Source organism: Oryctolagus cuniculus, chromosome 17 (assembly GCF_051225735.1).
Source record: "Oryctolagus cuniculus isolate XC-2025 breed Fujian yellow rabbit chromosome 17, ASM5122573v1, whole genome shotgun sequence".
Taxonomy (NCBI): Eukaryota; Metazoa; Chordata; class Mammalia; order Lagomorpha; family Leporidae; genus Oryctolagus; species Oryctolagus cuniculus.
This window is the reverse complement of record NC_142883.1, coordinates 5,097,501-5,214,170: the sequence shown is the minus strand read 5'-3', so window position 1 is coordinate 5,214,170 and position 116,670 is coordinate 5,097,501. Positions and strand designations below refer to the sequence as shown.

General features: G+C 49.6%; 1 protein-coding gene across 1 annotated transcript; it reads right to left on the bottom strand.

Moving 5' to 3' along the window:
- Window positions 1-2,405: 2,405 nt before the first annotated feature.
- Window positions 2,406-87,518, bottom strand: GRB2 (growth factor receptor bound protein 2). Its single transcript, XM_002722939.6, has 6 exons — window positions 87,264-87,518; window positions 79,354-79,567; window positions 13,460-13,557; window positions 7,431-7,553; window positions 3,441-3,609; window positions 2,406-2,940 (listed from the first exon to the last, which is right to left on the bottom strand). The coding sequence occupies exons 2-6, from the start codon at window positions 79,429-79,431 to the stop codon at window positions 2,755-2,757; spliced, it is 654 nt and encodes a 217-aa protein (XP_002722985.1). The 5' UTR covers window positions 79,432-79,567; window positions 87,264-87,518; the 3' UTR covers window positions 2,406-2,754.
- Between the last annotated feature and the right edge of the window lie 29,152 nt (window positions 87,519-116,670).

Sequence of the window (116,670 nt, the reverse complement as noted above, 5' to 3'; positions counted from 1 at the left end):
CCGCTCAGCCGCCACTCCAGCTTCCTGATGCACAACCCGGAAAGCAGACGATGGCTCCAGGGCAAGTTCCTGTTCCTCCCACGGGAGACCCGCCAGGGAGTTTCCGCTTGCTGCCCTTGGCCTGGCCAGCCCTGGCTGTTGGGGCATTCGGGGAGTGGACCAGCAGATGGAAGCTCTTTGCCTCTCAAATAGCTTAAAAACAAAACAACAACAACAAAAAAACAAGAACGAACAAAAAACCCAAACTAGATGAGAACACTTGCAGAAATTCCTTGGATTTCTTTTTCATGTCTGTCTGTCTACTGTAGGCAGAGCTTCGTGTGGTCCAACAGGCCTCACCCTGAGCAGCCTGCGGGGAGGCACGTCTCAGGCCGAGCTGCTGGGAGCCCCTTCCTCCCAGGTGTCCGTCCTCTCCTTCAACAGAGAGGAAGTGCAGAACCAACAGCCGAGCTCTCTGTCGCTCTACGCCGGCTTCTTGAGGGTGGCCTGCGGCTTGTCCACACCAGCAGCACCAAGGACTCCTCCCTGCACCTCAACCAAACTGTCCTGAGTCTGCACTGTTAACTAGCTTTCCCAAAATCTTTTTTTTTAAAGATTTATTTACTTGAAAAGGCAGAGTTACAGAGGACAGCGAGAGGTCTTCCATCTGCGCGTTCACTCCCCAAATGGCTGCAACGGCAGGAGATGGGCCAATCCGAAGCCAGGAGCCAGGAGCTTTTTCTGGGTCTGCTACACGGGTGCAGGGGCCCAAGCACTTGGGCCATCTTCCACTGCTTCCTGGGCCATCAGCAGGGAGCTGGATAGAACTGGAGCAGCCCAGTTGGGATGCCGGTGTGGCAGGTGGAGGCTCAACCCACCACGCCACAGTGACAGGGCCGGCATCACTCCCGAGAGGCCCCGACTGCCTGACCTTACACCTTACGCAGTTTCCAAATTTTTACATAAAATGAAGCAAGGGGGAGCAAAAAGAAGCAGAATGAAGAATTCATTGTACGTTTATTATTCACAGTTAATCACTACCTACCAAGTGCCACCCGCAGAGTTACAGGATTACGTACATAGGTCTTTTTAGTTAAACACGGATTTGTTTTTAAATATATACACACAAAACTTAGTTCAGCAAGGCTTCATGATATACACCAACTCCAAAATAAAACAATCAGACGGTCCAGGTGTGGACGCCAGGCGTTCCTTTGATCAGCAACGCGGGAGGGAGGGCGGGAGCAGTCGGATGGGAGCCAGGAGAGGCGTGAACATGCTCTGTCCACAGGAGCAGCGGCCTCCAGGCCTCCGGGACCCGCAGGCTGAGTCTGTTTCCACACCACAGTCTGGGGAGATCCCACTGAAGGGTCACAGAGGCCCAAGGCCACCAGCACTCCCAGGGAGGGAAAGCAGCAGCCTCGTCCGTGTCCTGGGGAGGAAAAGCCCACGAGCCCAAATGACAAGGGACGGAGAGCTGACACGGAGAGCTTAGAGGGGCTCCAGCCTCTGTCTTCCCAGCGCCCCCACCCCCCCGGGTGGGGACGGTGCTGGGGGCCGGCCTGCTGCGAACGGGACAAGGAACAGTGTGTCCCAGCTTTTGCACACTGCCCTGCTGCTCACCTGGACAGGTGAGGGGACACAAAAGGTGAGAGCCATGACCTAATGTCAGGAGCAAGAAAAACACAAATACTCTCCTTCTGCAACCTACTGCAGGCCCACGGTCCCACCTGCCGCAGCTCAAGAACAGCAGCCTAACAGCACTTCCTCCACTGGCTCTCCTGTGTCTGAGACTTGCTGGCTCCAGGGGTCTGAGCGGGGGTCTCTGGGGTCGGCAGGGTAGACAATACCCGGACCACAAGGCAAGGACTCAGATCCAGCCAGACGCCGTAGAGCTGCAGCCGGCCCTTCCCCGGCACACCAGGGCCGGCGGCTCCCTCAGACCCTGGCCTTCTGGCTTGGCACGGGTAGAACGCCCCCCTCCCCGCCTTCCGCTGTCTCCTCCCTCTACCCTGCTTTCCCCTCCCCTGAGGGAAAAGGATTTACAGAGAGTGGGAGACGAACCGGCTGGAAGGCCAATTTGGACTGTCTTTAATTTATCTGAAAACAAAACAAGTAAGACACATCCCTCCTAAGCAACCCGGGACATGGGGAAAGGCACCATGGGAAACAGCAATGCTCAGGGACGCCGCTCCCACGTGGAGCCAGCGACGGAGGCTTTCAGTCCGACTTTCTCAGGAAGCCGAGGGGCAGGTGACACGCCTCCCTCCCACCCCCGACAGAACAGCCCCAGGCTGGGCCCGCGGACGCCACCCTGACCCGGCAGAAGCTGCCCGCCTGCTCCTTTCTGTGTGCACGCACGGAGAACACAGCAGTAGTTGTTCCAACTAAACAGACATTTTGCATAGAGAAGATACCAGCGCACGTGGTTTCTTTTCTTTTATTATTGGCATCAGCTAGGACTATACGTGGCCTTACACGTCATGCACTGAAGAACGGGAGAAAAAGGACGAGAAAAAGGACAAAGGCGGGGCAAAGGAGCAGCGGTGAAAATCTGTAATAAAAACTCTTTTCTTAATAGGTAAGTTTTGGCATTTTTATATCCAATGCCCCCTCCCACCCCCCGAAGTTCCAACCCAGGTCAGAGAGTCACGGGCGTGAGGTGACCCAGCCAGGTGTCCGGGCTCCTGCAAGGCTGCTGGGAGAGGCAGCCCGGGGCTGTCATTCTTTCGTGTTTTCAACTTTTCACGGCTTTAAATAACCTCCCCTTGATTCTTAGACATTCCGGTTCACGGGGGTGACGTAATTGCGGGGGAACATGCCGGTCTGCCCGTGGCAAGCCCCCTTCCACCAGTTGGGGTCAGAGTTATCCATGACATGGATGAAATCTCCCCGGCGGAACCCCAGCTCTCCGTCCTCCTGGGGGTCAAAGTCAAAGAGGGCCTGGACGTACGTCGGCTGCTGCAAAAGAGGAGCAGGGAAAACACGCGTGTGACACCCCGAGCCTGGAGTCCTTCCTGCGCTGGGCACCCACGCTCGGGGGCTGCACTCCCCAGGGCGTGTCAGCAGCATAGTCAGCACCCCTGGGAGTCTGAGCTCCTGCACAGCCCAGGATCCAACACCTCTGAGCTCCTGTCGCTGCCAACACCCTCGAGGGTTTGCAGTCAAAACATCTGGATGAGCTCGAAAACATAAGGTGGTGGACTCAGCTGGGCCGCCAGGGACAGGCGCACAGGTGCGAGCACAGGCCCCAACCCTCCCTACAGGACACCCCTCACAGTTTTCTTCCCGGGACACAATAGCTGACAGACAGGTGGTGAGCGAGCCACACACCTGACTGCAAACCGCAGGCCTCTGTGTGAGCTAAGGGTGATGTCCTGAGCACGGGGGCCGGAAGTGACCCTCTGAAAGGCACCTGCTCCTAACCGCTGGAGGTGAGCCCGACTCTGCCCCAGCCTTACCTGCGGCACCTGCTCTATGTCCCGCAGGAATATCTGCTGGTTTCTGGAGACAGACGTCGACCTGTGGTAATCCACCAGCTCATTCAAGGAGTTGAACTTCACCACCCAGAGGAAATACTTCCCCGCTCCGTCTCGGAGCACCTTGAAGTGCTGCACGTCATTTCCAAACCTGGGGGTGGGGCAGAGAACACAGCACGTGGGTCAAAGGGCTCTGGCCTGGCCCATGAGGCCCTCTGCCAAACAGGAGGGGTCCAGAGAAAGCCACTGTGGCAACGCTCCTCACAGCCTGCGGGCCGGTTGGCTACACGCCACTGAGCCTGGCTGGAGAGGGTGGGACGGCCGCTGAGCGTGCCGAGACCCTCACCGTGACTGACGGTCACCCGCAACAACACAAAGAGCCCTCACGGGACAGGCCAGGCCCCACTCTGTCTAATTCCAGGGCATTTATGGGATGGAGAATGAGGCCGGCGCTGCAGCACACTGCGCAGAGGCGCTGCCCGTGGCACCAGCATCCCATGCGGGTGTCAGTTCAAGCCCCAGATGCTCCATTTCTGACCCAGCTCCCTGCTAATGCAACTGGGAAAGCAGAAGATGGTCCAATATCTGGGGCCCCTGCCGCCGTGTGGGAGACCTGGAAGAGGATCCTGGCTTCAGACCCGCCTAGTCCTCGTCATTGCGGCCATCTGGGGAGGTAACCAGAGCATGGAAGACCTCCCCACCGCCCCTACCGCTCTCTGTCTTTATCTCCTCTGTCTCTGCAACTCTGCCCTTCACGTAAATCATCTTTAAATAAAAAAGGAATGTCCCAACCCATCTGTGCCCTGCACTGTACCAACTACATCAGCCTCACTTAAGACAAGGAATATACCTTAATTAACTACGCTTCAAGCAAAAATAATTAAAATCTCAAAGGTGGGATAGAAAATAAGGTGAGGAAGCAGATACGCTCAACAAAGCTCCAGGTACCAGAAATACTCCAGTCATTTCCCACTTGGGGATTTGAGTTCTACTCACGGGATAAAGGCCTTGGGGGGAAAAAGGAAGTACTGGGACAGCAAAAGAGGCCCAGGCACCAAAGTCCCCACACCCTCCATCGCCAGAAAATCCACTCCCCTTAATGCTGGTCAGCAACACAGAGCTGCCAGTGACACCTGCTGTCCCGTTCCCTGCTGAATCCTCCAAGGACTCAGTGAGCACGTGTTCCTCAAAGCCCTCCTTTGGGTCGGTATTGCGCCATAACAGGTAAAGCCCTCGCCTGCAATGCTGGCATTCCATACGAGCGACGGTCAAGTCTGGCTGCTAATGGCGTAGGAAAAGCAGCAGACGAAGGCCCCAGTGCTTGGGTCCCTGCCACCCACGTGGCAGACTGGGAGGAAGCTCCCGGTTTCAGCCTGGCTTAGTGCTGGCCATTGCAGCCGATTTCTCTTTTTCTCTGCAACTCTTTCAAATAAGTAAATAGATAATTTTAACGTCAAAGGCCCTCCTTCAGTATTAAAGCCTAAAGAAGCCAACACTTTCCAAAAACAGCCAGCAGGTGGCAGGACTGGGCTTCAAGGAAGCCGGAGTGCAGGATACCAAGTGGGGTTGGGGGAAGACAATCCAGTGGCCCCGGCATTCCCTCCCCCACTATCCATAGTGTGGTTTGTGTGTGTGTGTGTGTGTGCTGCGGGGGGTTCTAAGACCCCCAGTGGATGCGTGAGACGGTGGATAGTACCAAACTGCATATATACTGCTTTCTCTTGCAAACACCACACACACACACACACACACACACACACACTTCTATGATAAAGTTAAATTAGTAAGTTAGGTATAGTAAACTAACAATACACAAGACAATTGTAACAACCAACAACCACAAAAAAATAAAAGTCATTTAAAATCTGAACTGTTTGTTCCTGGAATGTCCCGATCAGTATTTTTAGACCACAGTCACTTGTGGACCGTGAAGCCGCGGATGGGGGTGGCTGCTGTACTGCTTTCTCACACACCCCCACACACACACCCACACACAACACACAACACACACACACACGGGGGAGAGAGGAGGGGGAGGGGTGTGTGTGTGGGGGTGCAGTGCTAGTGAGAGGGCTTCTGGAAGAAGGGCCTGTCCTGCACCTCTGGCCCTGGGGACTCGCTGGCGGTGGACGCGGTCAGTTTCTTAGGTGCGTAAGGTCCCGGGTGAGCACTCTGCCAACTACAAGGGCTCGAATCACTGACTCAAAACATCTTAAAAACCAGAGAAACACTGCTGAGGCTGTTGATTCTTGAGCCTCCTTGGTGACACATTTTCTGTTGTCACAGGCAGTCTCACACTTTATTTCTCAGACAATGAATAGAGAATTTGATAAAAGGGAGTGCTGCGGGTTTTGGTGTCTGTGGCAGGAGTGTCCCACACTGAGTGCCCGGAGGTGCTGGCCACCAGCCAATGACCAACTGCTTGTATTCCTAGTCGCACGTTTACTTTATACTCAGTCAGCATAAAACATAAGGGACCGAGACGCACACAGATGATGACCCCACCGCCCTCCCCTCCCCGGGCCACGCTCTGCAGCAGAATTTCACTTGCGATGTTCAATCAAGCCCTTCAAGGAGTCCTTACTGGACAGGCCTTTGGTTAAGAAGCCTGCACAAACATCAGTGTCTGAGCCCCAGCTCTGCTCCGACTCCAGCCTCCTGCTCACGCAGATCCTGGGAGGCAGCGGAGGCGGCTCACTCACAGGAGCCCCTGTCACCCACGTGAGACCTGGATGGAGTCTGGGATCCTGGCTTCAGCTTGGCCCAGCCCCAGCTGTTGCAGGCATTTGGGGAGTGAACCAGAAGGGGGGATCTCTTTTGGTCTCTGTCTTTCAAATAAAATGGAAAACAATCAAACAAACAAATACCCACAATCATGGGTCCTAATTCACATTTTAAAAAAGACACATCTCTATATTTAAATCTGCTGTTAAAAAAAAAATCTATACTTTAACCACACATTAATCTTAAACCAAAATACTAAGTTCTCTTTTAAAGTCTCGTGCTTTATATCATTTGTAAATTATTCTCTTACCCTCATGTTAAAAATAATTTTAAGGGCCAGCGCTGTGGCGAAGCGGGTGAAGTTGCCACCTGCAGTGCCACCATCTCATATGGGCGCCGGGTTGAGGCCCGGCTGCTCCACTTCTGATCCAGCTCTCTGCTGTGGCCTGGGAAAGCAGTACAACATGGCCCAACTCCTTGGGCCTCTGCCCCCATGTGGGAAGACCCAGAGGAAGCTCTTGGCTCCTGGCTTTGGATCAGTGCAGCTCTGGCCATTGCGGCCAATTGATGAGTGAACCAGCGATGGAAGACCCCTCTCTCTCTCCTTCTCTCTGTGTAACTCTTTCAAATAAATAAAATAAATCTTTAAAAATTATAAAAATAACTTTAATGTAATCTATAATAACACGGCAATCTGAGCTTTAACCTAATTTAACCTAATTACCCATATACATGTGTTTATGTGTATAAACACTAAAGTGATTTGTAAAATTTCCGAGGGAGGGTTTCCTATGATAATTTATTAATCAGAACAGGACTGAAAGCAAAAAAAACAAAAGCAAAGAAAAAAACCCACATGGAAATGAGAACTCAAAATCTTCTCCACTCCTGCTTGCTAGCTCCTTACCACAAATCTACCACCTGGGACGGCTCCCCCCAAATCCTCCCCAGCACCTTGTTAGTTACAGGGAGGTCCAGGACGGGACTGGTCATCTGAGCACTGAGTCCACTGGAGGAACCCCCGGCGGATGCCCACGGAGGGACGCTGCCTGCCTCAGTCCTGGAGACGGCTCCCCCGGGGCTCCATCCAGGGCAGCAAGCCCGGACCATCAGGGTTTCAAAATAAAATGAAAATGCTGTCCAGGCTGGTTGGACCCCCGGCAGTCTGCGTGGCCAGACACCGACGCTGGCTGCACGATTCCCGTCAGCGGCAGCCGGCTTCCCGGCAGCGGGGCAGGAAACACTCACTTGACGGAGAGGGAGAAATCGCCGGGCGCGCTCTCGCTCTCGCGGATGAGAAAGGCCCCGTCATGCCGCTGTTTGCTGAGCATTTCTTCTGCCTTGGCTCTGGGTATTTTGCCAAAAAACCACCTAGAGAAAGAAGGCAAGGGAGTCAACAGTTACTTCCCCTGAAAGGAACGGGGACACCCACCCCTGGAGATGGGGGTAACAGAGCACTCCTTGCCACAGGGGCTCCCCGACAGACCACCCTTCTCCTCACTCCAGCTCCCAAGAGACTCAGCAGGCACTCTGCAGGCCACTCTCTGTGGATACAGATGCTTAGACTGGCTTCCCAGGCCAGAGGATGTGAAACCAGGAGGAACCACACAGGGAGAGACAGTCCCTGACTGGTGGCAGCCATTTGATAGGGGGGACTAATAATGAAGGGAGGAAATCTGGGAGGCAGGGCTACTTCTGCTAAGAGCCCAAGGGGGGAAGGCACAGCCTCCACAGTGACCACAGTCGGCGACCTCTCGGGGCCCCCGTGACACCCAGGACACCACAATTCACCGTGTGTGCAGCAGCTACAAAATCACGATTTTCACTTGCAGTCAGCTACAGACTCCTCTGCTTCCCTGATAAACCACCCGGCCCGAGGAAACGTGGCTGAATTCACAGAAAAACTGGAGAGTGAGTGCCTTGTGGCTCACCAGGAGGAGAAGGCAAGAGCTTAGTCACAGCCACCCAGCTACTGCAGGTGAAAACCACTGCTAATTAGGACAAGACACTAAAAACAGTGTGCTCTCTGAAAATCCTCCTTAATGTTTCTGTCTTCCTTAAGCAGCACTCACTCAATACGTGAACTATATTAAAGGCACCAAACAGTCCACTAAAGTTACAAATGTAACTGCATCTCTATCTCACTCCTAAGCAACCTTATTACGAGATGTCTCTAAAATAGTGTACCAGACAAAAACCCACAGCGAAACACCTGAACTGCCCAGAAGTCACCTGGCCCCCTCGGAGACCTCGGACCATGCTCCTAAATGGAATTACTTGTGACACCAGGCTGCTGAGGAGCTGGGACGTTAAGTCCTCCGTGTCTACTAAGACTCAAGGGTAAGTCCTCCGTGCCTGGAAACCAGGCCACAAGGGCAGTCATACAGGAGGAGGACAGATGACCTCTAAGTGCGGAAGGACAGCTGCCAGTGACAAGAGCACCTCCCAGTTTCCAGTGTCAGCTTTCGAGCTTACACTGCCCCTGATGGGGTGCAGGTCAGCGGGAATCCACCCAATAGCCTCTCCCTCAACCCCACAGTCACAATCTCCTCCTGGGCCTCCAGATCTCCCCATAGGGGTGCTCCTTTCTCTTCCTTCCCCCAGGAATAAAGAAATGACTATAGAGTAAAACAGCCTAGCTGTATGTGAAGCAAAAACTAAAAGCAAGGAGCTGGCATCTGGCGTAGTGGTGAAGGCACATCCCCCACATCCCATATCACAGTGTCTGGATCTGAGTCCTGGCTCCACTCCCCTCCGGCTTCCTGCTGATGTACACCCTGGAGACAGCGGGTGATGGTTTAAGCAGTTGGGTCCCTGTCAGCCATGTGGGAATCTGGATTGAGTTGCTGGCTCCTGGCTCAGGCCCTAACCAGCTCCAGCCCACTGCAAATGGGAGCTTTCCCTGTAATTAAGAAACGAATAAAATAAAATAAAAAAGCAAGAATCTTCTTTCAAACTTCCTGGAGGCAGCTGCTGTTGGTAGTTACATGCATTTATTTTCAGTCCCTTCCTTGTGGGGCACGGATACAGTTGCAATGTTTTCTTGTCCTTGGCTTAAAACCAACTTAATTCTGTTTTCAATTTTAAAAAATCACAGTGAAGTGTTAAGTAAAAATACAGAACAGTACTCTAATTGGAATTTTTATAAAATACAACATGCCAGACTCAGATCAAGACAAAATTCGCACAAGGGATCATTTTATTAAACAAAAATTTATTTTCTATCTCCTGTTTCTACCCAACTACCTGTCTCCTCTCTCTCTCTTTTTGACGTCCCACCCAACAGAAGGGACATTACACTCTGTGATGTATGGCTAATCTGTTTTAGTTAAAAACATTAACAGCACCATTCTACATTTCCATAGCATTTTTTATTCCTTGTTAGTTGGATTCAATTCCTTTAATGGTTTTTTTTTTTTTAAAGATTTATTTATTTATTTATTTATTTTTTACAGGCAGAGTGGACAGTGAGAGAGAGAGAGAGAAAGGTCTTCCTTTTGCCGTTGGTTCACCCTCCAATGGCCGCCGCGGCTGGCACGCTGCGCCTGGCGCACCGCGCTGATCCGAAGCCGGGAGCCAGGTGCTTCTCCTGGTCTCCCATGGGGTGCAGGGCCCAAGCACTTGGGCCATCCTCCACTGCACTCCCTGGCCACAGCAGAGAGCTGGCCTGGAAGAGGGGCAACCGGGACAGAATCCGGCACCCCGACCGGGACTAGAACCCGGTGTGCCGGCACTGCAAGGCGGAGGATTAGCCTCGTGAGCCGCGGCGCCGGCTCCTTTAATGGTTTTATTTATGAGGAACTGCATGTGCCTACGGACAAAACGCTGGAGCAGCTGCTGCGGCGCAGTGGGGTAACCACCGCGGGCACCCACAGCTGAGGGTGGATTTGAGCCCAGCTACTACTTCCAAACCAGCTTCCTGCTAATGTGCCCAGGAAGGCACTGCAAGATGGCCCATGTACTCATGGGAGGGACCAGGATGGAATCCTGGCTTCTGCCTTCAGCCTGGGCCCCCAGCCCTGGCTGCTGTAGCCATCTGGGGGAGTGAATAGTAGATAGAAGATTTCTCCTTCTCTGTTGCTCTGCCTTTCAACTAACAGATAAATCTTATCACCAAAAAAGAGAGCGAGAGAGAGAGACACTGGCATGTGGTGACTGGGTTAGGCACTGCCTGCAATGCTGAGATCCTCTCTGATGAGCACTGACCGAGTCCCTGGTAGCTCCCTGCTACCGCGCCTGGGGAGAGAGCAGGTGATGGCTGAAGCACCCACGTGAGAAACCTGGATGGAGCTCCAGACTCTCTCTTTCTCCCTCTCTTTGTAACTCTGCCTTTCAAATAAATATATAATCTTTAAAGAGGAAAGACACATTTATACTACAACAGAGATAGCAAGGGGGAAAGCGGAAAACCTTATTTCCCAATTTAATTTTTTACTATCCTTTACTAATCCCATATGCTGTCATCTACATGCATTTGGTATGGAAAGCACATACGTGGCTCCACCCTCAGTATAGACAACACACTGCAACCCTAACACCAACACCCACTGTACAGTCTGTTGCACCTGTTAATTCAAATGCTGTATTTGGTGGGGCTGTACTGCTGTATTTTAAACTTTCCTCGTCCTCAGAAACCGAAAGAGGGAGCCTATTACCCTGCACTGTACCTCAGCTAGGACATCACCACGAACCCTACACCTACACTGCAAACATCTACAGCAGTCCTGCGTGTGGCTAATGCCTGTAGGTCACACCACCACAGGCACAGGCATGGTGGGCTTTAGCACAGGGCAGACTTGTGAGGTGGTCTTTCCTATCCTGTTCAAAGTGCCTGTAATGCCTGATACAATCTGAAAGGGAAAAAAAAAAAAAGGATTTAGAACCATAGGCAAAAGCTGATTTAATATAAAAAGTGCAGTATGATCCGCTGTATTCCCTTTCAGTCTGAAAATATGCACAGGAACTTAAGTTGATTTTTGTCATTGTTGGATCTAGTGCAGAACCAGCAAACCATGGCCCTCAGTTGAGCCATGGCCTGTTTTGTGCGGCCAGCAGCCTAAGGCTAACGGGCAGACTGCATGTGGCCCACAAAGCCTGAAGTATTCACTGCCTGACTTTCTTCAGGAAAAGCCTTCTGAGCCCTCGACCTAGGGCTGATCGGAGGACAGACTGAAGGTGCAAGGTGCAGGTGTCATTTGCCTACACAGGACGGGGGCTGCTGTGTGACCCAGCCGGCCTCTCACTCTCAGTAACCCCTGCCCAACACTTCTGTGCAGCCCAGCGTGCAGTCCAGAATGAGTCCAGGAGGCCCTCCATGTAAGGGACGCTATAACGCCCGCCCCAAAGCAACACTGCCCTTCACTGGCTTTCTGAGTGAAAAGCTGCAGTTACTGCACGGCACAGGAAACTCTTAAGAACCTGCAGCTTTGCGTTCACCACATCTTAGCAAAAAACTACCATTCACTCACACACACACACACACACACACACACACACACTCTATTCTACATTATATATATGTATACACACACACACACAGGTACCAGCTACAAGTTAACCAAATCTTACATTCCAAGGAACTCAAACAAGGGAGTTACCAACCCAAGGACAGGAGTCAGGGTGTTTTGTGCACATGTCTCTGAAGATTTATGCTTTTGGTTTTTATTACCAAAAATTTGAGCCTGAGGTTTGATTAGAAAATACTGAGTTATCATGTACAAAAGCAAGGCACAAGTTACAGAATATAGATGCAGAAAACAATTTCTTCAAGAATTCTTTTGGGGGGAAATTAAACTTGTATACTTAATGAACATACAAGATAGCATGAGTTAAAAAAAAAAAAAACTAGAAAAATAAACTGTACAAATTAGACTGGGTTCCCCCTTGTAACTCATTTGATGAAACAGGGATTGAGCCATGATGAGCCAGCTCCTTGAGAACGTCCCGGCTTCTGCACCTTGCCGCGAGCCCACCTCCCATCTCCAGGCGGGGGCTTCCGGCACACGCTCTCACAGGAGCCACACGTGGCTACACAGCATGGTCCCCCACCTCACAAAGCACCTGCCACAAGTCAGCACTCTCGGGAAGACGTCACTGATGGACGGGGCGTGAGCTCCGCACGCAGCTCCACGGGAGCTCTGGTTGTCTCCTTCCTTTCACAATAGGCAAACTGTCTTCTGAGAGCAGGTTTGGGGCTTGGCTTGCACGGAGGTGTCTTGCCTGCATTTGGCTGTGAGTGGGGTTTGGCTTGCACGGAGGTGTCTTGCCTGCATTTGGCTGTGAGTGGCCAATATCTCTGCAAGGGCCTGTGCGCAGGGTCAAACTCTTACACTGCTCTACGCCTCTGCATCACGGTCTTTTGTAATAAATTCTGGATACTAGCACTAAAATAAAAACACTAGAAACGCTCCTGATGTGCAGGATAAAGGCGGACTCAACGACGCTGAGGTCCGCTCTAACACTGACGCGCTGCATGTGTACTGTGTACCAGGGCGTTTTGGGGGATTTAAAGCAGCACATGCAGCATTAAGAGCTCTGCTCCCGGGCCTGGGGGAGAACAGAGCAAACACTGGGGTGGTGCTGGCAGGGCAGAGACCACGGAGCTACCACTCAGCGGGTGCGCAGAGAGCTCTGGCTGCCCTGCTCCCTCCTGGGGTAGCAGCAGGGCCAGGGCAAGAGGAGTTGGCATGGTGGGAGGGCTGTAGTCTGCAGGGGTCCCCAGGGCCCCGTGAGTCCCGCATCAATATAAATCAGAGAACAGGATTTAAGATTAAAATTTAATTTAAAATGTTCACTGCTCTCTGCAGCTTGGAAGAGAACGTATTTCATGCTCTGGGAAGTGGGGGCAATAAGAGGAAGAGCAACTGGCCGCTGAGAACTGTCACATGCCGAGTGCCGTGCTCTGGGACACACACCCAGAGCTCATTAAGACGCCGTCCCACAGGGTCGTCAACACCACGTGGGGTAGGCAGCCTTTCTGAAGCTCAGAAAATCCAGAATTATGAAACACATCTAGCTCCAAAGAATTACCAGAAGATTTATGGACTTGCAAAACTTTTACTTTTGAAGATCACTAACCGATCTAAAACATGCTATTACTGATAATTACACTAGCATTACACACACACACACACACACACACGTACAGTCAATATGCTTTAATTCCCGAGGCAGACAGAATAAAAGTATGATCTCCATCCTAGTGGTCTCAATTTTCAAATCAGTGTTTGAAACAAGCAAGCGGGTACAACGTCAGAAACCCATGGAGCCCAACTTACGGATGCGGTTTCATTTCTATGTAGTTCTTGGGAATGAAGCCGTCTTTCCCATTGAGCTCTGCCTTGTACCAGTTCTGATCACATTCTTCATTCAAAACCTGAAGAGAAATAAGGCAAGAAAAAAATCCATCACTTCCTTCCCTTTTTGAAAAGGGCAGCCACAAGACGACTTCAGGTCTGCTTGTGGAAGGTCTTGTTTAGAGTATTATCAGCCACACGGATGTGAGGCTCATTTAACTCCAGCCAACAGGCATTATGTTAAATTCTGTTAAAATTAAAAAGAAATGTCTCTGAAAATGAAGTTCAAACACATATACTTAAAACTCTAGTAGGAAAGCAGACAGAGTGACAGGGAAAATACTGATTAGGGCTTTCTGATTTTAGAAAACATGGGAGAAGAGGCACAGGGCCTGGTGGAGGTGAGAGGAAGACGGCCTGGGAGAGAGCAGCAAGACAGACACACACTTGGCCCTCTCTGGAGGTCTCGGTCAACCTCTAGAAACTACAGGGATCCAACCCTGGGAGTCCTTGGTAGCCCCCACAGGTTGTTACGAGTACAAGTCATCCACCAAATGGTTCCACGGTGAGGTGACCTGTGAGCACAGCCACAAACCTTTATAAGGGAAAACTGTTCCAGTGAAAAAGCCCAGAGTCCTACTCATCCAATCGCCTCACACACCTCTGCCTGTGTGCAGCAGCCAGCACACTTCTGCAGGAAGACGTGGGGACCCCATAACTGAGCAACGGCACTCTGTAAATATCCTGTAAATGTGGAGCCCAGAAGAATGAAATGGTGACCCGAGGTCAAGAGCTGGTGACCTCACACAGCTGAGACTCACGCGTGGATTTCCAAGTTCCAACTTGGCGTCCTCTCGCACACTGCCTCCTGTGACTCACATGGACAGCCTGTCCGCGACACAGAAGGCAGCACAGCACCGGTAAGCAGCACAACAAGACCAGGTGTGGCACAGATGCCACCTGTGGATTCTAGACTTCTAACAGAAGGCAGAGGTGAGCACAACTCCAAAATGGTGAGCAAAGGAACACTGACGAGCACAGCAGTGGCTCACTATCCTAGACAACAGGCAGGTTGGAAAATCTTCTTTTTTTTTTTCCTTAAGATTTGTTTGGGAGCCGGCACCGTGGAGTAGCAGGCGAAGCCTCTGCTTGTGGTGACAACCTCCTTCATGGGCACTGGGTTGTGTCTTGGCTGCTCCTCTTCTGACCCAGGTCTCTGCTCATGGCCTAGGAAAGCAGTGGAAGATTTGGGCCCCTGCATCCACGTGGGAGACCCGGCCCAGCTCCCATAGTTGTGGCTATTTAGGGAGTGAACCAGTGGATGGAAGTGTCTCTCTCTGTGTCTGTCTGTCTGTCTGTCTCTCTCTCTTTACCTCTCTCAGTAACTCTAATAAATAAAATAAATCTTAAAAAAAAAAAAGAATTATAGTTTTCTGCAGAACAAAATACTTGGTATGTTCTACTCCAGGAGGCAGGGAAATACAGAATTCAAGCTTTTTAAAGACGTGACATTCAAATACATTAAATGGTTATTTGCGAAACACCCAGAGAATCAGTTTACCACACAGCCAAGGTGCTGCTGGGCCTGTGTCTAAACCTCTTCACTCTAGACTTTAAGGAAAGATTGGTTTGCTGGACACAAAACACCCAAGGAAGAGTGTATCCGCGAATGCTGGACAGCGAGGGAGGCAGGTGGACCAGGTTTTTCCAGCTGACAGTGTGGTCCCCTCCCTCCAACCGACCGCTGCCCTAGCCCTTCCTTTCCAAGGAAGCTCTGAAACTGTGGGTGGGGGTATAATTTAAAAAATGTTGAGAGATCAAATTTTATTCAAATGTTTAAATGTACAAGACAGTAAAGGCCGCAAATGGGCGCATGTGAGCCTGAAGTGGGACAAAGCAGACACCAGAGCACAGGGAGACAGGTTCGCATCCACAAAGAGCACGTGTGAGTTGCTGCAGCTTTAGAGGAAAGCTCCCGCTCATCACAAACGATCTTTAAGGCCTGGTCCGAGTTCTGAGAATGAGGAAGCTGCTCCTATCACCACTTCCCCAGCACGAGCATGCTGGCTGCTGCTTGCTCATTACCGTCACAGACACGCTGACGAGCTCACCAACCAGTGTCATTCGCCTCTCAAAATTCCAAGGAAAGTGTCTAGCTCTTACCCCACAGCTGGGTTTCTATTCCAACCCATATTCCCCTGAGTTATGACCCTGTAGCCACACACACACACTGTGGTTTAACGGAAGCAGACTGATCAAGAGGAGAGATTACAAAAGGAGGAAGAGACTAGTTTCAGTGAAGGTTTTAATCTATTTGCTTATTTTTTGGTGCAAGTGGACTCTGAAAATGTGAGTGTCCAAATCAGGAGGCAATTCAGGAGCGGGGAAATGGCCTGAGCTGTGATCAGAGTAAGAACCGCTCCAGCTGCACGAGCGGACACAACAAGGTGGTGCTGCTGTGGGTGTGCTCCATGTTCCGTTTGTGAAAGTTGACTTATTTGCTGACTCTTCTGTGTGCATGTTAAACTTCAGTCAAAAGTTAGAACTGAGACAGGCACTGGCTGCTACAATCAGGTCACTGCTCGGGCGCCTGATCGCGTGTCAGAGTGCCTGGCTGAATCCCAGCTCCTCTGCTCTGACCCAGCTTCCTGCCAATGTGCGCCCTGGGAGGCAGCAATGACAGCGCGAGGACCTGGGTCCCTGGCCCCCATGTAGGGGACCTGGAATGAGTTTTAGGCTCCTTGTTTCAATAAATAAAAATGTATATTTTTTTAAGGGGGGGGTAGGGAAGAGGGAGGAAAGGAGGGAGAGAGGGAGAAAGAGTTTTATCTGCTGATTCACCCCCCAACGACTTTAACAGCCAGGGCTGGGTCAAGCTGAAGCCAGCACCCAGGATCCATCTGGTCTCATGTGAGTAGCAGGGAGAGATCTAAGTACTTGGACCACCACCTGCTGCCTGCCAGGAAGTGCCTCAGCAGGAAGCTGGAGCGGGAACACAGCCAGGACTGAGCCCAGCACACTGATCTGGGAGGCAGGGTGTCCCAGCAGCATCTCAAGCCCCACCACAAATGCTTGTCCCTATGTGACTTGGATACCACTTCTCACCTCCAATCTGAGACCGTTCAAAGCAATGCAAGTTTCCCACGTACGCCAACACCAGTTTGAAGCTGTATGAACAGTTAAGGGGGCAATGAGCAATAAAAGGGCACTGGACTCATTCAAGAAGCTGCGCACATGGGCTGAACCTCAGTTTCACCAGCAGTGAACCACGCATGGTCTCTCCTCACAGGTACAGTGATGCTACACGTCCCCCAGGCTTACTAGGGAATCAGATGAACAAAGGTGACAGGCAGGGCAGCAGAGTGAGCACCTCAACCTGCCTGTCTCCACAGTGGGCTTCACACATCAGCAGTACCAGAGCTAACAGACGGTGCCCAGTCTGGGGGCTGGGCTTTCCTTTCCCTAAATTAGGGATGCAATGTTGTCCACAGGCGTCCACAGAACACACATCAACAGAGGAGGGACTCTTGTTTCATTCTGAAAAGAAATATACGTGTACAAGACTTCTGTGTTTACCTCAGAAAAGACTTTGAGGGGCCAGCATTGTGGTGCAGCATGGCTTAAGCTGCCATGTGTGATGCCAGCATCCCTTACAGGAGCCCCGGGTCCAGTGGTGGCCAATCTGCTTCCAATCCAACTTCCTGCTAACGTCCCTGGGGAGGCACCAAAGAAGGCCCCCAATGTGGGAGACACAGAGTTCTGGGCTCCTGGCTTTGACTTGGCCCTGATCTGGCGTTGAAACAGCAGATGGAAACTCTTTTTCCTTCTCTTTCTCATTCTCTGTCATTACTTTAAATTAAAAAATAAATAAATAAATATTTTTAAAAAAGACTTTAAGTGCAGAGCTCAAGGATGGCAACTGCTAATTCTGGTCTATGACACAGCAGAACTGCACCTAATTTTCTTGCCTAAATATACTCATTCACTTGTAAATGAACAACAACAACAACAAGGAATAGTTTTTTTTTTTTTTTTTTTTTTTAAAGAAGAACTATGGGGGCCTGGTGCTGTGGTGCAGTGGGTTAAGGAGCTGCCTGCAATGCCAGCATCCCACAAGACTGCTGGTTGAAGTCCCAGCTGCTCCACTTCCGATCCAGCTCCCTGCTAACGCACTTGGGAAAGTAGGGGAGGATGGTCCATGCGCTTGGGCCTCTGTACCCATGTGGGCGACAGAAGATGAAGTTCCACGCTCCCAGCTTTGGCCTGGCCCAGCCCTAGCTGTTGCAGCCACGTGGGGAGCGAACAAGTGGAGGGAAGCTCTCTCTCTCCAACTCTGCCTTTCAAAATGAATAAATACGTCTTGAAGAAATATGCTGTACAGTTGTGGTTCTATCAAACCTTTTTTTTTTTTTTTTTTACAGGCAGAGTGGACAGTGAGATAGAGAGATAGAGAGAAAGGTTTTCCTTTGCCGTTGGTTCACCCTCCAATGGCCGCCGCGGCCGGCACGCTGCGGCTGGCGCACCGCGCTGATCCGATGGCAGGAGCCAGTTGCTTCTCCTGGTCTCCCATGGGGTGCAGGGCCCAAGCACTTGGGCCATCCTCCACTGCACTCCCTGGCCATAGCAGAGAGCTGGTCTGGAAGAGGGGTAACCGGGACAGAATCCGGCACCCCGACCGGGACTAGGTCCCGGCGCCGCAAGGCGGAGGATTAGCCTAGTGAGCCGCGGCGCCGGCCGGTTCTATCAAACCTTTCAACAGGGGCGGGCATTTGTCATGGCAGCTAAGGCACAACCTTGAGATGCTGCGTCCGTTCTGGAGTGTTCGGGTTCAAGTCCTGGCTTGCTTCCTGATAACATACGCCCTGGGAGGTGACAGCAGCAGCTCAGCAAGTTGGGTCTGTGGCACCTTTGTGGGAAACCCAGATTGAATGCTGGCTCTTGACTTTGGCCTGACTCAACTGTTGCAAGCATTTGGGAACCAACCAGCAGATGTGAGATCTTTTTCTACCTTCCAAATTAAAAACAAAACCAAACCTCACAGCTTGAAGACGGTTCATCATTTCTTCAAGGAAAAGCATCCCAAGCTGTATCAGTCAGTGAACACTTGTGTAAGAGCACTTGTACATGACAGGAACAATCACATTTTGAAGCTCTAAACACATAAAAAATAGAAACGGCATTTATAGCTGACCCCTGAATTAGGTAAATTTCATATAAACCTGCTAGTTTACTCTAGTTCTTCTAAGATCCAGGAAACACTACTTCAGCTTCCTTCCCCTCCCCGAGTATCAACTGATCAACCCCAAAGAAGTAATACTGAAATACTGCCATGACTTGACAAATTTTATGAATATTTTAAAAAGATTTATTTAGTGAAAGGCAGAGAGAGAAAGAGAGAGATCAATTTTCCATCTACTGGTTCACTCCCCAAAAGGCTGGGGAGCAGCAGGGATGAGACCAGGCTGAAGCCAGGAGCCAGGAACTCTGTCTCCGTCCATCCGCCACTTCCCAGGCATGCTAGCAAGGAGCTGGACAGGAGGACCCAGGACTCAAACTGGTGCTCCAACATGGGACACTGGGGTCTCAAGCTGTGGCTTAACCTGCCATAATGCATGCTCACAATTTTAAGAATTTCATTTTACTTTTTAAAGATTTATTTTATTTATTTGAAAGAGAGAGAGAGGGAGGAAGAGACAGAAGTATCTTCTCTGTGCTGGTTCACTCCCCAAATGGCAGCAACGACCCCTGGATCAGAAGTTGAATAGCTGGGACACAAACCAGTGCACTAATGGGATCAGAGTTGAAGATGGCGGCTCAACCTGCCGTGCCACAATGCTGGAACCAATTTTAAGAATTTCAGGGGCCGGCACTGTGGCATAGTGGGTAAAGCCGCTACCTGCAGTGCCAGCATCCCATATGGGCACTGGTTTGAGTCCTGGCTGCTCCACTTCTGATCTAGCTCTCTGCTATGGCTTGGAAAAACAGGAGAAGATGGCCCAAGTCTTTGGGTCCTTGCACCCACTTGAGAGACCCAGAAGAAGCTCCTGGCTTCAGATCGGCACAGCTCCAGCCATTGTAGCCATTTGGAGAGTGAACCATCGGATGGAAGACCTCTCTCTCTGCCTCTCTGTAACTGTGTCTTTCACATAAATAAATCTAAAAAAAAAAAAAAAGAATTTCAGTAACACTTCCTGCATAAGTTCAAGCTCCTAGGAAATAAAGATGACAGATGCACAATTTTTAAGACTTTTTCCTCTTAAGAACAAATTCTACAGGGCCTTGGCTAAGGTAACAGTCCTGTAAGAGCCAACTAAAATCAGTTCTCTTCAGCTGCCTGTTAAGTATTTTATTAAAAACCAGCAGAATGGGTCTAGCAGGGTGGCACAGCCAATTAAACTGCCACCTGTGATGCTGGCATCCCATATGGGCACTGATTCAAGTTCACGCTGCTCCAGTTCTGATCCAGCTTCCTGCTAATGCACCTGGAAATCAAAATCAGAGCAAGATGGTCCACGTGCTTGGGTCCCTGACGCCAATGCAGCAGACCCAGATGGACTTACAGGCTCCTGGCTTTGGCCTGACCCAGCCCTGGCTGTTGTGGCCATTTGGGGAGTGAAACAGTAAAAGGAAGCGCTCTCTAACTCACCTTTCAAATAAATAAATAAATCTTAAACAAAACAAAACAAAACAAAAAACATGGCCTGGGAAAGCAGTACAAGATGGCCCTAGTCCTTGGGCCCCTGCACCCACCTGGGAGACCCGGAGGAAGCTCGTGGCTCCTGGCTTTGGATTGGCACAGCTCTGGCTGTTGTGGCCAATTGGGGAGTGAACCAGTGGATGGAAGACCCTCCGCCACTCTCTAACTCTGACTTTCAAATAAATCAATAAATCTTTTTAAAACAACAACAGCAAAAAAACCACTACTAGGATGCTCCACAGCTTCCCTCGGTGGGGGTACTGACTCAGCCGTAAGCTACACTGATTCATTACTAACACTGTAAATAGTGTACAATTACCGTCTCCATCTGTTACAGCCTTTGTTCATCAGGAAAAAAACATCTTGGCTATACTGTGTGCCAAATCATGCAAACGGCCCCCAAGATGGATGAGCCACCATGAACTCCCATGATGAGCTAACCAACCCAGACAGTTCAGTGGTTAAGGTTCCTGCTCCCACCGACATGCTCAACTGCGTTCCGAGCACAGGCGGCGGCAGCCAGGCTCCATTCTGCAAGGCTGCAATCCTGATCGCACAGGGTCAGGTTCCAGGAGAACAGGACAGCAACTTCACCCAGTCAAGCCAGGTGAGATGCACCTGCCCCTGAAGATCAGCAAGCTAGACAAAGCACATTTATCACGTCTTAAAACTCTCTGGATTTTGGCATATTTATAAAGCTGTATATGTAAATATAAAACCGTGCTGTTTTATTAAGTGGTTAAAATAAAATCTACTCATTAAAAATCATACTTTTAAAAAAATTACGGGGTCCAGAATTGTGGTGCTGTGGGTTACGCTGCCTCCTGCGACAGCAGCACCCCTAGGAGCTCCAGCCCAGGCCCCGGCTGCTCTGCTTCTAACAGCTCTCCACGACGGGAAGACGGACCAAGGCAGCAGAAGATGGACTGAGAGCCTGGGTCCCTGCTACCCACACGGGAGATCCGGATTGGTGATCCAGACTCCTGACTTTGGCCTGGCCCAGCCCTGGCCATTGTGGTCATTTAGGGAGTGACAGAAGATCTGTCTCTTGCTCTCTGTAATTCTGCCTTTCATATAAACATAATGAATCTTTTTTTTTTTTTTTTTAAAAAGCATGTATGTAATGATACCAAATCACAAGGATATTTTGCCTTATGTCATCATCTCTTTCAGGAAAAGTAAAATATCTTTGCCAGGAAATGCTATCTAAATTGCCTCTGAAATAGATATTTTCAGCAACCCCATTTTTTGAGGAAATTTAAGAGTCCTGAATCCTTGATTTTTTAAATAACATTTTCTTAAAAAAAAAAAAAAAAAAAAAAAGGAGTCAAGTTAGAAACTAGGCATCAGCAAGGGCATCTGTTGGTTAAAACCACCTTCTTGACCATTACTGAGGTTTGGACTGTGCACCTTTCAAACACAGTTAAGACACCAAGATAGGAAAGGGAAGGCTGGTTGCCTGGTATGGTCGTTTACGCTGTGTGTGTGTTTAAGGTTTGTTTGTTTGTTTGAAAGAAGAGTTGGCCGTTGCCGTGGCTCACTAGGCTAATCCTCCGCCTGTGGCGCCGGCACACAGGATTCTGTCCCGGTTGCCCCTCTTCCAGTCCAGCTCTCTGCTGTGGCCCGGGAAGGCAGTGGAGGATGGCCCAAGTGCTTGGGCCCTGCACCCACATGGGAGACCAGGAGAAGCACCTGGCTCCTGCCATCAGATCAGCACGGTGCACCGGCCGCAGCGGCCATTGGGAGGTGAACCAATGGAAAAAGGAAGACCTCTCTGTCTCTCTCTCTCTCTCTCACTGTCCACTCTGCCTGTCAAAAAAAGAAAAGAAAAAAGAGAAGAAAAGGAAGAAAAGGAAGGAAGGAAGGAAGGAAGGAAGGGTGACGGAGAGAGACAGAAGACAGAAAGGGAAGAAGACAGGTAATCCATCTGCTGGTTCACTCCCCCAGAGGACATTGGAAGGAACTCCATCTGGGCCTTCCACATGGGCGGCAGGGACCCGAGTACTTGGTGACGTTCTGCGGCCTTTCCAGGCATGTGAGCAGGCAGCAGGGCTGGAGCCGGCGCTCAGGCACGGGATGCCGGCATCACAGCGGCAGCTTCACCTGCTGTGCTGTGGCGCCTGCGCTGAAATGTTGACTGTACCCTTCAAACATGTACAAGCGCTACATGTTCCTCCAAAACTTAGAAATAAATGTTAAAACACTAAGAGAGGAAGGGAAGGGATGGAGGAAGAAAGGGGGAAAAGAAAGGCCCCTTGCCCAGCTCCCAGTTTTCCCTCGTAAGAACCATTCACCACCTTTCCACTATCCTGCGTGTGCACGGCCCTCCTTCCTGGCTCCTTTCTGAGCAGCCACTCAGTGGGGATCATTCTGAGGGGAAACATTAGGGTTCAGGAGACCCCAAGGCCTGCCAAACGTCCAGGGATCCCAGTTTAAGGCTGAACTGGTCTGACCTTACTCTGCTGGGTGCCCTAAACTGGTTCCAACACCACTGTTTTGTTACGCTTTCATACATCCAATCATGCTTAGTTAGGCATTTCAGTTTTCATAATTTGGCTATCACAACTCATCTGCCCTTGTCCTCACTGAATTCTGCACGTGACTGGCCCAGCCACTCAGCACTGACCTGACCTCCACACACAGCGCGCCTCTCCTGTTCCTGCCACGGCCTGCCCTCATCTTCATCTGTTCAGAACTTCCGTGATTCTCGCCAGAGCTTACAACCACCTTGCCGCACTGTTCTCTGCTTCACTTCTGAGTATTTCAAGGAGAGTTATGGTCGTTAGTAGTATAATCCCTTAGCACATCTTGCCTACTCTTTGCACTGTGCGCTGGCTCCATACCTAATCCTCGGCTGTGTTCCCTTACAGCTTTTTTCTGAAAGATTTATTTGAAAGGCAGAGTCAGAGGGAGAGGGAAGGAGGGACAGAGAGATCTTCCATCCGCTGGTCCACTCCCCAGAGGGCTGCAATGGCCAGGGCTGGGCCAGGCTGAAGTCAGGAGTCAGGAGCTTTTATCAGGTCTTATGTGGACAGGGACTCAAGGACCTAGGCCATTCTCCACTGCTCTCCCAGGTGGATTAGCAGGGAGCTGGACTGGAAGTGGAACAGCTGGGACTTGAACGGGTGCTCATATGGGATGTTGGCGTTGCATGCAGCGTCTTAACCTGCTGTGCCCCTCATGTCCCCTAAGCTCTTGGAGCAGCATCTAAGCACACCCTGAGGAACCAACTCTTACTTATTTATTTAAAGTGTGGTTTTCTACTCCAGCTCATCTCTCTCTCTCTTCTTTTTTAAAGATTTATTTATTTGAAAGGCAGAGTTACAGAGAAGCAGAGGCAGAGAGAGAGAGAGAGAGAGAGAGAGAGAGAGAGAGAGAGAGAGAGAGAGAGAGAGAGGTCTTCCAACCAGTGGTTCACTCCCCAGATGGCCGCAAAAGTCGGAGCTGTGTCGATCTGAATCCAGGGGTCTGTTCTTGGTCTCCCACGCGGGTGCAGGGGCCCAAGGACTTGGGCCATCTTCTACTGCCTTCCCAGGCCATAGCAGAGAGCTGGATTGGAAGTGGAGCAGCCCATATGGGATGCCAGCACTACAGGAGACAGGTTTACTGGCCACAGCACTGGCCCCTGGAATTGACTTTATTTAGAGTGATGTACACACAGCATCACAGAGCAAGCTAGACCAGGGATAGTCAGTCAAAAGATACCCATATGTTACAAATTCCCTAGTGAGAGAGAACCTCTGAAGTAGATTCTAGAAAAAAGATTGATTACTATGAGTTTGCTCTTTCAAGGAAGGAGAGGCAAAATAAAGGAAGTCACAGTTCAGGCACTGCTGCCAAATGACCTCCACGGGGGCGCTTCATAGAGGGCTGTCTCCAAACCTCTCCCACAGGCTAGCTGTACCCACTCTCTCTCCCCCCAGATAAAGAAGTGTAAGGGCAACTGGCTGGGGAGGGAGGCAGGTGACACCCTGGCTGAACCAGGAGGGAAGGGTGGCTCCGTCTACACATATGCTACAGTGCCAGCACAGGGACAGCTCCTGCAGTGTGAGCACGCCTGGTTCCGTCTGTATGTGTGCCCTGTGACTGACTGACACAGCATTGACTTTACAACTGCAATTCTCAAAGCAACATTTTTATGAAAGATAGCTGGGAAGACCTTGCATGTTTTAATTCTTCCACTGAATGCAGCTAGGTTGATGATAAAAGTGATCACATTACGTTAACAGACAAGGATCACTCTCATGCATTTTTTAAAATGTAAAACTTTATGATGTTTACAATACATATTGGAAAATAACAATGAACATCAATAACCAAATATTTCTCTTTCCCTGAAAACTACCTTAGTTCTCAAAAAATAAATTGGATAAAGGCCGGCGCCGCGGCTCACTAGGCTAATCCTCCGCCTGCGGTGCCGGCACACTGGGTTCTAGTCCCGGTCGGGGCGCCGGATTCTGTCCCGGTTGCCCCTCTTCCAGGCCAGCTCTCTGCTGTGGCCAGGGAGTGCAGTGGAGGATGGCCCAGGTGCTTGGGCCCTGCACCCCATGGGAGACCTGGAGAATCACCTGGCTCCTGCCTTCAGATCAGCGCGGTGTGCCGGCCGCAGTGCACTGGCTGCAGCAGCCATTGGAGGGTGAACCAACGGCAAAGGAAGACCTTTTTCTCTGTCTCTCTCTCTCACTGTCCACTCTGCCTGTCAAAAATAAATAAATAAATAAATAAATAAATAAATTGGATAGTCTCTTCAAGCTCTCCAGGTTCAGCTATCATTCAGAAAAGCTGCTTGTGGTATTTTAACAAAACAGGAAGACAGTTCACACTTATGTGCTATTAACTCCACCCAGATAAATCTGGAGGCAGTGAAACCAGAACACAGGCAATACCTCTGAATACCAAAAGGCACGAAGAGTTTCCATTCAAAATAATGTCTTCTGTGCTTTGTGACTTGTGGAAGCCCTGCTCTGGTAGAATTGCAATGATTCCAAAATGTCAAAATTTCAGCTGCAGGCAGGAGTGTGTGTGTGTGTGTGTGTGTGTGTGTGTGTTGGGGGGGGGTGGGTATCAGGGATTTCAAGAGAGAAAATCCTGTACATTTCAAAAATTCAACTATCATGATGGCCTGTACCAGATGTGTACTGCAAGCAGAGGTCCACGCCCTGACCTAGGTCAACGGAGGACACAATGGACGCCCACCCAGGGAGCACAGTCAACTGCAGCTGCAATCCAGTGTGGTGGTCCCTGGAGCAGGGGGAGCTACGGGTACTACGTCAAGATGAATTCCACAGGAAAGGCCTGGCACGGACGCCTGTGGCCCACTCTGCTTCACAGGACATCAAGAACACTTCCTGGAGGAGAGGTGAGCGAGGTTACAACCCTGTGTGCTCAGCCTGCACAGCAGTGAGATGAGGGCACACGGCAGTCTCCCCAGCTGGCTGTCCAGCAAATGGAGGGCAGGACTGTTTTCTTGGTTAAACTTGCCATCATTAACTAAGACAGGTAAAGCTTCCTTTAAGCTGAAAAGTAAAACCTTTCTTAATGGCATTTGACCTTCCAAACTGGAAATAGGCAGTACCCCAAACTGCAGCGTTCTTTTTTTTTTTTTTTTTTTTTTTAAGAAACCTCTCAGGGCCGGCGATGTGGCGCAGTGGGTTAACCCCTTGCCTGAAGTGCCAGCATTCCATATAGGCGCCGGTTTGAGACCTGGTGCTGCACTTCCAATCCAGCTCTCTGCTATGGCCTGGGAAAGCAGTAGAAGATGGCCCAAGCCCTTGGGCCCTTGCACCACGTGGGAGACCCAGAGGAAGCTCCTAGTTTTGCGTGGGCGCAGCTCCGGTCATTGTGGTCAACTGAAGAGTGAACCATCGGATGGAAGACCTCTCTCTCTCTGCCTCTCCTCTCTCTGTGTAACTTTGACTTTCAAATAAGTAAATCTTTTTTTTTTTTTTTTAAAGAAACCTCTCATTTATCTTCTTAATTTATAAGAGGAGAGAGATGGAGAGAGGAAAAGTGGGGAGGGGAAGGGACAGATTGCGGCTGGTGCTGCGGTACAGTGAGTAAGCCGCTGTCTATGGTGAAGGCATCTCATATGGGCAATAGTTTATGTTCTGGCTGCTCCACTTCTTATCCAGCTCCCTGCTAAGGTGCGTGAGAAAGCACTGGAAGATGGCCTAAGTGCTAGGGTTCATGAACCCATGTGGGAGACCCAGAAAAAGCTCCTGGCTTCGGATCAGCCCAGCTGTGGCCATTGCAGCCACTTGGGGAGTAAACTAGTGGATGGAAGATTTTTTCTAACTCTGCATTGTAAACAAATAATAATACTTTTAAAATCTTTTTAAAAATCAAACAAATCTATTTAAAGGTAACAGCCTTTAAAAGAGAGAGAGAGAGAGAGAGAGAGAGAGAGAGTGAGAGAGTGTCAGCGCTGTGGGAAGGCAGGCCAAGCCTCCACCTGCAGTGCCGCCATCCCATTTGGGTGCCAGTTCGTGTCCCGGCTGCTCCTCTTCCAATCCAGCTCTCTTTTGATGGCCTGGGAAAGCAGTGGAGATGGCCCAGGTGCTTGGGCCCCTACACCCATGTGGGAGACCCAGGAGAAGCTTCTGACTCCTGGCTTCAGATTGACCCAGCTCCAGTTGTTGCGGCCATTTGGGGAGTGAACCAGAGGATGGAAGACCTTTCTCTCTGTCTTTCCCTCTCTCTGTAACTCTGTCTCTCAAATAAAAAAAAATCTGTATTAAAAAAAAAAAAAGAGAGAGAGAGAGAGACAGACAGACAGCAAGAAGCACTCCCCCATCCACTGGTTCACTCCCCAGGTGCCTGCAACATCTGGGCTGGGCTGGGCTAGGCCAAAGCCAAGAGCCAGGAATTCAATCCAGTTTTCCCATGTCGGTGGTAGAACTCCAACCACCTGATCTATCACCAATCACCTAAGGAGCCCACTGGCAGAGCCAGAACGCAAACTCAGGCACTGTGACGTGGGATGCGGCCACCCCAAGCAGCATGCTAACTGGTGTATCAAATGCCCATCCCTAACTCTTCACTTTAATAATGCGTATTTCTTATTAAATACACACTATTTATGTCCTCTCCTTGAAAAAAACAAAGCCTCCCCCAGGCAAGCAGTCTCCTGATGCTGACAGGCAAACCTGCTCTCCCCCTAAGGTCTATCCCTTCCCACTGCTTCCCCACAGAACAGAAAATAAGCACACACACACCCCCACCCCCCACCCCCCGTAATGCTACAGAAAGTTCATTCAATTCTGTTTAAGACCTGACTGACTGACAGGTGAGCTAAAGGATCAGCTGACTGACAGCTGGGCTGCAACCAAAGCACCACCTCAGGGGATGCTACAGGGAGAAGAAAATTCAAGTCCTCACAGACCTAACTGCCAATCTGCATAAAGATCCAGGACTTCTGCAAACCGGGCTGGTGGTCCATACACCCAGAATTCCCTGTTTGTCAACTAAAAATTCTAGTTCCAAAGGCATCTTTCACTTCCCAAGCAGACAGTCCAGATCCAAATTAGGACGGGTTTACTGCAGTCCCACGACAGACAAAGGGTGACTGGGAAGAGGGCCGAGTCCCCCTCACCTTCATCCTCAGGGTGGAGGAGAATGTAAACACCAAAATGCAAATGTGGGTGAGTATCAGTCAAGCACAGGTTCAGAAGCAAAAACAGAAGGATGGGGTCAACAACACCCTCCCTTGTGAGTGAGTGAGGTTTGAGGAGATCAGAGCTTTCCTGTGGGTGGTCCGGCAGAAGACAACAGCACATACAATACTTGTGTGCTGCAGATGATTACAGGAGTCGCTCAAGAGTGACCTGTGGGTTTGCATTTTTCCAGGGCTGCTCCAGCTGCGCGGTGAGCAGGTGGGCACTGCTGTCACGGTCCAGTGAAGAGGACAGTGTCTGGCGGGGGTGGGGGCAGTGTGGTAGACTGTTGGAGGTAGATGCAAAGAGCCATGCCGCTCATGGTCCCCCCCTTGGGATGGACGTTTTTCTGAAAAATGCTTGAGAAAAACTGCTACAGAGTCCATGGACAAATTTCTCTTTGAGTAAATTCACTATGAGTAAAAAGCATAATTTTAAAACATTTATTTATTTTGAAAGGTAGAGTAATAGAGAGGGAGAGACAGAAAGATCTTCTATCTGCTGGTTCACTCCCCAAATGTCCCCAGTGGCCCAGGCTGAAGTCAAGAGCCCGGAACCCCAAGCGGGCCTCCCAAGTGGATGTCAGGGGCCAAAGCACTTGTACCATCTTTCACTGCCTTCCCAGGGAGCTGGACCAGCAGAATTTGCCAGGACTTGAAATGGTACTCCAGTATGGGAATGCCAGCATAGCAGGTGGCAGTTTAACCAGATGTGTTCTAACACCGTCCCCAGAAAGCATAATTAAAACAAGCAGATGGCCATCCTGTGCTGGTTTCTTCTACCTGCCTCTTGATCTGGCTGGTCAACATCATGTTCTTTTTGTATCTGGACATGTATGAACCACATGAACAGGCTCCCTTGTTCTCTGGCTGAGTATTTTCAAGTAACAGCGATACAGGAGAGAGCCTGGCGCTGGGTATCCATTCTCCTTGTTCCTTCTCTGGGGTGTCTGTGGACAGTCTTGGAACCTCAAGTGCAAGTCGTAGTCCTTCCGTCCTCCAGGTCTGGCCAGCTGCTCACTTCTCTGCCCCTTCGGCTCCCAGCGTGTGAGGCTCTGCTCTTTACTGTGGTACCCCAGGATCTAGAACAGTCCTTGGCTTAGTCCATGACTTGATTGATTACTACATGCTTGATTACTAGCTTTCTAGAGAACCCTGCTCACACCTTGCACATGGCCTTGTCATTAAAATCATTCAAACGGCCTGATCTAAGTGTGCCATGTGCTTCCCACCAGGACCCCAATGGAAATCACCCTCATTATCAGCTGTCTGTGACTGGCACACATTAAGGAGCTATTCCATTATTAACATGACATTTGCTATGGGGCAAACAGAATGCAGCCAAGTACTCGGGAGAAGAAAACTACCAAAGAGCATTGCTTTATGAAGCCAACCACTCCTGACCAGCCAAGTACCTCTGCTCTGTCTACCATCAGCTTATGGGGAGATGTGGGAGGGGGTGGAGGTAGGAGAAGCTGTGATAGACAATTTGGTCACTGACTGTCACCATGATTTACATCAGCTGTCCCCTTGGACACCAAAAACACTGTGTAAGGAAGTTGCAATGGAAAACAAAACAAAACAAAACAAAACAAAACAAGAAAGAGCATGGCCCCTGCCCTCAGAGTGTTGTTGTTGTTGTTGTTGTTTTGACAGGCAGAGTGGACAGTGAGAGAGAGAGACAGAGAGAAAGGTCTTCCTTTGCCATTGGTTCACCCTCCAATGGCTGCCGCGGCCGGTGCGCTGTGGCCAGCACACCGCACTGATCGGATGGCAGGAGCCAGGTGCTTCTCCTGGTCTCCCATGGGGTGCAGGGCCCAAGCACCTGGACCATCCTCCACTGCACTCCCTGGCCACAGCAGAGAGCTGGCCTGGAAGAGGGGCAACCGGGACAGAATCCGGCGCCCCGACCGGGACTAGAACCCGGTGTGCCGGCGCCGCAGGCGGAGGATTAGCCTAAGTGAGCCGTGGCACCAGCCCAAAAGTGTTTCTGAACTAAGGATTTGTAGGTAAATAATGAGGGGATAATGTAAAAAGTGATGTAAGAGAAATGCCTTATTGTGAACTGAACATGGATTCAGAGCAACATGTTTCAAAAATCAGCATGGCTGATGCAGAACACTCAGCTCATGTCTGGAGAACGAGAGAAAGGACAACTTCAAATAGGAACAGAGCAAGAACCCAAGGTAGAGCAACTCAGGGAGCAGGACGTCCAGCTTCCCGGTCAGGGCCTTTGCTGATCAAACGAAAAACGAGTGAGTTAAAAATAGGTGATGTTCGCCGGCACCACAGTTCACTAGGCTAATCCTCTGCCTTGTGGCGCCGGCACACCGGGTTCTAGTCCCGGTCGGGGCGCCGGATTCTGTCCCGGTTGCCCCTCTTCCAGGCCAGCTCTCCGCTGTGGCCCGGGAAGGCAGTGGAGGATGGCCCAGGTGCTTGGGCCCTGCACTCCATGGGAGACCAGGAGAAGTACCTGGCTCCTGCCTTCGGATCAGCACGGTGCGCCAGCCGCGGCGGCCATTGGAGGGTGAACCAACGGCAAAGGAAGACCTTTCTCTCTGTCTCTTTCTCTCACTGTCCACAAAAAAAAAAAAAAAAAAAAAAAAAAAAAAAAAAAAAGGTGATGTTGAGAAAGGCAAGGAGATTCCTGTTCAGAAACGTGCCTGGTGCCACACTGTGGAAAAGGAGGCAAGCACAGGACTGGACCAAATCTCCATGGCCTGTCTGGGTGGGAGACAGGTCAGGCCGCTGGATTCTCTCACAGATGGCAACAAGAACAAAGGCGTCCGCGGGGGAGAGGAACTCTGATGGAGTATTTGGAGAATCACAAGAAATACATCCCCGGAACCAAAAGGATCTTTGCTGGCATTAGGAAGAATGAAAGCGCAGACTTGACAGCTTATCTCAGAAAAGCTACGAGTGAGTCATAGTTGGCCACTGCCTTATTTATTACAAGACAGCAATGTCTCATGACTTTTCTAATGTGCACTCTAATTTAATTCTCTTATACCAGAATTCAGATCATATATGGCTTACAGAATATTTGTGTTCGACAGTCTCAGACTGCCTTGTGTGGTTACACAGGGCTGGGTTTATTGAAATTTTAGTAGTAATTCCAGTTCAGTAAATGCCCTCACTGTTTTCCCCTTCTAAGGATATGATTGGACTTAACTAATAATGTCCAACTTTTTGCAAAAATTGTCAATGCCACCCCCAAACCTGTTGGGAGACTGGATTCATACTGAAATGCTGGGGAAATACTCCATTGTCTCGGAGCCGAGCCAGACTCATTCGCCTTCTCTATCTGCTAAAGGCAAGAGCTGAAGACAGGCAGAAATGTCCACTTACTGTCTGGTCTTAGCTATGTCAATCTAATTAAAATTTCCTATATCTAAGCTGCTGCCTTTTACTTACTGAAAGGCATTTTACTGTGGTTTATGTATATCAAATAAAGAACATTTAGGGGCTGGTGCTACAACACAGAGAGTGAACGCCCTGGTGCGCCGGCATCCCATATGGGCGCCGGTTCTAGTCCCTAGTCCCGGCTGCTCCACTTCCCATCCAGTTCTCTGCTGTGGCCTGGGAAAGCAGCAGAAGATGGCCCAAGTCCTTGGGCCCCTGCACCCACGTGGGAGACCTGGAAGAAGCTCCTGGCTCCTGGCTTCCAGCCGCTGTGGCCAATTGGGGAGTGAACCATCACATGGAAGACATCTCTCTCTCTCTCTCTCTCTCCTCTCCTCTCCTCTCCTTTCCTCTCCTCTCCTCTCCTTTCCTCTCCTCTGTGTAATTCTGACTTTCAAATAAATAAATAAATCTTAAAAAAAAAGAACATTTAACACTTCTCACATTTTATAGATGATTTTTTTTCCCAAAGATTATTTATTTGAATGGCAGAGTTAAAGAGCGGGAGAGGCAGAGAGAGAGAAAGAGAGAGAGAGGTCTTCCATCCACTGGTTCACTCCCCAGAAGGCTACCACGGCCGGAGCTGCGCTGATCTGTGGGCACGAGCCAGGTGGCTCTTCCGGGTCTCATGTGGACCAGCGCCCATAGAGGATGCTGTCGCTGCAGGCGGCGGCTTTACCTGCTACACCATAGCACTGGTCCCTAGAGATGATCTTTGAGGTCGGGTGTTTTGATAGTCAGCATGAGCAGGTGGAGTAACAAATTAAACTTCACTTTTGAATTCTTTACGGTCTCAGACTAAGTTACAATCCAGGACTGTCTATAAGCAGCCAATGGAAACAACGTAAAATTGAGGGATTACTACATATTTGTGTTTAGTAATGGTGCTTCTGCTGACTCATTAAAAGGACTAAGATAGGAGATACGCCATCAGCACAAATTTTCTAAATTATGTGATCACAGACTTAAGAAAATTAAAAACAAAATTACAGGTGGTGCAGCGGGTTGACACCACAGCCCGAAGTGCCTGCAACCCATATGGGCACCAGTTCTAGCCCCGGCTGCTCCACTTCCGATCCAGCTCTCTGCTATAGCCTGGGAAAGCAGTAAAGGATGGCACAAATGCTTGGACCCCTGTATCCAGGTAGGAGACCCGGAAGAAGCTCCTAGCTCCTAACTTTGGACTGGCTCAGCTCCGGCCGATGCGATCATTTGGGGAGTAAACCAGTGGATGGAAGACTTCTTTCTCTACCTCTCTCTGTAACTCTTTCAAATAAATAAATCTTAAAAAAAAAAACAAAAACAAACAAACAAAAAAAAAACTACAGATCAAAAAAAAAAAAAAGAGCAACTCAGAGTGTTAGCTATACCACAAGCAAAGTAACCTCCCTTTTTATTTTTTAATTGGACTTAAATAAGAGGGGGCCAACTGCTGTTTAATCCTACTTTGCCTGCTAGGCTACACTTTGCCCTCCTGCGACAGAACTGTTCCACGATGAAATGACAAATGTCTATGACGTGCATTTTGGACAGCTGGATGTGGCTCACCCAGCAGACGTCTCTTACACTGGAAATGTTACTCACAGCAGAAAAACCACCACCTAATAGAGAAGACAGCTGTCCCCTGCTGCCTCTCTGCCCTGCTCAAGTCCCACCAGGAAGGCTGAAGAGTCCATACCCAAAGGTCTTCAAGGATGTGACCTCATGTAGGCTTGCCGGGGTGACTAGGTCAAGGGGTTCATTCCAGGGGCTGGTGCCGTGGCACAGCAGGTACCTGTGGCATCGGCATCTCATATAGGCACGGGTTTGAGTCCCAGATGCTCCACTTCCAATCCAAGTCCCTGTTAATGGCCTGCAAAAGCAGCAGAGAATGGCCCAACTGCTTGGGCCCCTGCACTCCCACAGGAGACCCAGAAGAAGCTCCCTGGCTCCTGGCTCTGGATCTGCATAGCTCTGGCTGTTGCAGCCATCTGGGGAGTGAATCAGCAGAAGGAAGATCTCGCTCTCTGCCTTAGCTGTAACTCTGATCTTCAAATCAATCAATCAGTCTTTAAAAGGTGTGTGTGGGGGGAAGGCTCATTCCAGTCAGTCCTCTTTTCCTATGACTCACACACTTGATGGACACCTGCTTCTCTTTCTAGATGCCCATACTGGCAAAGGTGCAAACATTCGCACGTGGTGGATGACAGCCTTTTCTATCACTGGTCTATATTAGCCTCAGGTGTGCAGTGAGTGACTGCACTGTGCTGGATCCCGGGCAAACCACAGTAAACACAATACCTTAATTTCAAGGAGCAGACTGACAGCAGGAAAGGCAAAGCTATTACGTTATAAGTTAGTAAGTTGTGTAATAAAACACTTCAGGATGTTTCATACTTAGAGTGCATGCTGGGGTTTGGGAGCCAAGGAAATCTAATGTGAGGAATTAATATTTAAGTGGAAACCCTAAGTGTGAGTAGGATTTAGCTATGGTTGGGGTGAGGATGAAGAATATGACAGCAAGGAGTAACTAAAAACAGATGGAAGAGCCCAAGAAGAGGTTCTTAGTTGGAACGGGGTTTAGCTTAGTCTAGGAACCAAAATGCATTTAAAACCCAAGTGAGCTATGTGACAGTGGAGCTGCTGAGACCTGAGAAAGACCTGACCAGGCTGTGTAGGCTTTGATTCTGGGAATCTGCTCTTTAAGATGATTCTGACTTGCGTGTGGCAGACAGATGTGAGGGGCACAGGAGCGGTGGCAGGAAGATCGTCTGTTTAAGAGGTTACTGTAGCAAGTCAGGCAAGAGAAATTTTAGTCCAAGGTAAGGGAATCTGGACAGCTCTGAAGTCTCTACAATTAATACTAAAAAATCTGTATGCATCAGTATTTTTTATCTATTTTTGGGAGAGGGATATCCATCAGGTAGTTCATTCTTCAAATGCAGGCAACAGCCAAGATAGGCCTGAGTTGCAGCTGGGCTCTTAGAAGCAGGAGACTGCAACTCACTCCAGATCTCCATGTGGCTGGCAGAAACTCAACTATGTGAGCCATCACTACTGTCTCTCAGGTTCAAATGTGGGGCACAGGTGTCCTAACCAGATGTCTTAACTGCTAGACATCATCTAAATTTATCAGCCCCTCTTCTAAAATCCCCCCCGCCCCCGCCCATACTTCTGTAGAAACAGGGAACCAAATACAGTAGAGGGTAAGATAGCTAATTTCATGCCATACCATGGGCTTTTCAAGGTGACATAATTAAAAAGTTGGGAGAAAGTTTAATTACTCTCCACCATAAGAAAAGAAAAAGAGAAATCAGTTAATACGCTGCTCCCATATTGGAGTGCTTGGTTCAAGGTCTGGCTCCTCTGCTTCTGATTTAGTGTCTTGCTAACTTAGGTACTTGCCACCACATGGGAGTCCGAGATAAGAGTTTTAGGCTCCTGACTGCAGTCTGGCCTGTCTGTGGCTGTTGTGGGCATTTGGGGAACAAACCATTGGATAGAAGCTCTCTCTGTCACTGTCTTTCAAATAAAAGTGAAAATAAATAAATTTTAAAAAGAAAATATGGGGCCAGTGCTATGGCACAGCAGGTTAATACTCTGTGTGCAGCGCCAGCATCCCATATGTGTGTGGGTTCTAGTCCTGGCTGCTCCTCTTCTGATGCAGCTCTCTGCTACGGCCTGCGAAAGCAGTGGAAGATAGCCCATGTGGGAGACCCAGAAGCAGCTCCTGGCTCCTGGCTTTGGCTCAGCTCCAGTTGTTTGGGGAATGAACCAGTGGATGTAAGACCTTTCTCTCTGTCTCTTCCTCTCACTGTCTGTAACTCTACCTCTCAAATAAATAAATCATATATATATATAAAAGATAATCTGTCAATTATGTAGAACGCTCCCACTCTTTGAACAGAACATGGGCATGCTTAACTGTCGTACAAAACTGACATTTTTCACAACCAAGTCAAGTAGACATAATTTGCAGAAAACCTTTATATGAGAACACCTGGTTAAAAAAAGAATTATTTAGGCCGGCGCCGCGGCTCACTAGGCTAATCCTCCGCCTAGCGGCGCCGGCACACCGGGTTCTAGTCCCGGTCAGGGCGCTGGATTCTGTCCCAGTTGCCCCTCTTCCAGGCCAGCCCTCTGTTGTGGCCAGGGAGTGCAGTGGAGGATGGCCCAGGTGCTTGGGCCCTGCACCCCATGGGAGACCAGGAAAAGCACCTGGCTCCTGGCTCCTGCCATCGGATCAGCGCGGTGCGCCGGCCGCAGCGCGCTGGCCGCGGCGGCCATTGGAGGGTGAACCAACGGCAAAAGGAAGACCTTTCTCTCTGTCTCTCTCTCTCACTGTCCACTCTGTCTGTCAAAAAAAAAAAAAAAGAATTATTTACTTGAAAGAGTGATACACAGATCTTCCATACATTGGTTCACTCCCCCAAATGCCTGTAACAGCCTGGGCTGAGCCAGGAACTCCATTTGGGTCTCCATGGGTGGCAGGAATTCAAGTATTTGGGCCATCACCTGTTGCCTCCCAGGCATATTCAAGAAGCTGGACAGGAAGCAGACTAGGCAGGACTTGAACCAGCCACTCCAATACAGAATATACCACTTTAAAGTGCACACCCTGACTCATGCTTATTTCGTATTACATGTGTTCTTTACTTTCAAAAGTAACATTAGGCATCCTGTAAGACCCCAGATACAGACTCTCATTTAAAAAGTGGCGTAGCGGGTTAAAGCCCTGGCCTGAAGTGCTGGCATCCCATGTGGGCGCTGGTTCCAGACCTGGCTATTCCACTTCTGACCCAGTTCTCTGCTATGGCCTAGAAAAGCAGTAGAAGAAGGCCCAAGTCCTTGGGCCCCTGCACCCATGTGGGAGACCCAGAGGAAGCTCCTGGCTCCTGGCTTCCGATCGCCCCATCTCTGGTGGTTGCAGCCATTTGGGGAGTGAACCAGCGGATGGAAGATCTTTCTGTCTCTCCCTCTCTCTGTAACTCTGCCTTTCAAATAAATAAAATAAATTTAAAAAAAAAAGGAAAAGAAAATGGGAATTAAGATTTCAGATTTCAGGATACAACAAATTTTTTTTTAAAGATTTATTTATTTACTTGAAAATCAGAGTACACAGAGAGAGGAGAGGCAGAGAGCGAGCGAGATGGCTTCCATCCGCTGGTTCACTCCCCAATGGGCTGCAATGGCTGGAGCTGTGCCAATCCGAAGCCAGCTTCTTTCGGGTCTCCCACGCAAGTGCAGGGGCTCAAGGACTTGGGCCATCTTCTACTGCTTGTCCAGGCCATAGCAGAGAGCTGGATCGGAATGGATGGGATGCTGGTACTGCAGGCGGCGGCTTTACCCGCTCCACCACAGCATCAGCCCCTACAACAAATTTTCTAAGCAACTAACAGAACTGGAGACAAATATAACCACTGTTAACAGGCTAAATTAACGAACCCTCATTTTGCTATTGGAGTAAAGGTCTAATAATTACCATGCCTTTGTGACCTCTTTCAGGCAGCTTGCCTACGAGGGCTGGGGGCAGGGCAGCCAGAGAACAACCCGCTGCTCTCTGCAAACCCCATCAAAGAAGACAAGCCTGGCCTTGCTCCGCCTATAGTTTTATCTCTAAGCACCTACACACTGCTCCATGTGGAAAATCAGCACTTTCATCCCACAGAAACGTCACAACCTGCAGAGAAGAGAGAGACCAAGAAGGCTAATAATAGGATATATTAAGGCAAACAATGGGTCTGTCAGTCCCTTAGCTCCAGACTCCAAGAACAACTTCCTGATTTCCCATATTATTTAAAGGAGAAACTTGTGTACTGTTCCACGACTCCGGGAGGGCCACAGTACAACATCCAGGCTGCTGGGAAATGGAGAGGTGGCCAAACACAAAGGGCTCACCCTCTTGCCTACAGTAACAAGTGGTTTCCCAATCACAAAAATCATCAACATATTAAGATCAACTAAGACATGACTGCTGCTTGCAGCCACAGAATGCTATCATCAGACCTTTACAGCACCTCTCCATGCAGGAGAAAAGCCAAAGTCTATATATAATAGATTTATAATGATTAAGGCTCTCAAATCTAAACGGACCAGAACCAAAACTCCCCATTTTCTCCAGCTGAAAATTCATCATCAAGTTCACAGTTCTGGGAGAAACAATTAAGCTTGTTTAAAAAAAATTATTATTATTTTGGATTACTTATTGGACAGCTTTCTATGTTTTCAAAGGATTCCTGGTTTGATCATATTAAGTTACCACAAGTTTTCAAGGGTAGTATAAAAATATCTAGAATATACTTTTCCCTCTTGGATATATGTCTTTCATTCTGGGATTTTCCTCCAAAACTCTTCTCAGAGGGGTAGAACAATTACTATATGTCTCATTCTCGGTTTTTATAACTTTTGCATTTTAATACTTTTTCAAGAAAAGATGGTTGGGAAACAAACATTTTCAGTCCTTGCATGTGTGAAAATGTTGATTCTTTCTTAAGATTTTTTTTTTTTATTTGACAGGTAGAGTTACAGACAGAGAGACAGAGACAGAGAGAAAGGTCTTCCTTCCGTTGGTTCACTCCCCAAATGGCCACCAAGGCCAGAGCTACGCCGATACGAAGCCAGGAGCTTCTTTCCTGGTCTCCCATGCGGGTGCAGGTGCCCAAGCATTTGGGCCACCCTCCACTGCCTTCTCGGGCCACAGCAGAGAGCTGGACTGGAAGAGGAGCAACCGGGACAGAATCTGGCGCGCATATGGGATGCTGGCACCGCAGGTGGAGGATTAACCTAGTACGCCACCGTGCTGGCCCCGAAAATGTTGATTCTATGCTTTTCTGGTTGAGAGAGAGCTCACATTTGCTGGTTCACTAACAAATGCCTGTAACAGCCGGGAATGAGCCAGGTACTGGGAACTTAACCCATGCCTCCCATCTGGGTGGCAGCACTCAATTACTTGAGCCATCATCGCTGCCTCCCAGGGTCCACATGAGCAGGAAGAAGTCAGAGCCAGGTATGGAATTTAGGCGCTCTGAGTGGGACACAGAGACAGAAAGGTTTTCCATCTCTTGGCTCAATCCCCCAGATGGCTACAAAAGCTGGAGCTGGGCCGTTCCAAAGCCAGGAGCCAGGAGCTTCCTCTGGGTCTTCCACATGGGTGCAGGGGCCCAAGTGCTTCAGCCATCTTCTACTGCTTTTCTAGGCCACAGCAGAGAGCTGGATCGAAGAGGAGCAGCCGGGACTCGAACTGGCACCAATATAGGATGCCAGAGCTGTAGGCAGAGGGTTAGACTACTGTACCACAGCCCCAACCCCTTTGTTTATTCTTGAATACTGGTTCAACCAGGTAAAGAATTCAACAGAACTCTAGGCTGAACAGTATTTTCCCTCAGAACCTGGAAGCCATTGCTTTCTGGCATTTGGAGTTATGTAAGCAACGTTTATAACTGGTCTATCATTCATTACAGGGACTTGCTTCTCTTCCAGATGCTGCTAGAACCTTTTCTTACTATTGTGAAATTGCACCACAAGCTATCTCTGTGTGAACTTACTATTACTAACTGTGTTGTGTGTCTGGTAGATACTGCCCACCTAAGAATTCACATCCATCAACTATGAGAACTTAACTTTTAACATCTTTTCATTGGATAATGTCTTTCCTTCTGTTTGTACTATTCTAGAACTGTGAGAAGACCTTCCAGAAAACCTCAGGGGCTCCTACAAAAGCTCCCTTGTCCACTCACTCTGACACTTTCCTTTGACCATCTCACGCCTTCTCCTAGCTCCTCACGCCTCAGCAACACTGTCCACCCGTCCCAGAAAGTGACCTTATTTCTTACTTCATTGAAAGATAAAAGCAACCATAAAAGATTCTAAAAAGTTGCCATCACATCTACACAACTACTTACCCTGTTTCCTGACTTTTGTCCATACTCCTAAGAAAAATTAGAACTCTACAGCAGTGCCAGGTCCCATCTCTTCTTGCCTGCTCAGGAGCCATCGGCCTGGGACACGCTCTCCTTCTGATGCACCATCCGCGCTTTTTGACTCTACTGGATCTTTCTCAGTGGCAAACAAAAATGCTGTTATTTCTCTCATTTTTGGGAGTGCAGTGAGTGCGGATTTCTTTTGTCTCTACCGCCTCGTCTTCCTTTTCCATGAGAACTCCTTGGAATATCTGTCTGCACTCTCCCTCTCAAATGTCTTCCCTCGCATTATTTCTTGCTCCCCTATCTTACAAGTTTTAGGGGTCACTGCTGTGGTATAGTGGGTAAAGCCACTGTTTGTGGTGCTAGCATCCCCTGTGGGCACTGGTTCGAGTCCTGGCTTTTCCACTTAAGATCCAGCTCCCTGCTAATGCACCTCGGAGAGCAGCAGCAGATGCTCCAAGTGCTTGGGCCTCTGCACCCATGCGGGAGAACCAAAAGAACCTGTCGGCTTCAGATCAGCCCAGCTCCAGACACTGTGGACATTTGGGGAGTGAACCAGCAGATGGAAGAATCTTCCTTCTCTTTCTCTGTAACCCTTTTACTTACATAAGTAAACAACCACAAAAAAAGTTTTAAAACACAAAGTTAAAAGAATTTTATGGGGCTGGCGCTGTGGCACAGTGGGTAAAGCTGTCGCCTGCATGCGGGCATCCCATATGGGTACCGGTTCAAGCCCCAGATGCTCCTCTTCTGATCCAGTTATCTGCTATGGCCTGGGAAAGCAAAAGATGGTCCAAGTCCTTGAGCCCCTGCACTCGCGTGGGAGACCCGGAAGAAGGCCTTAACTCTAGGCTTCAGAGGGCACAGCTCCGGCCATTGCGGCCAACTGGGGAGTGAACCAGCAGGTGGAAGACCTCTCTCTCTGCCTCTCCTTCTCTCTGTAACTCTTTCAAGTAAATAAATAAATCTTTAAAAAAAAAAAAAGAATTTTACAATGGACACATTAACTCGCCAATTATATTATACCATTAACACATATCTGTCCACCTGCCCATCCGTTAATACGCTGCATTTGAAAATCGCAGGCAGCAGGGCAGGTGTTGTGGTACAGCGGGTTAAGTAAACTGCTGCTTGAGACACTTGCACCTCATACTGGAGTGCACAGATCAAATCCCAGCACCTCCACTTCTGCTCCAGCTTCCTGCTAATGAGCCTGGGAAGGCAGCTGATTCCTGTACTCATGTGGGAGACCTAGATGGAGTTCTGGGCTCCTGGCTTTGGCCTGACCCAACCCTAGCTGCTGCAGGTATTTGGGGAGTGAATGTATGAAAGATCTCTCTCTGTCATTCTGTCTTTCAGATAAATCTTTCTCTTAATAGTCTCAGACACATCAGTGTACCTTCCCTTAAATACTTGAGCACATGTTCTCAACTATACTTAAATATTCCAGGACACAATACTTCCGAGTTTTTCTTCCTAACTGGCCACTCACCTCGTTTGTTACATTTTCATTATCTCACTTTATTTATTTATTTATTTGAAAGTCAGAGTTACACAGAGAGAGGACAGGCAGAGAGAGAGAGGGAGAGAGGGAGGGAGGGGTCTTCCATCCGATGGTTCACTCCCCAGATGGCTGCAACAGCTGGAACTGCACCGACCTGAAGCCAGGAGTCAGGAGCTTCTTCCAGGTCTCCCACACAGGCACAGGGGCTCAAGGACTTGGGCCATCTTCCACTGCTTTCCCAGGCCACAGCAGAGAGCTGGATTGGAAGAGGAGCAGCCGGGACTAGAACCGGCGCCCATATGGGATGCCGGCGCTCCAGGTCAGGGCGTTAACCCACTGTGCCGCAGTGCCGGCCCCCTATTATCTCACTTTTTAAAAAATATTTATTTATTTGAAAGGCAGAGCAACAGAGAGACTGTCTAACTTCTGGTTCACTGCCAAAATACCTGCCAACAGCCAGGGCTAGGCAAGGCCAAGGCCAGGAGAGAAGAACCCCACCTGGGTCTCCCACATGGGCGGCAGCAGTCCAAGGACTTGGACCAACAATCTGCTACCTCCCAGGTGTGTAGGAGGAAAGTGAACGAGAAGCAGAGGTGCTAGGGCTGCAAGCGGGGGTGTAGGTCACTAATTTTACGCCTACTTTCTTCTTTGCACTCATTCCCATAATGTCCTCATCCTCTCTCATAGCTTTTATTCATCCCCAAACTGAATACTTCTCCCATTCCTACTGTCTCACCCTGCTCCAAGCCACCGTTATCTCTTGCCTGGATTACTGCAACTGCTTCCCAATGGGCCTCACAGCTTCCACTTCACCTGTTTCAGAACATTCTGAATCCTGCAGCCAGAATTAGCATCATGAAAACACATGCCAGAGGCGTCACAGCCAAGGAGACTGAGGAGTCATGACGACCGAACGTAACGTGGCATCCCTCACGGGGTCCCAGAAGAGAAAACAGAAACAGGGAAAGACTACAGAAATCTGAATGAGCTTTATTTTATTTTTTGTTTTTAAGATTTATTCTTTTATTTGGAAGGCAGAGTTGCAGAGAGAAAGAGAGAGAAGGACAGAAAGATCTTCCATCCGCTGATTCGCTCTCCACAAACGGCCATAACAGCTGGGGCTGGGTCAGGCTGAAGCCAAGAGTCAGGAGGCTTCATCCAGTCCTCTCATGTGGGTGCAGGGGCCCAAGCACTTGGGCCATCTTCTGTTGCTTTCCCAGGCCACAGCAGAGAGCTGGATTGGAAGTGAAGCAACCAGGGCTCAAACCGGTGCCCATTTGGGATGCTGGCACCATAGCGCCAGCCCCTGAATGAGCTTTATTAATAATACGTAATATTGACTTATTAATTGTGTCAAACTTAACTCACTAATGAGTTAACAGGGGAAACTGGGTGTGTGGTATATGGGAACTCTTTGTACAACCTATCTACAAATCTAAAATACTCTAAAACATAAAATTTCTTGAACAAAAAAAGCCAGACTGTTATGCCATTCTGCTTAACATCTTCAATAGTTTCTCATTCCTCAAATGTCTGGAGCCCCCTGTTAATACATCCAGGTTTAAAATCAAGGCAGTATGAAAGCAGACCAGGAGCTGTGACAATGTTCGTAAGGAGAGTAAATGGGGAAGACTCTGCCTGAGGGTGAGTGAACGGGGCCTGCTGCAGGCTGCCTCCAGGAGAGCAGCTGGATACCATCAGCTTTTCTGAGTCAATCTAGTTATCCACCATCCTCAGTGACAGTCTGACAGCTCCTGTGGCCAACTGTTCTCTCAAGGTACTGTGACTTCCTTCTGAACCTACAGACTGTTCTTTCTATTTCTCCCCTTTAGGATAAGGCCCTGAGGGGCTAGCACTATGACACAGCTGGTAAAGCTGCCTGTAGTGCCGGCATCCCATATGGGCTCCAGTTCAAGTCTCGGCTGCCCCACTTCCAATCCAGCTCTCTGTATGGCCTGAGAAAGCAGCAGAAGACGGCCCAAGTCCTTGGGCTCCTGCACCCACGCGGGAGACCTGAAAGAAGCTCCTGGCTTCGGATCGGTGCAGCTCTGACAGTTGTAGCCATCTGGAGAGTGAACCAGTGGATGGAAGACCTCTCTCTGTCTCTCTCTCTCTGCCTTTCAAATAAGTAAATAAATCTTAAAAAAAAAAAAAAAAAAAAAAAAAAAAAAAAAGATAAGGCCCTGAATGGAATAAACACTCAACAAGTACTGGTAGGGAATAGGGAAAGAATGTGCCACAGACAGAGGAAAGAGGCTATAATCCAATGTGAAGTGAAATTCAGAAAAAACCCACAAATAAAAAGCCCCAGCCATAATGTAAGGGATACTCGGCAACTTTAAAACACCAATCATAATGTTCACTACAAGGATTCTTTTCCCTAACATTTAAGGTAGGATGGAATTTTGAATAAATTCATTTCATTTTTTTATTTAAGAGAAACAAAGAGTGTTCCCATCTCCTGGCTCACTCCCCAAAACCATGAAGGGGAAGGAGACTTTGAAAGGGAGGGGCGAGCAGAACCAGGAATTCAATCCAGGTCTCCCATATGGGTGACAAGAACCCAACTACTAATGCTGTCACTGTTGGAATCAGGAATTAAAGTCAGGAATAAAACCCAGGCACTTGACACAAGCATTCCAACTGGTGGCTTAACCACTAGGCAAAATGCCTACCCTAGAATCAATTCATTTTAGCAGGTCCTGTAACTCTAAAGGCTAGAGAACGAAGAAGATCAATTCGAGAGAGCTCACTTTCGGCCAACACAGCCACCACTACCACCACCACGCGGTGCACATCAATGGTGTCCCCAGTCCATGAAAATGGACAGAGCACTGAACGTGAAACTCCCCAGGATTCTCCCTCATTTCACCCCCAGTCTCACCTTCCTATTGTTTCCTGCCTTGAACTTGAACTCTAAGTTCCAACAATACTCAAGCTACCTGCAGTTTCCTAACTGCTGAGACACATTATAAGCGTCAGACTTGCCTGTGCTGCCCACTGTGCCTGCATCGGAAAACTCAAGACCCATTTTAAAGACCACTTCCTCTTTTGTTACCAGTGAACCTTGAATTATTTTCACATTTCTATCACCATGCTTGTCTCAACACATTCTAATTGTTTGTCTTTCTTTTCTAGATTGAGCTTGAGGGCTAGAGTCCCATCTATTTTTTTTTTTTTTTTAAGATTGTTATTTACTTATTTGAGAGGCAGAGTTACAGACAGAGAGGGAGAGACAGTGAGAAAGGTCTTCCATTCGCTGATTCACTCCCCAAATGGCCGCAACAGCTGGAGCTGGGAGACAGGAGCTGTAGAATTCTGGGTCTCCCACTCAGGCGCAGGAGCCCAAGGACCTGGGCCATCCTCTACCACTTCCCCGGCCACAGCAGAGAGCTTGATTGGAAAGGGAGCAGCTGGGACTAGAACCACAGCCCATATGCTGGCAGCAGGCAGAGGCTTAGCCTACTACACCACAGCGCCAGCCCTGAGTCCCATCTATTAATCTTGACATTCTCAAGGTCATTCAACAAGTGTTTGACAGTTTGACTTGTCTTGCAAAGAAAAACTTTTACTGGAGAAAGTATGCTAGAAACATAAGCTAGCTCTTTTTCTCGTAAAAGAAACGACAAACTCTTTCCCAACTGCAAATAAGGAAATGTGATTATTATATAAAGAATCTCTGTGCCTAATTTTATTCATAATAAGTACATGCTTCACTAGCTTAAATCTCAAAAATATGGTATCAGATTCCAACCACTTATTTCCCTCTCCTCCTCTTCTCTTTCTCTATCTACTGTCAGATAATTCTAGACAACAGGGACCATTTTTATGTGTTTGGAACAATTCTTGGTGATTTCAAGCCATTCACATTTGAAAAAATATCAAAGGACAGATGGGATTTCGGCGATTTTCCAATCCATTTCCTCTCTTAAAGCCTAAAAACTAAGTCACAAATACAGGCAAGGTAATTTTCAAATTCTAGAGGCCTCCTTAAGGTTCCTAAGAATTCATCTGGGCAGGCATTTGGCGTAGCATTCCATGAGAGAATCTGGGTTCAAGTCCTGGCCCCACTTTCTTATTCCCTCCTCCTGCTGATGTACACCCTGGGAGGCAGCAGGCAGTGGTTCAAGTGGTTGGGTCCCTGCCACTAGAAGGGAAACCCAGTTCCTGGCTTTGGCCTGGCCCAGGAACAGCTACTGCAGGCATTGGGGAGTGAAACAGCAGGTGGGAGCTTTCTATCTACGCCTCTCTTTCAAAAAACAAACAAACAGAACTCCCTACCCATGCAAGTTAGGTCAGATGCAACAAGACTTCACACAGGATGGCAAAACACCCCCATTCCCTGTGTGTCAGTAAAAGGCGATCTGGCATGAAAGCAAGGTGTGACGGAGTGTGAAGAACACAGGACACAGCAGCAGACTCTGCACTCCTACTCGCGCGGCTCTGGCCACCGGGCTTCCCTGGGCCTCAGAAAACCCCTCGTAGAGTAAGGACACTAATGCTATGCTAGAACTTTTAAAAAGCATAATGTGTGTGTGCCCACTACTTGACCTTTCCATGTATATTAGTGACAACCTTCTCAGAGACGGCACTTCATTTCACTGATGAGCAAATGAGGCTCAAAGATTTCATCCCACACATGGCCAGACAGCCTGAGTGGGCGAGGCTGAAGCCAGGACCCAAAAACTTCATATGCGCCTCTCACAGGGGTGAGAAGAACCCCAGTACTTGGGCCATCCTCCATGGCAGCCCAGGTGCATTAGCAGGAAGCCGGTTCAGAGCACAGCAATTAACATGGGATGCGCCCCGAGCGGCAGCTTAACCTGCCGGGCCTCAACGTCTGCCCCACATACAGTTTCTGAAGCATGTCATATGGGCCTGTTACATGTCAAAATCACATACTGTGTCACAGTGACACAAAAGCAGCCACAGCATTCTTTCAGCATTTCGGATAGCAACACCATTTATCACTGTAGGCAGCCTCAGAGAGGAGAAGGAGGAGGCAGGCGCACAAGCATCCTCAGACTGCCCTGGTTCCAGCTGCCACAGTCTTTATTTCTTGCCATAACCCCTCAGCAGCCTTGTTAACTTTTTTCCTTAATTACCAGGTCTTACAAACTGTTGCTATCACAGACATACTACAGATCTATTCATATCCTGCACTGTGTATCTGTGCTTCATGCATAACAAGAGTAAGACTGGTTTGCCCTCTAAGAACCACACTCTGTCCCTTGGGGAAGAAAGCACTCCTGTTAAGAGTAAGATTCAGCTCACGCACCCCAGCAGCTTACTCAGAACACACCTGAGTCTGGAAACAGTAACATGGAGCCAGGAGATATTTTTTAATTTGTTGATTTTACCAACAAGCAATAGATACAAGTATTAAAAATCATTACTTTATCTCTATTCTTAGTGTGTTAAATTCTGGTATTAAAAGACAAGAAAAAGAGAAACAGAAGTACTTTCTGTTGTCAAGTTTATTCCACTGGCCCATCAGGTGTCTGGGCTTTGTCTTTCCTTTAAAAATCTGAACCTAAACAAGATCCCACCTACAGCACCACACTTCTGCATTCAAAACCATGCTAGCTTGTCTCTGTTCCTGTGTGGGTACATAAGCACGATGGTGTGTGGGCCTACCTTCTAAAGGGCAGAACAGCCCTCCACCCCCAGCCAAGCTCACCCCTGCTACTAATGAGACATATACTGACAACCAAATTAAGTGCTATGCAAAATGCTTAAGGCTTTCCCATTTGGGGTATATAGGAAGGAAGCACAGTCAGTCTAGGGGATGGACACGTCAAAAAATAAGAGCTAAAGAACTGCTGTAGGAGCCCAGCAACAAGCATAAAACCCCTGACAAGCCCAGTCAGGGAGTCTGAGCTCCCACTTCACAATCTATTCCTGCTGCAAAGTGTGTGTGTGTGTCTGGTGGCAGAGGGGAGATCATCTGCTATCATACAGACCTCCTGTCTCCAGCTTTACGGGTGAAGAGACCCTTTCCCAGTTTTTAGCACACTGCCTCACCTAAATTATCTTTGATCACTGTATACCACCCATAAAGAAGCAATTGCCAGGTCACCCTTAAAATCAGTCACAGGGGCTGGAGCCGTGGCATAGGGGGTAAAGCCGCCGCTTGCAGTGCCAGCATCCCACGTGGGCACCAGTTCAAGTCCCGGCTGCTCCACTTCTGATCCAGCTCTCTGCTATGGCCTGGGAAAGTCTAATTGCAGCCATCTGGGGGAGTGAACCAGTGGATAGAAGACACCCCCCAGCTCCCCGCCTCTGCCTCTCTGTAACGCTTTCAAATAAGTAAGAAAAAGAGGAAGAAAAGTAAGAAAAGTTACTGCTATTTTCACTCATGGTAGCATCTACTGATTTTGCATTTTCTCTGTGGAGTATCTTTTCCACTTTGGAAAACTATGTGGACTGTGTAGAGGACAATGATAAACACATGGGCCATAATTTCAGGAGTCCTAAACTACAATGCAAAAAATGTTATACCAGATTTGCAAAATGCTTTACTCAGTCTCTTATGAAATTGCATCTCTGAATTTTTGCTGAGTTTGTCCTAAGAGCAAATCAGCTAAAGAATACAGAGATACAGCCAACGTGGTGTGTGCACCAAGAAGTCAACCCAAGATATTCCTGGTAAAGTTTTACCATGGCCTCCCCCAGCTTCAGGGGTGGCAGAAACGCTTCCATGACACTACTCCATGCTGGCCCCGCCTTAAATGTCTGGCATACCTTGAGATTCTCTTTTTGGTACTGTCCTAAGTCTACACTTTCATTCTAAAACAAAACAAAACAACCACCACCTCTACACAACTTCAATCACTCCGTTCCCCAACCCCCAAATTAGACTATTTCCCACATTACCTTCCTAGTCAACAGTACCACCAACAGTGGGCCAGCACTGTGTCACTGTGAGTTCAGCATCCGCCCGCAGTGCCGGCATCCTATATGCTCCACTTGCAACCCAGCTCCCTGATGATGGCCTGTGAAAGACGGCCCAAGTGCTCGGACTTCTGCATGCGCGTGAAAAACCAGAAGTTCCTGGCTTCTGGGCTTTGGCTCAGCTCGGGCCACTGTGGCCATCTGGGGAGTGATCAACAGATGGAAGACCTGTCTCTCCCTCTAACTCTGCCTCTTAAGTAAATAAATAAATCTTAAAATAAAAGTACCATCAAGAAGCCACCAAGCTGGCTTAGTCAGACTTCCTTATTCCACCCAGCCTAGTTCCTTCTGTTTTCCACGTAGATGCCCTCTTAATAGCGTCTCTACATGGAGCAGCACAAGGTCCTAACACATCTCTCTTCCTTTCCCACTGTGCCACAATTTATTTCTTAAAACGCAACTCTAATTTCTAGCTTAAAGTCCTGCAACCATGTCCTAACTTTGAAGAATCAAGTCTGGGGCCGGTGCTGTGGAGCAGCGGGTTAAAGCCCCAGCCTGAAGCACTGACATCCCAAATGGGCACTGGTTCAAGTCCTGGCTGCTCCACTTCCAATCCAGCTCTCTGCTATGGCCTGGGAAAGCAGAAGATGACCCAACTCCTTGGGCCCCTGCACCCACGTGGGGGACTTGGAAGAAGCTCCTGGCTCTCAACTTTGGATAGGCTCAGCTCTGCTGCGGCCATCTGGGGAGTGAGCCAGTGGATGGAAGACCCCCTCCCCCTCTCTCTGTGTCTCTACCTGCAACTCTGCACTCCCTAATGAAGTTTCTGCTTCTCTCTCTGACTACCCCTGCCCATTTTCCCGCAAAGACCCCACACTATAACTACAGCAGAGCCATCTGCAGTACCCCTCACATTCTTTCATGCCTCTGTTCCATCTGGAATGTCAGGCCCTCATATTTATTCTCCTATCTTACCCTGCCCTTCAAGACTCAGTGGAATGGGCCATCATCTGTGAAATCTACTGGCACCACTCTCCTTTCTACTACTGAACTCTAACTGCTCTCCCATAGGGTATAAATCTACAGTCTGTGTCCTTCAGGGTAGTCATATCTTTGGTTTTATCGCACACATGTTTGAGGAATGAGTTAATTTCCCTTTAACAAGTCACAGTTTACATTTATTAAACTTTTACTATACACCAGAACTCCACAGGCTTTGAGGGCATTCCACCATCACAGCTCTCTAGGGTAGGTAACGTCTCATTTTACAGATAAGGAATGCAGGGTGCACAGTGAGAAGCCAGGAAACTTGCCTGAGGGGACAGAGCTTGCAAACAGAAGAGACAGGACTGGAATCCAGGTCTGACCAATCCCAGGGTCCATGTCTGTGCCGTGTAGGCGTCCCTCGCAAGTGCTGCTTCACACTCTCCTCAGTGGACCCCTTACACACACGTGTCTGGTATCCAACCCAACCTTGCCATCCAACCCAAACCTAAAATCCAGCGAAGCAGTGAAGGCAGCTTTTTGAGGTTTGCTTACAAAAGAAGAAAAGCAAAAAACAAACAAAAAACCACTCCCAACTGCTTATTTACTCGGGAACAACTTCTTTTACTTTCTGGAAGGCAGGGCAGTCTGCTTTCTTTCGCGGCAGTGATGGGCCTAACGGCCAACGTTCACGTGGTAGAACGTGAGAACAGCTAAGAAGAGACGACCTCGTCGAGTTCCTCCTGCTCCTGCCATCTCCAACGGCAGGGCCTTTCCCAGCAGTCCCAGAATCCAAGGACTGCTCCAGGAGACGTGTATTGCCGCAGGCTGGCACGTGTCCCCTCTCAGTCCTGTGCAGCTCCACCTGCAGCCCGCCCAAGTGCCTACGTTCAAATCCGGACAAGTCTTTCAAGAGGGCAGAAACAACTCAGCTTAAACCAGATCTCTAACTTCAACTGTCTCAAAACGAAACAAGAAAATCCCAAAATCACTGAATGGTACAGAAAAATCAAGCTGACCCTTTACTCAGAATAAATGTTTTACACTCTCGTGGCCACTCTCGTTTACACTCTGTGGCATATTGGGTAAAGCCGCCACCTGCCGTGCCAGCATCCAATGTGGGCAGTGGTTCGAGTCTCAGCTGCTCCACTTCCGATCCAGCTCTCTGGTAGAGCTGCCTGGGAGAACAGTACAAGATGTCCCAAGTCCTTGGGCCCCTGCGCCCGTGTGGGAAGACCCAGAGGAAGCTCCTGGCTTCAGAATGGCGCAGCTCCAGCTGTTGCGGCCAACAGGGGAGTGAACCAGTGGATGGAAAACTTTTCTCTCTCTCTGCCTCTCCTCTCTCTGTGTAACCCTGACTTTCAAATAAATAAATAAATAAATCTTAAAAAAAGATGGGGCCAGTGCCGTGGCACCACCTGGGGTACCAGCATCCCATATGGGTACCAGTTCTAGTCCTGGCTGCTCCACTTCCAGTCCAGTTCTCTGCTGTGGCCTGGGAAAGCAGTACAAGATGGCCCAAGTCTTTGGGCCCCTCCACCCACATGGGAGACCAGGAAGAAGCACCTGGCTCCTGGCTTTGGATTGGCACAGCTCCAGCCACTGCAGCTATTTGGGGAATGAACCAATGGATGGAAGACCTTTTTCTTTGTCTCTCCCTCTCACTGTCTGTAACTCTACCTTTCAAATAATAAATAAAATCATTAAAAAAAAAAAAAAGAAGAAATCTGTTTTACATTCTTAATAGAAGCCAAACACACAGGGCTAGATGGAGAGGCTAGGGACTACTCTGGTAAAGTGTTGCCATAAAAGCTTCACCTTGAATGCCTTAGCGGTAACAGATTACTCGATTTAATCTGAAGAGGAATATCTGCTACAATCCATCTCAGAGTAAAAAAGTTCACATCAAAGCACGACGGGCCCTGAGAGATATAAAGAATGATGAGTAAAAGAAAAACAAGCACTCTCAGTGCAATTAGTCTAAAGGCCACCGAGGAGCAACAAAGAGAGGAAGAGAGGAGCTGGAGGAAGACCCGCACTTCACACGCCCACACCCAAACCAGCACCTGCCCACGCCGCCTCCTACTGAACTCACCCACGTCTGCCTTGGAAATACCACTTTTCACGATTATTTCTTCTCTGCATTCTCTTTCATACTCACATCTAATAAGGTATCAGAACACATTCTTATTTTCTTAAGATTTATTTTTATTTATTTCAAAAGGTGGCGTTGCATAGAGAAATGGAGAGATTTTCCTTCCACTGGTTCACTCCCCAGATGGCTGCAACAGCCAGGGCTGTGCCAGCCCAAACCCAGGAGCCCAGAGCCTCAGCCAGGGCTACCACGTGGCTGCAGGGGCCCAAGCCCCTGGGCCATCTTCCGCTGCTTTCCCAGGCGCATTGGCAGGGAGCTGGATCAGAAGTGGAGCACCTGGGACTTGAACTTGCTGCACCACAGCACCCCCCCAATATAATTTCTTTAAAATTCCTATAAATATATCAAACATAGTCACCTAAGCATTATTTTAGTAGTAGAGAGAAAAAGGAAACATTCTAGAACGTCCAACAGTAGTGGAATGGTTAAACAAATCACAGCATGCCTGTAGAATAAAATATTGTGAAGTGACTACAAATGGTATTTACAGAGCAAAGGTGGAGAACAATCCATGAAGATGCAGAGCTGGAGGCCTGATCAAACCAGGTCGGATCTCTGTCCCACCTTTAAACTTTCTGGTTCACATTCCTTTTATTGTTTAGTCCAGTGTGATTAGTACATTCTGTTATTTGCAATCAACAATACTTAACACAATGGGAAACTTTTTTTTAAAAGGCTATTTTATGTATAATATGACCTCTACTTTAAAAGTGCCAAGAAAAAGAATTATTAAGAAAGACACTAAAATATAAACAATGATTCTTTCTGGGCAGTGGCCTGGACTAGACTTGAGTGCTGACTAGAAATCACATCACATATACACATTTTTAAATTGGAAAACAAAAAAGACTACCAGGCTGATCACTGTCCCTGAAACTCTCTTTCCACTTATACTCTAACTTTGGTGAAATCTGCCATCTGAAACGCCATTCTCTCCCTTTTCTGCCTATTCAAATAGGCTGTTTAAAACCACAGCCTCTCCTCTGCCTGCGGTGCTGGCAACCCAGGTTCTAGTCCTAGTCGGTGCGCCGGATTCTGTCCCAGTTGCCCCTCTTCCAGGCCAGCTCTCTGCTGTGGCTCAGGAGTGCAGTGGAGGATGGCCCAAGTGCTTGGCCCTGCACCCCATGGGAGACCAGGAGGAAGCACCTGGCTCCTGCCTTCGGATCAGCGTGGTGCACCGGCCGCAGCGGCCGTTGTGGGGTGAACCAAAAGAAAAAGGAAGACCTTTCTCTCTCTCTCTCTCACTGTCTAACTCTGCCTGTCCAAAAACAAACAAACAAACAAAAAATCAAAAACAACAACAACACAGCCTCTCTTACTGCATATAATCTTCAACAACCCCCACTCCCTCTCTTTTAGGTAAGGGAGACTGCCCATGCGTCCATCTGCTGGTTCACTTTTCAAATCCAAAACGGTCCTTGGGTGGAACCGAAGCCAGGAGTCAGAACTCGATTAGGTCTCCCATATGGGTGCAGGAACCCAATCATCTGAACCACTGCTGATGCCCCCCAGGATCTGTGTTAGCAGGAAGCTGGAATTAGGAACTGGAGACAGGTATCAACGTCACACACTCCCAATATGAGACACAGATGTCTCAGCTGTCCACTGGGTTCAGTGTACTCCCCTTCTATTTTAAAAATAAGTTTTACTGTGTATATATTTTTAAAAATTTATTTGAGAGGCAGAGAGACAGACAACAAATGTCCACCCACTGGTTAACTCCCCAAATTCCTGCAACAGCTGAGGCTGGATTAGGCCAAAGCTGGGAACTCAATTTGAGTCTCCCACATGAGTGGCAGGGACCCAAGTCCTTGAGCCACCCACTGCCTGCCGCCTCTCAAGAGTGTATTAGCAAGAAGCTGGAATTGGGAGCAGAGTCAGATCTGGAATGTAGGTGTCCCAAGTGGCAGCTTAACCATCAGGCCAAATGCTGGCCCCAATACTATGCATATTTACAGTACATAACATGATGCTACAGGGACATGCGTGTATGGTGAAATGTTCATTAAAGTGAAAACAACATCTCCATCACATCATAGAGTTAGCCATTCTCCCCAGTGTGGAAAGAGCAGCTATCATATACTAATTTAGCAAAAATCCTAAATGCAACATCCAATTATTAACTAGGGGCTTCAAGCTGTACATTAGCTCTTTCTACTGATTCATGCTACAAACTGCTACTCTGTATCCTTCAACCTACATCTCCCTAATTCCTTCCCAACATCCTAACTACTTTTATTCCATATATCTATACATTTGCCCTTTTTCTTTTCTTTTTTTCTTTTTTTTTTTTATTTATTTGAAAGAGTTACAGAAAGAGGTAGAGACAGAAGAGAGGGGTCTTCCTCTGGTTCACTCCCCAATGGGCTGTGATGACCGGAGCTTCGCCAATCTGAAGCCAGGAGCCAGGAGCTTCTTCTGGGTCCCTCATGTGGGTGCAGGGGCCCAAGGAGTTGGGCCATCTTCTGCTGCTTTCCCAAGCCATAGCAGAGAGCTGGATAGGAAGAGGAGCCGCCGGGACTAGAACCAGCGCCCATATGGGATGCCGGGGCTTCAGGCCAGGGCATTAACCCGCTGCGCCACAGTGCTGGCCCCTATTTGCCCTTTTTCTTTCTTCCCTTCTTTTTAAAGATTCCACATATAAGTGAGATCATGCAAGATCTTTCTGTGTCTGGCTTATTTCATTTAGTACAATGTCTGTCTTTCCAGGTCCATCCATGTTGTGGCAAATGGCAGATCACCTCTTTTTTTATGGCTGAGTGAGTGTGTGTATTCATTCCAGTTCCATTATCCATTTGTCCATTGATGGGTACTTAGGTTGTTTCCAACCAATTACTGCTGCAAAGCAAGGCACATGGGAGTACAGACGTGTTTATGAGGTGGTGATTTCATTTCCTTTGGGTGTGCACACCCAGAAGAGGGGTTGCTGGGTCTAGTCATTGTCACAAAAGGTCATAATCCCACTCATTCCTCTGCTTGGAGAGAGATCATGAGATAGGAACTGGATACAGTAATAAAGTCTCAAAGTGACGCACGTTCCTTACTGTTAAGGCTGCTTCTTGCTGGGGAATATGCGGAAAGTTACCTTGTGAGCACTTCTATGGTTTACTTAATACAGTGGCAGGCAAAGACTCTAACTGTGCATGGCACTTTCAGTAAAAACTTTTCCTATGGTTTGGCATTCAACGGCTTACCTTCGCATTTAGAAATTCCTAGCTCTCCCACATCAGTTACTGGTACCAATACTCCCCTTGCCTCAAAGCCTGGAATCTCACCCAATCAACTCCTGTCAATTCTTCCTACTAACACCCTCTAGAATCTGACTCCCTTCCATTTCACTAGTTTATTCCATCAGCCTTCTTGAAACAAAAGTGGCTCTTACTCTGGGGGCTCAGCACGGAGGCGCAGTGGGTTAGGCTGCTGCTTGTGATGCCAGCATCCCGTATGAGCGCTGGCTCGAGTCCTGGCTGCTCCACTACTGATCTAGCTCCCTGCTAGTGCACCTGGGAAAACAGCAAAGATGGTCTGAGTACTTGGGTAGCTACCATCCACATGGGAGACCAAGACAGAATCACAGGTCAGGCTGTTGCAGCAATTTGGAAAGGGAACCAGCAGAGGGAAGATCTCTGTCAATACCTTTCAAGTAAACAATCCTTTAAAAAAATTTTTTTTAATCCTGCTTCTTATTGATAACTAAATGCTTCCATAGTTCAATTATTTAATCACTACAATTTACTGAGGTAAGACTTCCTGCCCCTATTATCCCTGTGAGAAAACTTGCCCAATGCCACATCATGGCAGATGGCACAGCCAAACGTTAACTGGGATGCTCCGGCTCCATTCAGCCTATACTGCTCAAAGTAATGTAAAACACGGCTCTGGCAGCAGCAGGCAGTCCCTACAGGACCTGTGCGCCCGCTACTTCCTTGCAGTGTGCTCAGTAGATCCAGCTCTGCTCTCAACAGCAAAACCAACCCTTGGCCTTGGTAAACTCACCGTTCTTTACCTGTGAGGAAATGCTGCTGTCAGCTTCATCAAGGTCAATGGCTGCCTTCTGACTGCTCAGATCTGAACTAGAAAGTCATACTAGATGCCTCCTCTCCCACGTACGAGCTGGGAAATTTCACACAAGCTACTCGACTTCTCGAAGATTGTGTTAACTCACCTGGAAGTGCTCTCAAGTCCTTGAGGGACCAAACGGCAGACAGAGTAACTGGTACTGAGTCTGCCTGCTTCCAACACTGCTTGAGCTCACTGAGAGAGTTCATTCCCTTGGCCCTCTTGAAGGCTTCACTTCACAAGGTGGCCCTGAGTTCAAGGCCATCTGTACCCCTGAGTCCTCCCACCAGAAGGCCTGGAGATGCAGACTGGAGCTACCATTTCATGTATTTCCTAGGATGTGTCTCCAAAATCGCAGTGCAGAACTACTACATCTGGTACTCTTACTATAAATTCCCCAATTAGTATTTAATCAGAACACCTATTTCAGAGAACTGCCTTCTTTTATTTACTTATTTTTTCAAGATTTATTTATTTGGGCCGGCGCCACGGCTCACTAGGCTAATCCTCCACCTTGCGGCGCCGGCACACCGGGTTCTAGTCCCGGTCGGGGCGCCGGATTCTGTCCCGGTTGCCCCTCTTCCAGGCCAGCTCTCTGCTGTGGCCAGGGAGTGCAGTGGAGGATGGCCCAGGTGCTTGGGCCCTGCACCCCATGGGAGACCAGGAAAAGCACCTGGCTCCTGGCTCCTGCCATCGGATCAGCACGGGGCGCCGGCCGCAGCGCTCCGTCCGCGGCAGCCATTGGAGGGTGAACCAACGGCAAAGGAAGACCTTTCTCTCTGTCTCTCTCTCTCACTGTCCACTCTGCCTGTCAAAAAAAAAAAAAAAAAAAAAAAGATTTATTTATTTCAAACTCAGAGCCATAGAGAGGGAGGAAGAGACAGAAATCTTTTTTTTTTTTTTTAATTTTTTTTCTTTTTTTTTTTCTTTTTGACAGAGTGAACAGTGAGAGAGAGAGACAGAGAGAAAGGTCTTCCTTTTTGCCGTTGGTTCACCCTCCAATGGCCGCCGTGGCCGGCGCACTGTGGCTGGCGCATCGCATTGATCCGAAGCCAGGAGCCAGGTGCTTCTCCTGGTCTCCCATGGGGTGCAGGGCCCAAGCACTTGGGCCATCCTCCACTGCACTCCCGGGCCACAGCAGAGAGCTGGCCTGGAAGAGGGGCAACCGGGACAGAATCCGGCGCCCCGACCAGGACTAGAACCCGGTGTGCCGGCGCCACAAGGCTGAGGATTAGCCTAGTGAGCTGCAGCGCCAGCCAGAAATCTTTTTTTTTTTTTTAAAGATTTTATTTATTTATTTATTTGAGAGGTAGAGTTACAGACAGTGAGAGGGAGAGACAGAGAGAAAGGTCTTCCTTCCATTGGTTCACCCCCCAAATGGCTGCAAAGGCCAGAGCTGAGCCAATCTAAAGCCAGGAGCCAGGAGCTTTTTCCAAGTCTTCCATGAGGGTGCAGGGGCCCAAGTCCTTGGGCCATCCTCCACTGCCTTCCCAGGTAACAGCAGAGAGCTGGACTGGAAGAGGAGCAGCCAGGACTAGAACCGGCGCCCATATGGGATGCCGGCACCACAGGCGGAGGATTCACCTACTTCACCATGGCTCCAGCCCCAGACGGAAATCTATTCACTGATTCACTCCCCTGATGAACACAACGGCTGGGGCTAGGGCAGGCCAAAGTCAGGAGCCAGTAGCCCACTCCAGGTCTTCAATGTGAGTGGCAGGGGCCCAAACACCTGGACCATCTACCCCTGCCTTTCCGAGGCCATCAGCAGGGAAATGGACTAAAAGCCAAGCAGCCGGGACATGAACAGGGATGCCAGCACTGCAGGCGGCAGGCAGCCCTACCCTCTATGCCACAACGCTGGCCTTCTTCACAAACTGCTGCACAAGCATATACTGCCTCATCAGCTCAACTCTAAGTTCTGAATCAACTACAACTACGTCTTTGGCACAAACTCAAAAACTTGCACACTGGCCGGTGCCACGGCTCACTAGGCTAATCCTCCGCCTTGCGGCGCTGGCACACCGGGTTCTAGTCCCGGTCGGGGCGCCGGATTCTGTCCCGGTTGCCCCTCTTCCAGGCCAGCTCTCTGCTGTGGCCAGGGAGTGCAGTGGAGGATGGCCCAAGTACTTGGGCCCTGCACCCCATGGGAGACCAGGAGAAGCACCTGGCTCCTGCCATTGGATCAGCACGGTGCAACGGCCGCAGCGCGCCAGCCGCAGCGGCCATTGGAGGGTGAATCAACGGCAAAGGAAGACCTTTCTCTCTGTCTCTCTCTCTCACTGTCCACTCTGCCTGTCAAAAAAAAAAAAAAAAAAAATTGCACACTGATCCACACATAATATATGAAATTACATCACAGAAATTTATTTACTTTTGTCTTCATTTTATATCAATTCACCACTAGCTATCTCAGAGTTTAAAATAGGAAATATAAAAATTTACTTATTAAAATGATCTTAAGCTTGGAACCAGGAGTAGCGGCTCAAAATTCTAACAAAACTGAACAGCTCTTTGCACTCAAGGTCATGAGTCAAAGACATAACAAGTTAAGAAGGGGCAGGAGTTTGGCGCAGCAGTTAACAGCTGCTCGGGACACCCACAGCCCTGTATCAGAGTACCTAGTTTGAGTCCCAGACCTGTTTCCACTCCAGCTTCCTGCTAATGCATAGCCTGGGAGGCAGCAGGTACTGGCTCACACATTTGGGTCCCTGCCACCCGGGAGACCGGAACTGAGTTGCCAGCTCACCACTTTGGCCTGGCCCCACTCCAGCTGTTGCAGGTATTTGGGGAATAAACCAGCAGATGAAAGATTCTCTCTCTCTCTCTGCCTTTCAAATAAACAATACATAAATAAGTAATTTTAAACTTTTTAAAGATTTATTTATTTGCATGGCAGAGATATCTCCCATCTCTGGTTCATTCCCCAAATGGCCACAAGCACTGGGGCTGAGCCAGGTGCCAGGAGCTTCATCCTGGTCTCCCACGTGGGTGCAGGGGTGCAAGCACCTGGCCCATCCTCCACTGCTTTCCCAGGTGCATTAGCAGGGAGCTGGATGAGAAGTGGGCAGCCAAGAGACTCCAGCCGGCACTCATGTGGGATGCTGACACTTCCAAGTCAGTGGCGTAACCTGCTCCACCACCACAACGGCACCCAAAATCTGAACCATCTATGGAGGCTGGCACTGTAGCGTAGCAGGTTAAGCTGCTGCCTGCAACACCAGCATTCCATATGGGAGCCGGTTTGAGTCCCGGCTGCTTCACTTCCGATCCAGCTTCCTGCTAATGGCCTGGGAAAGCCATGGAAGATCTGGAAGAAGCTCCTGGCTCCTGGTTTCTGCCTGGCCCAGGCTTGGCTGTTGCGGCCATCTGGAGTGTGAACCAGCGGATGGACAATCTCTCTCTCTTTCTCTCTGATTTTCAAATAAATAAGTAAGCCTTTAAAAAAAACACTTAAGTCAGCATAATGACCCTTTGCTGAGGACAGCGTCCATCTATTCCATTGCTTTTCAGTGAACTCTGCTGGCAAATTAAAATGGGAGGCTGTGGGCTGTGCTGGACAACACTGAGCGGCTGCCCTTGTCTGGCTAGCTCACTAAAGGACAGCACTGGTCAAGAGCGATGGATTCTCTGATGGCAGCGTACCTAACAGTATGAGAACAGCAATCAAAACACATGTACTCCTTTGCTTTACAGATAGCACTACCCAAAACACCCGGTTCTCACGCAGAGACAAGGTTTCTCAGAACCGATGAATGCTTAAGCAGCACAGATTCACTTTCTGAATATCATGTAATCAGCATGTCAGCACCGGGCGCTGACGGCAACACTCAAGCTCCAACTTTACTACCAGTATGTGCATACGCCAAAGCTGGCTTTAATCTGAAATGAGCTATTAGTGTCTTGTTGATTGAAGCTCACTATCCAGGGCCTGAGAACCGATACGTCAGCGCATGAAAAACCTTCTGTGGAGGGCAGTCAGACTGCCTGCACTTTCAAAGGAAACCCGGCCAGGCTTAGGAGACTCTGCACCACTTGTTCATCTTGACTTTAGTATCCTTCCCAGTCTGGACATATTCCACCTCGGCTACAGCTATGTTTGGCACCATCAAGCATGCCAGCCAGTCCTAGTTGTGCTAATTAGAGTTCAGAAAGCATCCCTGGAAATACAGGGACACAATTAAGAGTTCAAACAGCTGTTCCTAAACTAAGTGTTCTGGCAAAGCTTGAAAAACAAGAAGCAATTTTTCCACTCAACCCATCTCACTTTTAGCAGCAAAGTAAACTCAAAGAGAACATCTGATAAGAAAAGACTCCTCCCAGAATCTAGTCCTCCGTGAAGCTCTTCTCTAGCACCTCCTCTGAGGCTATGGGTTGTACAAACTACACCAATGAACACAACACACTATTCCTGTGAGGTGTTCCTCTCCTTTCTTGTACATCTAAAGAATAAAGAACAAATTCAGGCAAGAGAGTCAATGTGTTTAGAATCCCTTTTCATTTTTTTCTTTTAATTTTTAAATGAGTATTTTAAATTTCTTTCTTTCTTTTCTTTTCTTTTTTTTTTTTTTTTTAATTTATTTGAAAGGCAGAGTTACAGAGAAGCAGCAGCAGAGGCAGAGAGAGGTCTTCCATCCACTGGTTCACTCCCTAGAGCTGCACTGATCTGAAGCCAGAGACTCTTCCGAGTCTCCCACACAGGTGTAGGGGTCCAAGGACTTGGTCCATCTTCTACTGCTTTCCAGGCCAAAGCAGAGCACTGGATGGTAAGTGGAGTAGCCAGGACTCAAACTGGTGCCCATGTGGAATGTCAGTACTGCAGGTGGTGGCTTTGCCTGTTACGCCACAGTGCTAGCCCCTAAATTTATTTATTTTCAGTTGAAAGCCAGAGAGCCAGAGAGAGCCAGAGGCAGGCAGAGACAAATTCCATCTGCTGGTTCACTCCCTAAATGCCCACAACTAGCACAGGGCGAGGCAACGGCCATGAACCAGGAATTGGAACTGGGTTCTCCTATGTGGAGTGGCAAGGACCCAAGTACTTGAGCTATCACTTACTGCCTCCCAGGGTGTGCATAAGTAGGAAGCTGAATTGAGAGCAGACCTAGGACTTGAACCCAGGCACACAGTGACATCTTTTATCTGTATCTGAACTATCTGCTGAAACAAAATGCTGACATGATCTTGGATATAATGCCCCAGAACAAAGCCTGGTAGAAATTGTGGCATCTTCAATTATCGGGTAGTAGTTTTTTTGTTTTTTAAGATTTGTTTATTTTGGGGGGCTGACACTGTGGCTTAACTGGTAAAGCTGCAATCTTCTGTGCTGGCATCCCATATGGGCGCCAGTTCGAGTCCCAGCTACTCCACTTTTGATCAAGCTCTCTGCTATGGCCTGGGAAAGCAGTAGAAGATGGCCCAAATCCTTGGGCCCCTGCACCCACGTGGGAGACCCAGAAGAAACTCCTGGCTCCTGGCTCCGGATTGGCGCAGCTCTAGCTGTTGCGGCCAATTGGGGAGCGAACAGCGGATGGAAGACCTCTCTCTTTGCCTCTCCTTCTCTCCCTGTGTGACTCTGACTTTCAAGTAAATAAATACATCTTTTTAAAGATTTATTTACTTAAAATAAATAAAGATATTTATTTATTTTATTTTAAAGGCAGGGTTACAAAGATATAGAGGCAGAAAGAGAGAGAAAGAGAGAGAGCTTCCATCCACTGGTTCACTCCCCACATGGCCACAAAGGTTGGAGCTGCACTGATCCAAAGTCAGGAGACAGCAGCTTCTTCTGGGTCTCCCACGTGGGTGTAGGGGCCCGAGGACTCAAGCCATCTTCTACTGCTTTCCCAGGCCACAGCAGAGAGCTGGATCAGAGGTGGAGCAGCTGGGACTCCCATATGGAATGCCGGCACTACAGGTGGAGGCTTCACCCACTATGCCACAGCACAGGCCCCCGAGTAGCAGTTTTAAAAACATCAAAAATCAAAATCTGTCACCCTGCCTTTCAAACAAACAAATCTTTAGAAAGAAAAGTGGGGGGGGGGGGGTGTTTCAAAAGTAGTTAAGAAAACTAATCAAAATGATGGCAAAAAAATGAAAGAATAAAAATCTACAATGAGGGCCTAAGAGTTCCTATTTCTAGCCTATCACCTAAATAAAGGCAAAACAGTCCAGGCAACCCAAGAGTGTTTCAAACCTGAGCTCTGACAGAACGTTGCTGGGTGACACAAAGATGGAATCAACCCTGCCTCAATTCACAGAGCAGAAGTACAGGGTGTGGATTTCTACAGCTCCCCTCCACAAAGGAACCGATCCTGTTGCTAGGCACCGACAAGACACTGAGATGCGGGAACCTCTATGACTGGGGAAGCCAGAAACGTGCTGCAGCAAGAGGCGCACCACGGTGCTGAGGGCAGTGGGGGGAGACGGGCGTGTGCAGACGTCTTCCTGACGCACAATCACACCTCCCTGTGCGTGTGCTCCGAAGGATGCTTCATCGAGCTGCGGCTCTGTGCTGTACAAAAGGAACAGCAGGACTGCGGAGTAGAAATGTGGAAGTGCTTAGTTATGGGAGACCAAGCAACCAACCAAAAATGACCAAAGTTTGTTTACATGTAGCCACTAAGATCACCTGCCCCATTATTTCCGACATTACTGGTAAACATGTTGACACAGAACAGTGTAGAGCTTTCCTGGTGAAGATACTAAATAATGCAGAACTCTGGCGCAAGTCAACACAAAGAATCCAAGTGACTTCAGTGAGGGTTAAGATTCTGCCCAAGACTATCAGAGTAACAGAGTTTTGAAAAGAAAACACAGTAATTATGGGTTTGTGGAATGCAAAGAAGTGCTGCCTCTGTTCTCTGGAGGCACTTCAGATGCTGCTGTCTGCACATTTAGCTCAAGACCACATTACACATCCAATGACACAAGGCACCCAAATTAGAAGCGGCAGCACCAGACTGAGAACATCTTACGCACCGCCCCAGAGGAGTGATTCGATGAGGACTTCTCTCCTTCCATTTATTTTCCCTGGTAAACATGTAATGCCAGGAGCGACAGGTCTCAGGATCTGCCTTGTACTGGCCAGAGGTGGAAAAGGGACAGTGATGTAAACAAACTGCTTGGGAACAGCTCACAGGGGAGCAGATGGTGCAGACAGAAGGGGGCTCATGAGAAAGCAGCAGCCCACCCCAACTCTACTCCTGGTCAACAGCCACACTTCAGCTTCCCGCTCGCATCCTCATTCTGCCCATGAAACTCAGCTCCAAATCAACAGACTAAGTACCAAGAGTTGGCCATGAGAGGTTAAAATATGCTCTTGGCATTTCAAAGTGAAACCAAAAATACTCTGAACACAAAAACATTTACTCAGGTAGTGACACTGCACAAGGCCATCCAGTAAAATCTTCTGCAATGATACCGGTGTCCTACATCTGCACTGTCCAACACAATAGCCATTAGCCACCTGAGCGACAGAACTTGAAATACGGCCGGCTCATGTGAAATTTAAATTTTTTATTTCTCAGAGCCGGCACTGTGGCATAGCAGGTAAAGATGCCGCTTACAGTGCCGGCATCCCATATGGGTGCCAGTTCAAGTCCTGGTAGCTCCACTTCTGATCCAGTTCTATGTCATGGCCAGGGAAGGCAGCAGAAGATGGCTCAAGTCCTTGAGCCCCTGCACCTACGTGGGAGACCTGGAAGAAGCTCCTGGCTTCGGATGGGTGCAGCTCTGGCCATTGCAGCCCACTGGGGAATGAATCAGCAGATGGAAGACCTCTCTCTCTCTCTCTCTCTCTCTCTCTGCCTCTTCTCTGTGTAACTCTAATTTCCAAATAAATAAATCTTTAAAAAATATTTCTCTCTCTCTCTGCCTCCCTCCATCCCTTCCCTCTCTGTGTGTGAACTCTTTCAGATAAAATACATCTTTAGCAGAATGGGGGTGTGTAGGCTCGTGGTGTGGAGCAGCTGGTAAGGCCAGTGCCTACAACAGCATCTCACATGGGTGCTGGCTTGAGTCCAGACTGCTCCACTTCCATCCAGCCCCCTGTTAATGGCCTGGGAAAAGCCGTGGGAGATCTGGAAGAAGCTCCTGACTCCTGGCTTCAGCCTAGTCCAGCTCCAGCAGCTGTAGCCATCTGGGGAGTGAAACAGCAGATGGAAGCACTTTTTCGCTCTTCCTCTCTCTGTGTAACTCTTTCAAATAAAATAAAGAATTTTTTTTAAATTTACCAATATAAATTTAAATGGCCTATGTATGACTAGTGGTTCATTTAAATTTACCAATATAAATTTAAATGGCCTATGTATGGCTAGTGGCTATAGGCCTGAACAGTGCAGTTTAGATACTATGTAAATCATTCAGCATATGGAGGGTAAGCACCTTGTGACCCAACTTTAACGTCATTAACATGCATTACACAAGAAACAATATTTTACACCAGATGTATAAGTTTCTGGATGTTTATACAGAAGTAAAGTCTTTAGGGAAGAAAACTGTCATGAAGTAGGAACTCTCAAAGAGTTAAAAGAACAAATATTAAATATTCTATTTAAAAATCTATGCTCAACTGTCAGAGCCAAAAGGAACCTACTTGGGGCTGGCACTGTGGCATAGGGGGTAAAGCCACTGCCTGCAGGGCCGGCATCCCATATGGGCACCAGTTCAAGTCCCAGCTGCTCCACTTCTGATTCAGCTCTCTGCTATGGCCTGGGAAAGCAGAAGACGCTCAAGTCTTTGGGCCCCTGCAACCGCGAGGGAGACTGAAGAAGCTCCTGGCTCCTGGCTTCGAACTGGCTCAGCTCCAGTTGTTGTGGCCACCTGGGGAGTGAATCAGCAGATGGAAGACCCCTCTCTCTCTGTAACTCCGCCTTTCAAATAAATAAATAAAGTCTTAAAAAAAAAAAAAGAACCTAATGAAGACATGATTAACAATGTAATATTCTGGAACAAAAAAAGGACATTAGGGAGGACTGATTAAATATAAAGAAACTACGCATTACTATTGGTTCATTAATTGCAACAAACATGCTATACTGATATAAGATGTTAACAGGAAAACTTGGTGTGAGGTAAGGTAGCTCACAATGCTGGCTCTGTAATTTTTTTAATAAATCTAAAAATGTTGGAAAATAAAGTTACTTTTAAAAAATCTATGTTAAGAGGGCCAGCACTGTTGTGGCCATTTGGGGAGTGGACCAACAGATGGAAGACCTCTCTCTCTCTGCCTCTCCTTCTCTGTGTAACTCTTTCAAACAAATAAATAAATCTTTAAATTGGGGCCAGTGCTATGGCATAGCAGGAAAGCCGCTGCCTGCAGTGCCAGCATCCCATATGGGTTCAGGTTTGAGTCCTGGTGCTCCACTTCCAATCCAGCTCCCTGCTCTGGCCTGGGAAAGTAGCAGAGGATGGCCCAAGTCCTTGGGCCCCTGCACCCACATGGGAAACCTGGAAGAAGTTCTTGGCTCCAGCCATTGAGGCCATCTGGGGAATGAACCAGCTGATGAAATACCTCTCTCTCTCTCTGCAACTCTGCCTTTCAAATAAATGAATAAATCTTTTAATAAAATAAAATAAAATAAAGATGTTATAATTATCATATTCACAAAAAAAGGAAAAAATAATTAAATGAAATCAAATGGTTATCAATAGAAGGCTGTACCCAACAACAGCAAAATAAAACATTTGTTTCAAACACACAGTAAAACATTGTTTAAGAGAGACCAGATGGCAGACCATAAATAAGCCCCAATAAATCTAATGGGTTTGAAATCACACAAAGTTATATACTATAACCACGTGGGGTTAAAATAGAAATCAACAACAGAAAGAATTCCAGGAATTCACAAATATGCAGAAATTAACACACTCCTAAATAAACAATGGGTCAAAGACATAACAAGGGAAATCAGAAAATACTTTAAAATGAATGAGAACCAAAACAATATACCCAAATTTATATGAGGCAGCTAAAGCAAAATTTAGAAGGAAACTTACAGTTGTAAATGCCTAACTTAAAAGGAAAAATTTCCCACAGTATATTTCAAATTGAGGTTGATTTTTAGCTATTTATTGTGTACTAAACAAATCAAGTATAAATAAAAATAATTTATATATAAACCCCAACCTGAAAAGCAAATTATAGAAAAATTTTTCACTACGTTACATGAGATGCAGATGAAAGACATGTCTTTTTTGCCAGGCCTTTACTAACAGGAAAAGGATACGACAGAGACATGTACAAATCTCGTACTGTCACACACAGTTCTAACAAACCAATTCAACCCAAATTGAGAAGGAGCTCAACTGAGTAATTAATTTCAAGGAAAGATCTGTAGGTTCTACCAGTTTTCATTTTTAGCATTAAGTGAGGCCATTACTCACAAAACTCACTTGGGTCTCTGACACAGACTCCGTGAGCACTTTTTCGAAAATTCAAACAAGTTTCAGGTTCTATTCTAAATCAGCTTTAATCATTATGATCTTCTCTAATGGCCCAGCACAGAAACCCCTTAAGCCACCCAAAAAGCATCTCACCCTTGAACAGAAACCCCGACGCTTCTCCAAAAATGAAGGGCCTACTCACTTTCATTATGAAAACTTTCAATATGATTTCACTTTTTTTTTCACTGTACAGAGAAAGTACAGTAAAAGTAACTATGGCTATCCTCACTGGATGGGTTTCCCTGAAAGGTTCTAAAACCCAAACAATTATTTTCTTTGGGAAAGGGTTTGTCATAAATTTTCTAATGAATGAGATTTATATTTTTATTTATTTAACTCCAAAAAAGTGAAATCGGGGTGGGCATTTGGTGCAGGGGGTAAGTTGCCACTTGGGTGTATGTGTCTGTGTATATATATATAAAGATTTATTCATTTATTTGAAAGACAGAGTACTGGGGGACACACAGAGAAAGATCTTCTGGTTCACTCTCCAAATGGCTGCAATGGCTGATGCTGAACTAGGAATTTCATCTGGGTCTCCCATATGGGTGGCAGGGGCCCAAGTACTTGGACCATCTTTTGCTGCTCTCCTGGGTCCATCAGCAGGGAGCTGGAACAGCAGGGACTCCCACTGGCACTCACACAGAATGCTGGTTTTGCAGGCAATGGCTTAACCCACTATGCTACATGCCAGCCCTGTATGCATTTTTTTATTTGTTTGTTTGAAAGTCAGTTACAAGGAGAGAGAATATCTTCTATCCACTGGTTCACTCCCCAGATGGCCACAACCGTTGGAGCTGAGCCAGGCCAAAGCCAGGAACCTGGAGCTTCTCGCAGGTCTCCCATGGGAGGCAGGGGCCCAAGCACTTGGACCATCTTCCACTGCTTTTCCAGGCCATAAGCAGGGAGCTGGCTCAGAAGTAGAGCAGCTGGGACTCAAACCAGTGCCCATGTGGGATACAGGCATTGCAAGCGGTGGTTTTCCCCACTATGCCACAACACCTCCCCCCCTTTAAGGATGTTACTTTCACACCAGGAGCAAGGAAAAATTAAGCCACATATAACCAGAAATCTGGGCTGAAAATCAGTTTAAGGGCCAATCTGTTTATTCATAAACAGTTGAACATGGGGGCTGTGGCATGGTGGGTTAAGCTGCTGCCTGCAGCAACAGCTTCCCATATGGGCACCAATTAGAGTCCTGGATGCTCCACTTCCAATCCAGGTCCCTGCTAATGTGCCTGGGAAAGCAGAAGATGGCCCAAGTGCTTGGGCCCCTACACCCACGTGGGAGACTAGGATCAACCTCCTGGCTCCTGGGTTTGGCCTGGCCCAGCCCTGGCCATTTCAGCCATTTGGAGAGTGAATCAGTGGATGGAAGATCTCTTTATCTGTAATTCTTTCAAAAAAAAAAATGAATCTTAAAAAAAAGTTTTAATATCAAATATGTTTGCACCAGGAAGCTATGCGCACTGATTTTTTTTTTCCTTGTAAAAAAAGCAGAATAGGCCCTAAAATGTTTTGTGACTTTTGTAAGCTGACATCTGGAGAATTACTGGAAAAGTATTTTTGTTTTTTATTGTTGATTATGAAAATAATTATGCTTGGGCTGGCGCCGCGGCTCACTAGGCTAATCCTCCACCCTGCGACACCGGCAAACCGGGTTCTAGTCCCGGTCGGGGTGCCAGATTCTGTCCCGGTTGCCCCTCTTCCAGGCCAGCTCTCTGCTGTGGCCAGGGAGTGCAGTGGAGAATGGCCCAAGTGCTTGGGCCCTGCACCCCATGGGAGGCCAGGAGAAGCACCTGGCTCCTGCCTTCGGATCAGCAGTGCACCGGCCGCAGCGCGCCAGCCATGGTGGCCATTGGAGGGTGAACCAACGGCAAAAGGAAGACCTTTCTCTCTGTCTCTCTCTCTCACTATCCACTCTGCCTGTCAAAAAAAAAAAAATTTAAAAAATTTAAAAAAAAATTATGCTTGTAAAAACATCCATTATACAAATGCATGCTACAAAAACTGAGTTTCCCATGAGCCCAGCACTCAGAGATGTAAGTACTTGTGAGTACATGTGAACAAGCATGTCTCCTTACATTCTCTTTTTTCTCAAAAGTTCTTGGAACCTACTGGCATTAAGGCTAACCATGTGCACTATTACCTCAACAAAGCCTGGCTCGTCTGTCTTCTCATCTTTTCCCAAACACAAACTGGGGCATCTTCTTCTAAAAGAGATTCACTTACTTCGAAGAAGTGAAGTTGAGGGGGCGGGCACTAGGGTGCACCAGGTCTGAGCTGCCACTTGGATGTAAGTGTCGCTAGCAGAATGCTGGTTCCAGACTCGGCTACTCCTCACCTCCAGTCCAGCTCAGCTACTCCTCACCTCCAGTCCAGCTCCCTGCTAACGCACCCAGGGAGCAGCAAACGATGGTTCAAATGCTTGAGCTTCTCCCACTGATGTTGGAGACCTACATGGAGTTCTGGCTCAAAGCTTCAGCCTGGCCCAGCCATTGAGAGTCAACCATCAGACGGAAGATGGTTCAACTGATCTCTCTCTCTGCCTTTCAAATAATCTTTTAAAAAAGTAAAGCTGAGGGGTTGGTGCCATGGTGTAATGGGTAAAGCCACCGTCTGTAGTGCCGGCATCCCACATCGGTGCTGGTTCAAGTCCAGGCTGCTCCACCTCTGATCCAGCTTCTCTGCTATGGCTGGGAAAGCGGCAGAAGGTGGCCCAAGTCCTTGGGCCCCTGCACCCACGTGGGAGACTCGGAAGAAGCTCCTGGCTCCGGATCAGCACAGCTCCGGCCATTGCAGCCATCTGGGGAGTCAACCAGCGGAGGGAAGACCTCCCTCTCTCTGCCTCTGCCTCTCCTCTAACTCTGACTTTCGAATAAATAAATAAATCTTAAAAAAAAAATTAAAAACTACCATGAATCCATGAGCACATGCCAAATTTCTCTGCTATCACAATTACATAGTAACTTAAGCCAACACAGTTATAAATGCAGTTTAGTCACCTGAAGGAGCAGCAGGAAATAAAATGTGCATCAGAGAAACCGTGTCAAGCATCCCAGACACCAAACATGCTTAACCATTCCACAACCTGATCACACAGTTCTGAAACCACCATCAAACTTCGAAGTATGCTGTTGTTAAGGGAAAACTAGAAAATGAAGCAAAAAATAAACTGTGCTATTAGTATACATTCTGGCTAGGGATTATGGGCCACTCTTATTTCATCTCAAGTTTGTCCAGCTCTTTTGGACAAGGAAACGAAGTTATCAAAAGCCTCCCTTGAGATTATGAACTAAATTAATACAAACAAGCAAAATACCCAGCAAGAGGGAAACAATTAAGTCAATTATAGAACATTAACTTGATGTATTATACAACCATTAAAATCATTAGTAAAACTGGCCAGCGCTGCGGCTCACCAGGCTAATCCTCCACCTAGCGGCACCGGCACACCGGGTTCTAGTCCCGGTCGGGGCGCCGGATTCTTTCCCAGTTCCCCCTCTTCCAGGCCAGCTCTCTGCTGTGGCCCGGGAAGGCAGTGGAGGATGGCCCAAGTGCTTGGGCCCTGCACCCCATGGGAGACCAGGAGAAGCACCTGGCTCCTGCCTTCGGATCAGCGCGGTGCGCCGGCTGCAGCGCACCAGCCGTGGCGGCCATTGGAGGGTGAACCAACGGCAAAAGGAAGACCTTTCTCTCTGTCTTTCTCTCTCACTGTCCACTCTGCCTGTCAAAAAAAAAAAAAAAGTTAAAAAAAAAATCATTAGTAAAACTAATACAGAGGGGCCAGCGCTGTGGCACAGCAGGTTAACGCCCTGGCCAAGTGGGTGCCGGCTGGAGACCCGGCTGCTCCACTTCCAATCCAGCTCTCTGCTGTGGCCTGGGAAAGCAGTGGAAGATGGCCCAAGTCCTTGGGCCCCTGCACCCACCTGGGAGACCCGGAGGAAGCTCCTGGTTCCTAGCTTTGGATTGGCTTAGCTCTGGCCATTGCGGCTAACTGGGCAGTGAACCAGTGGATGGAAGACCTCTCTCTCTCTCTCTCTGCCTCTCCTTTCTCTGTGTAACTCTTTCAAATAAATAAACAAATCTTAAAAAAATACTAATATAGAATATGGCAATATGTTATAGTATTTCAAATTCACAATTAGGACATTATAAAAGCGTATACATAATGATAAAGCTTAGAGGGGACTGGAAATAGTCAAAATACTAGAGTGAGAATTTATGCAGAATTTTTGAGTTTCCTATCTTTTTTAAATACCGCATGCTAAGGTAATTTAAATGTCAAAGTAAAATGGAAATACTGCTAATAAAATAACCTAAATATGTTTTCCCCAGAATTCCTTTTCAAACCCTGTATAGTTATCTATGAAAATAAATGTACAAAAAAAGATGCCCCTAAGATACACGGAATGAGCAACATTTCCCAGAACACACTCCTTTCTTGTCTCAGTGAATTCTTTTTTTTTTTTTTTTTTTTTTTTTTTTATTTTTTTTTTATTTTTGACAGACAGAGTGGACAGTGAGAGAGAGAGACAGAGAGAAAGGTCTTCCTTTGCCGTTGGTTCACCCTCCAATGGCCGCCGCGGCCGGCGCGCTGCGGCCGGCGCACCGCGCTGATCCGATGGCAGGAGCCAGGAGCCAGGTGCTTTTCCTGGTCTCCCATGGGGTGCAGGGCCCAAGCACCTGGGCCATCCTCCACTGCACTCCCTGGCCACAGCAGAGGGCTGGCCTGGAAGAGGGGCAACCGGGACAGAATCCGGCGCCCCGACCGGGACTAGAACCCGGTGTGCCGGCGCCGCTAGGCGGAGGATTAGCCTAGTGAGCTGCGGCGCCGGCCATGTCTCAGTGAATTCTACAGCGTCACGATCCAGAATACATTTCCTCTCATTTCATGACGAAAGCAAGTGCATTTTCCTGAAGGAGAATGTTAACAAAAGGCTTTTGTCATTCTGTTAAAAAACTAAATTTTAAAAGTTGACTGTTCGGGTGGGCATTTAGTTCACTGATTAAGACCTCCACTGGGCCAGCGCTGTGGCTAGTGGGTTAAGCCACCACCTGCAGTGCGGGCATCCCACACGGGCACTGGTTTGAGACCCAGCTGCTCCACTTCCAATCCAGCTCTCTGCTGAGGCCTGGGAAAAGCAGCAGAAGATGGCCTAAGTCCTTGGGCCCCTGCACCGATGTGGGAGACCCAGAAGAAGCTCCTGGCTCCTGGCTTCGGATCAACGCAGCTCTGGCCATTGTGGCCAACTGGGGAGTGAACCAGTGGGTGGAAGACCTCTCTCTCTGCCTCTCCTTCTCTCTCTATGTAAGTCTTTCAAATAAATAAATATATCTTAAAAAAAAAAAAAAAAAAAAAGACCTCCACATTGCACACTGGAGTATGTGGGTTGAGTCCCAGCTCCACTACTGATTCCAATTTCCTGCTAATGCACGTTGGGATGCAGCTGGTGATGGCTCAAATGGTTGGGCCTCTGCTACCTACATGGGAGACCCAAACTGAGTTCTCAACTCCAGCTTTTGGCCTGACCTGCCCCTGGCTGTTTAAGGGATCTGAGGAGTGAACAAGTAGACAGAAGATTTCTCTGTCTTGTAATAAATAAAATACTATTGAACTAGAAAATAAATTAGTTGAAAACAGAAGCCATTGTTACGGGAAAACTTCCAATATTTTTCTGCTAACAGTTAGTATCTGTTTTGATATAAACATCAGCACAGAAAATACAAAACCTACTAATGGGACTAAGAGGGAGGCTCTGGGCTTCTCTGGAAACTGAACAAGGAAACATATTTACAGCATTAAGATTTTAGAAAGTTGTTTGGGAAAATACACCTATTCTTGGCATTGAAACCAGAGAGCATGTTCTCCCATGAGAACATGGGTCCTCACTGAGCACACTGATAGATACTAAAGGAGTCCTTAATACTCTTAAATACCATGAGGAGTTTGTCCCAAGGCTGTTTTATCTAATATCTCTTACTATTAGCCAACAGCATAAGCCAAAAGCTCCATCAGCCAAAGAAATCTACCACAGTCTCTCTCTCCCTCTCCATCCCCTCGGCACTCTCTCCCTCCAAGTAACTCTGCCTTTCAAATAAATAAAATAAATCCTTTAAAAAAGAGAGAAAAAGAGGACACTGCGGAGGTGCAGGTCCCTGCTTTCAGGCTCAATCCTGAGACTAGACATGTGGGAATGAAGGACCTCGTCTCTCAGACCAGCCTCCACCAACACCACACTGAGCTCTGGGATAGGCTTTGAACAGTCCTGAGTTTGAGGTCACAGCAGACACGCCCCAGCCAGGGCAGAGTCATGGGACTAACAGACCCATAAACTGAGGGTTGCACTGCCTGCCTCTTATTAAAACTGTGCCCCCTGAATAACATTAATGAAACCAAAGCAGCTACAAATTACTGTCTACTTCATGCTCTCACTGCCGTAGCACAACATACAGCTCCTTTACTCCTCACTGTGCCCCTCGGGAGGGAGAAGGTGCTGCTCTTTCCATCTGCAGATGGGAGAACCAAAGTACCAAGCTGTCAAGTCAGCTGCCCAAGAGCACAGTGACGAGAGCAAGATCACTGCGTCAAGAGCTGGATTCCAAGCAGTCCTTGGGGCTGGCGCTGTGGTGTAGCGGGTAAAGCCGCCGTCTGCAGTGCCGGGATCCCATATGGGCGCCAGTTGTTCCACTTCCGATCCAGCTCCCTGCTGTGGCCTGGGAAAGCAGCAGCAGATGGTCCAAGTCCTCGGGCCCCTGCACCTGCGTGGGAGACCCGGAAGAAGCGCCTGGCTTCGGATCAGCACAGCTATGGCCGTTGAGACCATCTGGGGAGTGAACCAGCAGATGGAAGACCCCTCTCTCTCTCTCTCTCTCTCTCTCTCTCTCTGCCTCTCCTCTCTCTGTGTAACTCTGACTTTCAAATAAATAAATAAGTCTTTTTTATTTTAAATCAATAAATCTTAAAAAAAAAAAAAGCATGCAGGAACTATTGCTGTGGTATAGCGGGTCAAGCAGCAGCCTGCAGAGCCGGCATCCTATGTGGGTGCCAGTTCAAGTCCCCACTGCTCCACTTCCAATCCAGCTCCCTGCTAATGCACCTGGGAAAGCAGAAGATGGCCCAAGTGCTTGGGCCCCTGCACCCACGTGGGAGACCAGGATCAAGCTCCTGGCTCTGGCCTGGTCTGGCCCCAACCACTGAGGCCACTTGGGGAGTGAACCAGTTTATGGAACATTCTCTCTCGGTTTCTTCCAAATAAACAAACAAATCTTAAAAACAAAAACAAAAAAGCCTGCAAAATGAACAAAGCAAGACTACTGGGGTCAACACTGTGGCACAGCAGGTTAAAGCCATGGCCTGCAGCACCGACATCCCATAAAGCACAGGTTCAAGTCCCAGCTACTCCACTTCCGATCCAGCTCCCTGTTAGTGTGGCTGGGAAAGCAACAGAAGATGGCCCAAGTGCTTGGGTCCCTGCACCCACATGGAAGACCAGAAGAAGCTCCTGGCTCCTGGCTTTGGATGGGCTTGGCTCTGGCCATAGCAGACATTTGGGGAGTGAATCAGCAGATGAAGATCTCTCTGTTTCTGCCTCTCTCTGTAACTCTTTCAAATAAAATAAATCTTAAAAAAAAAAAAAAAAAGACTCCTAATACCCCATGTCTCTCTTACTACTATCAGTACTACCATCAGACAGAGGAGAGAGTATGAACCTGTTGTACAGTGCATACCACAGTCAACCTAAGCTCAAGCCCAGCTCCGCCTCTTGCTAGATGTGGGTACCCCAGTTAGTTTCTTAACCTCTGAACCTGTTTCTGCCCCGATGATGGACATTTACTAATGCCAATCGTCTCTGTGCCCAAGATGTTCAGCAGAACGTGTAACTCAGTGTACATGGACAAGGCCCATAACTGGCAGCTCTTCAGTGGGGACTTCAACCACACAGCTTACAAGGATGCAACCTGGAAGACTCCAGAACACTGCTTCTCCTCATTTCCTTCTCCAGAAAGAGGGAAGACTGCTCTGCAGCCTCGAAAAACTCTGGTCAGGAACCGAAAGTTCATTCTCAGCACCCACGTGGAAACAGTCCACTCAGCTGACAAAGTGAGGATTCGTAAGAGGGGTAAGTTATCTGCTTTCAGAGAACACAAACAATAAACTGTCTTCATTCTTCTTCTTCTTCTTTTTTTTTTTTTTTTTGGACAGGCAGAGTTAGACAATGAGAGAGAGACAGAGAGAAAGGTCTTCTTTCCATTGGTTCACCCCTGAAATGGCTGCTACAGTGAGCCAACCCGAAGCCAGGAGCCAGGTGCTTCTCCTGGTCTCCCATGCGGGTGCAGGGCCCAAGCACTTGGGCCATCCTCCACTGCACTCCCGGGCCACAGCAGAGAGCTGGACTGGAAGAGGGGCAACCGGGACAGAATCCGGCGCCCCGACCGGGACTAGAACCTGGGGTGCCGGCGCCATAGGCGGAGGATTAGCCTGGTGAGCTGTGGCACCGGCCTGTCTTTAAAGATTAAAGCAATTTCTATTTTAGTTTACAAGATTGGTAAGAACTATCATTAACAGGCCAAGAAATGCTTCTACAAAGTACACACTGATACAAGGAGTTAAATGAAGAAAAACACCCTCTTACTTTTCATGTTGGAAAACCCAAACACCCAAAATGAGACTCAGGACTGAAATGCAGGACTTAGAGCTATTACAGTGAAAGCTGTAACCAATGAAATAGTTTCTCTTTCAAGGCTGATGAGCAGTGGGCGTTGAAGAGCCTCACTCAAAGGCTAAGAGGCAGGACTCTCATGATTTTCCTCCCAGCATCTCTCCAGTCCCTCCCCTCCTTCATTGCTGCTACCCAAGACCTGTGCGGGCACTTAACTCAGCCTGATCACTGTACTCTCTAGGCTGGGGACTCCAGGCTTTCTTAGAGGGAATGACCACATCCAATTCTTACTGGTTTTTCTTATCTACCTCCAATCCTACCTTATTTTCCCACTGTGTCACAGTCAAGACCCTTATTCTAGCCTTCCTATCACAAACCCAACAAACCCAACTTGGCCCCCCAACACTCCTCCTGAAACGTTCTCCGTTCTCTTCATTCAGCTCTGTCCTGCTCATTTCACAGGTCCACTTCAAGTCCCATCTCTTGCACGCACCTTCTTTGGATGTCAACTTTTTTTTTTTTTTTTTTTTGACAGGCAGAGTGGACAGTGAGAGAGAGACAGAGAGAAAGGTCTTCCTTTGCCGTTGGTTCACCCTCCAATGGCCGCCGCGGCCAGCGCGCTACGGCCGGCGCACCGCGCTGATCCGATGGCAGGAGCCAGGAGCCAGGTGCTTTTCCTGGTCTCCCATGGGGTGCAGGGCCCAAGCACCTGGGCCATCCTCCACTGCACTCCCTGGCCACAGCAGAGGGCTGGCCTGGAAGAGGGGCAACCGGGACAGAATCCGGCGCCCCGACCGGGACTAGAACCCGGTGTGCCGGCGCCGCTAGGCGGAGGATTAGCCTAGTGAGCCGCGGCGCCGGCCGGATGTCAACTCTTACCTAGTGTCTTCCTTTACTGAATATTTACAGCATACCACACAACTTTTTTTTTAAGATTTATTTATTTATTTGAGAGACAGAGAGAGAGACATCTTCCATCTGCTGGATCACTCCCCAGAAGGCTGCAATGGCCAGAGCTGCGTTGATCTGAAGCCAGGAGCCAGGAGCTTCTTCCTTATCTCCCACGTGGGTGCATAGGCCCAAAGACTTGGGCCATTTTCTCTTGCTTTTCCGGGCCATAGCAAAGAGCTTGATTGGAAGTGGAACAGCAGAGAAATGGATCAGAAGTGGAACAGCGGGGACTCGAGCTGGCGTTCATATGGGATACCGGCACTGCAGGTGGCAGCTTCACCAACTACACCACAGTGCCAGCCCTGCCACACAACTTTTATACTCTTCAAATACTAGATCTCTAGTAAGAATTTAATGGCTGGGGCCAGCGCTGTGGCACAGTGGGTAAAGGCACTGCATCCAGTGCCAGCATCCCATATAGGTGCTGGTTCGAGTCCCATCTGCTCCTCTCTGCTATGGCCTGGGAAAGCAGTAGAAGATGGCCCAAGTCCTTGGGCCCCTGCACCCATGTGGGAGACCTGGAGGAAGCTCTCGGCTCCTGGCTTCAGATTGGCACAGCTGGGGCTGTTGCAGCCAACTGGGGAGTGAACCAGCGGATGGAAGACCTCTCTCTCTTTCAAATAAATAAATAAAATCTAAAAAAAAAAAATTAATGGTTAAGTATCTGATCTTGGGTAGATATTTAACTTTTATGAACCACTGTTTTCTCACCAATAAAGTCCAGGCTAAAATGTCTTCTCAGGGGCAGGCATTTGCGGCACAACATGTTAATTAAGCTGCTGCTGGGAACAGCTGCTTTCCATACCGGATTACCCGGTTTGAGCCCCAGCTGCTCTGCTTTGGATCCAGCTTCCTATGAAGTGCACGTCCTGGGAAGCAGTGGATGATGGCTCATGTACTTGGGTCCCTGCCATCCACATGGGAGACCCAGATGGAGTTCCAGTCTCCTGGTTTTAGCCTGGCCCAGCCCTGGCTGTTGCTGGCATTTAGGGAGTGATCAGTGGATGGAAGATGTCTGTGTCTCTGTCTCGCTGTCTTTCAAATAAAAATAAACTTTTTTAAAAAAAAGTCTTTTCCTGGAACCGGTGCAGTGGCTGCAGTGCCAGCATCCCATTGAGTCCTGGCTGCTCCACTTCCAATCCAGCTCTCTGCTATGCCCTGGTAGAGCAGTGGAGGATGGCCCAAGTCCTTGGGCCCTTGCAACCGCAGGGGAGACCCAGAAGAAACTCCCTGGCTCCTGGCTTAGTGTCAGCACAACTCCAGCCATTGCGGTCATCTGGGGAGTGAACCAGATGGAAGATGGAAGATCTCTCTCTCCCTCTCTGTATTTGAAATTAATTTCAAATAAATAAATCTAAAAACAAGGGGGGGGGGTCTTTTCCTGTTCTAAAAATCCTGTAATGTGACATGTTGCTTTGCATTATTTCACATATTAGTCTTGCTTCTCGTATCTGACTTTAGAGCTCCTGAACAGAGAAAATACGTCTTCTGTAGCTTCTCAAAGCAGCCATCCCAAGGACTGTTTCCAGAAACGCTCCATAACTGTGACGCCGACACAGGCCAAGCTTTGTAACAATGGAGGACGCTTCGAAGATCTGCTTATTTCAGGGAGTTCAGGAAACAGGCAAGGGTAGTGCCACACAGCACAGAAGACACTCAGATGACCCAAGCAGGGCTGGTTCTCTCCCAGAGCTGACAAACGCAAGAAGCTGGCTCTGGAGGCGAACGAGCACAAGTCTGAGATGAGAGCGGCCTTTTAACTCCCACGCGGCGCTATCTGAAGCACACACACACCAGTCCCTAAACGGCAGCTCCAGCCCAGGAGGTCCTGTGTGCTCCAGGGCAGATTGCTGAGGGAGCTCGTCAGCGCAGCACCTCAGGGACTACCTCCAGCCTGCCCTACAACCAGAGGGAAGGTGAGCTCATTTCAGCCATACAAGGCCTGAAGCCTGCAACAGAAGAGCAATTTCTTCCATTTTTTAAGCCTCAATGCCTTCCTCTTCTCTGCCCAAGAAAAATGCAAGCTTACATAAGTCGGACAGTAACAAATGCAGATACATTGAAGCATTCAGTCCTATCTTAGGTTCCCAGTGAAACCTCTCTATTTTCTTCTTTTCTCAGGCAGTAACAGGTCAATGTGCGCACAGACACAGAGTAAGGAACTCATCGGCTGGACAGGAGTCAACATTAACTAAAAGTTAACCAGGAACTCGAGATAGGGAAAGCATACAATCCTCCTGACTCTAGCTGAAGGCACAGGGCTAAGCCCCCTCCTTTCATTATCTTGAAGTGAGATGCATTCAGTACCCACGCGCCCACCTCCTTTCAGCAAGAGGGCCGGTACATGCGGACTGCAATCAAAGCTAAGTGAGTTAATGCTATTCCGGCCTCTTCTGAAATGTTTCAGCTTACAACTAACATCCTGATGACTTATCAATCAAACCGAAGCCACTCAAGTGAAGCCAGTTTACTTCCTGAAGAATCAAATGAGGAAAACTCTGTTTTGCTGTTTGTATTATCGGTTTTGAGGCAAAGCATGTGTCTCCTCTTCACTCGGCTGTTACAGTTATGAGACAAAGGGCAACTACTGTACTGGCACTTTTTTTTTTCTTCTTTTTGGAGTAAAGCCACATGATTACTAACAAACAGCTAATGGCCACCGTTCAAAAGCAATAATGGCACTATGACTTCATATCCCAGTCATCTCCCAAACTGGGAAGAATCCAGTACGTGTACTTTTCTCTCTCCCAGAGAAAATCTGAAACTAAACGTGAGCCCTGTGATTCACTTTCTGCCCAGACACTAATTTCTGGGGAAATGTTAAACAGTATCATCTTCTCTGATTATGGGATGAGAGAAGGGTTTTACCCTTGTCTAAGAGCTGACCAGCTTATAAAACATTCAGGGGCCAGGACAAACCTCAGAGACACTAATCAGGGAAAGTTCTTGTCTAAAAATTCTTAAAAAGAGACCTCAAGCCCTCTGTTTTATTTTGTTGCTTCAGTGCTAAATTGTTGGTGGGATGTACTTAGAGAAAACATGCACTACTGGCTTTCCAGGTTCAAGTTTCTAGGGTAAGTTTAATGGAGAAATTTAAGTATATATTTACAAAACAACAAGCTTAACTCAGATGGCATTTGTACAGGCTACAAGTATGAGTACTTGAGTTGCCAGACTTCATATCACAATGGAGTTAACTGCTGAAAACAGTAACTACCTCCAGGAACACCAACTATCTCCTCTGTATACCAGGATACAAAGAAATTAGTTGTCTGAGTTAAACTGGCTCTGACTGCTAGTTCTCTAAGACATTCATACCCATCTTTCTGAAACCTATAGCAGCTGGTTCTATTTCCTTTCTGACCACTTAGTGCTGACACCTCTCAGAAAACCTCAGTCACACACACACACACACACACACACACACACACACGGCTGTGTTCTCCTGTCCCGGCTCTTCAGCACCACCTTCAATGGAGCTCACCCTACGTCTGTAACACTAAGAAACTACCACGCAGGTTACTTCAGAAAAGAACCCCACGCCTTGGGCCAAGAAGACAAACAGTAACTAACAATAGGTCCACATAAAAAAATTACAAAGGATTGTATTTCTACGTCCCCATTTTCTTCCTCTTTACAAAATTCTAAGAATTTATTCAGGGTTAGCACACAAATGGTTGGCAAATTCCAACAATCAGATGAAGGCTCAGAAGAAAAAAATGTCAAACTTGAGACACAGTGAATACTTTGATAACACCCACCCTGTAAAAATAAATGACACATCCAAAAGGGCAGACTGCCCTAGTCAGCCGGGTAAACAGCATAATTAACACGTGCCAGGTGGAGCGCGTCCTCACGTAAACACTAGGGCTCAGAATAAGCTGTGAACTGTACAGCAGCTTACTTTTAAACTGTCAGCAGGCTTCTTTTGTGCAATTAGATTTTAATGGAGGGTAATTGTTCCTCAAGTTTAAGAAAAGCGAAATCTGAGTTGTACAACAGTAAGGTGAAGCATATTATTTAGAGCTCCATTAGTTTTCTGCACAGATAATAAAAATACACAGAGGTTCTTTAATGAATTTTGGCACATATTCCTAACCACCACTCTAAACTGGGAAAATTAATTTCTAACCTGCCAAGATCATATTACAGAATGCAAAAATCTCTTGGCTGTGTAAAATAAGACTAATGGAATGCTTCTACATAAATACTTCACGTTTTTAGTCTTTAAGAAAATCCTCTGATTTTAAATAAAATCCTGCATGGTAAATGACTCTACTCATAGACTTCCTTTCTGCAGCCACACTGCTTTGACTTCACTTGAAACAGTGCTCCCAGCAACACACACACACTCAAGGAATTCACACAAAGGCAGTAACACACATCACACCAGCCCTCTAAGTCCAATCTGATATGCACTCAGCACGCACACAGCTCTCCAGATACACATGACGGTAAACGTGCAAAGTGTGCAATGAAGAAAGACCCAGCGAGGCTCCTTTGTGTTGCCAGGGGAAGGAAGGTGGCTGAGTGCAGGAGGGAGCGCGGCACTGTGCCTGCACCAAGGCTTACCTTGAGGATGTCCCCCCTCTTGAAGCTCAGCTCATCATCTGCAGTGGCTTTGAAGTCATATTTGGCGATGGCTTCCATTCTGAGCGCTGCTCAGTGCTCAGCAGCCTGAAGCAGGGGGGAAGGGAGGCTTCCCTGCTGAAGCAGCCCAGCTCTGGGCTCAGCCTCGCCTCTCTCCAGGGACTCGCCTCTGCACGCCGGGACACACAATGCCACCCTGGATCAGAAGAGGGAGATTAAGAGAAGTGGCCAGGATCGAAGGCAGCCCCGCCCTGCCAATCGGCCCGCGGTCCCAGCCCCCACGCCCCCTGGCTCCCGGGGCTCAGCCCTCCTCCCTCCCCCTCCCAGGCAATAGCCCTGCTCCTTCTTCCCCTTTCCAGCCTCAGCCCCCAGGCGACTGACAGGCCTGCCGGCCAATGGCAGCAGCTGATCAAGCTATTCCAGAACACACTTCCTCTTCCTTCCCGCTGGGTGTGCGCGTCGTGGAGAAACCGGCTGAGTGCCGTTCGGTCTCCGCCTTCCCTCATCCCTCGCACTCTCCTCCCTGGGCACCGAAGGCAGTCCGCTGGAAGGGGCCCAGTCTGGGGAGGGCACCCAACTCCTGTCAGCTAAGCAGGCCTCCTCCCTGCCGACCTGCAGATCTGACGGGAATGCCGGCTCCCCTCCTCCACAGTCCAAAGCAGGCGATGCAGGCGATGCAGGCTTCGGTCCCAAGCTGCTTCGCTCTTAACTGAACCTTGAGCCGCTCCCAGGAAGTGGAGAGCCGAGCTAGGAACTGCTGCTTCCCTCCACTCACTATGAAGGAGCCCTGGCGGCTTTCCTCCCTACCACTCCCAACCTGCTCGGCAAGCGCGCTGACCAGGGAGACCCAGGGAGACCCAGGGAGCTTCGGGCCGTGGGGGTCTGGTCCCCACCAGCCCTTCAAACAGACGACAAGGGCTCAGCAGTAAGAGCAGCCGCCCCGGTTCTCCTGAACAGCCTAATCTACATCCAGCATCCGAGCTGCCAAGCGTCTAGTCTGGAGAAAGAACGCGCAGGGCTGGTGCCAGAAGGTTAAACAGTCTCCGGCAGGCACTCTGCCTACAGCTGCTTCTCTCAGAGAAAGGGCAGTGTTAAAAGGATACAAATTCTATTTTTCAGGTGACGACTGTGTCAGAACCCCTGGGTCACACATCAGGGGTGGTGACCTGGGCACAGCACCACCACTGCTGTAGCAGAGTCCCCTGCCATGAATGTAGGACACAGCCCGGACGCTTTCATAACTAAAGATAAAGACCCATTCTTGTTTGCTCAGTCACTGTTTCCAGACATGCTAAACAAAAGCAGAAAACAACAAGGGCACTGGCAAAATGGGGACAGATTATTTATAGAGACACCTTTCTTGGATAATTACCACCTAGAAGCTCATCTGAGTGATTATTATTCTTTTGTTCTAAAGTTAACAAGTAGGGCATTAATCAAGCATAGCTGCAAATGGACTAAGCAGTAAACCACCCGGGAATACGAAGACGAGCCCAAAACGGGATCACCAAGATGGAAAGAAAGCACCAGGCAGTAAGTCCTTCAGTCAAATTCTGTGAACGGGGGCCAGGACTGTGGCACGTGGTTTAGGCTGCCACCTGCAATGCCGGCATCCCATATGGGTGCAGGTTTGGCCCTGGTTGCTCCTCTTCCAATCCAGCTCCCTGCTAATGTGCCTCGGAAAGCAGTGGAGAATGGCCCGAGTCCTTGGGCCCCTGCACCCATGGGCTCCTGGCTGCAGCCTGGCCTTTACAATCATTTGGGGAGTAAACCAACAAATGGAAGATACCTTTCTCTCTCTCTTTTTTTTCTCCCTCTCTCCCTGTCACTCTATAACTCTGCCTTTCAAATAAATAAAATAAATCTTTTTATAAAAAAATTCTGCAAGCTAAATATTTGGTTGCAGATAATCAAAAAACTAAACCAATGTTTATTCTTTCAGGCCACACCTAAGATATTGCATTTGGTGCTGGCTGCAAGAAAGGAAAATAAAGAAAGCGGTCCAGGAGGGGCCGCTGTAGTGTAGTAGGTAAAGCCACTGCCTGCAGTGCCGCCATCCCATGTGGGCGCCAGTTCAAGTCCCTGCTGCTCTACTTCATATCCAGTTCTGCTATGGCCTGGGAAAGCAGTAGAAGATGGCCCAAGTCCTTGGGCCCCTGCACCTGCATGGGAGACCCGGAAGAAACTGCTGGCTCCAGGGTTCAGATCAGCACAGCTCCGGCCATTGTGGCCATCTGGGGAGTGAAGCAGCAGATAAAATACCTCTCTCTCTCTCCCTCTTCTCTCTCTCTCTCTCGCCGCCTCTGGCTTTGTAACTCTTCCAAATAAAGTAGTTAAATCTTTAAAAAAGAACGAAAGAAAGAAAGCAGTCCAGGAAATATTTTAAAAATACAAAGATTAATCTAAGCATTTATTTTTGTGTATCCTTAAATGCCCTTTATTATACTCTCTGTAGTTATGTTTTCTCATACTAACCCATATACATAATTTTAAGTGAGAATATTAAAAGTTTTAAAAAGCAGTTTCCTATCAGCATCCACAGGCAACACCCTCAATTCTGAGTCCAGCTTTCTGTTTGTATTTCCTCACAGTATTTCAGAGTAATAAACGTCTACTGCCACTCCTTAGCTTATTACAGCCACTACCTGCCGTAGGTGAGCGCCTGGCTGTCTCATCCCAGCTTCCCCTTCCCCATCTTATCTTATATATATATATATCTTATACATTACATTACATATCACAGTTTAATCAGCAGCATTACATTATCAAATATTGCTCACTGACAATTTAAATAATGTGCTCTCACCAAACTTCCTTTTCTGCACAATCTTCCAATTTTCCCTGGCATTAATAACTGCTTTTTTTTAAACATGCTTAGTTTCCAACCTACTTGTTTTCACTTTTTAACACATGTTCCAAAAACTCTGCTATATGCTATCAATATTTTTCACTGCTTATTTAAATTTGTCTCCAGGTCTGCTAAGATTATGCAATCAATGGTGGGAAGCTGAAGACCTGAACAGATCTGAAAAAATAAGGAATTCAAACATATGAATAAGACAGCAACCCAAAGCACTGTCACTATCAAGGTGTACTAGAGTATCAGGACATAAACTTGTGTCCCTCAGAACTTGAGACTTGTAACCGAACAGCAGTAGCACAAAAACCAAGACGGCTCTCCACCAGCTTTCCCACTGTGCATCAAGCACCTGCCACAGTTCCTCGGAGACAGCTTTATGGGCAAACCTCTTGAAAACTGTCACCGTTCGAGAAACTGCTCCCGTACCTACTGGAGGAAAATTAATACAGCCATGGCTGTATCAGCCAAGTAAGAATCAGCACCTCGTATCAGAAACCTGAAGAGGCCCAGCGAAGAGCACATGGGCTAAATAAAGGAATTCAAAAGGGTGTGCATCAGTAAAGACAAAAAAAAAAAGGTATCACTTGCATGAACTGAAAGAAATAAATCGGCAGGCAGACACAGTGTGTCAAGATTGTAACAGAGCCGCTGGCTCAGGGTTTCACTCAGACCACAGGGTGGTAGTGCACCTAACACTGACTCCCAGTCACAGCGTCTCCAAACTGTCACCAGTCCGCCACAAGCATGAATCTTAACAAGAGCAAGCATAGCTTTCATTGTTCATTTACCTCAATTTTTTGGAGAGCAATTCGATAATAACTACTGAGAATTTTAAAATGAACATTATTCAAGCAATTGCACTTCCTAGATTTACCTCACTGAAACAAAACACAGTATATAGATGCCTGATCAAGTTTATCTACGGAATATCTTTCTAAGTACCAAGATGGAATAAAAGTGTTAAAAACTGCAGAAAAATCAGTGTATCCCATTTCTGTAAAGCAAAATAATCTATCAGAATGTGCTAAAAGCATTCCAAAGGCTAACAGCAGTTATTTCTAGGGTGAGGTCATGGGATACTTTACTTCTGCTCTGCACACCTCAACTGTATTTCTGTTGTCATTTACAACAATCATGATCAATCTTGTAGTCACAAAGAACACAAACTCACTGATGCTCTGGAGGTGGACCTCGATCCAACGATCACTTTGCTACCGAAAAACCCAGCAACCCTGCAGCAGCAACTCAGACTCTCCTACCCTTGCTAAATCTCAACTGGAAAATGGGGCGAGAAACCGCAAATACCTCTTAAGTTCATTTTGATAAAAACAGACGATACCTGTGAACAGCCAGGTGGCCTCTGGCATAAGGAGATGCTGTGCACCAACCCTGTGGCACAGCAGGTTAAGCTGCCGCCTGCAAGGCCACCACCCCATGAGAGTGCTGGTTCAAGTCCCAGCTGCTCCCCTTCTGATGCAGCTCGGCTGCCTGCTAACGAGCCTGGGAAAGCAGGAGACCACAGCCAGAGTGCTTGGCTCCTGCCACCCATGTGAGAGATCCAGATGGAGCTCGGGGCTCCTGGCTTCAGCCTGGCCCATCTCTGGCCATTGCAGCCATCTGGCGAGTGAACGAGCGATGGAACATCTCTCTCCCTCTCTCTCTCTCTCTCTCTGCAATTCCCTTTCTCTGTCACTTTGCCTTTCAAATTAGCAAATAATATTTTTTTTTTTTTTGACAGGCAGAGTGGACAGTTAGAGAGAGACAGAGAGAAAGGTCTTCCTTTTGCCATTGGTTCACCCTCCAATGGCTGCCGCGGCCAGCGCATTGCGGCCGGCGCACCGCGCTGATCCGAAGGCAGGAGCCAGGTGCTTCTCCTGGTCTCCCATGGGGTGCAGGGCCCAAGCACTTGGGCCATCCTCCACTGCACTCCCTGGCCACAGCAGAGAGCTGGTCTGGAAGAGGGACAACCAGGACAGAATCCGGCGCCCCAACCGGGACTAGAACCCGGTGTGCCGGTGCCGCTAGGCGGAGGATTAGCCTAGTGAGCCGTGGCGCCGGCCCCAAATAATAAATCTTAAAAGAGAGAGCAGGCTATTAACCAGCATCACCAGGACTTTTTCAAACACCTGTCCACCTGTCCTGATGATAAACCTAGAATTCCCATTTACACATAGACTCAGACGACCTCTCTCTGGCAGGCAAATTAACAGCCCTATGGAATATAAAGCTAAAAGTTAAATCACTCCACATCACAGTCCTGGCAATGCTCTCAAGTTCACACATATCAGAACCCACCACACCGACAGTCACTGACTACCGGGCTATTCTAGTATTTACTCTGCACGTACAGAGAGCGTCCTGCTCGAGTTCAGTGACTCCCAAGTCGCTCAGCGGTCTCACTAGTTTATGCTTCACGCCCACTTCCTGCAACGATTTTGGTCCTCGGACTATTGCACCAAAATCACCCCCATTCAGAGGCTAATTCACTTTTTATTTAAAGATTTATTTATTTATTTGAAACGCAGAGTTAGAGAGAGGCAGAGGCAGAGAGAGATCTTCCATCCGCTAGTTCACTCCCCGGATGCCCATTAGCTGGGCTGATCTGACACTAAGAGCCAGGAGCGTCTTCGCAGTCTCCCACATGGGTGCAGGGGCCCAACATTTGGGCCATTCTCTACTGCTTTCCCAAGCACACAAACAGGGAGCTAGATTGGAAGTGGAGCAGCTGGGACTTGAACTGGCACCCATATGGGATGCAGGCATCACAGGCGGCAGCTTTACCCACTATGTCACTGCGTGAGCCCCCAGGCTACCATTATGGGGTGCCTCATGGAGCTCTGCCAGCTTGTTTTCAAAAAACCCCCAGTGATTCTTACGCACACGAAATGTAAGAATCACTGCTATACTGTAAGGGTGCCTTAACCCTTACAGAAAATGCGTTCCAAACAATGCACAGGTCTTCGCATAAAATGAAAGCGATACACATGCACTTGGCACAACCAGGAAAAGCCAACCTTGACAAAGTTGAAAACCAGACTCTTGGTGCCCGCTCTGTGTCGGTGGGGAGTCCTCTGAATCAAGCAGATGACCACAGCGGCTGCCTGTGTCACCTCCGCTCTCCAGTCTACCACTCTCGGGTTCTGCGGAGCAGGCAGGGCTGCAGCTGCACAACAGGGACACAGCGACAGGAATCGCTCAGGGAATGCCGGGAGTCCCACGAACAAGTCGTGTTGGAAACCCGGCGGTTCTCTCAAATCCAAGTGACTCGTGGGAAAGTAAACTGACACAAGCACATAAATGCTTGTGTTTGAGACGGGTGCTGTGGGGTAGCGGGTAAAGCCGCCGCCTGCAGTGCCGGCATCCCATGTGGGCGCCGGTTCGAGTCCTGACTGCTCCACTTCTGATCCAGCTCTCAGCTATGGCCTGAGAAAGCAGAAGAAGATGGCCCAAGTCCTTGGGCCCCTGCACCCACATGGGAGACCTGGAGGAAGCTCCTGGCTCTGGATCGGCCCAGCTCCAGTCATTGCAGCCATTTGGGGAGTGACCAGAGGGTCGAAGATTGATCTCTCTCCTCCCTCTCTCTCTCTCTCTCTCTCTCACTCTCACTCTACCTCTGCCTTTCAAATAAATAAATAAATCCTTAAAAAAAAAAAAAAAGCTTGTGTATACCACTTCCCCTTCCTCCCTCCAAAAAAAAAAATTGATTATGAGAATTAACTTTTTAAAATTTTATCTTGGGATCAGAAAACTTTTGAGCTAGGGGCACATAAAGGTATTTCTTTTCTGGGCAAAAACAACAATGAAGGCCGATTACAACAGATGAAGAAAAGAGCCCCAATCTTAAAAAGAAGTCCGATAAAGAATCAGCGCTATGAAAACGGGCAGGCTTTAACTCACCAGCGGCATAATTTCTATCCGCTTAAACCTCCCAGGCTACCTTAGTTCTATCTTAATAGGGGTCTATGGTTGATTCTCGCTTGTTAACACTCACCACCCCGGCTAAACACCAAAAAGATGGCTTATGAGCCCCCGAGTGACCCAACACGGGGAGGACAGCCGAGGCAAGCGTGGTCCTTAAAGGCGGAAAAACCGAAAACGTCAATCACACGAGCAAGCCGCGCCTGACCCAGGGGCAGTATCGATTACTTACGGATGCGCCTGGCGGTTCCCAGGGGGAGAATGGAAGCCCCCACGGCTCTGGCCGGAGGACCACAGGGCGCGCTCAGAGCACGGGAACGGAGCAGCAGGGAAGGGGGGCATTCCCGGGGAAGAATCGGCGTCCCCCCCAAAGGGCAGAAACCTCACAAAATTATGCCAGCGAGGAGGAAGGGGAAGTAGATGAGGGTGGGGGCAGGGGCCAGCGATCGCACTGCCCGGGCAGCGCAGAGAAGCCCAGGGAGAGGGGAGGCCGTAGCCGACGCAAGCCCAAGTCGCAGGGGCCGAGAAAGGCCAAGGAGCCCCTCGCCGGCTTCGCGCGCCCTGGAAGTGAACGGCGCCGCGCCCGCGCCCGCGGGTCCCCTTCCCAGACCAGCCGAGCCCGGGCACGGCCGTCCGCGGGACCCTGCCCGGAGCACGCCAACCCGCCGCCGCGGCTCCCTCCGGACCAGATACCTGTTCCCCGGGCGGGCGGGCGGGCGAAGCGCCGGGCTCCGGCAGCGCACGCCCCAACCCACGCAGGGTTCCCGCACAAAATCCGGCCCCAGACGCCGGGAGCTGGCGACGCGGTTGCCGTGCGGGTCGAAGGAGCATCCGGCACCGCACCGGCACCGCACCCCGCGCCCAGCGTGCCCGTCCGCCGCGGGGCCGCACACGACGCGGGCAGGCACCGGATTTCACCAGAGAGCCCCAGGCTCTGCCCGGGTCCCGGGGCCGGAGGAGGACCGTCCCCAGGAAGGAAGCGCCCCACACGGGCAGACGGGCGCTCCCTCGCCCCGGCGCCCCGAGGGCCGTCGGCGGGCCGGGCCCGGTGCCCCCGCCGAGGAGCGGCAGGAAGAGGCACGGGCCCGCGCCGAGCGCCGCCGGCCGCACTCACCGTGGCGCAGCTGTCCGGCCCCGCGCCCGGCCCGCCCGTCCGCAGCGCCGCGAGCGGCCGCCGACCTCGCTGCTGCCCCCGGAGCGCAGCGCCCGCTCCCGCGCCGCCGCCGCCGCCGCCGCCGCCCGGTCTCCGAAGCAGCAGAGCCGCCTCGCTTCCGCTCCTCGTCCCGGTCCCGCGAGAACTTCCCCACGCCGCCCCGCCCCGCCGCGCCCCGCCCCGCCCCCGCGAGACTTCCCCCGGCGGAAAAGGCCCAGAGCGCAAGCGCCCGGCGTCTCTCAGGTAGACCCTCTGGAGGCCAGGGCGCATGCGCAAGGCGGCCCCCAGCAGGTGGCCCCGGCGTGGCTCCGCCCCTGCGCCGTTGTAACCCTCTCGGTGCCAGAGCGGGTAGCTGACAGCTCAGCCCTAAGGAATGACATTTTACAAGCTCTGATCACTGTCCCTTCCCCTTCCACCAAGTCAAGGCAATGACGGAGCAGGGGAGAGCTTCTTCCGGCATGAAGCACTCCAAATGGAGGACCAGACCTTGAAATGTTTGCGAACCCACTCCACACTGCAGTATTAGATAAATTAGTGGATTCCTTCCCTCTTTCAAAAATTCATGGGAAATGAGTACTGTGGAAAACACAGTCCACACGCATTGAGATTTTTTGCACCCAAAATATTTTTTTAAATATGCAATTTAAATGAATTATTTGTATCTATTTTTATTTATTTGAAAGGCAGATAGACTGAGGCAGATTCTCCATCTGTTGGTTCATTCCTGCAACAACTGGAGCTGGGCCAGGCAGAAGCCAGGACCCTGGAATTCAGTCCACGTGGGTGGCAGGGACCAAGTTCTTGAACGAGCACCTGCTGCCTCCCAGTGTACACATTACAGGAATCTGAACTCTGGAATCGGGAGTGAAGCCAGAACTCAAACCCAAGCATTCAAGTATCTGGAATGCGGGTGTCTCAAAGGGGTTATTTTTAAAATTTATTTGAAAGGCAGAGTAACAGGCAGAGAGAGAGAGAAAATCTCCCACTGGCTGGTTCGCTCCCCAGATGACCACAACGGCCAGAGCTGTACCAATCTGAAGCCAGGAACCAGGAGCTTATTCCAGGTCTCCCACGTGGGTGCAGGGGCCCACAGACTTGGGCATCCTCCACTGCTTCTCCAGGCCACAGCAGAGAGCTGGATCAGAAGTGGAGCAGCCGGGACTTGAACCAGTGCCCATAAGGGATGCTGGCACGGCAGGTGGTGGCTTTTCCCGCTACACCACAGTGCCGACCCCTCAAAAAGGAATCTTCACCACTGCCCCAAATGCCTGCCCCTTAGTTGTCTTTTAATTCCGTCCTTTCACACATTTCGAAGCGCCCTCGTATCGCCGAGTAATGTGCTGGGTATAGAAATCCTGGCCATCAGGGGAGGCAGATGAGAAGCAAACACTAGGATGGGTAGAGTTATTTGGGAAATGCCAAGGACAGTAAAAAGATAAGGGAGGAATTGCTACTCTGCCCGCTGCAGACAAGACTCCGCTGAGTCTGGGGCGAGGAGGAGTTTGCAGGCGGAGAAGCCAAAGCTGGGGCAAATCCGGCAGAGAACGGCACGGAAGAGCCAGCGCCGAGGGGCGGAGGCGGGAGAGAAAGTCGTGTTCTGTGCAGTGCTGAGTAGCTGGTCCCTGTGCGCAGCCGCTGAGTGTGGGGGAGTGGCAGAAGGTGAGACTTGAAGTAACACTTAGTCTTCGGTTCCAAAACCTCTTTCCAATTAAAGGAGAGAACAGAACACAGCTGACATTAATGCGCTCTCTGGAAGCCAACAAAACCGTGTGAGCTGAGAATAAAACGTCTGATTCTACAGAGAAAATAAGCCTACTGAAATAATAAAAATGAATTATTCTTTCACCAAGCATTTATTCTTTTTAAAAAATTTATTTACTTCAGATGCGGAGAGAGAGAACTCCCATGTGCTGCTATACTTCTCAAATGTGTGCATGGAAGCCAGGAGCTGAAATTGCAATCCCGATCTCCCACATGGATGGCGGAAACTCAGGCCTTGAGCCATCTCTGCTGCCTCCCAGGCTCTGTTGCCGGAAGCGTGGTCAGGTGTCAGAGCCTTGTACCGAACCCATCTGAACTGGCATGCTAACAGCGAGACCGACGCTGGCCCCTTGCCACGTGCTGAGAGCATCGGCTGCACACAAAGTGCTCCGTAGGGTGAAATCTGAGTCTGGAGTTGCCTACTCTGCAAGACGAGCAGTGGACCCATTGCCCCTGCACTACACAGAGGGCTGCAGAGGAGAGAGCCAGTGCTTGGTTGCTGAGGTCAGCAGGGAGGACACGGTTTAACCTGCGAGGTGATAGCAGCCAGTATTCCAGGTCACCCGGAGTTCAGCATCTCGGGGGAGAAGTGATAAGAGATCAAGACCAAGCTAGGTCCCCAATAGCTCGCGGCCGGCACTGTGGCCTAGTGGCTAAAGCTGCCACCTGCAGTGCCGCCATCCCATATGGGTGCCGGTTCGAGTCCTGGCTACTCCACTTCCGATCCAGCTCTCTGCTGTGGTCTGGGAAAGCAGTAGAAGATGGCCCAAGTCCTTGGGTCCCTGCACCCGCATGGGAGACCTGGAAGAAGCTCCTGGCTCCTGGCTTCGGATTGGTGCAGCTCCAGCCATTGGGGAGTGAACCAGCAGATGAAAGACCTCTCTCCCTCTCTGCCTCTCCTCTCTCTGTGTAACTCTGAGTTTCAAATAAATAAATAAATCTTTAAAAAAAAAAAAAGAAGAAGAAGAAGAAGAAGAAGAGAAGAGAAACAAAGAGGAAGGACTTAGCTGCTGAGCCGAAAGAAGGAGGAGGAGGAATTGGGGAGAGAGTTGCACCTCTTTGTGCTGAGTGGGCCTGGACAAGCAGGAGAACAATGCAGAAGTTTGCCCATCAAGAGGAGCACAGAGCACGGGGAAGGGGCAGGAGAGATGGCGATGACCCGATTTTGGAAACATGAAGTCAGACAGGTAGAAATACCCACTGGGCATTGGAAGGCTCAGGGCCCCGTTCTTTCTGGCCACCCAGTGTGCCTGGGGATCTGCTGTGGAGCCAGCAGGCCGACCTTTCCCAGAGCTCGCAGCCCCGGGGGCAGACATGCTTCTGAGAATATGGCAGGAGAGGCCCTGGCGACTTGGGGAGCTGCAGCAGGGGACCCCACCTCATCCAGGATCCGAGACGTGGAGGAAACGACACCTTGGCCTGCCTAAGAACAAAGAAGATTGGCGTGTGGGTGAGGCAGTTGGAGAGAGGCTCACCCAGGGCCTAACAGCACCGCTAAAGACTTGGGACTTGACTCTGTGGGATCCAGAAGCAGGCGTGGCTGCTGTCAGTTTCATTTTCCAAAGACTTTATCGCTCCAGCTGCAGAGTGGAAAATGGATTGGAGCTAAGATATTTCTCATCTATAAGATGATGTCTCAGGTCCCTTGGCAAGGCCCCTAAAGATCTGGTCCCTACCTGCTAGCCCCGCCCTCTCAATCCCCAGCCAACAGACGCTCCGCCAATGCTAAACCACTTGTGGCTTCCGGAAAGCGCCATGCTCTTTTGACCGTCCCTATCTCCCCACATGCAATTTCCTCTGCTCAGCTGGCCCTCTGCCCTCATCTCTAAGTCCCCGAGTCACCCTCTGCCCTCGTCTCTAAGTCCCCGAGTCACCCTCTGCCCTCATCTCTAAGTCCCCGAGTCACCCTCTGCCCTCATCTCTAAGTCCCCGAGTCACCCTCTGCCCTCATCTCTAAGTCCCCGAGTCAGCTGCTTCTTCAAATTCCTCACCAGGCCTGCCATCTCACGGCCTCCTTAGCCAGGAGTTTGTTCCCTGACCCCAGTGATCTCCCAGCTTGCAGACAGGGCCATGCCAGTCCACACTGTATTCCCAGGACCCCACACGGCATGTGAAGTGAATAAATACATGAATGGATGCATAAGTAGTGGCGGTTGACGAAAAACGTGGCTGTCTTTCTGTGCAGTGGTGATATTTGAAGCTAAGGAAGTGGGCGACGGCTCCAAAATAAAGTAGATGCTTAAGAGAACAGGAAAGAAAAAAAGCTATGTACTTCCTTCTAAAATGCAGCACTGAAGAAACAGACTCTGAGTACATCCATGTCAAAATATATGCACATAGAACAGATTTAGAAGGAGAACATTAAAAAAAAAAGTAACATTCCTTGCACTGAAATGGTGCCACCATGGGGGACTTTTTAAAGGGTGGAAACCGTTACATTGTCCTTTTGATACACTTTTCTCAAGACTCAGAAACTTGAGGGAACATTGCCCAAAGTGATTCTATGCAGTGAACAAAAAGAAAACAAAACACAACACTAAAGGCAACAGTAGTTGGAATGCGTGTGTGGCTAATGTTGAAAGAAGAGCCAAGTTGTCAATCAGAAGTCACACGTTGGTTAGAAAACCTGGTGTAACTGTAGCAGACTTGCTAGTTACGAGCGGGTCACATCAGTCAGCTCAGTATTCACAAAATCATCCCCGGAAAGGTCCTTCCAGTCCCTTGGGGTTTGTGGTTCGCACAATGGGAAGGGTATTTCTTGCCTTGTTTTCACGAGTGATGGTGCTGCCACCTGCAGGTAGGAACTGGACACTGTCTCTGAATTGACTGCACCTGCCAGGCTGACCGGCTCACTCACTCAGGAGCTGGCTCAAGACCATCTCAGGCCCAGCCTCTGAATTTCTTTTCCAGGGGATAGACCCAGGCAGCCAGTAGCAGTCTGAACTTGGTTATTTAAAATTGTACTCCCACTTGCCCAATTTTACAAATTCTCATCTAGAATTTTCTTTGCGTAAGTTGTGAACTGAGGCCACACACTCTTCTCAGGCTTCAAGGGTTGCCTTTGATGCTAAACCTACCCATGAGACACTCCATGTTACAGAAAGAGAGAGAGATCTTCCACCTGCTTGTTCACTCCCCAGATGGCCACAACAGCTGAGGCTGGGCCAGGCTGACGCCAGGAGCTTCATCTGGGTCTCCCACATGGGTGCAGGGGCCAAAACACTTGGGCCATCCTCCACTGCTATCCCAGGTGCATTAGCAGGGAGCTAGGTTGGAAACAGAGCAGCTGGGACTTGAACTGGTGCCCATATGGGGTGCCTGTGTTGCAGGCGACAGCTTACCTCCCTGTGCCACAGCGCTGGCCCCTGTGTCTGGTTTTTCTTGGCTTGCTGCACCTAGTTGAATGCCTGGCAAGAGCATAGCCCAGAAATAACTTAGTGACTGGCGTGCTTAAGGCACAGCAAGAGGCTAGAAAGAATAATAGAGAGGGAAGTAGGAAAGTCAGGGAGTAGGAGGGTGGATGAAAAGGGTGGGGGGTGGGAGTTCGGCCAAGTAGTTCAGGCCCTTGTCCCATGTCAGAATGCCTGGGGTCAACTCCTGGCTCCAGCTCCCCATTCCAGTTCCCTGCTGATGGGCACCACAGGATGTCTCAACCACCCGAATGAGTTCCAGGCTCTCAGCCTTGTCCATTGTGGGCTTTTGGGGGAGTGAACCAGTGGATGGTTCTCTCTCTCCCTCTCATGAATATGCAAAAAAGATAGAAAGGGAAAGAGAGAAAGAGAAAGAAAGAAAGAAAAGGGGTGGGAAAAGGGATGGAGGAAGGAGAGAGAAAGGAGAAACAAGCATTTCAGATGGAGAAAACTAGTGCTCCTTACTTGTCGCTGGCACCGCTGAGGGACGTAATGCCAAAATTTGTTATCTTTCCCTAAAATGTTGACCAGTGTCTATTTTTCTTATACAATGACAGTTAAGTAGTAATTGCAAAAATATTCAATTAAATTTTATTAAGCCTCTGGGTGAGTTATTGTAGTGCAGAGGGTTAGGCCACAGTTTAGGAGGGACGCATCCCGTATCAGAGAGCCTGAGGTTGACTCTGGCTCCTCTGTGTCCAGGGAACTGCTGGTGTGCCTAGGAGGCAACAGATGAGGGCCCAAGTACTTAGCTTCCTGTGGGCCATGTGGGAGACTTGGGTGGAGTTCCCAGCTCCTGACTTCAGCCTGGCTCTGCCCCGTTTGGGGAATAAACCAGTGGACAGAAAATTTCTCTCTGTGTCTCTCACTCTTCCTTTCAAATAAATAAATAAACCTTTAAAAATAAAGAAATTTTGAGGGCCAATACTGTGGGCAAAAAAAGTGTGGCACTAGAGATGATGTGTACAATGCTAATACCCAGTAAAAATCTTGTATCTATTTAAGACGGTAGCTATTTTGTATCTACCCATGGTAGATTACTAACAGAATAGATTTTATATCACAAATAGAGACAAAATGTCTTTGATAGAAAAGTTTTCTATCAAGGCACGAGAACTCTATAAAGTTACATGGTGATAAAACCTGACCCCAAACAGTGTGATACAGCTTGACAAGTGCTCGTGGGTCACTAGGACTAGTGTTAAGGGAGTCTAAGGGACAGTAGTAACTTGGGGATAGGGAGTCCAAGAAGGCTTCATGGAGGAGGTGGTAATCTGAGTTGTCTATAAGAGTATCTAGCATTCCATTAAGTAGAACCCAGTTGAGGCCCCTCCAGACCAAATAGCCAGCTTTTTAAAATGGAGGAAAGAGCCAACAATTGTCAAGTGCAATGTTCCTCATGTTTTAAAATTGGAGACAATTATCTGGAGACCTGTTTAACGTACAAGTTCCAGGTTCCCAGTGATATTAAATTCATTATGTCTGAGAAGGGCCCAGAAATACGGGTTCTCAGGCTTCCCATCTTTGGAACACACTTCAAGTCAATGTTTACTGAACAACCGAGTCTTGGGAATTCCGGGATTCTCCCAAAGTGTCCTGGCTTACAGGAATCAGAATGTTAATTGCCACGGGTGGGGGGAGCTGGGCGCTGGTTTCCCAATTTCTCGCCCCTGGGATCTCACCCCCCTGCGGTTGAGAAATGCCAGGGAAGTGCTTGGTGTGGTCAGGGTCTGAGTGTAAATAAATAAAAGTCCAGATAAGCAAATGGACTTTGGTCCTGACAGAGCTCTGTAGAAATGCCAGGGTCAAGTCCAGAGCAGCCTGGCCCTTTTCCATCCCTTCTGTTTTGATTTCTACATCTCTCTTTCCTTAGGACGCAAGCATTCTGGTCATTAAGGAGATGAAGTCAATTCCATTTTGGCCAGGAACTAAATTGCAAGGGATGCATCTAGATGGTGGAAATGTCTCCAGCTCCTAAGTCTACGAGAAAGAAGTGTCAGCGGCTTAATGCCAGGAAGTCCTCCAATGTTGGCTTTATTATTTTTTGCTTAAAAACATGTTGCTGACAAATGACAATTGTGTATGTTCAAGGTGTACATTGAGATGGTTTCACCTATAATCACATATTGTAATGACGATCGCAGCTGAATTACATCCAGTCCCACCCGTGCCATACACTAGATTCCCAGAACTTGTGTATTTAAAAAAAAAAAAAAAGATTTACTTTATGTACTTGAAAGACAGACTGGCAAGGAAAGAGAGAGACAGAGAGAGATCTTCCATCGGCTGGTTCACTCCCCAAATGGCTGCAAGTGTCAGAGCTGGACCAAGATGAAGCCCGGAACCAAAAACTCCATCCAGGTCTCCCACATGGGTGACGGGGGCCCCACGTGGCCACTGTCTGCTGCGCTTCCACATGCATTCCCAGGGGGCTGGATTGGCAGCAGAGCGGCTGGGAGTCAAACTGGCACTCTGATGTGGGATGAAGGCATTGCGAGCAGTGGCTTAACCTGCTGTGCCGCAACACTCGCCCCTAGAATTTGAGTATTTTTAAAAAGTAATAAAATATGCTGCCCATGAGAGTCTCCCTTTTTTTCTTCTTAACATCTCCCATCTGTTAAAACTTCATTTCAGGGGCCAGTGTTGTGGCATAGCCAGTAAAGCTGTCAGTTGCAATGTTGGCATTCCATATGGGAGCTGGTTCTTGTTCCAGCTGCTATATCTCCAACCCAGATCCCTGCTAATGCACCTGGGAAAGCAGCAGAGGACAGCCCAAGTGCTTGGGCCCCTGCCATCCACATGGGAGACCCAAAAGAAGCTCCTGGCTCCTGGCTTTGACCTGGCCGTTTTAGTCATCTGGGAGTGAACCATCCGATGGAAGACCCCCTCCATAACTCTGACTTTCAAATAAATAATACATTTTTTAAAGAAGTTTGTTGGAGTCTTTGATGTTCCTTTTTTTAAGAAAGGTTTTATTTAATGAATACAAATTTCATAGGTAGAGCTTTAGGAATATAGCAGTTCTTCCCCCCCATAACTGCTCTCCCACCCCCACTCCTGTCTCACCTCCTACTCCCTCTCCCATGATGTTCTTTTGCTTTTTAATATTTTTTTACAAACTGAGTTGTAATTAGATGAGTGTTACATGAGCCCCATTCTCCCTTGGTGCTGAGTACTAATTGGGGGCTGAGAAAAGTCTAAGGACTTTATACACACTGTCAGTTTTGTCCCCACGTAAGTATACATTAGAAATATCACAACTGAGTGTCAATGGGGGTGCAACAATGTGAAGGTGTTTAATGGCCTTTAATTGTACACAAAAGCAGCAAACCTGGTCAGTAAAATTTGGAATTTTTTGAAGGATATTGATATCTGACCCTATCCCAGATAAATCGGAATTCCTGGGGTTGGAGCTTAGACTTCAGTATTTCAACAGACTTTAGAATTTCTGAATGAGTACGTGTTCTTGCACTCATTCATTTAACAAACATATATTGCATGTGCATTACAAGCCTGACCCTAGCCAGGCACTAAGGATGCATTGGTGAATTTAAAAGCTTGGAGGGAGGGGCAGGCATTTAGCCTAGTAGTGGTTAAGCTGGCTATGTCCCTAGGTGGTGCAGGGGGTTAAGCCACGGCCTGTGATGCTGGCATCTCATATGGGTGCCAGTTGAAGTCCTGATGGCTCCGCTTCTGATCTAGCTCACTGCTAAAGTGCCTGGGACAGCAGCAGAAGATGGCCCAAGTCCCTGGGGCCCTGCACCCATGTGGGAGACCTGGATGAGACTCCTGGCTCCTGGCTTCAGCCTGGCCCAGCCCTGACCATTTTTCCCATTTGGGGAGTGAACCAAGGATGGAAGATCCCTCTGTCTCTCTCTCTCTTTTTCTATAACTCTGCCTTTCAAATAAAGTAAATAAATCTTTAAAATAAATAAAAGATGCCTATATCCTCAAGTCAGAGTACCTGGGCTTATATCCTGGCTCTGGGCTCTGGCATCTGACTCCACCTCCCAGCAAAGGTGACCCCTGGGAGGCAGCCATGATGTTGCAGATAACTGGATTCCTGGTGTCCGTGCGGGAGACCTGGATTGAGCTGCAAGCCCCCAGCTTCAGAACCTCAGTCCGGCCCCTGTTGCTTCAGGTATTTGGGGAATGAACCAGCAGGCGGGAGCTCTATCTTCCCATCTGTCTCTCAAACCAAAGAAGAAAAAGAAAGAAACAACAGGGTCCTTATGATCTTGGAGCTCATGATTCTGTGAGGAATGTGGACAATGAGCCCCTGCAAACGAACACAAATCCACAAGCCTGTTTCTGCTAAGTGAGCTTGGGCCAGCGCGGTGGGTGGGAGAAGCACAGAGGAGCCCGGCGGATGACTGAGGACTTGAGACATCCCTGGCGGGTGGGGGAAGATATGAAATCTGGGTGCTCTTCTAGAGAGGGGACACCAGCCCCAAGGGGTGTCCCCACGTTCAGCGCTTTCAGGTTTTACAAGAAAGCACTCTTCACGGTTTCAATGAGCGAGTGGAATCACTTCAGGCCAACCAGCGTCATCACGGGGTCATCAGGGGGGGACGCTGTGGAGACGCTGCTGGCGTGAGCTGTCCAGTATTTCTTAGGGCGCTCCTTGCGCAAGCTGGAAAATTGGGCAGCCCCTCGCTGGCCACTAGATGTCGCTCCTGACAGGCCGGGCTTGGGGGCCGTTGGCGAAGGCGCAAAGGAATGCGGCCGTTTGGCTCCAAAGATGGAAGATGGACTGGACCTCGCTGCCCCGGGACCGCCACAGTGAGCAGCAGGAAGCGCCGCGCGCCAGGCCCCGGCGACGGAGCGTGGAGGAGCTATCCAGTTGCACCCTGTGCAATGCAAACCTCACTTTCTTGGAACCAGAACAGAACTCAGGAGCCAGCAGCCCTCCCTAACCCCTAAATCTTTGCTAACCACAAGTTTTAGTTCTCTGTGGTTACAAAGAACAGAAGTCATATTTTCCCATTTTTTTAAAATAAACCCAAAAGCTGTATTTCCTCTACCTCCTTGAGCGAACAAAGCCCGTCTTCCACGTCCGCCAGACTCACTTTTTTTTTTTTTTTTTTTTTTTGGTTTCATGCTTCAAGGACAGAGAGCTGTGGAACTTAGCTCTTTCCACTTCTCACAGTCTTGCAGGCTGAGATAATTCGGTGGCAAGGTCTGGTGTCCTTTTTGGCAAAGAGCCTCGGTGTCTGGATGATTTGACTTAGGAGCCAAAATTAAAATAACGCAGGTAGAGTTTTGAACTTAGAATCTGGCTCAGGAAGCTCGTAAGAAATGTTGGCTGCTTTGTCATTGTGTATTATTAATTATTAATTATTATTATTATTATGACAGCGGGACCGTGGCACTAAGGTAATTATGTGTCAGGACCTAGAGTAGCCAGGCTGGTGGGAAGGACCCAAGGTACCCCATGGCCCGTCCCAAGGTGCCCGGGCAGCCTGAACTGGGCTCTCACTGCCCCAGCCACTCCTGGGGCCGTCTGACCACAGAAGCTGAGCAAACCCGGCAGCGTGGAGCCCGTGATTTTGTAACTGGGGTGGGTGCTGCCGTGGGTTAAGGGGTTAAAGCTACTGCTTAGGATGCCACATCCCTTATCAGTGTTGGTTTGAGTCCTGCCTATTCCACTCCTAATCCAGCTTCCTGCCAGTGCAACCCGGGAGGCGGCAGACGCTGGCTCAGGTGTTCGGGCCCCAGATGGAGTCCCAGTTTCCTGGCTTCAGCTGGACCCAGCCCTGGTTGTGGACACTTCAGGAGTGAACTAAAGTATAGAAGATCTGTGTGTGTGTGTGTGTGTGTGTGTAGCTCTGCCTTTGAATAAATATTTTAAAAATAATTTGGGGGGACAAATTTGTGGTGCAGTGGGTCGAACTCTCCGGCGATGTAGACATTCCATGTGAGCATTAGGTAAAGTCTCAGCTGCCCCACCTCCAGTCCAGCTCGCTGCTAGTGCACCTGGGAAGGCAGTGGAGGATGGCCCAGGTGCTTGGGCCCTGCACCCGCATGGGAGACCAGGAGGAAGCACCTGGCTCCTGGCTTTGGATCAGCGCAGCGCGCTGGCCGTAGCGGCCATTTGGGGAGTGAAGCACGGAAGGAAAACTCTCTCTCTCTCTGTCTAACTCTGCCTGTCCAAAAAAAAAAAAAAAAAAGCGATTTTGGGGGCCGGTGCTGTGGTGTAGCGGGTAAAGCCACCATTTGCAGTGCCAACATCTCATGTGGGCGCCAGTTCGAGTCCCGGCTGCTCCATTTCCGATCCAGTTCTCTGCTATGACCTGGGAGACCAGTGGAAGGTGGTCCAAGTCCTCGGGCCCCTGCACCCATGTGGGAGACACGGAAGAAGCTCCTGGCTCCTGTTCCGGATTGGCACAGCTCCGGTTGTTACAGCCATTTGGGGAGTGAACCAGTGGTTGGAAGACCTCTCTCTCTCTCTGCCTCTGCCTTTTAAAAAATTAACTTTGTGGCCGGCGCCGCGGCTCAACAAGCTAATCCTCCACCTAGTGGCGCCGGCACATCGGGTTCTAGTCCCAGTCGGGGCGCCGGATTCTGTCCCAGTTGCCTGTGGGGAGCAACTCGGACTGGACTGAGTTACTGGAATTAAGACTTATTCTATGCATCTGCTCTCCCACAATATGGCGCTGGGAGAGGAGAAAACAGCTTCTACACAGCTGCCTCCAGTTCAGCCAATAAGCTGTAGAACTTGCTCCTGATTGGAGGAGAGCAGCGTACTCGGTGTGTGGGCAGCCGAGTTGGGATTGGCAGAGGAGGACTATAAAGGAGGAGAGAGACGGCATGCACCAGGAACATCTAAGAGGAACATCTAAGGGGAACATCTAAGGGGAACACCTGTGCAGCCCCCGAGAGAGCCGGCCGGCGGTGTGCCGCTCCCCTGCAGAAGTGGGGAATGTGGCCAGGGGGAACTGCCCTTCCACGGAGGTGGAAGGGATAGTAGCCAACCCGGGAAGAACCAGCAGCAAACCCGGGGAGGGCCGAGCAGACGAAAGAACAGCGCAGGGTCCTGTGTCGTTCCTCCACAAAGAGGGGGAGCGACAGTTGCCCCTCTTCCAGGCCAGCCCTCTGCTATAGCCCAGCAGTGCAGTGGAGGATGGCCCAAGTGCTTGGGCCCTGCACCCCATGGGAGACCAGGATAAGCACCTGGCTCCTGCCTTCGGATCAGCACGGTGCGCTAGCCCGTAGCGCGCCAGCCGCAGCAGCCATTGGAGGGTGAACCAACGGCAAAGGAAGACCTTTCTCTCTGTCTCTCTCTCTCACTGTCCACTCTGCCTGTCAAAAAAAAAAATTAATTTTGTAGCAGTCATCATTTACCGGCTATGCTTTATGTGATGGTTTGGTTTGAATACAACACTCTGTTTTATGTGACACTGTAGTTTTAATTGGCAACTAGAATGCCAACCTCGTTATGCTAGCCTTTAACCCTTCTTAGTATCAGCAATGAGACTGGGAAGAGAACTAACGCCCATTGAATACTGAGCATGGTTTAGGGCCCCGTGCTGGGCACTTGGCATAATTTATCTCCTCTGATTTCACTAAGCCTCCAGGTCCTCATAATGATAGCCTCGCTTGGTGAGAAATAGTAACATGTCCTTGTTTCGGTGCGCTTATTTCGTTTGAAAATCAGATAGGGTTGCTGGCAAATCAATTGCAGGGCTTTTTGCTTCTGCAGTCTCTTCTCTTTTTTTGTCCAGCTGAGGGTTTTATGAGACTTCGCTCAGTCGCGAAACCTCTGGAAGGTTACCGATGCCGTCTCTGTTCTACTCTGAGTTCCAAAGAAATAAAACAGCTTGCTCCGAAGTTTAGCTGGCAGCTTTTCCAGGGCTAGGAATGAACGCAGCCCAGAATCTTTGGCTTTGCTCAAGAAATCAAATCTCCATCCTCTTCCAAATTGCCATGAGGATTTGGTCATTAGGAAAATTAAATCTCTAAGAGCATATCGTGGGCTGAGACCAATATAAACACGAGTGTTGCCTAGCGACCGGAGGGGACAGAATTACTCACTCCGGCTCATATCTTGAGCCTATCAGAGGGGAAACCTCTGGCTTGCAGTCCCCGTGCTGCTCCACACGCTACAAGCTGCTCTCCGTGCAGGAAGGGTGGGAAGGGGGTGGAGCCCATGGTAACACAGGCAGAGTTAGGAATCCCTGACGCTCTGCACAGGGGAAGTTCTTCACCAGCCTCTGGCCGGGGTTTTGGACACCATGAAAGGGGAAGCTTGAACCACAGAGGTGACTGAGGCATTAGACATCGAATGTGGGGGCTCATGCTGTGGCAGAGGTAAAGCCGCCACCTGCGGCACTGGCATCCCGTATGGGCACTGGTTTGAGTCCTGGCTGCTCCATTTCCAATCCAGCTCCCTGCTAGTGTGCCTAAAAAAGCAGCGGAAGATGGCCCCAGTCTTTGGGACCCTACACCCTTGTCAGAGATTCAGAAGGGACTCCTGGCTCCTGGCTTCAGACCGGCCCAGCTCTGGCCATTGCAACCATTTGGGGAGTGAACCAGCGGATGGGAGATACCTTTCCATCTCTCTCCTCTCTTTCCGTTCTCTCTGTCTCTTTCTGTAACTCAAATAAATAAAATATTTTTTAAAATTTTAAAAGGAGGACCGGCGCCGCGGCTCAATAGGCTAATCCTTCACCTAGTGGCACCCGCACACCAGGTTCTAGTCCCGGTTGGGGCACCGGATTCTGTCCCGGTTGCCCCTCTTCCAGGCCAGCTCTCTGCTGTGGCCCGGGAGTGCAGTGGAGGATGGCCCAGGTGCTTGGGCCATGCACCCCATGGGAGACCAGGAGAAGCACCTGGCTCCTGCCATCGGATCAGTGTGGTGCGCCGGCCGCAGTGCGCCGGCCACAGCGGCCATTGGAGAGTGAACCAACGGCAAAGGAAGACCTTTCTCTCTCTCACTGTCCACTCTGCCTGTCTAAAAAAAAAAATTTTTTTAAAGGAATGCAGGACAAAGGTTTAATGAGTGGATGTCAGGTACTTATGGTGGCAGTAGGTGATCACGCACCACGTTCCTTATCTGTCACACACCAAATTAAAGCTTAGAAAACTCAGCTCAGATTCAAGAGGGAACTTTCTGATGGAAGAGTGAAATACCCGGATGTTTGGTTGAGGCCTCAGCCTCTCTTTGGGTTGCGGCCGTTAACCGCCCGTTTGTTTGGCTGAAGGTTGGAGGCAGGTGAGTGAATGTCCTGGAGCTCTCGATGCACACAGCAACCCCACGGACAGAGTGCGGCGAACGGCCCTGTTTACCTGATGAGCAGGTGCACCTTCAGATGTTGCCGCTTTAAACTTACCAAGCTGACCCTGGGAACGGGTAAGAGACCTGGGCACAGTTACAGGGTGGAAACTGGGCGCCGGTAGCCACAGGGAGAACACGGGGAGGGCCTCTGGCCTCTGATCGCTGTCTCTGGGAGCCTCCAGCACTGAAGCCAAAGCTATGTGACCCCACGCGTCTCTGTCCAGGGGAATGTGGGCAGTGAGGGTTTGGCGGATGGGGAATGCCGGGAATGAGAGCCCAGTCCGGAGTTCAGAGCTGTGAGCCAGCCTGTCGGCCCCGCCCTGACATCGCTCACGAAAGATGACACCGCACAGGGGCTCTCGCCCCGGGAGCCGCGAAGCCCGATCCTGAATCACGTTCCTTTTCGGACCCCGTGTGTCTTATTATAGCTGGAAAGACTTCACCCCGTCTGGCTCAGGCTGCCGAGAACTAAATATGCAGTCAACATGCCCCCCTGAACCTGGGCCCGGGGAGCCTGCAGGGACAGCTGTCTCTGTTATCAGAAGGCTCTGCTTCGTTCTTAGCACAGCGTTTGCGACGGCGCTCCCGGCACTGGGCTCGTCACTGCCCATTTCCCTCAAAAGTAGTTATTAAGTTACTGAGAATTTCTGGAAGGGTACTTGGAATATTGCTTGTCTCCGGGAAAGAGGACAAGGACAAAGGGCACAGGGCTGGCAGGCAGACGTGTTTTTCACTGTATGCCTGTTTATATATTTTTATTATCCATATGCATGTATTGCCTATCCCAAAATGAACATAGGATTTGTAAACTTCTGTGTGTAATTTTTTAAAATGCCTATTTATTTTTATCTACTTGAAAGGCAGAGTGAGAGAGAAGCAGACAGACAGAGCCAGACAGCTATCTTCTATCTGCTCACACTGCCAGTGTCCCAGACAATCAGGGCTGGGCCAGGCTGAAGCCAGGAACCAGAACTCCAACTGGACCACCCATGTGGGTAGCAGGGACCCAAGCGCTCGAGCCATCATCTGCTTCTCCCAGGATGCATTAGCAAGAAGCTGGATTGGAGTGGAGGTGCTGGAACTGGAACCAGGTACACCACCTACATGGGTGGGGCTAGCACTGTGGCACAGCAGGTTAGGTCACCACCAGCAATGGCAGCATCCCATATGGGCGCCGGTTCAAGTCCCAGCTGTTCCACTTCCAGCTCTCTGCAAATGCACCTGGCAAAGCAGCAAAGGATGGCCCAAGTGCTTGGGGCCCGCCAGCCACGTCGGAAACCCGGAAGAAGCTCCTGGCTCCTGACTTCGGTCTTGCACAGCCCTGGCCATTGCAGCCATTTGGGGAGTGAACCAGCTGATAGAAGATATCTCTCTCTGCCTCTGCCATTCTGTAACTATGCCTTTCAAGTAAATAAACAAATCTTAAAAGGGTTGGGGGGGGGCAGCACTGTGGTGCAGTGAGTTAAAGCCCTGCCCTGAAGCACCGGCATCCCATATGGGCGCCAGTTCTAGTCCCAGCTGCTCCACTTCCGATCCAGCTCTCTGCTATGGCCTGGGAAAGCAGTGGAAGATGGCCTAAGTCCTTGGGCCCCTGCACCCACGTGGGAGACCCAGAGAAAGCTCCTGGCTCCTGATTTTGGATCGGCTCAGCTCCAGCCATTGCAGCCACTGGGAGTGAACCAGCAGATGGAAGACCTCTCTCTCTCTGTGTGTCTCTACCTCTCTCTGTAACTCTGTATTTCAAATAAATAAAAATAAATCTTTTTTTTTTTTAAAGGGACACAGGCACCTCATGCTGCAGCTTAACCCACTGTGCCACATTGCCTGTTCCCGTGTGTGATTAATTCAGCTATCTCTCTTCCAAATCAGATGAATTGCCCTTTGGTTCTCAGTTCCCATTTCTCTAACAGGCACAACTGTGTCTACCTTTTGCTGACCACCTACTGGGTACTGGGCACTGGGCTCATTTAAGCGGCCGTTGAGAAGGTTCTGTCATTACCCCCATTCCCCAATTCGGCAGATGAGGAAGAGGAGGCTTAGAGAGGCCTCATTCCCAGGAAGCCCCACACGGAGAACTCCAACCTGAGTCTCTGAGTCGCCACAGCTATGACGCCCACAGTCTATTGCCTCAGTAGCTAGCAGCACACTGCAGCTTTTTTTTTTTTTAACGGATTTTATTTATTTATTTATTTGAGTTGCAGACAGTGAGAGGGAGAGACAAGGAGAAAGGTCTTCCAACTGCTGGTTCACTCCCTAAATGGCCGCAATGGTCAGAGCTGCTCCAATCTGAAGCCAAGAGCCAGGAGCTTCCTCTGGGTCTCCCATGTGAGTGCAGGGGCCCAAGCACTTGGGCCATCTTCTACTGCTTTCCCAGGCCAGAGCAGAGAGCTGGATGGGAAGTGGCGCAGCCAGGACTAGAACTGGCGTCCATATGGGATGCTGGCGCCGCATGCAGAGGACTAACATACTGTGCCACAGCACCAGCCCCTGAAGTTTTCATTATTTATTTATTTATTTATCTGAGAGGCAGAAGGGGGGAGAGAGAGAGAGAAAGAGAAAGAGAGAGAGAGAGAGAGAGAGAGAGAGAGAGAGAGAGCTAGCTCCCGTCCACTAGTTCACTCCCCAGGTGTCCACAGTGGGGCTGGATTGGGCTGCAGCCAGGAACTGGGTGCTCAATCCAGGTCTCCCACATGGGTGTTCTTGAACAGTCACTGCTGTCTCCCAGGTCTACACTGGCAGGAAGCTGCCGTCAGGAGCCAGAGCTGGGAATTGACCCCAGGTACTTGGCTGTGGGATGCAGGCACCTAACTACTAGGCTAGAGGCCAAATCCAGGACACTGAAGTATTAAACTGCATCTGACTTACTGGGCACCTCCTTACAGATTCTTTCATTGAGCAAACCCCTGAAGAGCACGGGAGAGACGGAGCACATTTAACGCGCACGCTTCGCCTGGCAGCAAAGCCGTTTCCAGTATGCACGCTTTCTTGTGCTGGGGGCCCGGAATCTTTCTGTAGAGTGACAGCCAACTGGCCCCTCAACACATGAGGCCTCTGGCCCCTCACCACCAAGTCCTCAGCCAGGACCCCTCTCGGGGACCCATCGTGAGCAGCGTTCGGGTGGGAGGGAGATCCCTGGGTTTGTTAGCAGAGCCACCGACAGACACGGCAGCCCTGTTTCTGGCTCCAGGAGGGAAGCTGTGAGACTCTCAGAGGCCCCCACGAAAGGGCAAGTGCCTGCATTGCGGGAGGTTTCTATGGACACAGAAGAAAGGACAGGACTGCAGTGAAAAATAACCAGGCGGCCTGCAACCCGAGACGAGGCTGCAGAGGGCCAGGTGGGGGAACAGCTGACGCTATATCACACGGTCTCCCAAATTCCCTGTCACCCCCAGATAGAAAAGGGGCTGTATAAGCAGTCAGCAGTGATTCCAACCTTTTGCGGTGAAAATCAAGACAAGGTCTACTCATCTTAAATCTTACATGAAACTGCTTTCCTTCGTGCGGCATATTCACACCGTTAGGGGGTTTAGAAGAACGTACTTTTGGGGCTGACGCTGTGGTACAGCAGGTTAAGCTGCCATCTGCAGTGCCGCCATCCCATACGGGCGCCGGTTTGAGTCCCGGCTGCTCCACTGCTGATCCAGCTCCCTGCTAATGCACCTGGGAAAGCAGCAGAAGATGGCCCAAGTGCTTGGGCCCCTGCACCCACGTGGGAGACCTGGAAGAAGCTCCTGGCTCCTGACTTTGGACTGGCCCAGCTCCGACCATTGCAGCCATTTGAGGAGTGAACCAGTAGATGGAAGACCTCTCTCTCTCCCCCCACCTCATCCCACCTCTGTAACTCTGCCTTTCAAATAAACAGATAAATAGATAAATATTTTTTAAGAAAATATACTTCTTTTACAGTTCAAGAGCACCTTCATGGGGCCGGTGTTGTGATACAGCAGATTAAGCCACTGCCTGCAACCCCAGCATCCGATTTGGGTGCCAGTTTGAGTCCTGGCTGCACCACTTCTGATCCAGCTCCCTGCTAATGCACCTGGGAAGACAATAGGAGATGGCCCAAGTGCTTGGGCCCTGCCACTCACATGGAAGACCCAGACAGAGCTCCAGGCTCCTGGCTTTGACCTGGCCCAGTCCTGGCTGTTGTGGCCATTTGGAGAGTGAACCAGTGAATGGAAGACTTCTCTCTCTCTCTGTCACTTTGTCTCTCTCTCTCTCTCTGTCTCTCCCTTTCCGTCTATAACTGCTTTTTTAAAACTTATGTATTTATTTATTTATTGACAGGCAGAGTTAGACAGTGAGAGAGAGAGAGACAGAGAGAAAGGCCTTCCTTTTCTGTTGGTTCACCCCCCAAATGGCCGCTACGGCTGGCGCACTGTGCTGATCCGAAGCCAGGAGCCAGGTGCTTCCTCCTGGTCTCCCACGCGGGTGCAGGGCCCAAGCACTTGGGCCATCCTGCACTGCCTTCCTGGGTCACAGCAGAGAGCTGGCCTGGAAGAGGAGCAACAGGGACAGAACCGGCTCCCTGACCGGGACTAGAACCCGGGGTGCCGGTGCCTCAGGCGGAGGATTAACCTAGATTAACTGCGGTGCCAGCCAATATAACTGTTTTGTAAAATAAACAAATAAATAAGTCTTTAAGACTAAAATAAATTTTTAAACAATCTTCAAATACATTATTTGATCAAGCAGAGGTCCTGCCCTCCTCCACTCCTTTGTCCAATAGCACCTCTCTCCACACCCCCGACAAGCAGCCCAGTGGGTGGGGGGCTGTCCTAAGAGAGCAGACCCTGGAAGGTGCAGCAAGTAGAGTTCCAGGTCTGTAGGCTTGTCCAGGGCACAGCATGTGGGGTCATGCGCTAGACTTTAAACAATAAGGATCAGAGCGACTCCATGTCGGCACCGTAGCAAAATGTAACAGAGCTTTTCCCCATCTTCCCCTTCAACACATGCATTCCAAACTAGCCACATGCAAGCAGAAGCACCCACCGGAGAGAGCAGGTGGCTGAGACCCACAGGTGATGGGGCAGCCTGACGGGGACTTTGGTCTCCTCCACATGAGTCTCAGTAGGATGTCAGCTTCCAGATGACCCGGGACTGTGATCCCTCTGACCACGTGACCCTGGAAACCTGACTCCCATTCATGATAAGGATTTCAAAGGGTCTGAGCCAAAGGTGCGTGCGCTGTGGCTGGTGGAGGTTTTCCGCGAGAGAGTGAATTTTCTCATAGAGCAAAGCTTTGAAGCTTTACATTTTTCTTCTTTATTTCCCCTGCAGATACAATGTTTTAAATTCTGGGACCATGGCCGGCGCCGCGGCTCACTAGGCTAATCCTCCGCCTAGCGGCGTCGGCACACCGGGTTCTAGTCCCGGTCGGGGCGCCGGGTTCTGTCCCGGTTGCCCCTCTTCCAGGCCAGCTCTCTGCTGTGGCCAGGGAGTGCAGTGGAGGATGGCCCAGGTGCTTGGGCCCTGCACCCCATGGGAGACCAGGAAAAGCACCTGGCTCCTGGCTCCTGCCATCGGATCAGCGCGGTGCGCCGGCCGCGGCGGCCATTGGAGGGTGAACCAACGGCAAAAGGAAGACCTTTCTCTCTGTCTCTCTCTCTCACTGTCCACTCTGCCTGTCAAAAAAAAAAAAAAAAAAAAAAAAAAATTCTGGGACCAGCATTTGGCACAACAATTAAGACACAGCTCAGGACACCCTCGTCACGTACCAGAGCTGAGGGTACCCACATCACATCCCAGAGCTCAGGATACCCTCGTCACGTCCCAGAGCTCAGGGCACCCACATCACATCCCAGAGCTCAGGGCACCCACGTCATGTCCCAGAGCTCAGGGCACCCACGTCACGTCCCAGAGCTCAGGGCACCCATGTCACGTACCAGAGCTCAGGGCACCCTCGTCACGTCCCAGAGCTCAGGACACCCACGTCACGTCCCAGAGCTCTTGGGTCTGAGTGTTGGCTCTGCCTTTTTTTTTTTTTTTTTTTTTTTTTGACAGGCAGAGTGGACAGTGAGAGAGAGGGAGAGAAAGGTCTTCCTTTTGCCGTTGGTTCACCCTCCAATGGCTGCTGCGGCTGGCGCGCTACGGGCTAGCGCACCGTGCTGATCCGAAGGCAGGAGCCAGGTGCTTCTCCTGGTCTCCCATGGGGTGCAGGGCCCAAGCACTTGGGCCATCCTCCACTGCACTCCTTGGCCACAGCAGAGAGCTGGCCTGGAAGAGGGGCAACCGGGACAGAATCCAGCGCCCCGACCGGGACTAGAACCCGGTGTGCCGGCGCCACAAGGCTGAAGATTAGCCTAGTGAGCCGCGGCGCCGGTTCGGCTCTGCTTTTGATCGCAGCTTTCTGCTAATGTGTACCTTGGGAGGCAGCAAGTGATGGTTCAAGCACTCGGGTCCCTGCCACCTACATGGGAGATCCAGATGGGTCTCGGTCCCTGGTTGGTTTGGTTCTGGTCCAGCCCTGGCCATATGGAGAGTGAACCAGCAGATGCAAGATCTTTCTCTCTCCCTCCCTCTCTCCTTTTTAAAATAATTAAGTTATACTTAATGAGAACAATTTATATGCATTTGAGGGCAGAGAGACAGAGAGACAGAGAGACAATGAAAGTTCCTATTTGCTGGTTCACTTACCGAATGCCGGCAGGAGTTGGAACTGGGCCAGCCAGGCCGAAGCTCTCAACTGGCCCAGAGCCAGGGCCTGGAAATGAAATCTGGGTCTCCCATGGGAGGGGCAGCAACCCAGTTACTTCAACCGTTTTCGCTGCCTCCCAAGGTCAAGAGCAGAGCCAGGAATCACATCCAGGCATTCTGAGGTGGGCTGCGGCCATCATAACTGCCACGGCAAATGCCTGGCCCTCAGCAGGGAACGCAAACAGGAATAAGATTTGGGGGGGGTGGGTAGAGCTGAACTTCGGAGGACCACAAACTACAGTAATATCTAAGATTTTCTCATTTTGCACAAACCAACTTTTTGCTTTTGGGGGTGATTGCACTCCTGTTGAGACAGAGGCCATAGAGGAATTCCCAGTTGACTGTGTACACGCTATTATTAGGTTAAAAATTGTGAGCTGTATAAAGCAACTGGCGTCGCAATGCTGAAGGGAGAAAAGAAGTCTGTTGCGCGTGTTCTCTTGCTGGAAGGGCCTTTCTGAGGGGTCAGTGTTGTGGTGCAGTGACTTGGCTGCTGCCTGGGATGCCAGCATCCCACATGAGCACTGGTGTGGGTTTAGCTGCTCCACTTCCGATCCAGCTCCCTGCTAACGCGCCTACGAAAGCAGCGGAAAATGGCCCAAGCGCTGGGACTCTTGTCACCCAGATAGGAGACCCAGATGGAGTTCCAGGCGTCTGCCTTTGGCACTATTTTATTTATTTGAAAGACAGAGTTACAGAGAGAGGTAGAGAGAGAGAGAGAGAGAGAGAGGTCTTCCATCTGCTGGTTCACTCCCCAAATGGCCACAATGGCCAGAGCTGAGACGATCTGATGCCAGGAGTCAGGATCTTCTTCCAGGTCTCCCATGTGAGTGCAGGGGCCCAGGCATTTCGGCCATCCCCTGCTGCTTTCTCAGATGCATTAGCAGGGAGCTGGATCCCAAATGGGGCTGACTCTAACCGGTGCCCAGATGGGATGCTGGCACTGCACGCCAGGGCTTTCATCCGCTGGACTTCCATTTTAAAACCTGTGGCCCAGAGATGGACATCTCTTTGGCCAAGTTGCTCCTGTGCAAGCCTGGAAGAGCCTGGTTGGTTCCCAAAGATAAAGAAAATAAGACTGCGTACTGTACCTTCGGGCTAAGCTCGGATTTTCCCTTCCAGCCTAGAAGCTGGAACGGGCACGTTTGACTCAGCTGGGACCCCGGGGTGTGTGCGGCAGGCATCTGCTCCCCGCATAGCACCCCCTCCCCGCCTTGCAGTGGAAAGGCAGCCTAATCTCTCCTGCGTGGGAAGAGGGTGATGAATGACAAGCTCGGGTTTATTTTCAGCCTCAACACATGGCCCGTTTATTGTGTGATCCCGAGGAAAACCACTTAGCCTGGTTGTCCCACATTTCTGCCTCCCAGAACATGCATGTGATGTTCCTGGCTCTGCAGCCTGCTCACAGGGACGTGCTAAGAGGAAGAGGGGCTGCTGGGCAACGGACCCAGAGCCGAGGTGTGTGAATGCGAGGGTTTATTACTAGAATTGCAAATAGATCCGAATGCCGGTCCACGCAGACACCCAGGGAGTTCTCCAGTTCCTTTGGCTCAGAAGGCCACACCCTGCTATAAAATCAAAGCAGAACCACGATAACCAGCTGCGTTTGTTGCCTTTTCACCCCAGACCAAGGGACTCTGCGGCAGGGTTGTGGCCTGAGCATGGCACCTGCATTTCTCAACTGACACGGATCACGCAGTCCTAGCCACGCCCATTGGCTCCTGAGCCTGCGCCTCACCTGGGGACGGCAGCAGAGGGACTAGTGACAGTTGGCCATCTGACACCACCACCCTGGAGAGGGATTGTCCAAAGCTAAGCAGAGAAACCTGAAGGGGCGGTCCGAGGCTGTCCGTCTCTCAGACCCCATAGCTAACTTGCAGTCATCTATCCATCCCCGTCCTGGGGAGAAAGACTCATGGCTGTGGGTGGACATGGATTTGTCCCAAGGAGCTGGCATGGCTGAAGGGTTGGGAAAGGTGCCCATGAGCCCTCAGGTGTGCTCGATCTCAAAATGACACATGATTTTGAGCAGGAATGTCCTGTTCCCAGCTATTGACAACATCTCTAGTCACAACCGGGCACCTTGCAAATTCCTGCCGTTGCTCAAGGGTCCTGGGAGAGGGGGTGCAGGTGCACTGAGACAAGGAGGAGCATCCCGGGGCGGGCGAACGAGCATCCGCAAGGCAGTCTTTCTTCCTCCCCAGGTTCAGTGCCTGCAGAGGTGCCCAGGCCCTCGGGGCCGGCAGGTGCTGACTGCGCAGCCAAGACCTCCACCCTCCAGACTGATGAGTGAGCCAAACCCGTGAAGCTCTTGTTCTGCTTTTTTTTTTTTTTTTTTTTTTTTTTTTTGACAGGCAGAGTGGACAGTGAGAGGGAGAGACAGAGAGAAAGGTCTTCCTTTGCCGTTGGTTCACCCTCCAATGGCCGCCGCGGCCAGCGCGCTGCGGCCGGCGCACCGCGCTGATCCGATGGCAGGAGCCAGGAGCCAGGTGCTTTTCCTGGTCTCCCATGGGGTGCAGGGCCCAAGCACCTGGGCCATCCTCCACTGCACTCCCTGGCCACAGCAGAGAGCTGGCCTGGAAGAGGGGCAACCGGGACAGAATCTGGTGTGCCGGCGCCGCTAGGTGGAGGATTAGCCTAGTGAGCCGCGGCGCTGGCCCTGCTTTTTTTTTTTTTTTAATTTATTTTTGATTGGTTGATTTATTTGAAAGGCAGAGTTGCGGAGAGAAGGAGAGACAGAAAGGGAGAGAGAGAAAGAGAAAGAGAGAGAGAGAGATTCCATCCACTGATTCACTCCCCAAATGCCCACAACAGCCAGGGCTGAAGCCAGGAACCTGGAACTCCATCCAGGTCTCCCATGTGGGTGGCAGGGGCCTGAGTACTTGGGTCACCATACGCTGCCTTTCCAGGCACACTAGCAGAGAGCTGAATTGTGATAGAACAGCCAGGACTCTAACCAGTGCTCCTATGGGATGCTTAACCAATTAGGTCTTTATTCAACCCAGGGGGAGACAGAGTAGAGCAGTTAAGAACATGGGCCGTGTACGCACGTGACCCAGGAATCCTACCCAGGAGGAATGAAAACAGTGCACGCAGACAGGAAGGTTCAAAGCAGCGTGACTCATAACAGCAAAACGTGGAAACAACTCAAGGTTCACCAGCTGCCGAATGGGGAGACAGTGTGTGACCCGTCCATCAATAAGAAGGAACGAATCCCCAAAGCAGCGACAGCTGGGGCCGACCTTGAAAACATCAGCCCAAGTGCATGAAGCCGGTCACAGGAGATCATGGATTGTGTGATCCATTTTTACAAAATGTCCAGAGTAGATAAACCCATAAAGACAGAAAATGGGTCAGGGGCATGCCGGGGGCTGGGGGGGACTAGAAATGGTTGTGGAGTGATGAAATTGTTCTAAAATAGGTTGCGGTGATGGTTACACAACTCTGTGAATATACTGAGAGCCACTGAGTGGTATACTTAGAGTGAGTTATGTGGTTTGTGAATTATATCTCACTAAAGCTGGTTAAAAAAAAGAAAGAAAGATCATGGCTTCTGGAGCCGGATGGCCTGGCTTGAATCCTGCTCTACCGTGTACTGTGCACCCTGAGAGCAACTTACTTGGAGCCCTGAGCCTCAGTTTCCCATCTCTGAAATGGGAGTGATCGGATGTAAGGCAGTTGGGGGGCCGGCACTGTAACACAGCAGGTGAAGCTGCTGCTTGCAATGCCAGAATCCCATATGCACGCCAGTTTGAGTCCCGGAGGCTCCACTTCTGATCCGGTTCTCTGCTAATGCACCTGGAAAAGCAGTGCAAGATGGCCCAAGTGCTTGGGCTCCTGCACCCACGTGGGAGACCCAGAAGAAGCTCTTGGTTCCTGGCTTCGGATCGGCTCAGCCCTGGGGAGTGAATGAGTAGATGGAAGACTCTCGCTCTCGCTCTAACTCCACCTTTCACATACATACATAAATAAATCTTTAAAAAAGCAGTTGGGACACTGCTAATACCATTAAGTCCTAAGTAAATGTTAACTCTTACCGAAATTCTCATTAGTATTGCTTGTCTGTGTCTCCTAGGACACCTCTCCTAGCTGTTTTTTAAGTTATCTTTTCAGAGGAAAAGAGACAGACAGAGCTCTCGTCTGCAGGTTCACTCCTCAGTACCCACAATGCCCAGGAGTGGGCCATGTCGAAGCACGAGAGCCATGGAGCCAGTGCTGTGGCGTAGTGGGCTAAGCCTCCACCTGCGGCAACAGCATCCTATATGGGAACTGGTCCGCGTCCCGACTGCTCCTCTTCTAATCCAGCTCTCTGCTGTGGCCTGGGAAAGCAGTGGAAGATGGCCCAAGTCCTTGGGCCCCTGCACCCATGTGGGAGAACTGGAAGAGGCTCGTAGCTCCTGGCTTCGGATTGGCCCAGCTCCCGCCATTTGACCATTTGGGGAGTGAACCAGTGGATGGAAGACCTTGCTCTCTGTTTCTCCCTCTTTCTGCCTGTAACTCTGCCTCTCAAATAAACAAAAATCTTAAAAACAAACAAATAAAAAGTGGTGATTCAGGAACTCGATCCAAGACTCTCACATGGGTAACAGGGACCAAGTACCTGAGACATCACCAGCTGCCCCCCAGAGTGAGCATCAGTAGAAAGCAGGCTTTGGGAGTCAGAGCAGGGACTTGAACCCAGGCACTGTGATAAGGGATACAGGGTCTTAACCTCTGCTTCCAATGCCTGTTCCTTCCATGTCCAGTTCTGAGATATCTAAGGGGCCAGCACTGTGGTGTAGCAATAAACCCGCCACCTGCAGTGCCGGTTCGAGTCCTGGCTGCTCCTCTTCTTTTTTTTTTTTTTTTTTTGACAGGCAGAGTGGAGAGTGAGAGAGAGAGACAGAGAGAAAGGTCTTCCTTTGCCGTTGGTTCACCCTCCAATGGCCGCCGCGGCCAGCGTGCTGCAGCCAGCACACCACGCTGATCCGATGGCAGGAGCCAGGAGCCAGGTGCTTTTCCTGGTCTCCCATGGGGTGCAGGGCCCAAGCACCTGGGCCATCCTCCACTGCCCTCCCTGGCCACAGCAGAGGGCTGGCCTGGAAGAGGGGCAACCGGGACAGAATCCGGCGCCCCAACCGGGACTAGAACCCGGTGTGCCGGCGCCGCTAGGCGGAGGATTAGCCTAGTGAGCCACGGCGCCGGCCTGGCTGCTCCTCTTCTGATCCAGCTCTCTGTTATGACCTGGGAAAGCAGTGGCAGATGGCGCAGGTCCTTGGGCCCCTGCACCCACGTGGGAGACCCAGCAGAGGCTGAGCAGCTGGACTAGAAACTGCACCACAACACTGACCCCAGGGGGGTAATTTTTATCCACTTATTCACTGCTGTGGCTGTCACTCATCTCCCCATAGAACTTTATAATTATTTCCCAAAGTCGTACTACTGTAAAAAGAGAAATCAAAATGAAGCGTTAATCATTTTGTGGTTTTTAATTACTTGCTATTGGATGGCCCAGTAGATACTGTAACAATCTACACTGCCATCAATAAGTGATGTAAAAAAATAATTTAAAAAACCCCAAATTCCAGTTTCACCCCAGCCTCAGCACCACGAACTTTATCTGACTGAATAGGTAAGAACTGGCATCTCTGTGTTATTTTCTGTCCTTATTAGTGAAATCCAACCCCTCCCCCCACCCCCGTCCAATTCCTTACATGCCGTGTACAGTGCCTGCACACGTCTTTTATCACCCAGTCCAGCTTTTCAAAGAGCCCGGAGGCCCCGCCAAAACTTCGGCCGACAAATCCAGGCTTCAGCCATTCGCGGCACGTGGACCGCAGGGGACTCGGATTCTGGCTGTCGAGTTGCAAGGATTTCAGCCCAGGGAGCTAAAGCTGCCACCTTTAAACACACGCCTGTTGGAGGAGATGGCGCAACCCTGCTGCCGCTCCCGCGGGCGGCAGGTGGGAGGCGCCTGTCGCAGCTTGCAGGTGAGTCAGCCTGTCGCTCCTCGTTCCGTGTCTCCACGAAGCCCTGCCGAGTCACCCTGTGTTTTCTGACTCACTTCTCTTATCTGCATCTAGACGGGGCGAAGTCTTACAGATTAATGAGAACATTTTCTGGATGAGGCTCTGTCCGGCGCTTTGCCTTTTCCAGGTTAGTCTGGGCTGGGCAGATGCAGTTTGTGTCACAACAGCTGAGAGGACAGGGGGTCCTCCTCCTTCTCCTTAAACCTGTCCAACTACTATGTGGGGTCCATTCTCCCTGCTCAGTATCTTTCTCTCTCTCTCTAAAGATTGATTCATTGATTTGAAAGGCGGGGTGACATAGAGGGAGACAGAGAGAGAGATCTTCCATCTACTGTTGACTCATAAATACCCACAACAGCGAGGGCTGGGCCAGGCTCAGGCCAGGAGCCTGGAACTCCATCCGGGTCTTCCACGTGTGTGGCAGGGACCCAAGCACTTGGGCCATCATCTGCTGCTTTCCTAGACGCAGCAGCAGGGAGCTGGATTGGAAGTGCAGCAGCCAGCACTCCCTCTGGCACTCTGATGTGGGATGTTGGGTTTGCAGTGGCTTAATCCACTTGTGCCACAGGGCCAGCCCCGTTGGCATCTGTTCAATACATTGACTTCTTTCCCCCAGGCTGCTGCCTCCTTCCCCCAGGGCTCAGGTCGCCCAGTTCATTGCCAAGCTCGCCCTCCAGGCTTCACAGCCTGGCTCTTGTGTCCCTGCCGTCCTCTCTCCACACGGCAGCCAGACTGAGATCGTGCCTCCCACGGCTTTAGTAGGGCTGGGGGACGTCCATACAAGGCCCAGAAATCCTCTGGTCTGGCCTTGACAAGGGAACTGCAAGGTGGGACTTGAAGATTAATACACCTGCAGCAGGTTAATGTTTAAGCTGACACTTTCACATGGCCCACAAATGACGCTATAAACAACCAAATGGCCCTTGGCAGAAGAAGGGTTCCCCACCCCTGCTTTGCAGTGTCCTTGGGAGGAAGCACAGACCCTCGGCATGGTGCACAAGCTCCCTTCTCCAGCCCTGCCTCTGCCTCTCTCCCCTGCACGGCTCCTGCCGCACCGGGACTGCCTTCAGCTCCTCCAGCTCAGACCCTCTCCCCGCCCAGCCTTTGCATGTGTGTCCCCTCTGTCTGGGATGTGTTTCCTCCCCTCCCTGGCTAAGTGGAGTCACCCCTCGGATTTGAGCACCACTTCTTCTGGAAAGCCGGCCTCCGTCACCCACGACGAGGGAAGGAACGAGGCCAGGATGTGCTCAGAGATGCACCTGTCTAAGGCATCGTCTCCTCCACCAGAACATTAGTGACCGCAGGGCAGGGATCCTCGGAGTCTGGGTCACCAACACGTGTCCAGCATCTGGCCCCTGCCTGGCACACCCAAGGGCTCAGTCAGTGTGTTTGGGAGGGGCAGAGAGAGAAGAGAAAGAGAGAGAGAGAGAGAGAGAGAAGACTCTTGTCCACCAGTTTACTGCTGAAGCCACCGTCCCTGCCTGGCAGGGGATTCATTAGCAGGAAGCTAATCAGAAATGGAGCTGAGACGCAAACCCAGCACTATGGTATGGGATGTGTGTCCCAAGCTGGTGTGTTAACTGCTAGGCCAAGCATCTTCCATGGCATGGAATTTTTTTTTTTTTTTTGACAGGCAGAGTTAGTCAAAGAGAGAGACAAAGGTCTTCCTTTTCTGTTGGCTCACCCCCTAAATGGCTGCTATGGCCAGCACGCTGCGCCAATCCAAAGCCAGGAGCCAGGTGCTTCCTCCTGGTCTCCCATGTGGGTGCAGGGCCCAAGTACTTGGGCCATCCTCCACTGCACTCCCTGGCCACAGCAGAGAGCTGGCCTGGAAGAGGGGCAACTGGGACAGAATCCGGCGCCCCGACCAGGACTAGAACCCCGGGGTGCTGGAGCTGCAGGCAGAGGATTAGCCAAGTGAGCCGTGGCGCCGGCCCATGGTATGGAATTTTTGAAGACCCTCATATATGCTTATAGGCAGGTGGGTCAACAAAGTATTACGGGGGTCCAGCGCTGTGTGCCACAGTGGGTTAAAGCCCCGGTCTGTAGTGCCAGCATTCCGGATGGGCACTGGTTCAAGTCATGGCTGCTTGAGACATGTATCTTTTTTTTTTCTTAAGATTTATTTATTTGAAAGGCAGAGGCAGAGAAAGAAAAGAGAGAGAGATATCTTCCACCCACTGGTTCACTCCTCAAATGGCTGCAACAGCAGGAGC

Coding starts and splice junctions, on each gene's coding strand:
- GRB2 (XM_002722939.6), bottom strand. CDS start 79,431: ATGGAAGCCATCGCCAAATATGACTTCAAAGCCACTGCAGATGATGAG. Junction 3,610..7,430: donor GATTTCTCCCTCTCCGTCAA/GTGAGTGTTTCC, acceptor CCCCACCCCCAG/GTTTGGAAATGACGTGCAGC. Junction 2,941..3,440: donor ACATAGAGCAGGTGCCGCAG/GTAAGGCTGGGG, acceptor CCTCTTTTGCAG/CAGCCGACGTACGTCCAGGC.